Genomic DNA, 135,383 nt, shown 5'->3' with positions numbered 1-135,383 from the left:
TTTCAGGGCTTTCGCAGCGATGTGATATCACCTCTCTACCTTACTTCCTGGACCTGCCTTGCGTGATTGGATTGATCACGTCTTACGTGCATCGGAATGCAAAGCGATTGCTCACCCAAGGTACCTTTACCTTAGGTACGGATGGGAAAGTCGCGGGGTTGACATTCGCTTGGTGGGGCAGATCCAACCCCTCCTGTTCTGTTCAATCTGCCCCTCCAAGCTTGAGAACAACACTGTCATCCCTCAACCTATACTTTGAGTTGTGGAACGCTGAGTTTGTTGACCTTGGGAAAGACAGATGTAGGTGCAAGCTTTCGTAACGTAACACAGTCCCTCAAGATATCTGGTTCGGCTTGGCCTGCACGAGTCGTTCTCAAAGACCCCACCTTTCGATTTCTCAGCATCTGAGAGAAAACTAGACCTCACGTCGCCCGGCCTTCCAATTACTAATATTCGCCGATCCTCCAGATATCCTTTCTGTCAACTTCTAACACGCCAAATTTCACCACCGCGTGAGTCGGAAGTCCAGGATCTTTCCCATAGCCGGATCTCCAGTCGTCAATCGCAGAGATGGCCACTCCTGCGCTCACCAAGGAGCAGTACCCGCCCCGGTTGTCTCAGTCGGAACAGGATGCTCTCGTGCAGACAATCAAGGATTGGGCCATTGGCAATGGTCTATCTGTTCGGCCACCTCCCGCTGTGGTGTCGGCGGAGACGGACCCTAAAGGCATCTTGGCAGTCAATGTGCCTGTAACCCTCTTTCCTAGCCCGTTCCCCAAACAATGCTTCGCTCAGGCGAGGGCGGTCCAAAAGACTTACAACGAGCTGTATGCGGCCATCAGCAGGGATGAACAATTCCTGAGCGAAATGGTTGATGAGTAAGTTGACCTTACGGCTTGCGCTTGGACTGTCGCCGTAGCTCGAGCCTATGGCTTACCGGCTCAGACATATGGGCGCGGGTAGAAATCGTGGCTGATTTGATACAGGGTGAAGGGCGGTGATGACTTCATTGGCAAGTTGTGGGACACTCATTTGCGGGTGAAGAAGGAGGGCTATACCCAAGTATGCCATTCGGCTTTTTCGTCGGAGCTGTGCTGATGAGTTCCCAGGACCTATCCCTCGGGTTGTTTAGATCAGATTACCTTGTGCACCAAGATACCTCGGCTGGGGAGCCTAAGCGTCAGGTAAAACAAGTCGAATTCAACACCATAGCCGCCTCTTTCGGTGGCCTATCTTCCCGAACATCGATGCTTCACAAGTAAGCATGGCACCCTCTCCCAGGGCTTTCTTGTTACTGACTGCGGTAGATTCCTCTCCGTGTCGGAGTATCCTCTTTTGAACAGTCCAATCGAGGCTGGCTCTCTTGATCAGCCTGAGAACCAGAGCGTCCAAGGCCTTGCAGGTGGCATTCGTGCTGCTTTTGATTCGTACGGGCCCTCCGAGCTTGGTCACAAGAAGTGTGTCATCTTCGTCGTCCAAGGTGGCGAGCGCAACATCTTCGACCAACGTCACCTCGAGTACGCACTTGCCAGCTCTCCTGATGCGGTTCAGGTGTTCCGCATCCCTTTCTCTGAGCTCCTTCAGCACACAGAGATCGCCAACACACCCAAGCGTCAGCTTCTCTATAGGGTGCCCAGGGATCCCTCCAAGGTTTTTGAGGTCGCTGTCGCGTATCTGAGATGCTGGTACGATCCGTCTGACTACCCAGACCAAAGCGCATGGGAAGCTCGCTATCATCTCGAGAGATCTTCGGCCATCAAGTGCCCTACTGTTCTGACCCAGCTGGCGGGCAGCAAGAAAATCCAGCAAGTCTTGGCAACGCCCCAGTCCGGGTCCTCGCCCTCGATTCTGGGTCGCTTCATTCCCGACAATTCCCCTCAGACGGCGGAGGTCTGGTCAACATTTACCAACATCTTCCCGATGGATGACTCCAGAGCCGGTCTCGATGCGCGCAAGATTGCGCAGGATCCGGAACTGTGCAAGAATTACGTTTTGAAGCCACAGCGAGAAGGTGGCGGTAACAACCATTACCGGGAGGATATCCCAAAGTTTCTCAAGCAAACCCCGGAATCACACTGGGGCTCGTACATTCTGATGGAGTTGATCACTCCTCCCAAGCAAAACAACATCATCCTGCGAAACGGGGACCTAGAAGAAGGAGGTGTGATTTGCGAGCTTGGTATCTACGGGACGGCTGTTTGGAATCAGGGCACTGGGGAGGTGGTGCATAACAAGGAAGCTGGGTACCTGCTTCGCACCAAGGGCGATACGAGCAACGAAGGCGGAGTAGCTGCCGGCTTTGGGTGCATGGACAGCTGTACGCTTGTCTGAGTTGCAGCCTTGATCACGAAGCAAATCAAATAGACCATAGACTGCTCCGAAACCTTCCTCTCGCCCTGACTAGCCTCGCAGTTTTCGATGACACTTGACGAATTTCACACTAACAAGTAGCATTAGAGAGCCGCAACTCGTGGTATCAATTGCCGTCCTGCTTTTTGTACAATACGCCTCTGAGAGGCCCGTTATGTCAATCGTCTCACACAAAGAAAATACCCATACAGAGCGGAGAATTGTCATTCAAAATATCATCTTCTCAAAGGGAACTCGTCGTCATGGTTCAACATGACATGAACTTGATCCGTGTTGGGAGAAACTTATTCATTCGCTCTGCTGGGCGCCGCGCTTGAGGACCTCAATGTTGCCTGGGGAAGACGTCAGGATGGCGAATGCGCGCGGATCGGTGAGTGGGAAAACCTACGCTGAACAACGTTGAGCGAGCTACGAGTCTTGCCCTCGGAGTCCTGGTAGGTGCTCATGGAGGCATCGCCCTCGACATAGACGAGAGTTCTACAATGGCCCGTATGTTAGCGAGCCATGCTTGACAGCAAACGCGAGGAAATCAGTCATACCCCTTGGGCAAGCTCTGGAGGAAGTCACGGCTGGGACCCTCGGGGGCAAAGCTGGTGACGCGGAACCAGCTGGTGTGGCGGTTGTCTCGGGGGCCGCTGTTGCTGGCGACGGCGTATTTGATAATCTCACGGCCGGTGCTAGTGGCCTGGAGCTCGGGAGTGTCGGCGAGGTTGCCGATGATGTTGATGCGGGCGAGGTTGTGGGCGGGGGAGGTGCTGAAGGCACGGGCGATGCGCGGGGCAGCGGTGGCGCGGCGGAAGAGGGCGGCAGACATTATGGCGGTCGGAGTCGGCTTGCAAAAACTGCTTGGTTTGAAAGAATCCCGGTGGACGGATGCGGACAAAGGGCAGAGAGTGGTTTGTCGTTTGTTGGGAGAACGTCGGTAGCAATCGTTTGAGGGCAGCTGTCAAATTGTTCGCGCCGCGCGACGCGATCCGGAGTCGGTACTAATTACACACAGTAAATGACACAGTGCGTGGCTTGTGCTTATGCACTTAAGCGGACTACGTGTTTGCAAGACTAATAATTACTAGACCAAGATTCAACAACAGCAACCACAAGCTCGCAAGATCACAAGTTCAACCAGCATCGTCCTTTACTGAATCGCATTTACTGCCACGAGTGTCGCAGAAGCGTCGCTCATATCTTCTAATGTCTTCTGATATGAACCTGCACTCCAGGATGTGAAGCCAATTGAGAAGCGCAGTCCTCAGGTGGTTAGGACAGCGCATACCTATTCTTCCACAGCACGGCGCAGAGCTAGCCTGAGATTTCTGACATCAAGTCGGAATTCGTGGGTATCGGTCATCTGTATTTTGTCGCCACAATGTCGCTCGTATTCATTGTCGGCGCATGCTGGTCATATCCGATCAGCGACATGTCAACTTCTTGGACTGCAAGCAGACCTTGCGGAAGGAAGAGGCCCAAGTCCACAACGCAGGTCACCGGTGACGGTCGCGCCGCCTGTGACAGCCATGTATCAAGTCTTAGAAGTTGATGTGACGAAATTCGTAAGGAGAAGTGCTCGGTGTGTTTACCTAGGGTCCTTGATTTAGTATACCTTCCTCGGACGACAGCACCCAACATCGAGTTTCCAAGTTGCGTTCAAGGCGGCGGGACTGCTCCTACTTCTTCCAGGGTTACATAGGCGGTTCACCTATCTTAAGGCAGGTGTTCTCTTCGTGAACTATTCCCTTCCAGCCTTAAGTGGGAAGGTCATCGATTTCTTTTCGTTGGCAGCACTTGCCTCGCCTACCTCCTTTGCCTTCCTTATCAGTTCTTCGTGGCTGCCCCTTCTGTCAGGTATCTCCCTACCTTCCTTCGATACCAATGCTCTATACTGATCTCTTGTATTCGTCAACCGAGTTTTGCCTTGCTTGAGGGTAGAATCAGGTTCTATCGCAAGTCAAGCCGATGCCCGGTGTCTTGCCGGTTTCTCTAATGCCCTGGATTCTCGTTTCCCTCTTCGGACTCCTTCTCGTCGTTACGGAAATTTACGTCCTAGACGTTCTACCACCCATCGCACACTCGCCAAATCTTGGCCACATCAGATGGCCATCTGAGGGGAACATTGTGCGCCGGTCGCACCACCTCGAAAATCAATAAAGTCAGCCATAAATCCTCATACTTCGACGGCCGAATTCGACCAATCTTTATCAACATGTCTCCCATTTCGCATACACTGGTGGCGCGCACGATTGAAATCATCCCTCGCCCTGCAACAACACCTTTTACAACACCTCTCTTGACCACAAACCTCGTCTGCCGGGTAGTCCTTGCTTTTCTCGCCAATGTGGTTTGCTTGGTTCCTCTCAAGAATCTCTGCCGCAATGGCGAGTTCGCAGCCGTCGTCTTCATCACCACCGTCATATTTCTCAACACAGATACCATCATCAACTCCCTCATCTGGCGCGACGACGATATCGAGAAATGGTGGAGGGGCTGGGTCTGGTGCGATGTACACCCCTACATCTACCAGCCGGCGTTGACAATATACGCAACATCGGTGGTTGCCATCATGCGGAATCTCTCCGAGCAAGTGAACTTGTTACGAGTCGGGCCTCTGACTGTCATCGAGAAACGCAAAAGGACATGGTTGCAAGCCTTGATCATTTTTCCACTTCCCATCATTCAACTGGGCTGGGTGTATCCTCTCTCTGGACAGAGATACACAGTCGGCACACTCAAGGGTTGTCTATGGAGCACCACACCAAACTGGGTGTGCATTGTATTCTTCCTTCTTCCGATTCCAATCGTCGCCTTGGTGGGAGGCTTTTACTCAAGTAAGCTGCCGCTGTCTGTTTTCCAACTTGCACTTGTTGCTGAAACTGACAATATCCTGCAGGTCTGACGTGGAGGCGATACTCGCAAATCAAACAAAGTACTCGCTCTGCGATTATGTCAAACACTTCGGCGGAGGCAAGATCCAATCGAACAAGACGACGTCTTTTCTTCATGACAGCCTGTATCCTGATTCCTTACATCCCGGTCACTTGCGTTCACGCAATCTTACAGATGAAGGCTTATTACCCCTGGCAAGGTTTCGACTTTGGGGAAATTCACTACGGAAACAATCCGTTTTCGTGGGATTCGATAATACTCTACTCGCATGACCAACTCACATTTTTCGAACTGAATTCTAATTACCTCCCGATACTCACGGCTGTGGCTATCTTCCTCTTCTTTGGCCTGACACAAGACGCCAAGGATACATATCGCCATTGTTTCCTAGCGTTGCGTCTGGACAAGATGTTTCCAAGACTACGAGACGAAAACGAATCTAGAGGCAATCTGAGGCCAATGGGTTCTTATGGTTCACAGTCGGTGTAAGTGTTGCATCCGCCACGAATAAACATTTGCTAACAAGGAAGCAGAGCGACACCGGCGAAACTGGACGAGGAAGCTCTTGGGCGAGCCGTCCATACTGGTCAGCCTCCAAGAACACCTGGTTCACTTTCTTCACCACCCCCTCCCTATTCTAGAGGCACCAGTACAACCACACACGGGGTGTATTTGTGTCCTGCCAACGATGACTTGGCGATCACAGTCACAGCACCCAAGCATTGCGTCCCCTGTTGCTGCGAAAACCCCGTCACCGCCAAGATCCGTGGCCATGGTTCGTCTAACATCTGTAAGCGATGCCTCCGCCACCAACAGTCTGCCCCTGGAGCACCACCTTGCTCATCGCGAACTCGATTTGGAATACACGGGTTTTCAGGTAAACAACCCATGGTCATCCCGATGGCTAGATCCCGCCGCGCGGAAATCCAGGCTGGGTCGGACATGGACCACGAACAAGCCAAAAATGAAGCGCATGACTCCTGGCTGCCCCGATTGTCCCCTCAGCCGGAACTTATCGAGATGATTCGGACGCAAATTGCGCACTCTTGTGACTACAACCGTGAGTCAACTGGCTAATCTGAAGTGTTCGGAAGGAACCTGTGCGGTATACCTCAGAGTACGCAATCAGAGCTTCCTTTTGACTGTCAAGGCGTTGGGAGGTTTTTCAGACCATCTGGTGGAAGACCATGAACTCGGGCTGCATCCCCGTGAGTTGCAACTTCCTCTAGCTCATCGTGTAGGTATTTCATTTGTAGCACGAAACACATCTGTCACACTGTCACGCAGAACGATTGAGGTTGACTCTTGAGGTTACAAGCCTTATTTATTATCCGCTTGAAACAGTGACAGTCACACGGAAACAGCACATAGACGCGGGTGAACGATAATCGGGCCGGGCTGGGGAATGCGCATCTAAGGGCAACAGAAGACCAATCAGCATTGTTTTGGGTGATTGGGAGACATGAAGGCCGCCTGTGACAACGTTACTGCTGGTAGTTGTCCCAGAGTTTCGAAGCATACGCATATCCACTTGAAATGATATTCTCACAGATAGACGACCGTGTTCACCGCGTGTGTGTTGACCGCGTGTGAGCTCAAGATAGGACTCAAACGAGATAAATATCCAAAGAAGGCAAAGGATTTGCTAGGTATCTACGTAAAATTACAGGCAGCCCGAGGGCTTACTCTGGCTCTGTTTCGGGCGAGCAACCACTCAACGAGTTCGCTCATTCCCTTCCATCGTCAGGCCCATTCATAATAGGGTTCTCCGTCATCGTCTCCTCCAATCTCGTGCTTCGAATCCTCCAGTTGCCAGCCGAATCAATAAAAGCGAATAAGGTAAAAGAAAAAAAAAAGACTTGGAAGAAGCCGAGAAACCAAAATAAAATTGAATAAACGTCGTCGAATCACATTCGTAACCGTTCCCAGCCAAGGGACCCTGAACTCCGCGCCATGCCTTTGGTATAAGGTAGAAGAAGTGTGGTAGGTGGGGTAGCAAAAGAGTATTCCCCGTGAATAAAGGATATCGAGAGCCCGCGAGAGCGAGACTGTGGTCGTATAAACTCATTTCGGCGGCGCTCACAATAGAGGTCGTAGCCGGTCCGATATTAGAAAGAGCGTACGGTAAAATAGCGGATTCGAAAAGAAGAGCGCAAAAACAAGCGAAGCGAAGCGAAGCCAAACGCCAAGATCAGGCTATGCCGTGACGGCGGCCGGAGGCTCCATGGGCATCTGACCTGACCCTGCCGGGGTGCTGGGCGCCGGGGCAATCTCTGGATCAGGGATTTGAATGTCCAGCTGAGCTTCTGATTAGCATGTGAAAGTTCAAACAGGATGAAGGATGAACTTACGGTCATGTAGCCCGTCCGCCTCAGTGATATTATGTGCGGTGCCATCGATGTGTCGTCGTTGCCAATCGTCTTCTCCATCTCCTTGTTCCACTGGTCAACCCAGCGTTCCAGGCGCTTCAGCCGAGCCTTGACGCCAGTGAAGCCCAGATCGTCCCACAACCACCCTGTCACCAGTCCCAAAACGCCGTCCACCACGTTCCTCCAGTTGTACGGGCTAAAGATGGGCACGAGCTCACCGTTAAGCTTGTCGATAATCCTGCGGAATTCTTGCTCCGACAAACCAGCTGGATCCAGAATTTCAGGGTACAGGTTGGAGAACGTCGGCGCGAGGTCTCCTTCCAACAACCAATCTCGACGTATGCGAATGATGCGAGTGTTTTGGAACTCGGGGGAGTCGACAGGGACGTGCGGGTTCAAGTGAGGAAAGCATGGATGCTGAGGACCCCATTCCTCGCCAAGATCTGGTGGTAATTCCTCTCCCATTATGGACGAATTTGACGACGAAATAGCCGAACCGATGCCATCGCCGGCTGACACGTTGGAGAGGCGTGGAAGCACATCAGGCCCCCGCTCCAAGTCCTTGGACGCGTCTCGCGCATGGGCATCGACACTTGACTCCATGACCGCTTTTCCTTTCCCTTTGTCGTCGATATATGCGAAGTCTCGAACGAGAGGGTTTGAAACGCTTTGGCCTCGCTTTCGTAGCCCAGTGACTCGGATTTCGACCGGTGGTTCGGGTGTGTCTGGCCGAATGTCGGCCGGGCCTTGGTCGGTGTCCACAGGGAACGTGGGTGAAGGGTCAGCGGATCTCCGTCCGTCGTAAGAATGGCGAAGCGATCTCGGGAGACTGATGCGATGCTCGGCGTTTCGGTCGACTTGCAGGCTTGTGCGATTAGAGGCGGAATGTCTGGTCTGACGTTGTTCGGGAAGGGTCAAGAGCGGGTAGTCGCCGGCGCCGATGCCTAAGGGGTCAGACGGGTCGACGGAGTATGGATCGATTGTCGGATGGGATAGAGGAACGGTGGGAGGAGGCGGTGTCGATGGACGTCGTTTACGGATAGTCTTGTCGGGGAGCCTTGGGGTGGAGTTCGTGGGGTTCCAGAGACGAGCAGCTGATAGATGCGGTAGTCGGCGGGCGGCGGACGAGGCTGCACGATTCCGAAAGGGAGACTGGGTGAAATAATCCTTGGGATCGTAATTGCGAAGGAAGGAGGGACTGCGGCCCTGAGACAGGCCGGCAGCGGCTACTGGACGTTCAAGGTCGGGCGAAGCGCCGGGGTATGAAGGTTGCTGCGATAGCGTAGCAAGGCGAGGATTCGCGAATGCATCTAAGGTGGCCGGGTCGGGGTACGGAGAGGTGTTTCTCGCGTGGGAAGCCGTGGGAAAGATGGTTCGAGGAAGGCCGCCGAGGAGTCGACGGCCTTACGGGGCACGGTGGAGTGCGGGTCAGGTCGTGGAAGATGAGTTTGCAACGACGCCTGGGCCAGGCGCGTGGAGATGGAGATGGCGGGATCCTCTTTGAGCGGTAGCAACAGCGACAGCGACAGCGACGACAACGGCAGTGACGGCGAAAGATGGGATCGAAACGGCGGCCAAGATGGAGGGGAGGACGGAGAGATGTGACTGGAGGTGAGAATGCGGCGTAGGCGTATCCGTAGATTCGAGTGGTGAAGGTGCTGCAGCAGCAAGACGATTAGGTTTGCAGCTAGGCGAGTGGAGCCTTGGACAAAGAAATGCAGAGCGCTGGAGACGACTTGATTGGTAGCAGCGACTGCAGCGACGATGATGGCAACCGCAGTGGCTCGGATAGCAAGTTTAGCTTTCGCTGAGCAGGTGGTTGTGGTGGTTGTGGTGGTGCTGGTGCTGGTGTTCTCAATGCAATGGTGAGTTATGCGGCCAATGAAGGCTCGTGCCGGCAAAGCAGGGCGAAAAATGCTGCTATCGCTGCTGTTGCTGCTGCTGCTGCTGCTGATCTTCTCGGACGACCCTGGACGGATAGCGACGACTCCAACGGGCAAATGCGAATTGGGGTTCGCGTTGGTGATTGACGGCCAATTATTGGTAAAAAATGGTGCCTCGACAGGCCCGGGGTGAATTGTGCAAGTCTGCAGCTGACTGGCCGAGGACTGACCTGAAATGGATCGTGCGTTCAGGGGGTAAAGGGGAGCGGCCGAGATTGGTATAGCGTGTGAGTGAGCCCTGAGTCTCGTTCCCGGCATTTTGGGAAAGCTCAGCAGGTCCTGGAGCCTCCCGTTCTGGAGCTTTCGGAGCCTCTGGAGCCTCAAGAGGCCGATAAGCTGGGGATGCCTTCCCAAGTTCCCCGACGCAAAACAGGCTCCCGCCTTACTGGTCGTTTGTGGGGTGGAAGGAGGGGGGGCTTGCTTCGAGACCGCCTCGGGCTGCCGTTGATGCAGGAACCTACCTTCAATCGCAAAGTGTGGTGGTGTGTGTGTCTGCGCGCTTGTCTTGTCGTTGCTTGAATCCTGCACGACGGGCGGACAAGATGAGATGCTCCTGCCTAGGTACACCACACCCGGTTGCTGCTTGGTGTGTCCTTCACTGCTTGCTGGCTTCCAGGTCGAGTAAGGTATTTCCAGTGGTGGCTGCTGCTGTCCTCGTGCGAGAAGCCAACGTCCAGATGACGGAAGCTTGTTCTTTTTGTTTTTCTTCCTCGTCTTTGCCCTCCTAATTTGTCGTCGATACAGGTTCGTGGTCGACTAGCGTCTGTATCCGTATCCGACTGTACCAGCTGCTCTCCAAGAAACGATGAGTCGCAAGATACCGCAGAGCACAGTTGTCGATTTCGGAGCGCCGCCGTCGGGGTTGTCGGCCACAAAAACAACAAGAAAAAAAAAGCCGATTGCAAAAGAATCGAGGATGCAAAAAAGAGACAGCCAACGGGTTAAAAACCAGAGGCCCCGCCGCCGAGGAGACGACAGATTTCGACAGTCGGACGTTCCTTCAGGCACTTTTTGTCACAGATACAGAGTCGAAGCTTCCACTCACGCGTCGCTCGGTGGAGGCGGGAGGGTTCACAGTAAAAAGAAAAGGAAAGGAAAGGAAAATCGAGACACGATACCGGAATCCTTCCTCGCCAATGAGCCGTCCCAACAATATGTGACGACGGCCGACCCAAACCAACCTCAAAGCCTGCAGCCATCCCAGAAGTTCCTCAGCCTGGCAGCTCCCTGTCTTGCCGACTCACCAGACATGGTGCTTTAAATTGACTATTTTGGATTTTGCAGAGATTTTCACCCAGCCTGCCGCTCGCCCTCAATCATTGCGGCTGGGCAACCTTTCCTGCTTGGCTTCAGGTGACGCGCTACGCCGTCCGGGACCCATTGAATCATCCTGGCTCCCCTTGTTCCCCGGAGCCTAGGAGGCCAGGATTCGACGGGGTTGTCCGGGTCGGCAGGCACCTTTTCACGCGTTGACAACTCGCTCGTCGACACCTTGCGGCGCAAGTCGCGAGAGATACGGCTCTGCTTTCCGGCCCGTTGGGATAAGAGAAAAGATGAGGGACGTTCCTTCGGGATGAGGGCGACGACGCAATACGATCCGAGCACACTATCCAACGCAGGTCTTGAAAAGTCCTCCCTTTTGTGGGATGGGTCGCTCAAACGGCAAATCGAAGCGCTGCTTCGTCAGAGGCTCTCTCGAAATTCTCCAAGAGGTACAACGGCTGAGCTGCGCCAACAAACAAACCCCACGCCGCGCGCCCTTTCTCGTGTTCCGATTCCCGTCATCTTTCCTCTGCGCGGTGATCAAGCAAACGCCGTCGCAGCCAACCCGTCTGTGCGTCTCATCTCACACACAATGGGATGCTGCCATGTGCGATACTTCGACAACCCGAAAAGCTGACAAACTGGTCAATTCGATACGGTCTCTCTGTGCTCTCCTTTGCGCACACGTTATACCCGTACCGAGCTTTCCAACCGGCCCAAGGAGAGATCAATAAGACGAGAAACAAGCACCAGAAGGGGACGCTGATCTACCAGGTTCCCCAACACAGCTGCCCTAAGATCCGACCGATCTCTCGTTCGAACCGCAAATTCGTGTTCCAATTCTAGCAACTACTGCACCACAGATACGGCTAGTGGGGCGGTGATTCCCGCCATGCAATCTGCAACCCCTGGTCATGCATAACTTCGGCCGAGGCGCGGTACGCGTTGAGGATACCAGACAATGAATGACCCTAGTCTAGTAGGCAGCGCGCGGACGAAGTTCGATTATCATTATGCAGCATGCCGGCTTCATGTTCACCAACTTCGTCGCCACTCTAGATTCCACAGTCCGACCACTTATGCATCTGACTTACTCCGACTGGGAACACGGAGTTCTGGAAGACTGACAGAGCGAATATCTTACCAGAAACCTCTTACCTTGGCTGAAGTTGCTGTCTCGTTGCGTTGGCTTCCCGCTGCAGATTGAGTCTTGAGTCTGATTTCTGGACAAAAAGGGAAGACGGCACTGGTGGGAAAATGGTACTTATCCCTTACAAGCGGAATGATGGTATTGCTGGGTGTCTCGGGTTTCTATTGTTCATGTCCTTGAGACACGAAGGAGGGTAGGACATTCCGTCGATCGTGCTGTTGACTGAGACAGGCGGCTGCACGCAGTTGTTCACTGACCAGGACTTAGGCTGTCGCTTTCTACGATCATGACTGGAAGACGATGCGGTCGTGGTTGATAGCAAACAATTCGGTTTTCCGCACCTCCGCCAAGTCACGCCCCATACTCAACCACGGATTTTAGTTGCTTCGATGTGTGATCAACAACTGGAAAATATGTCAGCGAGACACGGCCATAGCTCATGGAGGAATTGCGGGGAGACGTATAACACCCGACTCTCAGACATGTTACAGCTAGCCTCGTCATCCCAGGAGAGTAACACGATGACAGATGTAAGTCTTGACGTCTTGATTTCCTACGCACACGCACCCGAAAAGAGCCCAAGCAAGGCGGTAAAACGTGGCTCGCAACAGGGAAAAGCGATTCTGCTTTGGCCTGCCTAGATTGGCAAGTAATCAACGACGACGATCGTCGTCCGATTACACTTTGCGCCGTGGTTGTTAGGTGCAATCGAGGAAAGCATGTTCCTGGCGCAGCGAGGAGCATTGGAACCTCGCAAACTGCGCATTTACTTGTCGGGTGGGGCCAGGAAAATTGAACATTCTCATCCCAATATGATCAAAAGTGATAACACAGAACTGGAACGGACAGGGCTGGGAGAAATAGTTGGACAAGGCCTCGGTCACCTTGATAGAACACATGCTCATCCGAAGTGGCCAGCGGTGTTGTACGCAGCTCTGGAGCCTGCCCTCTTCCGGCTCTTGTATCCAGTTGAGACTATGACACGGATTCTTTCGATCGATTCCACGGCAATTTCTGATTGTCTCGTGACACTTGGGCGGCAACACGGTTCGCATCTGATGAGTGTCAGGGCCGTTCTATATGGCAAAGGCCTCGGAAAGCACAAATCCCACCGGCAGACCTTCCCTCGCTCGTCCCGGACTGGATTCGGATGGGATATAGAATATGAGGGGGGCGGGGGTTAGCTAGTGATGGCAGGATGCGCGAAGCAACTGTCCATGTTTTGTTGGGGCGGATGTCTACGGAAACCAAGCATGCAGCGAAAGGCTACAGGAAGCCAAATGCTGCTACCCGTCAATCAAGGACGATTACCTAGCATAAGGCACCAACGTATGAACTGCAGTGCCGAGCACAAGTGGCTGGCCTGGCCTGCTTCCGATGCTACTCGACATATTCGCCGTGGGCGTTCCTCGAAGCAGCTCTTGGGCGACAGTTCCTGTACGAGAAGGTCGGAGCCGCGAGCCGCGACGGGTGATGGACAAGGTTATTGGGGAGATGTCATGTGCAGGCCGCAAACTTGGACGTCCTATCTCCAACCCGAGTGTCGTGCAGGCGGGTTTGGTTCTAGATGACGGCCGAGAAGGCAAATAGAGGGATGAGATGGCTGTTTCAAGTGCCGCTACTTCGTGTATGGCGCGAGGACCGAGGCACGGCACGATGGCAGTACCTAGTAGACGTAGACGCAACGAAGACGATTGCAACGTGAGCATGCCGTGGCTACGTACACTAGGACGAGAGAGGTGGAGATTGTATAATATCCAATGCATGATGCTCACGGCTGCGGTTGTGGTTTGTTCCAGGTTCGATGCCGAGTTGATTGTGGTTGATGACGGGAGGCGCTGGGCGAGGTTGCAGCGGACGGGAGACACTGAGGTGGACTGGACGTGGACGCTCCAGGTCCCTTCACCCCCGGCAGACGGCGTGGGTAGTGGATCCGTACAGGGGTAAAAGGTGGACAGGGCGGCGGGAGCAGCCTGCCGAGAATCTGGAGAAAGCAGCCCGGGCAGCTGGGCTTGCAGCCAGTGGTTTGGTGGGGGTGACGTTGGAGGTGCATCACACTCATTACCATCCCTGCAGTAAGCGGCATCCTACCTAACGCTTACCATGCACGGCACGCAGGAAGAAAGTGGCCGGATGGATGGAGGAAATAGTAGGTACCAAGGGGGAGGGAGACACAGGAGTTCGGCCAGCTGAGCCAGCCGCGAGTCTAAATATCTACCTACCTGCCTTGAGGTAGGTAGGCATGTCAAGTAAGGTACTTCTGTGTGAGTAAACCATAGAGATCAATTACCTTACCTTGCTTTCAACTCTTCTTCCTTCCACCTCTTCCTCCAATCCCCCATCCTCCGCCCAGTTCTTTCTTCAACTTCACATCCATCCCAACCGTCGAGCACCTCCTACGTAGTAGCTGTCATTCCATGCTTGGGATCAGGAACTGTACGGATACCTCGCCACTTGTACTCGGCGCCTCGATCTGGAACACACCGACTCAAGCAGCTTCCGGCTCGACGTCTTGTCCAATCACGGAGCGGTACCTTGCCTTACTTCCAAGCTGGCCAGGGTACCTTCAGCAGCTTAACACCTGTGTCTAGCTCAGGTAGGGAAGGCAGGGACGATCCAAGTCGCCACCAGTCCAAACTAAAACCACGTCCATTCCCGCCGCGACAAACCACTCCTCAGCTCGTGGCGCTTCACTCACCCTTGAACGACAGAGCCGGTTCGGTCGCACGTACACACACACGACAAGTGGCACGCCGCCGTCGCCGCCGCTTCCCCCTCTTCCTCCTTTTCCTCTCTCTTTCTCTCCATCCCTTTCCTTTTCTCCCCCCTTCTCTAGTCTTGAACGACATTGTTCCCGCCCGCCTACTAATCTCCAACTTTCTGGCGCGTATACTGTGTCGGATGAGGAATCCTCAAAACCCCTCGACTGCCTGTCCCTAGCCCGGACTCGCACGTCTCCGACTCGAACCAGACCAAGTCCCCAAATCAAAGGAAACCCACGCAATCGCAACACTCACGAAATAATAACGAAGACACGACGCAGACACAGCGGAAGCCGCGGCCATAGAAAGCAAGCAAAGCCCGTTTTGGACATTCACATTCCCTTGGCCATGTCCGACGAGAACGGCCCCCGAACACCGATGTCGCCGGTAACGGCCACGAGCAACATCAGTAGGAAGCAGACCGTGTCCTCGCCGGGCGCGACACCATCACCAGCCCCCTCGGGTCACTCGATCAAGCGTTCCGTGACGGTCGATGAAGCCTCGCAAATGCGGCGTAGGATGCCTTTCGGCCAGTTTCCGACGGAGAACTCATTTGTCGAAAGAGCAGGTCTCCATAGAAGGAGGAGCTCGACTTTGTCGGATTACAGCTTCGGGGAGGCTAGAGATTTGCTGAACCCCAGGCCTACTGGCGTATCGTCGACAGCGGACGACATGTCAAACTGGGCTTCGGTGCCTCTGGCATTCGCCCTTCTCCCGGCAGTCGGCGGTCTCTTGTTTAAGAACGGGAGTGCCGTAGTGACGGACGTGATGCTTCTAGGCTTGTCAGCAGTGTTTCTGCACTGGTCTGTGACGCATCCTTGGTAAGTCCTGGTGTCGTTGCTGTTGCTCGCTGCGGGGGACAAGACCATCCGAGCACTGACAATCTTGCCCAGGAATTGGTACCACTCGGCACAGGCCGTACGCGTCCGGGCAGAAGCCAACACGAGCGCCGTTATTGACGACGACAGCGAAAATGAGCAAGCAGTGGGAAGTCCTTCGTCAACGGCCTCCACCCTCAACGGCCACGCGGCCAACGGCGGCATGGATGACACCTCCGAAATCCCTACCACTCCCACGTCTTCGGTGCATGAACAGCCACCGAAGGCCGTACACGCTGGGAAGAAAGATGACGCTATGGCCGAGCTCTGGGTGCATGAGATACTGGCTCTGGTGTCATGCTTCATGTTCCCCATGCTAGGCGCATACTTGCTGCATGCAATCCGCGCGCAGCTGAGCCGCCCTTCCGAGGGTTTGGTATCCAACTACAATCTTACAATTTTCCTACTGGCAGCAGAGCTTCGTCCGCTCTCCCACCTGATGAAGCTGGTTCAGTGTCGGACGCTCCAGCTTCAGCGCGATGTTCACGTGAACCCTTTCAAAGAAGAGACCGTTACACCCGATCAGGTGAGAGTGTTGATGGCCAGGTTGGAGTTGCTGGAGTCACGACCTGAACCAATGCCAATCAAACACAACGGCAATTCGGACAACTCGAAAATAAAGCAAGAGGCTGCGATAGCCCGCGATGTTCGCAACGCCATCCAGCCCGATCTGGATGCCCTGAACCGAGCCGTGCGACGGTACGAGAAGAAAGCTACGGTGCTTGCGTTCCAGACCGAGTCTCGGTTTGCGGCCGTTGACACCCGCCTGAACGACGCCATTGCTCTGGCTGCGGCGGCGGCGAAAAACAGTGCCGCCCGCCCAGGGTTTCTACAGTGGCTGGTAGAGTCTGTGTGGGCAATCATCACCATGCCTTTCTATGCTGTGGTTGCGTTGCTCGTGCTGCCATTCAAGACGGTCCGCGGGCTCCTGAAGCGTAAGAAGAAGCAGTTGCCGGAACGAAGCTCGAGATCGAGCCGCAACGGCAAGGCCATGGGCCACGGCAGAGTAGCGGCGGACCGGCCACCGAGTCGCGTCTCGAAAAGATGATGCGGAAGGCGGCGAGTGGTCTGAGTGAGAGCTCATCAGATATATGTGCTTTCGTGGAGTCAAAACGGTCAACAAGGGCGACCACGGTCAGGGGATTCAAAAAGGGTGGTTCAAGGGGATGACGGGCGGCATACGGTGAATCGGAATACTGGCGTTAGAACGGATTCTCGGCGCATGGCTTGCGCTGGATTGATGAGCATGACTTATCTTCTATTAGTGTCGAATCATAGTCTCGACGATACATGGCACGACCGCGCTTCGACGTGACATTGCCACGATAATCTCACCTTGGTGAAATCACCTCCGTCCTGGAACTGTTATCCGTACTTTCACCCGTGAACTCGGCAGAACGAGATCGACTTCGTCGCTGTGACAACTTGCCTTCGAAACATGGATGGTCTGTGATCGCGAGGTTCGATCCATGCCACCGTAACAAGTCTGGTGGGTTTTGAAACTTGATATATCGACCTGTTGGACGTAGAGTAGACACGAAGACGGTCGAACATCAGTGCTGCCACGTGCCGCTCGCTTTGCTATTCACAACAGAACCTCCGCGACTCGACTAGAACCAGCAGCCTGGGCCCCCTTTAAGGTTGCGAGAACACGTTTTTCGAGTGCAAAGCCCAGGGGAAAGAAAATAAAAGTCAGAGCAGAGGCAAGTCAAAGCGGTGTGCGCGCACACACAATGGTATTGTGCGCGCCAGGCCAGCCGCAGGGCATCTCAGCGCCATTGTGAAGATGCCCCGCGGCCTCGGCAAGATAGGTGGTCTCTCCATTATATGATGGTGACAAGGGGTTTCCGCGGGAAACGGGTGTGCTAAACGGCGATCAGAAAGCGCCAGCTAGGCGAGGCCCGTTCGTACGCACAACCCCCGAGGGTTGGACGGGCCCGCCGTTTTGGATCCGGCTTGCTCAAGGGCAACTCGCGATCCTGGCGAAGATCCTTCATTGGGGGGGAGGAGGGTTGGTGGCACCGACCCGCGGTTGCCCAGCGCGGGTTGGCCGGGGCTGGGGCTGGGTTCGCGATGTCGTGGTGACGACGAACCACGGCGCGGGAATCTCGGCAGACATGGGATGAAAACTCGGTTGGTCGAAGAATATGCCGTAGACTTGGATGAGTCGGATGTCTTATTCCGTGGCTGTGAATGCTTGTCCAGGATTGGCATTGAGCTGGAAAGTATCGTCGCAGGGGAAGCCCATCATGACCATGCCCAGTCTCCGCAACGTCGGACGAACCGTTCAGGAAGAATGGTTCAGTCAGTCAGTCAGTCAGTCAGTCAGTCTCGTCGGAACATTTTGGGAGCGGCATGATTCGAAGCATGCCCCCACACGATCTTCCAACGAATTGAGAGACGGCTGAAAGACCAGCCACTGGTTCACGGGAGTCCGCAGACACGGCGCTCGGCAGGCAGCAGGACGAACTAGTCAGTCGTTTGCGTCGGACAACAGCGGTGGAAAGGTCCGGTGTTGCGGCGCCGAAATTAGGTTGTTTCTTTTCTTGGTATGCCTCCCGGCTGGATTTAGTCAGCTTATTCGATTTTGGAGCTGAGTGGCGGTGATTCCGTTCATGATTGAGGCGGGAAAAAAAGATTTTCGAATAATATTCCTCAGGATCACCAGAATGGGGGAGGCTCATGCATTGAGGCTTTGCTCGTATCAAAGCGGGCAAGGATGCAGAAACCCCTTTATGCGATGAGGCGCAGAGCGGGTGGATCGAGTTCAACGTCGGCCGTTGAAGATGACCATTCCGACGCAACGACCATGTGTCGATCGGAATCCTCTCAGGGTTCTACTCTGTTGGTTGTCGACAAGGCGGCGACAGGCAGAAACCAGACGAGGTGGAAGAAGGCGAGAACAAGATGAACGGCATTCCTTTCTTGCGAGACGAGAGCGTGCGCCGAGGAATGGGTGGACCTTCCATCTCGCAGGCGTCCTCGGTCAGACGCCTCCTGGGGGGGAAATAGCCGCTTGAACGATGTTTCAAGCCAAGTAGCCATTTGACCGACAGAATACAGCCGCCGATGAGATCTGGGCAAGATTGTTCTGTATCATCCCATGTACCCTAAAAGCCATTGTTTGCCAATGCACGCCTCCGAAACAAAGCGTTAGAACAAGATGCCGTTGAAAAGGAAGCTATTGAATAAACTGGGCAAGAAGGAAAGAGTCGGAATCGGGTGAGCCCAATGTGCTTATGACTACATGGTCGTGCCAATGGCCCGGAGCTGATCAGACAATCTGGGACAAACTGTCTCTGGCCGGGGGGTAAGGCTGTCTTGTCTCTCAGCCGTCAAAAGCTCTCGTGACGTAGGTAGGGATATCGCTATCGCCGGGCCTCGTCCACTGCCGCGAAGTGTCATTTGCTTACAGCGAGGGAAAGTTTGGGGCAAAAGCCCAGGTGGCGCTTGTTTCGAGAGGTTGGCATGATGGAGAGTTCCAAGATGCGTCTGCGGGGTCGGTGTTGATTGGTGATCAGACTTTGCGTTGACTTCTTAGGCCAGATTGGCAGAGTTCTGGAATTTCCCGAGAGCGAGACGGGGTAGGATTAAATGATTGGATCGTGTAGAATTGCGATGGGCCGTGGTGAGACTTGTTACCGTAAGGACTTTTGAGTGGAATCTCGAAATCTTCCAGGTTGATCGAGCCAACGGAGACGTTGACACAACGGCCTCGTCCTGGTCTGTCACGATGATGTGGTTCTGACGGAGACGGGATAGTGATACCTTGGCAGCTTGTCGGGATTCTGGATATGTGGTGGATAGCAACGTGGTATCGACGAGATGAAGGCTGTCAGAAACTTCACAAGGTCCCATCGCGTCGACCGGCTTTGGCCATTGAAGTCGTGCTCGGCCTTGGAAACGTGGTGTTCGTTTGTTGTACCTGAAGTGCTGAGGTCGAAATGGATGGATGGATGATGGATCTTTTCTTTTCTTTTCTTTCCTGGTTCCTGGCTAAAAAGCCCTTTAGTCCTAAAGAGGATTAGATCAGTCGGGAACGGTAACTGGGGTTTGGACTGCCTTCCTGGGTTGCCCTGGCCTGGCCCTTGCGTTTGCTCGCTAACGACGGCGCCAGTGAAGCAGACGGGATGAGGTGGTCTTGGTCCCGGCGCGCTGGTGCGACTTTTCATTTTAACGCATCGCGACTTTGGAGCAAACCGCGCCCCCTTGAGTACCTCTATTTTTCTCACCACATCAAGCTGATATTTACAGGTCAGGATGGGTGGCTGCAGCCTGCAGGCGGCTCGAACTGGTCATGTCCTTCGCCAGGAATTCATAGATTCCTTGCGGGCGCCACCGATCCCGCGGAGGGCCTGATTTACTTCGCAATATTCGGTCGCGTCCATCGCCATCAGCACTGCAGTAAAAGTGAGACAAGCAGCGAGAGACGTCGGCCGAATTACCTTGGCTTATGGATGCGGACTGAAGATGCAGTCGGCGCCGCTAGGAAAAAGGAAGCTCGCAAAATGCATTCACCAGTCACCGCGCACATAAGGTACCCCGGTGGCCCAACGCGTCCGCATCGGGATACGAGGCCATGCCTGATATTGGACATTGGAGGTTTCCCTCTGCCATTTACGGTAACCAAGACGGTGTGGCGGTGGCAGTCTCAAGAATCAGGGCGAAATATTATGCAGCCCAGTAGGAGTATGGCCAAAGTGATTTCCACATCACCACGATGTGGCCCACGCCGTTACCATTGACAGTGGAGTGCTGTTGCCATTGATGCGAGAATGCACGCTCGTCACTGCGCTGCTCTGCTCTGCAGCTGCACCAGAGCGTTGTCGGGGCATTTCTTACGGCAACCTAGAAGGTTACCTACCTACCTACCTACCTTTAGGTAAGCTAAGGTGAGGTATCCGGGAATATCTGAGAACGGACTGCGGCGAGGGGTCACCTGCCTTGCTTTTACTTTTTACCTGGACATCGCAGAGACTAAGTGGTGCAAGAAAAGACCTTGAGAGACGTCATTCGCGATGGAAAGAGTCTTCTTACGGGTGGTGTTGGTCTTGTTCACCAAGCTGGGCTATCCTCACCTCACCTCTGATCCCGCGAGCACGCCCCTCCTCAATGACCATCTCATCTCATCCCATCTTCCATCTCAATTTCTCTCTCATCCCAAGCCTTCCCTTCCATCCACATACTTTGGTGCTTGGGTTGCTCACACCCCACGGACCCCTCTTTCTCTCTTCCCCCCTCCATCATCAGCCTTCCTCTTCTTTTCTTGCCCCTTGTTCCTGATTGTCTTGTGCTACCTTGACTTACGCATACCCATCCGATTCAACGCTAACCGTGGGATATGCCGGGATCGCCCCCTGTCCCTGTAATTTAGGATGGATGCGCCTCAACTTCCGACGTCGAGTTACCGCTGCGCATGAGGTGCCGGCTTGCAGGTTACATCTCTGCCATCCGTATCCGCACCTAACATCATCTTGCTTCCCGTAATCGCGTCGACACCTACCTGCTTCGCGTCCAATATTCAATTGCATTGCAGCTGCATGCCTGCCTGCTCTCCGTTTGTACAAGTCAGTGCCGTCCTCGGCACGACATGTAAATCCTCAACCAGGATTACCGCCAAGGTACTACTTCTAATGGCCAACACGCCGTGTATCGAATGTCGAATCCAATGCTTGCTTCCCTTCGCCTTTCGTCTGGCCGAGAGCCGCAGGTAACTCGGCTGTATTCTACGCCGCCAAGTAGACTGCTCATCCTTTTGGCTGGCCACCCGCTTTCTTCTTTTCTTAGACCCTCCATGGTCGCGGCTCTCATCTCCTGCACCCGCGTGCCTTTTGCCCTCCTAATCCTGCCCGCCATGGCTCTTCTGCACCCCGGCTAGTTGTCTGCTCGTCGTCAGACGACCGCACCGAGCATGCAACGCAGCCCCGAGCTCTGAGCTCCGTCCGACCTCGCAACTTCTTCTCACCCTGCTGTCCCTTGCACCCCGACGTCCATGGCCGAGGACTAGGACTTCGGATGCTCATGCAATGACTCCGATTATTGCCCCTCCGTTTGCTAGTCCCATGCACTCTCGAGTAATGAATCCAGTTGCCCCGTACACCGTACAGAGTACAAACGCGTTGGAGACCATCGAGGGCCCTCTTTGCCCGCATCTCTCATTACCTACGCATTCGTGATGGACGAAGCACCGCCGTGTGCTCCGCTCCGCTGGTTCCTCGTCCAGTGCTACCTTCGAAATCCACATCCCTCAAACCATGGATCTTCCCCTCCGGCATTAGGCCCTCCTCCATGTCCTATATAGTTTGATCACCTCCGGGTTGATACCCCTCCACACGACAGCTGGGCCCTTCCCTGCCCTTGTCTCTGCCTTCTTTTCTTCTCCTCCCCCTCTCCTATTGCCAGCCTCAGCTCTTGGAGAGCTGGATTGTCTCATAACCCCACTGGTCTCTGGGGTTAGAATAGCACCTCACCTTCACCTGCCTCGACGTCCTTCACTCGACTAATAACTCCCCTCCCCGGCCTTCTCTTCCGCTCGCGCTTAGTGTCCCGCTGTTTCCTCTTTGCCGGCATCCCTCCTTCCGTCGACCTTGATCATGCTCGAGACGCCCTTCATTGTCAATCACTAATTACATTCTCCCGCGAGGCGCCACCGGGGCGAGAACGTCGGAAACATCTAATTCCCCTCGACAACATACGGCCGGGCAGGTACAAGATCATCATGGCGAGATTCAACCGTTTCTTCGCTTGCGCTCTTCTCTTCCTTTGCCTCCAGCTCGCTGCTGGCCACATCGTTCCAGTATTAAAAAGGCAAGAGAGCTCTGCGGCGGCCGTTACCTCTGCTACACGAACAGCAACTCGAGATGGGGGGCCAACTTCTTCGTTGATCCTCTCGGCCAGCTCAACCGCAGTCTCCGTCCCGGGATCGATCTCTGTTTCTCACACTCCTTCGAGCACGTCGGCATCGCCAACCGCTACTGATGGGATCACTTTCGACAACTCGACCCTCTTCAACAGTATGTACACACAAACACAGCACCGCTGCATTCTCTCATGGCCAAAATATTTAACATCTCCCTAGCCACGATCCCAGAAGGCCAGCTGCCTCTCGAACCGAAGATCACCCCAGGATGGGCTGTCGCTGGTGTCATTCTCTTGTGTGTCGGTATCGTTTACACGCTCATCGGCATTAGACACCCGGTCATGCACAACACCCTTTCTGTTGCCTTTGCAGCAGGCTTGGGCATCACAGTGCTGATTGTGTATCTCGTTCCTTTGCCTGTCAGCAACGGCAGTCAGGGAGGATTCGTAGTCGCCGCGATACTCCCGGGCGTCGTGGTAGGCATTGTCGCCTCCTTGTGGTTCAACGAAATCACCGAGTGCTTTGCATGTGGGCTCGGCGGCTTTTGCTTCAGCATGTGGCTGCTGTGTCTCCACGAAGGTGGACTGCTTTCTGGCGTAGCCAAGGTTGTCTTCATCGTCGTCTTCACGTTGGCGTCCTTTGCCACATACTTTACCCGCTGGACCCGAGACTGGTCATTGATCATCAACATCTCATTCACCGGAGCGACGTCAACCGTCATTGGCATCGACTGTCTGAGCAGAGCCGGATTGAAGGAGTTCTGGGCTTACGTCTGGCACCTCAACGACAACCTCTTCCCGGTGGGTACCACTACGTATCCTCTGACCAAGGGCATCCGAGTTGAGCTTGCCGCCATCATCGTGATATTCTGCGCCGGTATCATTTCCCAGAAGAGGTTATGGTCCGTCATCAAGGATCGGCGCACCAAGAGGCAGGAAGAATTGGCCGAGGAACAACGCGAACGCGACGAGGAAGAAGTCAACATCGGAAAGCAAATCGAAGCCGAGAATGCCCGCGAACGACGAGCTTGGGAGAGAGTTCACGGTGATCAGGACTCCGGCTTCGCCCGCGACAGTGAAAGTGAGAAGGCAGTTCGGTACAGCCAGAGCGCCTCCATCCGCGGATCCGGACCTCGTCTGGTCGCCGAGATGCAGGGCAGTGACGTGCCCCCTCCTGTCCCCCCGAAGACAACGACACAGGTTTTGATGACCTCTGAAAAGGAAAACGACGGCACGGTAACAGTGCGAGTCGCCCCAGACGGAGTTCCCGCAGGTTCTGATGCCGCTCGCGAACTGATTGACGAGAAGCAAGCATTGGTTCACACGACAGAGATCCACGATGAAAACGGTGCTGTTCCCCCGGTCCCGGAAGTGGTTCCGCTGCCGTTCAAGTTCCCGGTTTTCGACGATAGCAGACCTAGGACCAGAGCTTCCACAGTCGCGACAATTGCCGACGACGATGAGGACCAGGCTGACGCTGTCAGCAAGCGAAGCTCCTTCGCTAAGCGTGTGTCTCAGGGATCAGCCACCCTCATGCGAAGAGTATCTCAGCGTACTTCGGTATCACGCCACGGAAACATTCCCAACGAAGATGAGGTGGCTGTCCTCCAGCACCAGCACCTGCGGAAGCCGACTGACGACTCCATTGCTGCGACAATCGATTCCGAGAATGACAGTGGCACGAGCACCCGCCCAGACGCCCGTCTCCAAAGCGTCGCGGTCATCACCCAGTCTCAAGACGAACAGCCAGACAAGAGAGTCGCTGCCGCTGAGGCAGGATCTTCTCCCGAGGAAGCCATGGACTCGGAAGATGTGAAGCCTCCTGCACCTTCACCCGATAGCAATGCGGCGCAACCTGCGACAGAAGTTTTGGATGCCGCAAAGACTACAGCGGAACCTGGTGAGGAAGCAACCACGGAGGACCACGAGGCCAAGGACGCAGCCCAGTCCGCAACGCATTCACAGAAGGCGAAATCGACTGCCTCAAACCACTCGACACCCGTGAGCTTGACGAGAGAACACCTGCCATCTGCCCTTTCGAACATTGCGCTGCACTACAGGACGAATGAGTGGGCGAAGCATCTAAGCCACGCCGAAGCACCAGTACCGGAGACGCTGCCAATAGTTGAGCAACCGGTAGACAAGCCGCAGCGCACGGAAATCCCAGTGCCTGTGATGGTGGAAGAACTGAAGCAGACAGCTTTGACTGCAACTCCTGCCCCGGTCCCAACACCTTCGCCAGGCCCAATGCCTGGTGCAGGACCTGCCAGGGCAATGTCAACTTTTGTTCCACCTGCGCGAACTCACTCAAGAAACAACTCTTGGGGCTCGGGCATTGAGAGTGCCACCTCGCCGCCTCCAATGATGCGCCAGCAACCCAAACCCAACATGCACCACCGGAGGAAGTCGAGCAAGAACCAGATTCCAACCGTCCAGACCATCGCAGAAGAAGGCATCCAAATGCCATCCAGGTCTCCCAGTGTCGCGGGCGCTTCCGAGTACATGCCCTACGCCGCTTCTCCCGTCACACCTGGAGGCTTCGTGCCTCCTCCCCCTCCGCCGGGCATTGTGCCTTTCAGTAGTCCACAGAGCCTGCTCGCCCAGAGAAGCGTAACCCTACGCAACAAGACGTACGGCATTCTGACCGGAGCCAGCTCGACGCCTGATCTCGCCGCTGCCGCCCAACGCCCACCCAGCGAAGTGGGCTCTGTGCACAGTTACTCCGCGTACCAGCCGCAGATGCCAGCAGCTTCTCTCGACGATCTTCCTCTCAGCCAACGCAAGGAAATCATCCGTCGCCAAAGCAGCATGGGCACCATCAGAAGCTCCATGTCGGAGAAGAGGTCGTCAAGCAACCCTTATCTGCCGATCACGTCCGCCGAGAAACTCCAATTCGACTCTCACCAGCCAGTGCGGTTCTCAAACGCACCATCGCAGGAAGCTCGTGACGCGAGGTTAGCCAGCTTCCGCGATTCGGTCCAAAGGGATCTGCGAGCGGGAATGGCAGCCTCGCCAGCAGGTGCCAACGGACGTGACATGACCATGATGTTCCGTGCCGCAAGCTCCTCCAACCTGGCCGCGGCTCAAGCTGCCTCTCGGGAAGCTGACATGCAGAGGAACATCGACCTGCAGCGCAGCTTCTTGATGAGCCAGAAGGACGCAGAGGCCAAGCGACGGGAGAAGGAGAGGATCGAGAAGGAGCGGGCAAACCAGGCTTTCACTAGTCGTATGCAGACGGGTGAGATGTTTGACTTGCATCGCGAAGCCATGAGGAGGATGCAGCAAGGTGCGCGTGACTCTTGAGCGTCAAGTTTGTTCACATATGATACCTAAGAGGTGTTCTTATTTTCCTTTTTGTTCTTTTCTTACTATCTTTTGAATTCTTAGTATTGGTAGATACCCCGGGTCGCAGATACAACTGGGTTGCGTGGGAAACAGGACGTCGGGACTTGGATACCATGACGGATTATGATGCAGTCGCAGTGGAAAAAGAATCTGGCGGGTGGGAAGGTGGTGGCGTGGGAAGGGGGAGGCACGAATTCACTGAGAGATATTGGATAATGCCCACGCAGAATGGCAGGTCGGGACAAAGTCAGGTCCATGATAAGTCATAAACATAATGATAAATCTAGAAAATAGATGTAGAAGAAGCTTTTTAGAAAATACGAATATCTTAGAACGTTAGACGTCACGCCCCGGCCTTCACTCGCGTCAAGCATGTCAGACTGGGCTCACCACGCTCAGACGTCGTGACCACGACCGCCGTGTTACACGGTGCACAGCTCGCTTTAGAAATAAACCGAAACGAATCAATGGCTTTTCTATCACATCACAAATCTTTCATAGCGAATGCCAATGTTATTATAAACCAAATCAAGGATCTAAGTATAATGTGCGTTGTCGAAATTGTCCGGCCAAGAGTGTGTGTGTGTGTGTGTGTGTGTGGCACATGTCGCGCCGACGACCGCCGGCCCCAAATCTCCTCGGCCAAGCCGGCACGGCACCGATGCGGCGGACCCCGAGGCATGTGGCCTCGACAAACCACGCGGGCTATCAGTCCGTCCCATATCGCTGATGCTCACCGACCAACCACCTACCTGCCTTTCCCCCGCCGCGGGTGTTTGGTAAGATCAGCCGGCCGTCGACCTTTCACACGCATCATTTCGGACGGTCCCGACATCGGGATTCTGGCCGCTGCGGTCGGTAATAACCCGGCTCGCGAGCCCTGGGCGTTGGCGTCATCCATTCCCTACCTTGCGGACGAAGACATGTCCGGGAGGGGGGGGGGGGGGGTTGGATGTTGGTTGTAAAACTCGTCGCGGATGTCTTTTACGTGCCGAATTCAAGAATTTGTCGTGTCGTACTTTTTCCTTCTTCCCCTGATATATCCGGGAATTATTTGGACAAGTTTCCCCCCGTCTGTCAGAGTCCGTCGCCACCACATCTCCATTCGCAGCGGGAGTAAACGGGGCCGTCTCGCATCGGACTCCACTTCGCCGTTTTGTTTTGACAAACCTCCCGGGGCGTATGATGTCTCTCCGGTGCTCATCTCCGGAAAGCAACCATGGGCGGCTCCGCTGAGAACGAGAAGGCTTCTCGGCCTCGGCCGACTGTGGCGCGTATCCGGGCCAAGGCGGTCAAGATCTTCAAGCTCGTGCTGGCGCAGTGGTTGGTGATTGGGTTCGCACTCAGCTGCGTGTTCGCGTACTTCTTTCCGAGTGAGTAGAGGCGGTTGTGTGTTCGACGAGAGAAGCACGTTGGTGTCAGATCACGACTGACCAAAACAGACGTTGCTGCCAGAGGGGGACCGATCAGGTCCGAGTATTCCATCATATACGGCGGCATCGCCATCATCTTCCTCGTCAGCGGTCTGCAGCTCTCGCATACCAAGTTGCGGCAGAACGTCACCAACTGGCGGCTGCACATCATCGTACAGGGCATTAGTTTCATCGTTATACCCGTCATACTCCTAAGTAAGAACCCCAACCCTTCGCCAGACCGTGACCGGACGGACCACTCAGTAAACGTACGGACTGACTGACGGACGCCTCTGCCAAAGTCATAATCCATATCATAATCGCCGCAGGCGGCCTCCGCAATGGTGTCCTCTCAACCCCCATCATAGTAGGCATGGTCGTCGCCTCCTGCCTGCCGACGACCATCGCGTCCAACGTGGTGATGACGCGGGCCTCGGGCGGCGACGACGCGGCGGCCATCATCGAGGTCGTCATCGGCAACGTGCTCGGCTCCTTCATCTCCCCGGGCCTGATCTACGGCTTCATCCCCAAGACGGAGGAGTTCAGGGACTGGCAGCCCGCGAACCCGAGCACCCTCGGCGCCATGTACGGGAACGTGCTGAAGCAGCTCGGGCTGAGCGTCTTGCTGCCCTTGGCCGTCGGGCAGGTCCTGCGGTGGTTCTGGGAAAAGAGGGTCGACTGGGCGCTGAGGACGTTTTATCTCGCAAAGGTCTCGACGTTTTGTCTGATTTTGCTTGTTTGGTGAGTTGAAATGGATCCCATCGCGCCTACGAGGGCGGGCGCATCGGCCAGTCTTTTAGCGTATTAGCTAACGCAGGCCGACAGGACGACTTTCTCTGCTGCCTTTAAGACGGGGGCTCTCTACCAAACACCGCACGCCTCCATCATCTTCAACGTCTTCATGAACGTCGGGCTTTACATGCTCTTCACCCTGATCTGCTTCTACTCGGCCCGTCCGCCAAAACGGCTGTGCGATGCGGTGAACCCCCGCGTGGCCGACTCCGAGTTCATGCGCCGGTCGCCTTCCCTGCTACGACGGATCGTGACGGCGAGGCAGCTGTCCCGGGAACAGACCATTGCGGTGTGTTTCTGTGGCGCGGCGAAGACGACGTCGCTGGGCATCCCGCTGGCGACGGCCATGTGGACGCAGTCTGACGACCTCACGCGCGCTCTGATCCAGATACCGGTGCTGTTGTACACTATAGAGCAGGTTTTCATGGCACAGATCCTGGTGTACGTGTTCAAATGGTATTTGCGGAGGTCGGCCAAGGCAGAAACCTCGGCGACTGAGGACGAAGAAGGGTGTGGTGCCTCAGGAGTTGGAGAAGTGACGGAGCAGAGGGATGAGGAACCCAGCGATGGGAATACATCTTCTGGGACTTCGGTTCAAGCGGCGGAGAAGAAGGTTGGGCCACAGGAAGAGCGCAGTTGTGTTGCGCCTGGTAAGACGATAGCATGAAGGCATCGTGCGAGGACTGTTTGCATCGTCATATCATTGGATATGGAGCAAATGCCGCCACAAGTGGTAGTCACGCGGTCCGATAGAACGCCATTCATTTCGATATTTCAATCCCCGAATTGTGGAGGACATTTGGAAGAGGCAAAATCCATCTCGTTCGTGCTACAATTGTAGGGGGAGATTAATGCAATGTCTATACACAAGAAGAAACCCAACGCATTCCCGAAGCCTTATTCCGCGCGCCTGAAACGATGGACAGTGGATAGTGTACCCATAACCTTTCGACTCTACCAGGAACGCCCATATGCAATGCTAGGTAAACAACGATGCCTCCCAAGTCCTTGATCGAAACCTTTGGACATAGAGCCAAATCAACCCCCCCCGTAAAGAGCTTGGGCCCTGCTCTCCTTCATACCTCATCCTCTTCCGCGTCGGTATTCACGTCTCTCCTTTTCCTTTTCACTCTGAAGAATTCGCCCAGTGTGTCGCTCAAACTTCGTGGCCTGCCAGGCTGGTGCTCTCTGGACGCACCTTCGCCTGCTGTCCGAGTGCGCTCGGGAGGCCCACCGTCATTTCCATTCGATCTGCTCATCAGGTCTTGTCTTTCAAGGTCGCCATTCGTGTCATCGTCATCCTCGGGCATGTAAAGACTGGCTCTTATACTTGAGCGCAACCTTCTCACGGAAGCTCTGCGCAGGAGAGGACTTTCTGCGCTCCTAAGAAGAGTGTCCTTGACCACCGCGCTGACCGTAGATGACAACGGTGATGGAGAAAACAGCGGACCCGGATGGTACTGGTGACTGTGAGGCCGCTGGCCGAGCAACGGCGGACGAGGCGTGACTGGCCTGTCCGTGGGGAAGCTGGGTTGCAACTGCCCGTCGTACATGGGCGTAACTGGCTCTGACGGCGAGAAACCCAAGTGAGGAAAGGTTGATATCGATTCATCCGAAATTGTCCGTGTGCCCGGCGGAGGAAGCACCTCGTCTGCGCTGTTGCTCCATGGGTTGGTCAGGAGGGGCTCGGACTCCGCGCCGACAAGGTTTCCTGCTGACGCGGCGGTTGGGACACGTAGCGAAGGAATTCCCGAATCGCGCTGCATGCTGAACGGCTTTGAGCCATTGTTTGCCGAGTACGCAACGGAAGCCTTCGAGGACCGCCGCGATTTGGGAGACGGGATCGAGGTTGACGCAGGAGGAAGCGGTTGCGTGGTATCCTGCTCGGCGAGGCCAATCGTCTCCTCCACTCCGTCCACATCAGACATCCCATCTTCGATCTCCTCCTCTAGTCGACCACTAGTAATGAGGATGACACCGAAGAAGGTGAATAGACAGCCGCCGATAAACTTGACGGCTTGTTCAGCCGATGTTCTCTCGAAGTCTCGGTACAGGACGGCACTGCCAACAATGACACAGAGGGTGAATAGAACAAATTGTACAGGAATGACCTGGGTGGAGCTGAATCTCTGCAGAGCCTTGTTGACGTATCGCACCTGCATTACTGCAGTGAACAGAAGAGTGAAGAGCAGCGCGTATGTAACGGGGGTCTTGAAGGCTCCCAAGAGGGTCGATGAAAGCATGGAGGATACGCCTTTTGTAGAAAGAGCCGTGTAGCCGCCTGGGAAAGAAGTCAGTCAGTCAGCAGGGCGATGACTACCGCGTATCAACTGGATGACATACCAAATAGACCAACCAGACCAAGATCTATCAAGATGGTTCGGTGGCCGTATCTTGGGCTCGCCCACATCAGGACGATGATGAGTGATATCGTAACTGCCAGGTAGATCTCGAATTCCAAGGTCGTGATGGCACCCCAAACATCGTCGGGATCAAGCTTGGTTTCCTCCTGTTTGGCGCTCAGAACCACAATGACAACGCCAGCAACAGCAATAATGACGCCCCAGAAGTCGCGGTGCCTGAACTTTTCCTTGAACAGCATGGGCGCAATAATGCAGTTGGATATCAGGGCAACGACGCCAAGGGGCGACACAATCGAAGCGGGCGCGAAGCCATAAGCCAAAAAGTTGCCCAGCTCGCCCAAGGTAATCAGGATCTGTCCCATCCACCAGTATGGAGACTTGAGGTACGTGGAGGGGGCCTTCTCGTCGTCGCCGGAATAGTCGGAACCGGTGGACTCTTCGGAGCGGAAGGATCTTGTTAGGGGTTCGGTTTCGCCCGCATCGTGGTGTCCGTGGTCATGGTGTTCTTCGGCTCGATCAGCACTGTCGCGAGCGACAGAGCCATAGGGACCGGTCTGGTTTCCGTTCTGGGCATGTTTGAGGGCCTCTTTCGCTCTCCGTCGGACTCGGACGCGTTCTCGGTGTAATCGAATGTGTGCGTAGCGCTGGACGTTGAGGGCCAGGGCAATGAGGATGTTGCCGACAATGGCTGTGATGATGCCGATCAGCGAAGACCAGTTCTGTAGGTCCTTGTTGTCGTCGCCGTCGCCGTGGCCCGGTCGTGCCGCAGGGTCAGCGGCGATCACCACGGAGGCTATCATGACCGCCGGGTAAGGAGTAGTCGGAAAGAAGATGGGAAAATGGTGACCGCAGGCGGCAGGCGGGATCACAAGCGTATAACGTTTTCTGTTTTCGAACCAAAGATTGGTGCTAGTTAGGCGAGGCTGGCGATGCCTAATGACGACGGCGCTTCAAATCGATTCGCCCGGCATCCAAGCGCGCTGGATGGTATTGGACTCGGACGAATGTCGTATCATCTGGACAGCGACAGAGCACCAGCAACCCGCAACGCGACGGCGACAAAACGCACCGGAGAAGTCGGGAGCGGGAGCGGGAGAGGCAGTCAGAAAGAGTTGGACAGCAGATTGTTGTAGCCAGCCATGGGGATCTGCGGATGAGAAACGGAAATTGGTAGGAAAAAAGGCCGAGTTGAAGATTGGAAGCTTAGCTAGCGCAGCCAAAAAAGATGAGGCGATGTTAACCAAGTTTGAGATGGGCAGAAAATAGCGAGGACCTGACTGACGCTGATGCCGCGTGCTGCTTATCCTCTTGTTTCCTGGTCAAGTTCTTTCTTTCTCTCACACACACGCAAGACAAGACGCATACGCATACGCTACGGATACAGGCAACACTCCTCAATCCCCAAGAACTGGGTCCGACACTCGACGCATCGGTCGGCAAACCAGGACCGACACCTCTGACGCGGGTCTGGGCAGCAGGCACGTCCCCACATTCAATCACAGGCTTACTATAGTAGGTTGCCCGCGAGGTGCCCTGGTCACAGCTGGAGGGTCCACGCCCCCAGTGAAATCCAAATGGAAATGGAAATGGAAATGGAAACGGTCCCTGAACTTGTAAAGTGTGGCTTAGCCCCGGGTGATTGCTTCAATATGCCATCATGTCGGGTTGTGGCGCCCGTCGCTGACTTTGGAGCTGCCCGTAGCTTCTGAAGTGCATTTTATTCGCATCAGTACTGTAGATACTGCTGCTACCTAACTCGTGTCTCATGTGGAATGGCTGCACGTGTGCTGTACCTAGGTACGTACATAGGGAGAACGGTCGGGCGGGCTTCCTTTCTTCTGCCCAGCAGCGGGCCCCACCTCGCCCAGACTTCAATGTCCCGGGCCTTCATTTGTTCACCTGGAAGTGGCAGCCACACCCAGTTTACGCGGAATGCTCGTTAAAGGGCGGGTCTCCCGCTGGTTGTGGCGTCGGAAGCGACCGGGCCAACGGGACCACTGGCATTCGATGTCACCCTGACTTACATAATCAGGCCTGGTCCAATTAGAATGTGGACCTGTCGTCACCACACGTGCCGGGGTTCAGACCACTGGGCTGTGGCTGGACTCGGTCCCGTCATCCCCCGTAGCCATGGAATTCCCTCCCGGGACGGAGAGCCTGTCGAAGAGGGGGGCATTTGACTGGATATTTCCAGGGTATTCTTACTGGGTCGCTGGAATCTCCCGGCAATCGCCCAGTTGGTTCCATTTCCCAAGCCCGTCCAGTCCCGTCTGTTGGGGAATTGTCGGATCTTCAGAGTCTCCGAACTCAACTGCCACCTCATTGGATTCTCACCCTCACCCCGCCGTCGCGGCTTGCCACCAAGTGAGCTGATCTGATCTGATAAAACTCGACTTCGTCATTTTCATGAGACCTATGTTCCAACGACACCTGAACGGTCCCGCTGTCCATGAAGATTTAGGTGCTCTCTCTGCGTCCGGAAGCCTTCCGTGATTGCTCGCACACACACACGTTTACTTCCACTCAAACTCATACTTGCCTTCATCTCCCATCGACTGAGACAATTCGACTGTCCATCTCGAACCTCACCCAAGACATCCGACGAGCCTCATTTACACACATTCACAAATTCGCAATATGCCCGACAACGATCCCTCTGACAACGTCTTCATCCGCTTCAAGCAAAAGGTCGATGGCCACATCGCATCCGCTTTCCAGAGTGTTCTCGGCATACCAACCGTCGTCACTCACAATCTCAAAGGCCACTGGCCCGAGCCTCCCCGATCCCTCGACGATGACCGCAGGACCCCCGAGGATGGCACCGTCCAGCCGCGCACGCCGTCCTCCCAGTTCCCCCAGCCAACCGTCTTTGAACTCTTCTCCGCCATGTCTCCCATGCAGGCTCTCTTCAGGGCCGAAGAGTTCACCGAATCCCTCTACCAGGCTATGTGGATCTCGTTCCTCATAGAGTCTCCTTACTCGCCACTCGCCCTCCGCGACATGCCGCAGCCGACACCACAGGATCTTCCTGCGGATGCTGATTCGTCTCTCTTCGGTTTCGAGGACGCCTTCGAGGACCTTCTCATGGTTAGCAGCGGCCAGGGGTTGCCAGATATTCACGAACGGCACCGCGTGAAGAGGGAATGGAGGGAGCAGTTCCCCAAGGGACTTCCACCTATTCTGTGGCTTCACCAACTCACCCGTCAGGGTCTCTGGGACGGCTGGGCACCCAGGCCAGGCGTGCTCGAAGGAGCCATCAGCGAGAGATGGCAGCGCTGGCTGCAGGAGCAAGACGACCCGTTCCACGAACGAAGGGCTCTGCCCGCCCCAGGACACACCTCTCCAAAGGCACCGGACGCCAGAGAGCCTGACGTAAAGAAGGACGAGGGGGTTACGAGGAACGAACCTCGACAGGCGATGCAAAATCGTCCTGAAGAGGAAAACAGAGAGACGGAGGAAGATTCCTATTTTTCAGTAACGGGCAAAGCCCGCTTCAGCGGTTCGCGACAGACGGACACCGGCAAAACTCATTCTTCCACGAGGGATCTTTCGCCACAAGGCCTCCCCTCGGGCTGGAGAGTAGTAGAAAACGTACAGGAGCGCAACGACGGAAACGGAAACATAAGCGTCACCAAGACAGTGACGACCTTCAACGAAAAGGGGGAGGAGGTTGGCAAACAGACCGAGAGACGATCCGACTACACATGGTCGGCAAGCTTCTCGACTGGCGGCGGCAGCAACAAAAAGGACCAACAACGACAAGAGAATGACACGGACGAAAAGAGCAGCTGGTTCTGGAAATGAAAGCAAGCAATCATCACATCGCATCTCTGTCTTCTGCTTTGGGAAAAGGGGGTTTGGGTACTTTTTCTTCCTCGGGGCCTGTAAGTGACTAGTGTAATTTTGAGCAAAGATTGGGCAAATGAGAATGAAAAGTTGTAACAGGGCATGCAGTTTTCCTCCTTCATTCCCTTTCGGTCCTTCTACCCCAGCTTCCTGTTCTTCCCGGCCCGAACTGAGATCCTGCGAGCGCCTGGTAGATGTGGTTACTCAGGAGTCGAGCTCCGAGGTAATCTGGACATACCGACGAGCATGAGGGCATCAACAACCTCGGCGAGCAAGCCTCTGGGTGTCCGGACATTTGATGACACCATCTTAGATATCATCAAGCCTCGGACGGTTTTCTAAGCTAAGCCAAAGTCGACGCCAAGTGGCACGCCGGATTAGCTGCTTTAGCCTCCTCCTCCCGACGACGGCTTTTGCCACTGCGGGATGAACATGTGGAAGGAAGCCAACACAAGTTCAAACTATGTCAGCTCTGTTAAGCGCCTGATCCGATCTTCTTGAATTTCTCCACTTCCACACCAGTTCGTCGGGCTCAGCTCCGAAACATTGTTTCTCGTAGGTCGACACATCAACCTGAATGACTAGTCGTCACCTGTGAACCAGTTCAACCCCGTAGGAAGCGACGGAGGGAAAGTTTCCCATGTCTGTCGCGCTCCGCCAACCTTAGTCCTCGGCATCATTATTCTTTTCTATTGGGCATGGCACGTTGCTATTCCAGACTTGGCGAATGTCAAGGGCTTGCTGGACCATGGGTGAGTGCTCCTTCAACAAGCAGTTGAGGTCTGGACCAGCTTCTCGACAGACCGTACTGCCGCGTGCGAATTACGTATCAATAGTTGGAAGACGACAGCAGCTGGGAATTCCTTGGACAGACTGATGATTAGCACGCGAGCACATCATCGGTCCGGTTCACTATCTCAACGCGCGGCGCCGGACGAAGTCTCTTCAGAGTTTGTGAGTTTCGCCCTATCAAACTCTGAAAGATACCGCGTCATCAGCGCGACGAAGCAAGAGTATGCGGAGACACGCGACTCCACGACGGGCGCGGCCGACTGGCAGCAGCCCGAGGCGACGGTTCACTTTGACTTCGGGACAGCAGGTCCTTAGCCTTCATGTTGGATCAACGGGCTCACACTAGCAAGCCCTAGGCTTCTGACAGTCCAACAAACTTCCGACTGGGTGTGATGCGACACTATGGGTTGAGCTAACCCCCCTTTCCATCTCAAGAACTTTGAGGGCCAAGACAAAACGGCCTCGAGGCGGAAAGGCTAGAAACGGCGCGACCTGGGCACGTCAAACTTCACGATAAGTCGCGCACTTAGTCACATCCATCGGGGACCAGCCAAGGCGCGTAAGGCGGGAGATGAAGAGCCCTGTCTACGAGAACACACTCGAGTGGACTCAACGCAAGCTGCATCGTGGACACTGGACGCAAACACGAGGTCCATCCAACATCGCCTTCACCTATTGCGGTTGCTACTAGCAGGGCAGCCCGGCTTCGCCCGCATCAAACATCAAATATTCCCGAACGGGGGCGACGATCACCAGCTTTTTGGCCCAACTAGGACGATCTCGACGCAGGGGTGCGTGAAGGCATGACTTCCCACCCGCTTCTGTCTCTCCAATAGTCAGTCTTCACCCCAGTGACTAACGCCGGCAGTTACAGCGAGAAACGTCGACGCCGGCGGCATGCCAGCCTCTAGCTCCCCGGACGATGGCGACGACGCGGTGCCCATCACATACTTTGATGTGTGCCTTTTAACGTCTTTGGCCGTCAAATATCTCTCACGAGACGTATGCCGTTTGCCAAAGCGGGCCGGAAACGCAACGCACGGCCAGAGCTCGGAGCTGTCAGCGAGATGGGTCGGATCTTGTGTGTCTTGATATCCAGTTCAGGCTGGGTCCCGTGGGGATGATATCTCGCGATATCAGATATCAATGAGAAACTGTAAGCCACACCCGCCCATCTCCCGCCGCCCGTAGCGCGAATGGGTTTACGGCCCTGGAGTAGTCCCCGCTGCTGGCGCGTCGTTGGTCGGAGACGCCAACGGAAAGGCGTCGGCGGTGATGGCGGAGCGCCTGGGATTGCCGAGCCACCAAGACGATGTATCATGGAGTATACGACGAGCCTTGTCCGATAACGAAAGGGACGAGGATAGCAGTGACTAGGACGACCAGCGCCTGACTTTCATCTCATGCTATTCCATCCCAGGGGCCCGCTCAGATTGTCGACTGACGCGGTGGTGCCCAAGGTGAAGCGCTACTGCAGAGTAAGGATCGACATTCGAGTCTGAGCGCGGCATAGAAGACTTTTTTTCCCACTTCATCTATTTGTTTGCTGATCACCACCGTCCGAGCGCCGGAGAGCAAAACCTTGACGTGCCAACATGGGGCCACGTTACGCGCCAGTCGAGGACGATTGTCGAGAATTTACAAGTCACGTCTGGGTTGAGCCCAGCTTTGGCGGTGGCCCGGCATCGGTAACGGCCTCTGGCGTTTTGGAATCATGAACCCGCCCCGGACACACGACGGGTGACTGCTGCGAGCATGCCATATCCGGATCGTTTCGAGTGTTTCCGAACCGGAGGAGGAGGACGGCCGCGAGTGAAGTCTTCGCCCGGTGTCGCATCGCTTACACGCCGTGCATGTCTCGTCTGCACCGTCCGGTCTTAACAAGTCGGTATATCTTGAAGCGCCAGAGGAGGCCAATTGTTGTCGGCCTAGGCGATGAAACTCCAACGCGACAGAGCGGCACGCTGAGGCACCATAAAAGGCGCGCTATAATAGAGGAGGATGTTATTACAGATATGTTGTCTCTCAAGAATACGGGCAGAACACCGGATTCAAGCAACGCGGAGTCGCGACAGGGAATGTAAATCGAGCCGCGGCACCACGTCGCTGTTCATCTCTTTCTGGAGAGGGATCGCTTGTCGGTGACGTCTCCCGGTACCCAACTAGGCAAAATAACTGAAACAACGGTCCATTTCTGGAAGCCAATCTAGCTGCCAGGCTGCTTTTCAACGGCAGTTTAAACTGTCTGTAATACTTACACAGCAATGCTATGACCGTCGTCGGAGTAGAGGTAGTTCGGTGATGAGGCACCCGGATTGCAGGCGGAACGTGAGCAGATGTTTGGATGTCGGGATTGTCCTTGTTCGGGACGCCGTCCTACTATTGTCGAAACTCTCGATCGATTTCAGTCAGTACTAGACTGTCGCCAGTCTGTGCTATAGGATGATCTTGGAAATCGACGCTATGGGGGAGAGGGAGGGTTTGTCAGGGTTGTGTAATCCAGATGGACGCCGCTTCGAACGGTTGAGATGCGAGCTGGTGATGGTGGCGTGATGTTGGGGGCCGTAGGTCCTTTGGGGGAATTGAGTGACAGGACGAACAGTCGGGAGTCCAAGCTCTTTGCCAATCTGACAGCTGGGAGGTTTGATCTGAAGCCGTTCTGCTGGCATCACCCTGGATCGCGTCCTCGCAGATGGTGGCCCTTGGCCCACAGGTTGTGGTTTGTGATGGGCACATCCCATGTCCAGACTCCAGTCACCACCAGTCCGGACGGTGTCGAGGGTTTTCATGAGTTCTGGACCGTACGAAGCATGCATCTGCGCCTGCGATCAGCACGAGAACTTGCCTCTTTGCACTTGCATAGAATTGGCCGCCAAAACAGGCCATCTGGCTTCTCTAGGGCTTCCATGTGAGCTTCGCGGGACCTTGCAGGCGCGCAGGGCCGATCAGCGCCATTTCGAGAGACCCAACAGCACGCAGCTAGCAGTTGGACCGTCACACCGACTTACGAATCTGTCGCTCGCCTATGCAAGTCCCACGAGATACTCGACGCCTCTCGGCGACCTGGTGGCAGGGTTGTACATTCGTATCTCGGCGCATCTTCCCTTCGGTCATAGGTTGTTATTCAGCAGAGTCTCGTCTGTGTGCTCAGTGTTGAGACTGACACCACACCATAGACGTTCGATTCCAAAACCCGGAGGGAGCGAGGATTGGATGTGCTGGGATGTGCTTGACTGGCGCCCTCTAGGATCAATCCGCTCATCCAGGCAGAATAGCGACGCCAACTGTTGCTTGAAACCCTGGCTGAATCCAACCAACGCAACGCTGCGCAGACGTTGATCGATGGTGTACTCTGTATTTTCACCGTAGCACTTGATGTTTCGGACCGGGTGAAGAAAAAAAAGTGGTCGTCTCTCTCCAGGTTTGGTTTCCATAACGGGTCGCATTCTGGCAAAAAGATAACTGACATTAGACCCTGGTCAGACTTGGTCTCTGACAGAAAAGTCCTTTGAAGAAAAGTATCCGTAGAAGCTGCGACATGCCTTCCCTTGAAGTTCTCCAGGATTCCCATCCTTCTCCGCATCCAAGGTCAGAATGCATAGCGGCTTACTATCCCAGATTCCGCGCAACTCGCAGCTAGAACGCGAAAGCGGCAGCTGGCGTCTTTCACCCAGTTGATGACTCGCTGGGAGATGCCGAGCTGCCTCGGTCTCGCACAACGGACTTTTCGACGCCGTTGGCCTTCCTGTCTTTTTGAGTTGTACGTGGTCTCTGCCGAATCTCTCTTCACGAGATCCTCCCGCAGTGTTCCATATTTTTCTGTTTCTTTCCGCTGTGGTTCGGTCCGGCCATGCAGTCTGACAGGCCATGCAGTCTGACAGGAGATGTTGATCTTTGTGGAACCCGCATTGGTCGACGACGTTGAATGTGGCACCGAGTGACGACCGACGGCACGCTGACCGGAAGCCGCCTTGTGGAATGACGCCGTCAGCCGGCCGCCGTCAACCGCCACGCGCCAATTAGAGGTAAAGGGACGATACCGGAATGGGCTCTTTGTTCCCAGGGCTGACGTTCTGGAAATGACGGCGTTGCAGTTGCCAGGTGGGATCCCGCAAGTCAGCCTTCTTCCCCGGCCCAGAAGGCACACACGAATGTAGGAGACAGAAGGGGCACGTCAAAGAAAGCCGCTTGAAATATTGGAACTGCGCGCGGCTGGTCTGGCCAGGACGTCCGTAGCCCGTAAGCTGCATTGGGGTCCGCGCCTCATGTACGGTTTGATGAAGAACTGCACCACTTGACTGGCTTGGGAAGCGACCCTCCAACAACATGATCCAATCTCCCGGCCGCATGGCCTTGGCCCTTGGGCTTTGGGAGGGAGCAGGCGGGAGGAAGAGGATTTCCATAGAGGTTATGACGACGTTCAAGCGCGACGATGGAGGGGAACGAATGGACGTTGGGTGACGGGAGGAAAATAGAGTGCTCATGTCGGTTGCAGGCCGCTAGATGACATCTTTCAGGCGAATAGCGAATGGTTTGGAATGCAAGAGGCGGCGGCATCACGGCCAATAGCTAGTTGCGGTAGCAGAATGTTAATGTACGTATTCACAATCCCATCGATGGCATCAAGGAAGGCACTTTTGAGGTAGACACCTGAAGTAGGCCGTTCAGATTAGACTTGGGCGAGTCGTCGGACCTGCTTTCCATGCGTGTGCCACTTGAGCCTTGGTTGATCAGCCTATTCCAACTCGTCGCCGTGAGTGCAACTCGCACTACGAGTCCTCAGTAGCAAATGCGAAGTCGTAACAACCGGAACTTGGGCGTCCCAAAGTCTCTAGTTTAGCCATGTCATAACTGGGCTGTTATTGGCAGCGTATTGCCTAGGGTGATTAAGCTTACCGTGTCTGTAGATTAGAGGTAAAACGGATTTGCCACAAGAAACCAGAAAGCGAAGAAACAATGCAACAGAACAAAAGACAAGACAACTTCTGGGTGGTGAGCTCGGGATAGGTCGAGTTGCGTCGAGGGGTAGCTTGGGCTTGGGGGAGAAGAAGACAAGGTAAGCTGGTGCTGGAGGGGCGGGAAAGGGCGCCGTCTCCTGCAGAACATCCTTGACGGCCAGTGGTTGCAACATTGACAGGGAGCGGTGTCAATGTCCCGTTCCTTGCCCTTGGCCTGGCGGACAGGCTCACAGTGCATTGAATCGCATAGTACCCGCCCACAAGCTCACCGCGAACCATCCAATGGGAGGGTCTTACAGGAGGCGTCAATGGAGGTTTACAGTGGTATCCTGTGAGATGGATGCCATGCTGAGAGGGCAGCCGGTATCTCGCGAGGCCGGGGGAGAGCCGTTCGACAGGCACAGGCGCGCGAACAGAAGCAAGGCAGGCCGGCTCAGGCTTCAGGTCTAGCGGCGTGGACAAGGAAACAGGGAGCTCTGTTGGATCCCAAGACCACGAGAAGAAGCATGCGGTTGCAACTATTCTGGGGTAACGGGGTTGTTTCTCTCTGTTTTGGGATTGCTCTCCCGCGGCGTTTTCTCATTTGTGTGGTTGAGGTGGACAGACTCGGGTCCCTAAAATGGTACGAAGATGGCTTTGTTTCAAGCTCAATCAGGTTCTCTTGTCTGTCTTCAGTCAGTTACGGTACCCTGCCTTACTCGTACGAAGAGCTTCAGAGATGATCAACTCTAGGGGTTTTCTGGTGGTGGTAAATCGTCGTCCTACCTACCTCAAGGTACCGTACCGAACCCCATACCACCTGGGATGGAAGGCCTGAGGTGCCATGACTGAAGATGTCCGTCAGGGGCAACGAATTGTGTGCGCGCGCTGTTTCCGTAAGGCGTAAAGCCGGCAAGCAAGTAACTGTCAGTGTCGAGGCAAGGTATCCGTACCTCCAGCATGTTATTGAAAAGTGTTAGTCGAGGTTTTGCTTTGCCTTGCCTTGCCTATGCAGGAAGTTCCCTGTGGCAGTGGGTGCTGTGGATTGGTTGGACCCTGGACGAACCAAGTGGGTCAGGCCGTGCCGTTTTTGACGCACAGTGGCGCACTGTAACTGGGCCAAACTCGGGGTGCTGCAGATGGAGACGACGCTAGGACGAACTTGGCATTTAAAGTGGACATCTCGAAGGGCCCAGGAGCCAGGAGCAGGAACGGCAGGCACCTCAGCACTGAACTTTACCTTCCATGACTCTTGCCTTTTGAACGGGCAGGAACAAAAGCTACGATCACGATTAGGTAAGGTAAAGTACGGATAGAGGTATTTACTTTAGGTACCTTAGGTACGGAAACGAGACGGAAAGGGCGAGTAAGGCACCTTGAGAACGTGCCTTCTTCAATCGTCATTGTCCGCGATATTCCATCAACCAGGTACGACGGGACCTCAACGGATAGGGAATCTTGACTCTCAATGTCTTGTTCTGGTGTCTGGTCTTACCTAGCTGTCAAAGTCAGAGTCCCCGACAGACTGAGACCAACAATTCCAAGATACTGGACTCCAAGGCACGAGACCGAGAGCAACCCAAGTCAGGAACCATCCTGCCGGTTAATTGACAATTAATTGTTAATTGCGCTTTACCCTAGGTAGGTAGGTACGCTCTTACCTCAACTTCAATGCACGCACCACCACCTCAACCTCGGCCTCGCCCTCACATCCCTTCCAGCAATTTGGAAATGTTCATCTCGTTTCTCCAAAGTCCCCCCCGCCTTATCCGTCTGTCATCGAACTCTGTCTGGCAACCAAATGTAAATCAATGCCTAATCAATATTCACCATCAAATTGACAGAGCACCAACACGACAAAACGTCCTGAACCGGGCTGCGTCCAATTGAGCCGGCTAGATTCTCCCGTCGTTCCCAACGACACGCAATTCCCGGAACCCTGGATTCTTTACCCGCCCGTTCGTCTACGCCCTCGCGGATACTACGTTGTTCTGGCCAGGATCTCGTTCCTCTTTCCTTCGACCCCTTCCTCCCTCCACCGACACGGAGACGGCGCCGTCTTCCTCACCAAAAACCTACTTCACGTACTGCCATCATCCATGACTACGTTCCGTACGGTCACACACTCGCACATTGGCTTCAAGCCTCGTACGGATACCTACCTACCTACCTACCTTACGCAAACGTCGTCGCCTACGTAAGGCCGGGTTTCCAAGGCACGTAAGGCAAAGTGCCTGGCAAACTTTCTTTCTCACCGGCTGGACGGCTCCATCTCGTGTGCAGAAACCACCAACCAGGACTCGCTTCAATGTCTCGCCATGCTCAAGACTCCGTCCACACGCAGGATACAGGGTGGCTACTGCGTACACTGCACTACTGTGTATATCCGTCCAGACTCCAAATCCCCATCTCAACGGGGCCGATGTCATTGCCCCTGCAGAAGGGCTCGCTTGGCGTTGGGCGCTTGCTTTTGCTCTGCCACCGCTGGTCCTGAGTCTCGCCGCACCGCACCGCACCGCACCGCACCGCATCGCGCCTCTCGCTTCCGCCTCGATTTGAGATGGACCAACCGAGGTGGCTGCACTACGAATATTTTACGTCCGTACGGATACGTCTAGGTATCTGCTTTGGCCGACAGCTTCCCTGCTACTGATGCATCGCAATCAGATGCTTCGGATGCGACGCGCCTCCGCCTTACTGCGTGCCTTACGGATTCATGAGTTGCAGGATCAGGGTTCGCCTAAGCCAAAAACACCTTGCCTTACTCGCCTAGTGTGCGAAGATGGGACCCGAGATAGCCAAGTCAAGGTACGCATTGCGCAAAAGAAGTCCATGGCAGCATATGACATCCATACCGGCGAGCAGCAAACCACCGATGAATATCTTCTGGTGCGGTTCACTACTACGCAACATCGTCCTACCGCAAGTGTACGGGTACGGCCGTGGCCACGAATATTCGGTGTCAAGCTCATGTATCGGTACATATCTCACCCGCGGCCCCCGCCTGTCGCAGCTCTGTCCGCCGCCTTGCTTTCTCCAGCAGCGCACCATCTGCAGCGAATAGGCAGGCGTCCCGCCTCTGTGGGACAGGCCGGTGGGAACAGAACAAAACGGCTCCGTCGCCGTCTGTGCGTTGGGGCGATATGCCATGCAGGCACGCAACACTCCTCCGCCGCCGGCACCTCACTTGCGCGCCGTACGCAGTTCCCAAGGAATGCCCAGCTCGAGACTCGAGACCGAGGGCCAAAAAAAGACGCACTTTTCGAATACCTTTTTTTGGTAGCCAATACCAGTCCACCATTCTGACGAGCTTTGGCAGCAACCGATGCCCGCAACCCGCAATGGGAGGGGACACGAGCAAGATGCCAGAAGTGGGCATTTATGGATAGTAAACAGAGGACCCAAAGGACCCCGATGCCCTTGGCTTGGTCCAGGCCAAAGCTCCTTGTACTCGCGACTCAGGCTCTCCTGGGATGCCGAGTGCGGCGTGCGGCATGCCACCCTACCAGCCAGACGGACTACGGACTCCAGTACCAACTTTGCTTCGGGTCACTGGCTCTTTCATCTTTCCGATGCCGAACTGTTCAGCTTGCGCAGATTATTATACGAAGTATCCATGGCAGTCTTGTTCTCCAACATATGAACAGTACGCTCATGGCTCAATTGCGAGAGCGCCCCGGCACGAAGCTCGCCAAGAAAGAACACAGCATAGCCCGACGATAATCAACGCATCAAGCTGCCTTGTTAGTGCTTCTCCGCTCTGCCCTCTGAACATCGTTCTTCTACCCGGGCAGGAGAGTGTCCGCCTCGAGCCAAACCCCCGCTGTCGTCATCCGGCATTGCTCATTCCGATGATATCGATTATCGACAAAAGGACCAAACCACTTCCACCTTACTATCTGGGCTGACGGGTCTTACGCGGAGCACAAAACAGGGCGATAGGGAAATATCTGGATATATCATGTGCTCCGACTGGAGCAGCACTCCGTATCCCCCACGGAGGCTGGAGCAAAAGTGGCTGGTCACTGACAAACCCCAGCTTGGGCCGACCTAGACTGAACTGTGGACTGTTACTGTGAAGAGCCCGGCATCGCCTTGTCTTGTCGGCCCCCTGAGCCCTGAGTGTGATTGTTCCGCCCACTGGCGTTTGGGCTCCCAGCACCGGCAGGGTCTCACGGGGAATTGCAGAAGCGACCGACCGACAAATATCGACAGGGCAGAAGACGGCAGCGGGCTTGTCGGTCGAGTTTGCTCTCCTGCGCCTTGCATTGCCAATCAATCGTGGATCTGGAGCTAGGGTATCGGCCTTCGGGGCACCTACGCGGGACATGGCATGCCCGTTAGCGCCCACCGTCGCCGCCGCCGTCCATGTTACCAACAGCGGCCGTTGTCTCAACCTAGGCCGGATATTTGGGTTGTCTCAGAGCCCCCGTTACCACTGCAGACCTAACGGCGAGGCCACCGCACTTGAGACACTGCGTTGTACGGTATAGACTCTGGCGCCCGGGGGGCTGGCTCCGTCGCAAGCTTGACCGCTTCGCTCTCAGACGCCGCGATATCAGCTGCATGTGCCCGAAAAGCCCAACCGGCTCATCATGAGCTATGATGGGAAATGCCGGATAACGCTGCACAGCAGTGGCAGCGGCAGCTTTCGGCGCCTCGCAACCATGGGCCTGAGACGGCTCCTTTCGCGTGTAAAGAAGCAATACCATACGGCCGGCAACCTGCTGAACCAGCACTTGCGTGGTCCCTGTCTGTCGAGCCCGCGCTAATAGACCTAACCCTGCCCGCCTCCTCACTGCTCCTGGCACTGAGAAAAGCTTTCCAGCGGGGACCACAGCCCTCTCGGAGTCGTCGATCATGATCTGTCATAATCTGGATCTGGCCTTGCTCACTTCTCTTTGGCAATCGTCAAACACATCATAAAGATGAGCCACTGCGAGCCACGAAAATGATGAGAAAGCAGAGGCTGACGAAACGCAAGCGGGACCCTCTCTCTGCGATATGACATCGTGCAGTTACCGTGTTGCATGCGTCTCACATGACCGCTGGTTTTATACGAACTCGGGCTTATGGTAATGACGACGTAGCGTAAAGAAGCGCCCTGTTCTGCAGCATCTCGCTTGGTTGGCTGGGATTCTCGCCAATCTGGCCAGGCTCAACAGTATCACTCACGTTCATCGGCTTCAGCATGCTTGTCGATCATGCGTCTCGCCTGCGCGGTATGGCTTCAGACAAACTTGTGGTGGTCTGGAGATTTCTTATGTTGACACAAAAAACGGTTGGCCATAGCATCCAAGGCCACCCATCCCAGAAGTCAAAGTTCAGACGAATGAATGGGGTTAGGTGTTGGAGATACATTGACAAAGCACTGGCAGAAGTGTCTGAGCCATGACGGGCACCAGGGTTGAAACGGCAAGTCAATTCAGTTGAAGCTCTTGACAGTTCGAAGCGCGACTCAGGAATCTTATTCGACAATGCCAGCGGGTCGATCAGAAAGAAGGTTGGCCAGTGTTCGGACGAGTCACAAAAAATGCTTTCAACATGAGCAGCTCCTGACGAATTGAAGGACCTTTTGTGTTGGTGGCTTGCTACAATCGGAGCATGCATACGTACGTGGCTCATCGAGTTTGCGTCCACGAATACAACGAACAAACATGCATCGAAAAATAATAGCTGAAGGTTGCTGGTCAAAATCGGCGTCAGGCCTCAACATCTCTCTCACCACAAACATGCGAGCGGGCTTGTGCAACGAACACCAGCCGAGAAGAGGTTTGCGGCTTGTCATCGTCCAATCCGGGACCTCCCTGTCTGTCTAACATTTTTCCACCCGGTCATGTCCAGACACACGGACTCGGCATCTCCTTTCCTCACGCACCGCGTGGGAAGTTATTGGTATTACAGCATACGAGAACGGACTTCATGATCCAAATCGTTGAATATTCGTACATTTGTCGCAACCTTGCTTTTGGAGACATACCGCCTCCTTGTATCTGCCACATGGCGACGTCAAGTGTAAGACAATCTGCCATCACCCGCTAGCTTCAGCTTTCAGGGGCCGAGTTTGTTCAAGACTTTGCTGGCCAAAGAATCCGATGGTCCGGCGTTGAATGGAGAAAAAAAGGGGAAAAAATCAGGAAGAAGAAGAAGCGAAGAGCAAATAACGCGTCACATCGAATCTCAGGTCAACAGCAACACGAGGCATCCATCCCTCCCCCCGGAGTGTGGACCGCAACTGTCAAGCAAGCATCGAGGCGGCTGCAATTAGAAACTCTCGTCAATCGTTCGGACTGTCCACTCTTTATCTCCATCATCGATCGCCTCATCAACGCCTTGGATTTCAGGAGGTGACAAAGCGAAAAGACGTTCAACGAGTGTTCTAATCCCGTCAGCTTCGGCGGCTGGGCGCGGCGCACGTTCAGGTCCAGTACTCCGTACGCGCGACATCAGCGGCCAAACGCTGACGGCACGGCATACCAGCGACATCGAATCGACACGAACATCGGGCACAGTGCATGACATTTGGGACATGCCCCGACGCGCTCAAATTTGAAGCCATTTCGCAACACACACTTCGCGTATGCAGATGGTCGAGTGCGTCCAATCTCATTTCCTTTGGTTATTTTGCGTTCCAGCCCTTCTCTGGTCATGTCTTCTATTTTGGAGCAGGCTTCATCCATTTATTCGCCCATAAGGCGTCGCCCGTGTTATTACACTCCACATGCAGTAGAGAGCCAGCCCGCCCCGGGATATTAGCCAACCGTGCTGGCGGAACCTCATCGCCTCTGACATTTCGTTCCAGAGTCATTGCTATGTCTCTGCGAATACCGTATCGATGCCAACAACCCGCTCATCTCGACGGGCTCAGGGTTGCCGAATCAGCACTTGTGTCTGCGCTGTTGGAGCTCTGCAGTCATTACATGCGCACTCGCATTCGTCCATTTATTCCGGACACGCGACAGGGTCAATATCCCAAGAGGATGGATAAACACGTTTATCACAGTGCCATTTTCTCCCCGACCAGCAACCCCTGGCCCTCGATGGTCAGTTCAACAGGTGGTATCGCCGCGTCGTGTATCCCGACGCCGAATTCGCGTAATTGTTGCCGTTGCCGGCGATGCTGCTACCGCAACTACAACTTTGTCCGCTTGCTTCTTGCTTGCTCTACTGCACAATCGATACGGATACCATAAGTACGTGCGTGGGCAAGAGAACGGGAGAGGGAGACGAAGACTCATCCACCCACCCACATCGAACGACAGCCCCCTCAATCCTCACAACAAGGAATCCTGGCCGGCCACACACACCCACCCCCCAGCAACACCTTCGCAGCCAGATCCCTCATTCCCTGTCCACCCTGGTCGAGTATCCTTGAAGAGGGGACGGACGGGGGTGCCTGCTGCGGTGTTGCATTCTGGGACTAGGTTCTGCAAGTACAGGGCAGGGTGGTAACAGGGCGGCGCTGACATGCCTCCCCAGTCAGTACCGTCCAGTGCCTCTCACTCTCTTTTTGCTTGCTCTCACTCAGTCTCGACTCTTCGCTCTGGTGGTTCATCGCCCAAGAAATCACAGGTTGACGGATCCCAATGTTCGGATCCTGACCCCCGGCTCCTACGCATTGAAAACCAGCACCATCTTAAATATATTACCAGTCCCAGGCGCATCCCCCGCAAGCTAGTTGAGTTCCCGTCACCTGTCGCTCCCTCAGGACGAACAAAAAGAAGCCGAACGACTGATGCTGGTTGCTGGTTGTTGTTCTTAATAAACCTTTCTTACCTCTAGCGTGCGAACATTCGCTCACTCCCACGCCCGCCCGCATCCGACTCATACACACACATACACACACACACACACACACCACAACGGCCTCCTCACACGCCCCAGAACCCAACCCGCGAGATCCAGATCCCCTGGCCCATATTTAAAAAAGTAAACACCAGGAGCACCATCAGGGAAAAAGCCTCGACACGTTCGTCCCGTCTACAACACACTGGAGAAGAAGGGGATGCCTTGAGAGGGGGCACGCCTGGCCTGACGTCGCCCTCTGCATTAAGAGAAAAACAAGATGTGGGCTACCGCTCCACTGCCGTATTACTCGGCCTACAAGCCTACCCGGAGGAAGGACAGAGGCAGCGTCAGCAACAAAGATACGACGTTGCCAACCTCTGTCAACGATCAAGTTCCCCTTCCTCTTCTCTCAACTCAGCCCAACCCCAATAACATTCCGTCGGATCTGTTTGAACCTGCTCTTGATGGACCGCCGTCGCCAGAGAGGATCCGTGCCTTGAGCAAGCAGATGAAGAGGGCCTCGGCCTTGGACAAGCACAAGAGCAACGTCACAACGTCCTCAGGCTCGTCGTCCTCGCTGCGCTCAATAACCTCGGAACGTCGTCCGTCGTGGGAACACACCCTGGAAACCATCACTTTGTCTAGGAAGTCTTCTGGCCGGTCAACTTCTAGCAGCATGCCGTCTCGAGAACGCCCCGAGAGCGTCCAGCTCTTCGGCAAGACCATCTTCAACCGAAGAGCCAAGCTGAAGCGGGAAAGCAGCAGCAACTCCTCTGGAAGTTCTCTGTATTCTGGTGAGCTTGTATTGGATGGTCCGCCCTCGGCAAACAAGGATCATCTCATCCCGTCCATCTTCGGTCGTCGACGACAGACTCTAAGACAAGATGAACTTGCAGACGACCCTACCCTCGGCAGGAAACTGCAAATATCGGGCCCGTACAACTTCCAACACGTCACCCACACCAAACGCGACCATCTACCGGACCTTCAAAGAGGTAGCCGCGCTGAACTTGTTTCCGAATTCTCGGCTATCCGCGCTGGCCAACGCCCGACCACCGGCACATTGAAGGGGATCGATGTTGAGGATTTGCACTTCTCTAACTTTTCATCCGAAGCGTTGCATATGTCACGAGAGGATGTTCTATCCAATGAGACCCACCCCGAACTGTTTCTGAACCGTCCGCCGGTCATCACCCACCAGACTGGCCCAACTTCGGCGCCGCGGAGGCTGATCAAGCACACTCGATCCCAGGAACAACTGCGTTCGAGCCCGCCCCGGCCAGCGCCACCGCGGCCTCCTAGGTCACCGATTGACGAGGAGGCAATTCTCTCTGACATCCCAGCCCCTCCTATTCCACCGCCCAGGAAGTCGAGTCGCATCTCGGTCAAACACGACATCCTGAATGCCATGGAGGATGTCGACACCCAGGAACGGCCCAAAACCGGGGACAGTTTTCAGCACCCTGCCCTCCAGGCACCAATTGAGTTCCCGGAGCCCCCAGCAACTGCTCATGGATACTTCCCTTCTGACGTCGCCGGCGCGGAGGCTTACGCGGATCTCCGGTTCTCCCACGCCATCACGACTCCTGACGATGCCGCTTGGCCCCTCACTGCCAGCTCAACCTGTTCATATGACATGGCCCTGCCCGACGTTCCGGAGGAGGAGGAAGCGTATCCCATGGGACGTCGTTCCCGCGCCAGCCTAATCAGCACCAATTCGTCATTGAGGGGCAGCCACTCTGTACCAGTTTTGCGGCAACTGGCGCAAACGCAACAAGATGACTCGCAGAGACCACCAAGTGGCGCGTCAGACACATTGGGCAGTTTCGACATGTTTGGCATCCAGTCTGCGTTAACAGAGGCTTTGGAGGAAGATGAGATGGCAGACATACTACACCGTGCAAGCTGGGAAGACGACATCGATTACTGTTACGAGCATGAAGTTGAGGCTGATTGCGACTATGCCTGGGATCGACCTTCGCTGGAAGTGATCAGGGAAGACGTTGTACAAACTCCTCTCGACACCGAGAACGTGTTCGTGGCGCCGTTGTCAGCTGGTTTGAAGCCAGCACCAACAACTAACTCGGACATCCCGGCCCTCAGTCCTTCAAGCCCGACTTCTACGGCAAATGGGCACGAGGCCATAACCCCCACGATCCCTACGCTGCCGGTGCGATCCAACTTCTCCCACCCCAGGATGGAGACCAACTACCGCGGCCAGTCTCATCTTCACGTCAGAACTGCTTCTCATGCGTCGAGCTTCAAGGAGTCTCACGGCTTTCACCTGTCACCATCCCTTCTCATTCCTGGAGATTTCCGGCAGCAGATGCTCGCCGAGTCGGACGCCGATGAGTATCCTGCAGAAATCCCCAGGCAGCACATTAGGAACTTCTCGTTCGAAACCGAGCCTACCATGTCGATAGAGACTCCCGGGCTGTTTGTTCCAGACCGCGCGAGCACTTCCACGACGGGCAGCAACTCTTCAGGGCAGACAAGCTCGACCGAAGCACGCCACGCTTCCACCAACTCGACCTGGACAGCTCTGACACGATACACCGGAAGCACAACCTTCGAGGGATGGAACCCGAAGGCTGAAGGCATCGATCACTCGCGCTCGATCAGCGTCGACGACTTCCCCGGTCTGGAGTCACCCAAGGGACGGACGTCTATCATGACGCCGCTGCCCGAGTCCGACGAGGTGCTCACGACGTCTCACTCTACTGGGGACATGCGTACAGTCTCCGAGGGCCACAAAGCAAACCTCTCCCGCGAGAACTTCTCGACGAAAGAGCCGATCAAGCAGCATCGGCGCCAACGTGCCCGAACCACGAGCTTGAGCACTCCGCCCCCGCCGGGCCAATATGCGCTTTTCCCGCCGGTCTACTCTGGTAGCCGAATCTAAACACCCCCCACCCACATCAGCGTGTTCAGACACGACACCACACCCGTTTCCTTGACACCTGTTGCCTTACACATCTCTCACATTTCGGCGAAGCGACACGATCCTGGGTCACATTAGGCGGCGCATCACTCACCATTTCTCATTATTTTCACACATCTCGGCGACTTCTCTACCACTGCCGCGAATTCCATAGACTTACTGGCACACATCGGAAGGGGTTGTATTACGGATTCTCATCAATTTCGCATAGACCAGCGCCGATCCATCGAATCAGGACCAAAAGTTACCTGTCGCTGTCAACAATCAGCATCACTCTCGCTCATTTCCTTACCCGTCTTTTCTTGTTTATACTGCCCACGATTGTGGCATTGGCGTGGGGCGCACTTCCTGCGCGCAGGGACAAACATCAGAACCGCAGCTGTTCTTTTGTCCTGGGTTATTATTATTGTTACCACCCGAAACCGCAACACATACCACACACACACACACACACACACACACACACAACCACCACCACCACCACAACAACTGCTATTGTTATTTTGTACCAAAAAGGCGAGTGTCGTGGAGCGGCGACCTCGCCGGACACGACTTGATGGATTACGACATTTGGGCGAAAGAGAAAAAAAAAACTTGTAAAAAGGGAATGCAGCGCCAACAGTGGCGGAGGCGGCGGCGGGTGGATGAGGTTACAGTATCGGCGACGAGCATCTCAGGCAGGGAAGGGAGGTGGGTTCATAGGTGAGACACGTTCACTAGGTATGGAAAAGGCGTGGCACTTTTATCGCGGTTTGGACGCATTTGACGCGCCGAATAATCCAATTCAAGAGACGTTACTGTCCCAAACATTTCCGTATTTTGTTCCAAACATTGGTGACGCTCTTTGATTTGTTTTCTGACATATGATCACTGTTCTCATTCACGCGAAATGTTTGCTTATTAACGGACATATATGGTGTGGCATCACGATCAACATTCGGGGTTGGTTGCATGGTGGAGGGAGGGTCTCATGGCATCACGGGACAATGTTCCCGGCATTATTCGACATGTGCCGGTCATGCCAAGTCTGCAAGACATGATAATGATAACTCAAACATCGTGGAGGTGCTGCTTAGTGCTCCCGAACTACCGCCGCCCAGTGCCGCATCGTCGCGGCAGATGGTTAACCACCCTTCCCTCTTCCCGTCGTCACGCATCTCTCATTCTCGCTCCGTTCATGCCATCCCACACAAGTACATACAATGTATGCATCCCACCCACCCACCATCCAATACCTTACATGGCGCCTTCGTGTCCTCCCTCCATTCCGTTCATCGTAATGCCTCGGCCATTCTTTTGTTTTACCACCACTCCCCTCCATTTCTTCCCAAGGTTTTCTATATCCCCTTCCCACCAAGTGTTATCGACTTTCAACATGAAACATTTCTTTGGGTCGCAATTGTCCCGCGGAGGAAAAGAAAAAAAAGGGAAACACGGAGACAATCGACATGACACCAAAGTGGATTACAGGAACGGGAAAAGGAAAGCGATTGCAAAAGGTGACCAAGCAAAACAGACCGGGGGAAACCCGTGCGGGACCAAGGGGCGGAGAAGAAGAGGAAAACACCCAAAGCCCAACCTCGTCCGCCGACCGAACCGATGTTTGAGACGGGAGAGGGGAGGGGCCATGAAGAATAATAGCACGAGAGGACCGGGCCAATGACCATGGTCCAACGTGCCGTGCGGCGTGCCATCGGACGGTCGGAGAAGCTCCGAGGCTTTCCTCCCCCCGGCACCCTTGCCTCCGAGCTTTTGGGCTCACGCGCGCCACACCACCCTTCTTCTGTAGCTGCAGCAGCAGCAGCAGCAGCAGCATGACGAACACGCCTTCATATCTCAACCAACCAACCAACAACGGACGCATGAGAGAGAGGGTGCTGCGAGAGTGTGTAGAGCGACAGACAAAAAAAAGAAGAAGAGGAAGAAGAAGAATAGGAAGAAGAAGAATAGGAAGAAACTCGGCTTCTCTCACGCGTCCCTCCACGATGACTCGCCTCTGTCGTCCGGAGGTCCCTCGACGTCGAGAAACTCGTCTAGCCGGCCTCCGCCGTTGGCAGCCATCTCCCGCTCCATCATTTCGAGGTTGCGCAACAGATCCCCCCGCTCACGCTGCAGCTCGTCCCGCTCCTGCTCCAGGCTCCTGATGTGCCGGCGCGCCATGTCCAGCACTTCGGCTTTGCTGACCCGCCTCTCCTGATCGGCCGGCTGCGGATCCGATTCGTCGCCTCCACCTCCGCCTCCGCCTCCGCCCCCGCCTCCGGCCCCCTCCGTCCCGGCCGGCCCGCGCACCTGCTCCGGCAGCGCGTTCAAGAGGCCTTCGAACTGCGCGTTGAGTCGGTTGCGGTACTGTTTCTCGACGAGGTTGTGCGAGGCGCGGGTGCGGCGCTCCTCGGCGGTTTCGGCGGGTTTCTGCGATGCGTTCTTGGAGGTGCGCGATGCGCTGCGCAGGCGCGGGGCCGGCGCCGTCGTCTTGCTGCTGGAGCCCGTCGTCGAGGCGGCCGAGACAGACTTCACCGATCGGCCGCTGACGCTGGTGCGACCCGCGGGGCTGGTGGGTTCGTCATCGTCTTCGCCGGCACCGCCGCCCGCGCCCGCGCCCGCGCCGGTGCCGTTGGCCACGGCGCGGCGCTTGCCATTGCGCTGTTGCTGGTGCCTCCGAGGTCTAGGCGACGTGCTGCTGCTTACCCCGGCCTTGCCGCCTCGCTTCCGGTCACGGTTGTCGTTGTCGTTGTCGTCGTCATCTCCGTCGCCGTCGCCGTCGCCCCACGAGCGGTCCTTGACGTCGCTGTCGTCCTCCATACTGCCTTTACTATGTTTCCGGACGTCGTGGTTGAGCTCGGCCGCGGCGATGGCTGCAATGTTCGGGGTCAGAGTGACGGAGCTGCTGTCTTGAAGCGTGGGACGCCATGGCGAGGAATGAAAACCGAAGGCGGTTGTTGGCTGCGAGTGAGCTGTCACGGCTGCTCCAGCTGCTGTGGAAAGTGGCGTGATATTGGCATAGTCTCCGCCAAGGAACGACTGCTCACTCAGCGGTGGTGCAGCAAAGCCAAAGTCGAATACGCCAGTGTTACCATTGCCCAGTCCGCCCACTGCAGAAATCGTGACGGGCGGATTGGCTACGGTGACGGCTGCGGTGACAGCTGCGGTGGAGGAAGAGGAGGAGACGGGCGCAGCGGCGGCTTGCTGATGGTTGTCGCAATATGTCGGGGCTCCATATCCGGGCGGGAACCATGTGGCGGGTGCCTGTAGATGCCCTTGTTGCGCATGGAGCAGAGCGGGCAGACCCTGGTGATCAGCGAACGGCGTTGCAGCTGCAGCGGCAACGAATTGGTCTGGTTGCTGTTGGTGGTGGTGGTGGTGGTGGTGGTGGTTACCCTGGTTCTCGGCAGCCGCAGCTCCAGCCGTCAACTCCAGCTCAGACAAACCCCCCAGACCCAGAGCTGGATGATGGAGCGGCTGTTGAAGGTTGGGAACCTGGACCTGGTGATGATGCTGCTGCTGCTGCTGCTGTTGCACTTGCGCCGTGACTGGTCCAGGCACACCCGCGATGCTTTGAATTGGGTTCACGGTCGCGCGCTTGACTGTTTCGTCCATCAAATTGGGTCGATTGTGGCCTGGACTCGACATGGGCTGATTCCCGAGCCGAGTGGCGTGGTGCGGGCGGTCGCGAACGCGGACGTCGAAGGCCCCTCCGAACATGTTGGGAGAAAAGTGCGGGGACAACGGCGTCGAAGCCATCATCTGCTGATAGAAATATGGTCAGACTTTCTTTGCCCTCTTTTTCTTTTCGTTCTTTCCTTTCCAAAGCAAATCTCTTTCCACACGGTCATTTGCAGGCTTTTCTCGTCTCATGAATGGGTTTTTGATGAAGACATCACCTTGCCATCACCCCATACCGGGGTCGACACAGACGAAAGTTCGGCTTTGGATACGGCGCCGACTCCCGCTCCCTCACATCCAACCATACACTTCGAACGGCCGCCGGAGCTCGTGGTGGTCTTCGATCATGGGTTGACTTGTTGTCGGGACTCCCGTCTATGGGATCTAACCCAGATCGACGTGGGTGCGTAGCATCGTGTCCTCCTCCCGACCGCTTGGTCTGCCGTGTCTCATACCGTACCCTATGCCGCTGTGTGCGTCGGGCCAGAGGCGATGCTGGCAGTATGGCGGCATGTGTGGGATGAGTCGGCCGGTAGATTCGAGACCTGACCAAAAAAAAGGGAGCGAGCCCCTGATAGCCCGGCCCCGTGGGAAGAAAGGATCGGACGAAAAGAGCGATGTGGACCAGGTTGTTTGCTTGACTTACCTCCGGGTCGTCCACGAGATATTCGTAGAAGTGGTCGTTGTCGTTGGGCTCGTTAGCCATCTTGTCGTCGTGTCGGGGATGACGAAGGGGTTCTGATCGGTTGAAGAACCCCCTTTCGATTCCCGTTCTCACGGGGCCTCAGCGTACACGAAAAGCCGTTGGCGATTTATAGAGGGTTTTCTTTCTTTTTCAAAACTTCGCCGTCGTTCCTATCGATCCCGGAGCCGAGGGAGGGCCCTCCGATTCACGAGGACTCAGGAGCCAAGATCGGGCGAGGTTCAGCGAACCCAGCCACGATTGGAAGACTCCGGCCGGACGAGGCGCAAGGCCAGAAGATCCTAGTGGACGCAGGCCGCCGCTAGAAGACACCAGACCAGTGTCTGGGTCAGCAGTGACAGTCCGGAAGAGCCGCCGCGAACGGCGATCCCAGTGGTGGATGGGATGGAACCGAATGGCAGAGGACCGTGGTCGTGGGCAATCGGGAGACGGTCGATGGCACGGGATTCGCCCATACACCGTGGCCGTGGAGTGACTTTGATCTCTCGGCGGGCCACACTCTTTCCCCGGAACTAGGGGTCCTGGGTCTTGCAGAGTCAGCCGACTACGACACCTGCTCAAGTGAACCGATTTCTTCTTCGTGAAGGCGTATCCCAAGATACCTAGACCTCTGCAGAGTGTCGGCGTCGTGCGGCGGCGGGAAGCGAAGGAGGGCCGGCGCCCAAGGACCCAAGGAGGGCCGGCAGTCGGGGGATTCGGGGTGGTCTGCCTTTATGCCAGAGTCACTCCACTCCAGGGCTTGTCGCCAAAATTTTCTTTGCTGCGGCGCAGGGGAGGACGCAAGACACGTTGTGGTGTGGCCTTCCCGTCTGTCTCTTCTGGGTCACCTACCCGTCCGCCGTTGGGGGGTTTCGACTAGTATATAAAATGACCTGTCGTCGATGTCGTCGTCCCTTTTGAGATCTCGATCTACGCCATTCGTCAGTGTCTTCCTCTCCTCTTCTTTGTACGGTAAGCCGGCCATGTCCATGGTTGTGCCTTGCCCGGGGGTGATGAGTATTCCCTCCTCCGCCTCCGCCGTCCTTCATCATCGGGCCACTATTCGTACCGAGCTCATTTCCGTCCCGTCGAGTGGCCAGTCCCTCTTGACCTCTTTGTTACTCTGTACTCTACTCCCCTCTCTCCTCTCCTTGTCTTATCTCATAGTCGGCTGCTCTCTCTCTCTCCCCCCCATTCGACTTACTTGTGGGGGCGAGTCTGGTAACTCGCAGCCTGTCCGTGTTTCTTCCCTGCCTAAACTCTGTCAGCTTTCACATTCATACCATTGTTGACGTTGGCGACTCTCAGAAAAGTTGTTTTGTTTCCCTCAAGGAGGGGTCGACATGGGCTTTATGAGGGTCAGACGCGCGACATAGCCTGGCCATCAGTAGGGCAATTTCATCTCGTGTGGAATTCGCCCTCGGGAAACGCAGCCGCAGACGCAGACCGCTCGAAAGGATCCGCGGTTCCTGGACGAAAACCATGGACATGGGTTACGGAAAGGGCCCCAAGAACGAAGGTGCGGTTACGTGGATTCTCTCGCCCAATCCTGAGCTGGAACACTTGTGCGCGCGCGCGCACCCAGTCTTGCCCGGTTGGAGAAGCAGCCCATATCCACAACGGCCTGCATCATGCAGCTGTTTTCTGTCGTGTCTGCCTTCAATACATCTTGACCGGCCAAAGCCACTCCCTTCACTTCGCCTCTGGTTTCACCACGTCCGGGAGGCTGCCGCTCATCGCCCAAGTCGAGAAGGAGTCTGCTCTCTGTCCTCTCTGACTGGTGGTAATGGCGGTCTTGTCGAGAAAGAACCGGTGTATGTCTGACTCGAGTGGTCCTGAATCTCGGGTGCTCGTATCGGGAGCGCTTAGGTCGACGACACGTGCCAAGGTGAGTGTGAGTGGATTCACGGTAGGCGTCGACGGCCTTCTTCCCACTACCCTCGTCAACTAATCCACAACATGACGCCTTCGTGCGTCTTCGATAGAGCAAGAACCTCAAAGTTGGTTTGGCTCCTCGAGGATATATGACGCTACTGTAGGCGACCCATCGGATTCATGTATAGACCGTCCTTTTCTCGCATCTCACGGATACGGAGGGATGGACGGAGGGGTGTCTGGTGTTGCCGGGATAGGGGCAATCTTGATCTACATGTGTCGGTGAGCATGTAGCCAAGAGTATGATGATCTCGGTTGTAAGGGAAAATAAGCATTTCTCACGTACACCTGACGCCTGCAGCATCATGAGGTAATGTCACTCGAGAGTCGTGTTGGCGTGCTAGGGCTAGTAATACCTAGACGACCACGGCTGTGTCCCTGTTCGAGTGAACCTCGACGTTCTTCTCCAGCGAGCGGGACAAAGGCGTAAAGGGTCTTCAGGGTCTGGCTCGTCAGGGACCTGCCCTACTGCAGCCGGTCGACCGTTGGTCCAGCTGTCGAGCTGACAAGCTTGGCGACGGCTAGGGCCCGGTCTTGAGGTCTACCTTGTCTCCGTTTACGGCGATCTTCTCGGCCAAGTGGCACGACTCCAGCATTCTCTTTCTCTCAGGGGTTCCCTTTATGGCTTGTTGCCCCGTCTCTTAGCTTCGCGGAGCTTCGGCTGTCTCACTTGTCCAGGAGCTGCCATTAGTGGACAGACTCGCTTAGGATATGGCTCGAGATGTTAGAACACGCCCTCATATACGAGGATGGACGATATAAAAAGTGGCTGGATGTGCGCAGTTGCCTGATGCCACTGTTTCGTCTTCCGACTTGAGGCCCAATGACTTCATCTCCGGGTTCTGTTAAAGCATATGGCTTGAAATTAGGCTCCTCCCCTGCTTCCTCTCAAGTCCCCGAAGGTGAAGGCAGAAACGTGCCCTTCTTCTGTCATCATCTAGAAGGAGTAAAGTAGTTCGGAACGGTGGGCCATCTCTCTAAGAAGGGGCTGCCCTTCCTCTGGCCGCTCAGATATTGTCGTACTGCCTCTCTCTCCTTCACTTGTCTCGCATCAGGCAAAGGTCCCGTAGCGAGCCACCTTCAGTGTAGCCGTCTTTACCATACGTTGCTTGGCTGTTGGAGCTTAGCACCTTAGGCTAGGCTGTATCGTATTACTTGTCGTGGTAATGTACCCAGGCTATCCGTCCTTACCCTACCCTAGCACACCTTACGAACAGGGGGCATGTGTTGAAGAGGTGACGGTACCGGATCTTTCGAAACGGGGAAGCAGAAATAAACCGTTTACCGGCAACGTTACTTGAGCCAATAGGGCCCCAATCTCGGCAGATATCAGCCTGGGTCAGTGACCAGTCAGTTTCTTCCGGTTCTTAATCAAGTTTAGCCAATCAAGCGTCTATTCTCATTCTCATTCTCATCTATCCATCTCTTCTTTGTTCTTTCCTCCATCCGACCGAATCTCTCTACCTTTCAAATGCGGACTGCAATGTAAGAAATCAACGGTTACCCACGGGTCGCCAGACCCCTGATTTATTCCTTCCGGCCATGCTTCGCCCATTCCCTCAAGACATTCTTCTTCAGCTTCCCAGTGCTGGTCTTGGGGAGATCTTCCACAACTTCAACTTCGCGTGGCACCATAAACTTGCTGATGTTGCTCTGGTGCTTGGCCCACGAGATGAGGTCTTCCGGCTGTAGGCTCTTGCCTTCCTTGACGGTCACATAAGCCTTCGGACGTTCGCCCCTAGACCTGTCAGCATACCGACCAGGTACTTATAGAAGCGCAAATTGTAAACTTACCAGTGGCTGTCAGGAATAGCCACGACTGCAGCCTCAAGCAGGTCAGGGTGTTGGACGAGCATGCCCTCGAGAGCGACCGAAGAGATGTTCTCGCCCCCTGGAAACAACTTAGTTTGAGTGGTTGACCGGCTCCTGACGTGGAAGTATATTACCTGAGATGATGATGTCTTTGGCTCGGTCCAGAATCTGAGCTGCGCCATCCTGATGCATCACCGCAAGATCTCCTGAGTGAAGAGCTCCTCCCGCGAATAGCTTTCTCGTTGCCTCCGGGTCTTTGTAGTACCCCTTGCAGCAAATGTTGCCGTTGAAGATGATCTCGCCAATTTCCTTCCCATCCTTCGCCACGTCGATGAGAACACCCTCTGGCTGATCTTGTTTGATCACTCGAATCGGGAGACTCGTCACGAAGCCGTGACCCTGGCGGGCCATTTTGGCATACTTCTCGTTGGGAGGAAGGCTATCCCACGACGGCATGTGGTAGCCCTTAGTAATGGGGCCGTAGGTTTCCGTCATTCCATACACATGGACTGGGATAAGGTTGAGATTCGTCTATCGTCATCAGTACTTAGCTTGGTGGGGAAATCCAAAGCGACGAAACACACCATCTGCTCGAATAAGAAGCCGCTTGGTGGGCTTGCGGCGACTGTAACACGGCAAGGCTGAGGCAATACTTCTTTCTCTTTGGCGGAGCATAGAAGGGTATTGACGGTCCTACATGGGTCAGAACGCGAATAAAGTATGCCAGGATATCATGTTGGCAACGAACGGGGCGGCGTTGAAGTGACTTATTCCTTCTTCCTTCAACAGCTTCCAAATGAGGGGATAATCGATTTTCCTCAGCGTGTAGTGCGTTCCCCGGACCATAGTGACAGCCCAGGGAAAGGTCTTCCGGATTTGGTCAGCAAAATCATCCGAGAGATTCTGATGGGCAGCTAGTCACAAACCCAACCACACGCATGGAACAAAGGCAATGTCCACAAGTATTTGCAGCGTCTTCCGTCGGGAGAGTTGAGTCCTGACTCTATCACGTTGCCCAGGGCCGCAAGGTCTGCCTTGAATTAGTGTCCTGCTGCTACATCATGTTAGGAGCGGTGCAGCGGCTCACAGGCTCCTCGATGGGTGTAAACGACTCCCTAGAAGACCAACTCTTGTTAGTGGTGATAATGGTACCTCGCTCTGCAGAGACATAACCCACCTTCGGACGGGAAGTAGTCCCTGATGTAAAGGGGATGGCTAGCATGTCATCGTCATTGGTGCAATGCGATTGAAGGCCATCGAATTTCTTGTTTCCATGACTTTGGTCATACTGGAGACCTTCCAGGATGGCTTCGTCAAAGGGCCCACTCAACTCTCCCTCAACGGCGTCGGTGTCGGTGTCGATGATGAATGGAACGCCTGGGCGCTTCTGCTTGAATTCGTCGAGGAGGTCAACGAACTCTTGGTCGACGATGATTGAGTCGACCTCGGCGAAGTCGAATATGTAAGTAATGTCGTCAGGCTTCAATCTGTAGTTGACGGCGACATTGACTCCTATTTAGTCCAAGTAAGTCATCCATCAGGTAGCACATGAATTCAGAGGTGGACTGACCGCCTGCCAAAGCAATGCCAAAGATGCTTTCGAGGAAAGCTGGGGTGTTTGGCGCCAGGATACCAACTCTCTTGAACCCATGCTTCTTCAGGTAGTATGCGAGGCCGGTTGCTCGCTCGGCAAAGTCACGATAGGTTCGCCGTAGGAGTTTGTTATTTGCGGTGGTGTGGACGATGGCCTCCGCATCTGGCTCAATGGTGGCAGCACGTTCGAGGAAGAAAGTTGGAGAAAGCTGGTGAATGTGGTGAGCTGGTGAGGGCTCTTCTCTCTTCGGAGCTGGTGTTGAGGAAAGGCCTAGGTGGCCGAGGATGTTCTTGAGACGAGATGGCGGGCTGGACATTATGGCGATGACGTCGGTGCGTTTTGCAGCAATGACCTTGGAGAATGACAGATTGTGCGAGATTTGAATTGAATGAGAAGGTTTGTTGATATCTGAGTTAACAGCTCAGGATGAGTTCGCCCGGAAAGCAACGGCTCTGTAAGGTCCTAGCAATGAGGAGAAGGTGGGAAAAATAGAAGTCTAAGGTAAACTGGCTGGTGTTCCAGTTCCTCTTCCCGTTCCCCGAAGACATGGCCCAGCTGGCCTTACATTAGCTTGCCTCTCTTAGGTACCCAATGCTGCTCCTAGCTCCAGCTGTTTGAGACGACAATGACCTCGGGCACTTGAAAGCTCAGAGCCGGTTAGTGCTGTGCCTTACCCCACACTTGGCAACTGCGCGACAGCTTTAGAAGTTGGGGTAATCAAGATGCCGCGCTATTCCCGAAAGATGGTCCCGGTGCTTACTAACAGAAGCTCTTGGCCTGAGTTTGGATTCCACCTCCAGGGTGTGAGTATAACCACGAAGACCCACTCACTTAACAGGTCGCGTCGCCGTGCCACCAGAGAGCCTCGCGCGACAAGGAGAAGACCGCGCGAAGGTCCAATCGCCCGAAATTTTATCACCGACAAGAGAAAACCCCGTATCACTCACCACTCACCACCACCAACCTCCGTCCATTCGACATTTCCCACAGCTCGAGCCGGACGTCGCCCTTTCCCATTCTCGGCTTTGAGCGGTGGTTGCCTTCGTGCGACCGTATTTCGACGATACACAGCGACCTAGCTCAGAGATTTTCCCATCATGGCAGCTATGTGAGTTCCCATCACCAGCTCTTCCCTCCTCATCGCGCCAATTCTGCGGCCACCCGTCTTATCCCAACCGATCGAATCCGTTTGCGAAGGCTTATTTCATAATCCCTCGCCTTTCATCGCGCGCGACTCTTCCACGGTCTCAAGCACCACTTGCTAACAAAATGGCTCCTTCTAGTGAGAGTTTCGACAGCATCTACTTGGACCTCTCCAAGGAGAGTGGCAAGTGCAGATTCGCCGAGAGCGGTCTCGGATGGAAGCCTGCTGGCGGCGGCGACACGTTCACCCTCGACCACAGCACTATCGCCTCGGCGCAATGGAGCAGAGCTTCCAAAGGCTACGAAATCAAGATCCTGAACCGCGACTCACGCATCATTCAGCTGGATGGCTTCCAACAAGAGGTAAATCAAGTCGCGCATTTGGATGGGTCCATGAAGTCGTGCTGAACTCCTACTCTCGCAGGATTATGAACGTTTGGCCAAGATCTTCAAGAACTGGTACAGCACCGTCCTCGAGAACAAGGAACACTCCCTGAGGGGATGGAACTGGGGCAAGGCCGACTTCGGAAAGGCCGAGCTTTCATTCCACGTCCAGAACCGTCCCGCCTTCGAGATCCCCTACTCCGAAATCTCAAATACCAACTTGGCTGGCCGCAATGAAGTCGCCGTCGAGTTCTCCGCGCCCACGGACAAGAACGACACCGGCACCAACGGCGCCCTGGGTGGCGCGCGTGGCAAGGGGAAGAAGGCGGGTGCTGGCAAGGATCAGCTTGTGGAGATGAGATTCTACATTCCCGGGACTGTCAAGAAGGAGGAGGACGCCGGCAGTGATGCTGGCGAGGAAGAGAAGAACGCTGTCACCTTGTTCTACGATACCCTGATGGAGAAGGCTGAGATTGGCGAGACGGCCGGCGATACTATCGCCACCTTCTTGGACATTCTGCACCTTACACCCAGGTACGTCTACATGATTTACATGCTGCAAGACGTCATCGCTGACATGATGTTAAAGAGGACGTTTCGACATCGACATGTACGATGCTTCATTCCGTCTCCGCGGTAAAACCTACGACTACAAGATCCAGTACGACGCCATCAAGAAGTTCATGGTTCTTCCTAAGCCCGACGAGACACATGTGCTCCTGGTTATTGGCCTGGACCCACCTCTCCGTCAGGGCCAGACAAGATACCCCTTCATTGTCATGCAGTTCAAGAAGGACGAGGAGGTTACGATCGACCTGAACCTCACCGAAGAGCAAATTCAGGAGAGATACGGCGACAGGCTACAGCCCCACTACGAGCAGCCCCTTCATCAGGTTATTACCTACATTTTCCGAGGCCTTGCCAACAAGAAGGTCACGACTCCTGCCAAGGACTTCCAGACGTGCGTCACAAACCCCTCATTCTTGACACCAAATAAGCTAACTCCGAAGCAGCCACCGCCAGCAGTTTGGCATCAAGTGCTCGATCAAGGCCAGCGAAGGATTCCTTTACTGCCTGGAAAAGGCCTTCATGTTTGTGCCGAAACCCGCGACATACATTGCGTACGAACAGACGGCATCCATCACCTTCTCTCGTGTCGGCGGAGCGGTTTCTGCACTGTCCACGTTTGATATCACGGTGCAGATGAAGAACGGTGCCGGCTCGTCCCAGTTCAGCAATATTAACCGAGAGGATCTTAAGGGGCTCGAGGAATTTTTCAGACTGAAGGGCCTGCGTGTAAAGAACGAGATCGACGAAGACGCCAAGCTCCTTGCCAACGCTATCCGCGATGCAGCCGCCATGGACGACTCCGAAGACGAGGTGGTTGGTCCCAAGGCGGACCGTGGCTCAGCGGACGAGGACGAAGAGAGCGTCGATGAGGACTTCCGGGCGGAGAGTGAGAGTGACGTTGCCGAGGAATTCGACAGCGAACACGACAGTTCAGGCTCTGGCAGCGCAGAGAGCGATGTCGATGACGACGGTGATGACGACGACGATGAAGACGAAGAGGAAGACAAGCCTCCCAAGAAGAAGAAGAAGACGGGCTAAATCGTCTTCTGTCTGATTCATTGCGTTTTGGAACTTGGGCCAGTCGCTGGGCGTTTTTATCATCTTGGAAGGAAGGGAAGTGTAAAACTACAAATACCTATTTAATGCTGGCCAACTGGCGAACATGGACTCAAATGGGATTAATCCTTGGAAAGAAATCTTTGAGATTCTTCTGTCCAGACAGGGGCTTTACCTGAACTAGCTTGTCTATCGCATTTTTAGTCCTGGTCGTAGACGTGGCTATTCTAGCTAATGTCCTTACCTGAATGAGGTGGGGTGGGTGTTAATGAGTCAACTCACTGGTCTAGGCAGCCACCTGCAAATGCAATCTGCAAAAGCAACAACAACAACCTGGAACCCACAAAACCCGTTCTTAGGCGAAGCCCAACAATGAACGAGACGACGCTCAGACCCGGAACCTCCGCGAGGATGCCCAAGCTGGGCTTTGGCGTGTACCAGCTCAGGGGAGAAGAATGCGCGAGAGCTTGTCTCGCGGCTCTGGAGAGCGGGTATCGACATCTTGACTCAGCGCAATTGTATGGCAACGAGGAGGACGTAGGCAGGGCCCTGCATCAGTATCTGCAGCAAACCAATACCTGTCGCGAAGACATCTTTGTAACGACAAAAATAGGTCGCCACGGCGACTCGGAAGAAGCGACATATCGGAGCGCCCTGCGTAGCGTTAAGCGGATCACTGGCGAAAATGGTTACGTCGACCTCTTTCTCGTACACCGACCCATCGAGAGACGGAGGGAGGTCTGGCTGGCGCTGGAAAGGTTGCTTGCGGAGGGCAGAACGAGGTATATTGGGGTGAGCAACTTCCGGATCGAGCATATCGAGGAGATGAAGGGGTATGCGAGGGTGTGGCCGCCGGCTGTCAACCAGATCGAGGTAAGTCTTCGGCCGTGGCTTGTTGAAAAAGCCCGGGGGTGCTGACGTGTGTAGATTCATCCATGGTGTCAGCAACGAGAACTTGCGACGTACTGCCAGTCCCATGGGATAATTGTGCAGGCGTACAGTCCGTTGGCTAGGGCGAAGAAGATGTCGGATCCGGTGTTGATGCGGGTCGTTCAGAAGGCACGGCGGCGGCTTTTGTCCGGGACGGGGTCCGGGGCCGGGGCCGGGGCCGGGGCCGGGGCCGACGGGATGGAAGCGGGAAAAGATGTAGATACGAAGCCAGAGACGGTGACTCCGGCCCAGGTACTGGTAAGGTGGTCTTTTCAAAAGGGGTTCGTGCCATTACCCAAGAGTAGCGCCCCGGCGAGAATCGTGGAAAACGCCAATGTGTTTGGGTTCAACCTTGATCAAGAGGAGATGGAGCTTCTCGATGGGCTGGACATGGGGGCGAAAGGAGCTCTATTTCCCGCCAACGTTAGCTGATGGGACGGAATTGTATCGCTTGATATGTCTGTAAGCCAGGCAGTTTTTTCATACGGCTTAGGAAGGAAGGTAGGTATCACACATAAAGTTTGTGTCGGCAGCAAGACTTCCATAACAAAAAGCTTCACTTCGCATGACAAACAAACAACTTGTTGGAGCTGGAGCAGTCGGGGCCTGGCAACACTGGACAAAGCATGACGAAAGTGCCCCACACGAAGTCCATGCTCTGCGGGGCTCCAACGCGCTGCGGGCACGCAACGCAGGCCACCTGCCCTGCACTTCCAGCAATCAACGGCGGGAGATCCGCAGCTTCTGGGGGCGCCTGGGAGCCTGTGAGGTGGGACGGAGTGCTTGCCAGGTTCACCTGGAAGCTTCGACCGACTCCGACGTCTCCTGTTCTGCTGAGGTACCTTAGGTACGGAAAGATCAACAAACACACATGTTTAAACCATCGTCCGATAGAAATCTGGCCGATTCCCTGGCCTCGTTGATGTTAAGAAACGCTCAACCTGACGCTACACAGCCTTTTCGAATACTCTATCAAAGATTCGATACCTACCTCCCTTACCTTGAAACCAGGGAATTCGACCGACGGACATGAGCATGGGCAGCTTGCAACGACCCTTGCGCGGCGGGTGTTCGTGTGGTCGCAATACTTGGATCATCGACATCCCTCAACAGACGACCGAAAGAGCCCAGGTTCTCTTCTACACAGACTCAAGACACAGTAAGTCGGTTCGTCTCGTAAATCTCCTTTCGTTTGCTTCTCGAAACGGGTCCCCTTGCATGAGAAGCCCTGTTCATCAGGCGGAAGCTTCCAAGCTAATCATCGGCCCTGAAGGAGTTCCTCTAGCTACCCCGCTGGCTGCTATGATCCGCGTCCCGCTGTCGTGGCATCGCAGCTCAACCCACCCCTTGTTTCCCGACGAGAGATATTCCGCCATCCGCCGCGTATTCGAATCGTCGTCGAGCCACCCTTCGAAGCGATACTTCTGTGGCTTCTGCGGCACGCCGTTGTCGTACTGGACTGAGCTCCCACACACCGAAGCCGACTATATCCATCTTACCTTGGCCAGCTTGTGCGGCCAAGACCTGCGAGATCTAGAGGACCTAGGCCTGATCCCCGAGCAGGAAGAGACGGAACAACAGCCCGCTGTCCCGACAACTGTCACTGTAGTTGGACGGGAAACCCGCGGCGTTCCATGGTTTGACAACATGATCGAGGGCTCCCGTTTGGGCAACCTGCGTCGCAACCAAGTCGTAGACCACAGTAGTAGGGACGGGGGAAACATCAGGGTCGAATGGGAAATTGTGGAATGGACCGACGCCGATGATGGAAACGATCTGGCCTCAGAGACAGAAGATGTAGACATGACGACAGGCAACCTCGGGAACGGGAAGCGCAAGCTAGGAGAACGAGACGATGCAGATGCGGCTGTGGAGGGCATGCAGTGAGCCCATGCCATGTCGTGCATCACGGCGGCAGGGTAGGTGGTAATGGTGCCGGGGTGTTTTGGATTGGGCCGACTCACCTTCGTCCCGAGTTCCATACACCTCGGTGAGAGTTGAGGATGGTAGGTTGAGATGTCGCTCAACTGGGACGGCGTGGGAGAGGAGACGCTTCAGTAATCGACGGGAGATGAGCCAACAACGTGGCGACGAGGAACTCAAAACCATCTGGCAAAGATATTGAGAAGAACAAGGGACAGGAGAGCCAAAACGGACAGGCGGATGTGCGTCGAGTTGGAGTGCTTCGCGAGGGAAGATGTAATGAGCATAGGACAGAATGACAAGGTGTTTCGAAAATCCCGATGATATCCCGCTCTGCAGGGTGCAAGATGACAGGCGTGTACCTGAGTGTAGGGCCGAAGGGTCGTTGGCTCGACAGGACGGACCCGCCAGCCGGCTGAGGCGGGTTGTTCGACCGAAGGATAGGAGTTTTCTGGCGAGGCGATTACGCCTTCGCGACTGGGTACGTAGGATATTGACCATGTGATTCTGGCGAATTCGCGCTTCGTACGAATCGATATTGTCCAAAATTGAAGTTGGTGTTTTGGAGGGGCGGAATTGAAAGGATGAAGCTCAGTCTGAACTAAGTTTTCATGTTGTAGCCCGCGTGGAGAATGATGCAATGAATGCGGGAAAAGACTGTCAACAGAACTGATGCCAGGTGTCCTCGGGACAAGTCGCATCTATATTCTAGGTCCGTTATTGAAGCCCGGGAAGAGGTACGCAGTAGACATGCGCGATCGGTGCGGAGATGATGGGATGAAAGCCGATGTTGGAGAACGGTGTCGAACATTGGACGAGCCGGGGCTGGATGGAAGGGAGGCTCTCCCGCCCGACGTCTGTTGCCCGCTCACCGAAGTTGAGGGAAACGACAGGGGCCAGCTGGCGGGATTCGGCATGCATCTGACGGTGGGTGGTGTTGATGGTTTGATGGTGTGCCCTGGTTACCTGGCCTTTGGTACAGAAGGAAGACGGACCTCGGCAGAATTCCCCGTGACGCTGCTCGTCCCAGGCAAACATAGATATGTATGTATGTAGTGGTTGGACCAGATCTGCCTTCAACCGGGCTTGGACGAGGCAATCAAGAGACAATCAGAGAAGCAAGCGATTGACAAAGAGCTGGCCTGCTGTGCTGTATTGCCTCTTCTCCCGAGGATTTGGCGAACTTCCCGCGCTCGCATGCTGCTGCCGCCCGCGCGTGGTTGCATAGTTCTAGCGTTGGCGCTTGTTCCGGATAGAGAGCGGCATCCAATGAGGCGGCAGACGGGATAATCAGGTGAGGGATCGCAGATTCTTGCGTTTCGGATCGGGTCTTGTCGTTGGGTGAGCGAAAAGACGTGGTTTTGTTTTTCGGCAAGACGGGCCGTCGTGTGGTGTTTTCGCTATGTGTTCCCCGTCAACTAAAGGTACCTTAGGTGGTAATTACCTTGGGGAAAGAAGGAGAAGGGACCCCACGGCGGGGTAATGGGAAACGCCCCTGGCTATCTACCGTAGGCGAAGCTGCATGAGCCTGTGCTGAGGTGGTATGCTGTATCTAGGTACTCTGAACTGCGAGGTAGTAGATAAGTAATTACGAATACCGGACAGCTACCTATCTAAGGCACCTTAAGATAGGTACGCAAGGTAAGTCGAGTTTTTCAAGTATCGTGTCTGGTTTTCATTCAAGTTGGTATGATTGAGACTTATGTACCGAGAAGCAATAGGCTGAAGTTGTTACTCCAAATAAGTAGGTAATTAATTACCTAAGGTACCTTACCTACCTAGGTATCCATGAGCATGTACATAGTAGCAGATGCCCGTATGCCTCGAGACTAACACCACCAGCGCCAATCAATTGTCCACTTGCATTAGCGCTGGAGAATCAGTCTTCACCAAATCTCATCCCACCACATCTTCCTCCGCGCGTTGGGTTGTCCATGTCCAGTCTCAGCTTCTCGGTGTCGACGGTCCGACACGGGAGAATTTCTGGAGCTTCCTGGGTCCCAGATTGACTGCTCTGCTGCAGGTGTTTGTCCCATCTCCTGCCATACTGTAGTCCATACATTCTGATCCTTGTAAGGTACCTCGACATGGCCTTACCTTAATTCTACCAGGTATTCCCTCATCAGACGAATAATGACAACAAGATTGATTCCCTTGCACCGCTCGCCGTCCTTCCATCGTTTTGCTGCGTATAAGTATCGTGTCAACTCCTAGCCCTCTGTCTGCTCGAATTCCCTTCTTACTCTCTCTTCCCTCCTTGTCGCCATCACATCAGAATTGTTTCGACCCCTTCGTCCCTCTTGTTCTACCCACTGCGAGAAAGTGGCCGGTTCTGTCAGGAGGAGACGAATCTCACCTCAAGAAACAGACCTCTCTCAACCGAAACTCGCTCGTCAGTTTGGACCCGATCCATACCGATATCGAGACTTTCAAAACCAACAAGTGCCAGGTCTTTCACATATCTCTCCAACATGTCTTTGCCGAGCGACTTCCTCTGGGGCTTTGCCACCGCTTCGTACGTTTTCCATTTCGCGATCCCCTCCTCTACGCTTGGGAACCATACTTGAGCCCTAGCCCGTACCACCCTGCACTTTTACGCCATCTTCCGTTCGTGGCCCGATTCGGATGACTAGCAAGCATCCTCCCACCACACTTCGCCGCTCTCCCTCCGTCTTACCCGCCTGCGTTACCCCTCCCCCACTCACAATCACCCCCTCTCACCTCCTTGTCGAATGGCATGCTGGACCCCTGCTGACGCTATTGGCCCGCCATCACAGGTACCAGGTTGAGGGCGCCGTCGAGAAGGACGGCCGTGGTCCTTCCATCTGGGATACTTTCTGCAAAATCCCCGGCAAGATTGCCGACGGCAGCTCTGGTGTCACCGCCTGCGACTCCTACAACCGCACCGCCGAGGACATTGCTCTGCTCAAGTCTGTTGGTGCCAACACCTACCGATTCTCCCTTGCTTGGTCCAGAATCATTCCCGTCGGTGGGCGCGGCGACCCGGTCAACCAGGCCGGTATCGACCACTACGTCAAGTTCGTCGACGACCTTCTTGACGCCGGCATCACTCCTTTCATCACCCTCTTCCACTGGGATCTCCCCGATGGACTCGACAAGCGTTATGGCGGCCTTCTGAACAAGGAGGAGTTCCCTCTCGACTTCGAGCACTACGCTCGCGTCATGTTCAAGGCCATTCCCAAGTGCAAGAACTGGATCACTTTCAACGAGCCCTGGTGCTCTTCTATTCTTGGCTACAGCAGCGGCTTCTTCGCCCCTGGTCACACTTCAGACCGCAACAAGTCCCCCGTCGGAGACTCCTCCCGCGAGCCCTGGATCGTCGGCCACAACTGCATCCTCGCCCACGCCCGTGCTGTCAAGGTCTACCGAGAGGAGTTCAAGCCTACTCAGGGCGGTCAGATTGGAATCACCCTCAATGGCGATGCCACCTACCCCTGGGACCCCGAAGACCCGGCCGACGTTGAGGCCTGTGACCGCAAGATCGAGTTCGCCATTTCCTGGTTCGCTGACCCTATTTACTTCGGCAAGTACCCCGACTCTATGCGCAAGCAACTCGGCGACCGCCTCCCCGAGTTCACTCCTGAGGAAGTCGACCTTGTTAAGGGCTCCAATGACTTCTATGGCATGAACCACTACACTGCCAACTACATCAAGCACAAGACCGGCGAGCCTCCCGCCGACGACTTCCTCGGCAACCTCGAGACCCTCTTCGAGTCTAAGAGCGGCGAGAACATTGGCCCTGAGACTCAGTCTTTCTGGCTGCGCCCCAACCCCCAGGGCTTCCGCAACCTCCTAAACTGGCTCTCTAAGCGCTACGGATACCCGCCTATCTACGTTACAGAGAATGGCACATCTCTCAAGGGCGAGAACGACATGCCCCTTGAGCAGATCCTCGAGGATGACTTCCGCGTCAAGTACTTTGATGGCTACGTCAAGGCCATGGCCGACGCTTACGAGAAGGATGGCGTCAACGTCAAGGGTTACATGGCCTGGTCCCTCATGGACAACTTCGAATGGGCTGAGGGCTACGAGACCCGTTTCGGTGTCACATATGTCGACTACGAGAATGACCAGAAGAGATATCCCAAGAAGAGCGCCAAGAGCCTCCAGCCCCTCTTCGAGAGCCTCATCAAGAAGGCCTAAGAGATTTTCAGGCATGCCAGATTTAGTGCAAGGAGAATATTTACATGGGTTGGATTTATTCAGCAACTTTTGGGAAATGTAGAGAGTTCTTATGCTCCTATGATTGATGGGTGAAGACATCTTCTTATGCTCCGCGATGTACGTCTGACTCAGATCACTCGAATAAGACATTGATTTACGAATATGAAGAAGCATCAGTCGCCAGAGCACGCATGGAAACATGATCCAAGGATCGTCTGATTTATTGCCACCTCGGCTACCTAGCGAATGCCGGCTAAATTCCGCGTTCTGTTCTTGATGCTCTCTGGTTACCTTCCGATACACCAAAGTGTTGTGACTCGGTGCATCTTGGCTGAAATGACGCATCATATCTCCTGGCATGTAGTCAAATGTAGACAAATGTTCCCGAGTTGAGTCCCTCGAGAACTGCCGTTCCGTGGGCTGCGTCTTTTTGGGTCGGACGAGCTCCATCGAGACACAGTGGCATCAGTAAACCTCACATATTGTTGCATTCGACAGGTGCGTTACAATGCATTTGAGCCATGGCACGCCACGAGATTACGAGCTGATCGCTTGCGTCAGTCTTGATGTCCCAAGCAAAGATGATGTTGTCCTGATCTATCTCTGGTGTCATGCATTGATTCACTGGGTCTTGGTTGGACAAGTAACTCTCCTATAGTAACGGGGATATTCTTGCTGACTGATGTGATCGTCTGTGTCGTCCACCGTCATTGCTGTCTTCATTATTGTCGTTATGTCTACTATCACGACTTGTAGATCCCAGTGAATTTCAGACATGGATATGGAAGATGAACACATAAAATTTGGAAGCTTTTAAGACGCCTCAACGATGCACGAGAACTATGCTGGAGGATTCCTGTTCAAGACACATTATAATATCACACAACTTTTCCCTTCTCATCCCAGACCATTGGTATCTTCTGCCGAGAGGCGGTCCATACTCCCGCCTAACCCCTTGCCTGAGACTTCTTCTTCCGCATCAGGCGCTTCCTCGCGATCAACATAGGCTTGACATCTTCGCGATCAACGCCGGCGGATTTACCGGCGCCTTCCTCCTTCCCCTCCTTCTTGTCCTCTTTGGGTCCCTTGTTCATGTTGCCCTTCTTTCCCTTTTTGCCCTTCTTCTTCAAGTCGGCCATTTTTGGCAACTCCTGGTCCTTACCATCGGCCTTCTCAGACTTGTCACCCTCCTTGCCATCTTGGCTTTTCTTATTGCGGTCCAGGTTCTTCTCGGCAGCCTTGCGTCTGGCGATGACTGAAGCGTTCTCAATAGCGAACTCGACAATCAGGCGCTGCTTCTTGCCGTGCTCGTTCTTCACTTGGTAGCCGTTGAGAACACGCAAGCCCATGAGGGCCCAACGGTGGGATGAGTACTCGATGAAGCCATACCCACGACTCTTGCCGCCGGCTGCCTCGTTGACCTTGGATCCTTCACGGCTCTCAAACTCGATCTTAGCTTGACGGACAATACCCTTGCGTTTGAGCTTACGCTCGTGCTCGGCGTCCTTCGCCTCCTTTGCACTTCTGACCTTCTCCTCCTTGGACAGGGGCTGGCGCCTGCCCTCCTTAACATCAGTGGCGAACTCCACGCAGGCCTTACGTGCCAGCTCCTTGAGTTCCTTGGAGCCCATGTCGCGGGGGATGTTGCGGACAGCCAAACGGGTAAGACTGATGTGCAACGTAGGGTTGGTCTGAACAAGCTTCTTGCGCTGATTGGCGCTCTGCTCTCTCATCTTGATCTCGGAAGGTGTGAGTTTCTGGTACAAGCTGGTTCGCGTATCGATCTGGCCTTCGTTGAGCAGGAATAGACGACGCTTGTCCTTCTCGCGTCTCTTGGCGCTGCCGTCGGCAGCCAGACGCTCGGCATCGTCCTTGCTGACCGCTTGAGCAACCGACAACAGTCTACTGTCGAGGGTGTATCGACCATCTTGATCGGCCGTCTCATCCTGCAGCACCGAGTGCTTGGTTGGAAGAGCACTGGCTTGTGCGCGCGGCGCGCCCTTGATGCAAGCTTTGGCATCCTCCACATTGACGAAGCAAACAAATCCAGTTCCCGCAGGGCGGTCGGTCGCACGGTCCATGACAACACGAGCATACCTGACAGGGCCGAACTGAACGAAGTGCTGCTTCAGGGTTTCGTCGGTAACGGTAAAGGGGAGGTTCCTGATGAAGATTGTCGATTGATTGTCGGATGATGTCTGCTTCTTGGGAGCGGAGTCTCTCTCTTCTGCGTCCTCTGCGTCGCTGAGATCCTCGTCGTCTTCGGACAAGTCGTCTGCCTCGTCCTCATCCTCGTCTTCGTCCTCGTCCTCGTCCTCGTTCTTGTCTTTCTCGTCGTTGCTGTCCTCTTCATCCTCGAGATTCGCGCCATAGTTTTTAAGGAAGTTTTCCAAATCAACGTCCGCATCGTTGGGGTCTTCCTGGGCCTTGGCATCCTTGGCTGGCTCCTCCTTCTTCGCAATAGTCTCGGCCTTCTTCTTGTTTTTGGGCTTATCTTCCTCCTCGGTGTTTCCTTCTTCCTGGTTCTGCTTCTCCCACTCGGTCTTGTCAACGGCCCAATCAACAGCAATCGGTCTTCCATCGATAACCTTGCCGTTGAGCGACTTCAGAGCAGTTTCGGCATTCTTGCGTCCTCTGAGAGTGACGAAACCAAAGCCCTTAAGCTTGCCCTTGTTCTGGGGAAGGTCGGCATACTTGACCAGTCCATAGGCGCGGAAAAGGGCAGACAACTGGTCAGAGTTCTTGATGGTCCAGGGCAAATTGCGCACAATCAGCTTGGGCGGTTTTCTGGCCTCCTCAAGCGCCTGCGTCCGCTTTTGCTTCTCGTTTGAAGCAGCTGCCCCGACGGCGCTATCCTTCTTGTCACGATGCCTGGCTTCAGCAAGATCGATCCTGATGCGACGGCCCTCCCACAGAATGTTGTTGAGTTTGTTCTTGGCTTCCGTGGCATCGTCGGCGTCCGTTAAGGTGACAAAGCCATAGCCTCGAGAGGTCTTGGTATTCGGGTCGAGGACGACGGTAGCATGCTTGATAGGGAAATGCTCCGAAAAGAAATCGGTGAGTGATTCGCTGGTGGCGTTCGGGGGAAGAGAGCGGACGAAAAGAGAGCGATTAGCCTCGACACGAGCTTTCTTGGGCTTTGGTTCCGACGCAACATCAGCTGCCGCAGCATCGGCTGCAAGGTTTTCTGCGACGGCGGCGGCGACAAGTGCATCGTGCTCGTCTTCCTCGGCGCGAGACCGCTTCAATGGCTTAGTGGAAGACGACATCTTTCCAGTGTACAAGGTCGCCGCGAATAAGTGAAAGAAGATAACGACCACCACAACCAGGAGAAGTAGTTGGTAGCGACGAGAAGCGCACTCCACGAGAGCGAGGACGCCTGAAAATTTACGATAAGCTTTTTTTTCCATCCAAGCTTATCAGCACGTGCGTTCTGACAAGAACATGGCAGCAGGCGGGGGTGGCCCCGCGCTAAACCCCATACGGACGCCGTTGCTATTTACTAATTATGCTACACAAGCCAAAACAAAAAGCACGACGCGCGACTAGGGGTCGCCCACTGTCATTGCCTGCATGTGTTGACAGCCATTTCGCGGACGAGGGGCGGCACACACACACACACACACACACACACACACACCGTCACTCAACAACACATATTTTTTTTCTTCTTCATTAACCTTTGCAGCTATTCTGACTCATGATATTCCCCGACCGCATCTGACAGTTTTCAGCACTTCAAGATGCCAGCGCGAGTCTCTACAAGATCCACGCGGAACTCGGCCGCCGTCTCAAACAAATCATCCGCCGCGACGCTTGGTTCCCGAGCTTCCACAGCGTCGCGCTCCTCTTCGCTTGCGATCGATGTACCGACCGAAAGACCCGATAACGAGCTTCGCGGCAAGGTGTGCGCCGTCTTCCGCGATGCGCAGAAAAACACAGCATCACACCGCAAACTGGTTGTCACCTTGCGCAAGATTCAGGAGGCCTGCGTCTACGAGCCAACCAGCCTGAAGAAGTCGACTTCGAACGATTTTGACGAGGAAGCCTTCAACTCGGAGTTCGTCCGATGCGTTCTCAGGGTTATGCCTATCAAGAAATCGGAAAGCGTTGGAGAGAAGACCATCCGATTCGTCGGGCATTTCTTGCGACATACGAACGACAAAGACAATGAGATTCTCGGCGAGGTCGACGAGGATGCTAGTGTCATGCCCGAGACCCCCAGCACAAGACTCACCAGCTTTCTCATGGAAACCATCTTGCCACTGCTTACGGCAAAGGACAAGTTTGTGAGATACAGATCCACCCAGTTGGTCTCCCACATCATCAACTCTCTCGATGCCATCGACGACGACCTCTTCCAAAAGCTTCGCCACGGCCTTCTTAGGCGGATCCGTGACAAGGAGGCCATGGTTCGCGCCCAGGCTGTACTCGGACTCGGCCGGTTGGCTAACAACCTCGACGCGGCCGCCCACTCCGATGACGACAGCGAGGAGGACGAGGCCACGGGATTGCTTGAAAAGCTGCTGGAGGTTCTCCAGAATGATCCCAGTGCAGATGTGAGAAGGTCGCTTCTGGTCAACCTTCCGATTGCTCCTGCTACCCTCCCCTATCTGCTGGAGCGTGCCAGAGATCAGGATGCTCTGACCCGCAGAGCGGTGTATTCGCGACTGCTGCCCGCTCTTGGTGACTTCCGTCACCTGTCGCTTTCCATGAGAGAGAAGCTTCTCAGATGGGGTCTCCGTGACAGAGATGAAAACGTTCGCAAGTCCGCGGGCAGGCTTTTCCGAGAGCGCTGGATCGAAGACTGTGCCGGCGTTGCGCCCCCCGAAGACGGAGCGCAGCCCGAGCCTTCACCTCCCAACTTCGATGGCCTTCTTGAATTGCTGGAGAGAATCGACGTTGTAAACTCGGGCGTCGAGAACGGTGTTGCTCTGGAGGCGATGAAGGGTTTCTGGGAGGGCAGGCCTGACTACCGGGAGGCCGTTACCTTTGACGACCAGTTCTGGGAAACTCTTTCCGCCGAGTCCGTCTTTATGGCACGCAGCTTCAACGACTTCTGCAGAAATGAAGGCAACGGCAAGTTCGAGTACCTGGTCGAGGAGAAGCTTCCAGAGGTCACTAAGCTTGCATTCTATCTCGAACGATATATTGGAGTGTTGGTGGACGCTATCAAGAAGGCGTCGCAACCAGAGGGCGACGATGACGAGGAGGAAGACACCGTTGAACAAGAGTTCATCGTTGAGCAACTTCTCCACATCGCAATTACCCTCGACTACTCCGACGAAGTTGGTCGACGCAAAATGTTCGCACTGCTTCGTCAGTCCCTCTCCGTGCCTGAGCTCCCGGACGAAGTTACGAAACTCACCGTCAGTGTTCTGAGAGACATCTGCGCCCCTGACAATGCCGGCGAAAAGGAATTTTGCTCGGTAGTTCTGGAGTCTGTTGCCGATGTTCACGACACCATCGTCGACGATCCACCTGATGATAAGACTGAAGACAGTTTTCATTCTGCCAGGTCTGAAGTCAGTGGTGATACCACGCCAACCAGGAGCGGAAGTCGCGACAAGAGTCCTGAGCTTAGCGAAGAGGAGGCTCGAGCAAAGGCTGTCAAGGAGATCATGATCAACATGAAGTGTTTGCACATCGTCCAGTGCATGTTGTCCAACGTCGCCGGCAACTTGCAACAAAACGACCACCTCGTCTCCATGCTGAACAACCTCGTTGTTCCTGCAGTCAGGAGTCACGAGGCTCCCGTTCGTGAGAGAGGCCTCGTGTGCTTAGGTCTCTGCTCCCTGCTCGACAGATCTCTGGCCGAAGAGAATTTGACGCTCTTCATGCACTTTTTCACTAAGGGTCACACTGCGCTCCAGATCACTGCCCTGCAGATTCTCACCGACATTCTCAATGTTCACGGAGCGGAGCTCCTCAGCACAACGCCGACACTGCTGAAGGTGTACATCAAGGCGCTAAAGTCTGGATCAAAGTCACCCGAGGTACAGGCTGCCGCTACTCTGGCCGTGTCAAAGTTGCTGCTTGGACGCGTCGTTACAGACACGGAGGCCGCAGCGGAGATGTTGAAGACCCTCGTCGTCCAGTACTTCGATCCTGCTACTGCTCACAACCAGAGTGTGAGGCAAGCACTGAACTACTTCCTGCCTGTTTTCTGCTACTCTCGGGCAGAGAACCAGGATCTTATGCGCAGTGTTGCTCTTGATGCACTGCATCTTCTCGTGAACGTCCGTGAGAGCTTGGAGGATGATGATGCCGACGTTGACGAGGAGATGGAGAGCCTCACGACGATCGGCGCTTGCCTGGTGGACTGGACAGATCCTCGCAAGTGCTACAACCCAGCCCAAGGTCTTGAATTGGAGAAGAAGACTGTCAATGGCGATATTCACTTGGAGTTCGCTCTGGATATCCTGGACCGTTTGAATGGAAATATGAGCAGTAAGCCGTCCAACAAAGGCTCCTCTCTAGTGGTCTGAAATGCTAACTTGTTTGCAGAGGGAGAAAAGAAGGTTGTGGCGCCACTTCTCGGGAAGCTCTACATTTCCCCTGCCAGCACCGAGGAGAAAATCAGGGAGGTGTACGAAGAGGTTTCCATCGCCGTGGACGACAGGCTCGTTACAGACACAACTGGACGCAATGCCCTCAACAAGATCCACGTCAGCTTGGGCAAGATCGTCGCCAACCTCGGAGAGCAGGAGACCGAGCCCCGGCGTGCCAGCAGGAGTGTGTCCGTTGCGTCGATGGCACCGTCTGCGACATCTGCGGTATCTGCAGCCACTGCGTCGTCCAAAAACGATGACGGCGAGGAGGATAAGACGATCACTATGGATCGGGAACCTACCATCAAAGAAGAGGACGAGGACAGCAATGAGGGCACCGTGATCCAGCGATCAGAAGGAAATTCGCTGGTGAGCGAGCTGTTATCAGACGAGGATGGTGCTTGAGCTGGGGGGAACTTGGTGTAACTTGGCTAATGATACGCTCCTGAGATCCGGGAGGAAAGAGCCTCATGGAATGATTTGTACAAGGATTCATGATCTATATACCAGTAATGATGACCCCACCGCGGATTCGACTACTATTAGGTCTTTCGTTTATGCGGCAACCCGTCCTGATCTTATTGTTTTGTATGACTATGACGACCCCAATTTGTACAGCAAGCCAGCCACCACGATGTTCATGCCCAAGTGCTGTCCGATACTCCACGCCATGCTGTACAGATACTTGGGCGAGAAAACGGTCCATACAAAAAGATGAGTTCTGAGAACCTGGCAAGCAACCATGACCAACAGCATGCTACATGTAGTGAAGAGCGTCAAGTGGCTGATGTGTCTCAAAAACACGTTCCGCCCATCATGGACTTTGCGGTATCTGAGGAGCAATAAGTTCGTGGCGGATGTCCAGTAGATTGGCCCCGCCCAGTTGCTGACGAAGGTGAGGACGCCAACGGCGCCAACGCTGAAGCCGGCCACGCCGTTATAGGCGCTCGAGAGGTCGACGGATGAGATTGCGTTCGTACCGCCGAAGGCAAAGAAGGAGGTATACTGTAGCAAGAGAGATGACGCAGATATGGTGGGGAGGTCGACGTCGAGAGAGGAGAGGAAGAGGAGTTGGAAGTTGAAGAGGAGGAGAAGGGGAATGTTTGTTACGCGGGATTGGGTTGCTGCGAAAAGGGTTATGAGATGATGCAGGAGCTGGGCGGCCTGGGATGCTTCGTTTGGTTTGGCGAGAGCAAGGTATGATGAAAAGCCCGCAAGTACTCCTAGACCAGCGAAGACGATCCTGGCCCTGGCTACCAAGGATATGCCCCGGAACGCAGTGTTGATGACGGCTGACGTGCCAACGACGAGCTCCGGCGAGTCTTCAAGAGTGAAGGCCAACTTGAACGTGTAAGCGGCTAGCACCACCGTGCCAGACAAGACCAAAGATGCTACGAGGGGCAGGCCGCGGAGCCTCCGGGCTATTTGGACAAAAAGGTAGCCGTAGGTCGCGCTCACCAGTGTCCAGAGGAGAGGGGGGTTGGATGCGATAAAAGTCTTGACGATATCTGGCTCGCCGGCATGCTTCTGCCCCGTTTGATTCCACCCCCGAACAAGTCTGGTCGCTATTAGAGCAAACAAAAATAGACCAACTGTTTGCAAATGTGCTCGAGTGCTATTCAAAGTTAGGGCGTTTTTGGCAGAGATGTCGCAGGGCACTCACGTTCGTAGTTTCTTGATAGCAAGTGAGCCAAACCAGGCCGACGTTGACCAGTACCAGAAGTGCTGCTCTTCTTCAACGTAACTGCTGGCAAACATCATGATGCCGTACGCTATTGTAATGATGAGCAAGGGAATGAGGCTTGGCCGCGCGCCAAAGAGTAGTGGACAAGTGACGAGAGCAGTCACGGCTTCGCCGAGGTGCAGTCTTGTCATATCATAATTGCTAGCCATGGTGCTCATGAGATCCTGAGCTCGACTCAACCACTGTGGTTTATTAGTCAAAGCTTATACCGGTGAGAGAGCCTGTGACTGACTTTGGACATGGCCTCGAGCCATGCCTGGTCGATCTCCTCCTTGTCCTCCATGGCTTTGAGTCCGTCATTCACTTTGTGCCATTCACAAGCGAGCTCTTGCGCTTCATCTTGTGGGTTTGCGCAAATTGTTTGCGTGGAGGATGATGCGGTGTCAAATGTGCTCGTGCCGAATGTGGCCGTGACGATTTTCAAGATCTGTCGAGCGTTGCGTACAAGTAGTTGAATTTGATCATTCTCTGTGCAATGTTAGCGCTTGTGGGCGGGAGTATGAGGGTCGCAAGGACAAACTCTTGGACCAGAACGGCAAGAAGTCAGCGATAAAGGCGCCAAGGTTGTTCTGTGGTACTGGGAAGCCTAGTAATGCGCCCAGAGTCGGTGCTAGATCCGACTGCTCAACCTTGGTATGATATAGGAAGTCCTCTTTGTACTCGAGAGGGGATACTTGATATCTCTGCAAGGCCTTGAGCTTTGGTGATATGAAGACTAAGGCGGGTGATGTTTCGCCTGGAGAGGATGCGCCATGATTGCCAGCATCGTTCATGCCGTGGTCTCCGCAAAGCACCATGAGAGTTGAGGACAATTGGTCTCGCGTCTCCATGGCCTGATACACACGCTTGACGATGTCGTCCATCTCATGCTGTTTGGGTACCATATGAGAGCTTTACGAAAGGTTAGCACCAACAGTTTCATTCAAGGCCTCAGTAATTATCTCACCTCCGCGGTCCAGATTTATGACCAATGTGATCCAAGCCGAGGTAATGTAAAATCAGTGTATTCCAGTCATCGTTCTTCAGCTCAGCATCGACATGCCTAGTCACGTTGTTGTCCACTTCCGTGAAGTCCTGGGGATGGTCAGCTTCATGAGTTACGTGGGTTGCTCTGAGAGAGCTCGCCACTCACCGAAACAAAGAAACTTGTCGTGCCGTCGGCGCGGTCGAAAGTCCCCGGAAAGAGCTTCAGCCAAGTGTCATCGCCATACATGACTAATTTGCCCGACTGCTTGGCCTTCATCTGGGCTAACCAGGTGTCCTGAGCGGCAAGAGTGGAGGACGTATCTCCCTCATCGAGATTCAGAATCACGTCCAAGAAGGACGGAATGGAGCCGGTGGTGATAGCCTTGATTCTGGGCATTGTGACAGTTGGTGACCGAGCGTTGGCAGTAAATGGAAGGGCAGCGCCATCGCGGATCAACCTAGTACGTCGTCAGCCAGCAGAGTCCCCGGTGGTATAAGAAGTGCGTACTCTTGAGTGTATGTAAAGCCGGTGCCTTCGGCGTATACAAAGTCACTATCTCAACCGATCAGCCCAGTCCAGCCAAATATGGGATTCAAAGCTAACTCTACCTTCTTAGAGCATCGACAATCATGAAGATTAGTCGATCAAATGGCGCTGCTGGAGGCGGGCCATATTCAAGGTTCTCGTACTCGGCCAGACCTGGAAGGACAGGTTTGTACGGGAAGAAGCCAGTCGCAAAAACAACAATGGCTAAAGGTATCAAGACGTTGGCAAGCGTAAGGTAGATGGCCAGAAAACGCGGGCCATATCGAAAAGACATGGTCAGCGCGCATCCATCAAGGTCGCTGAGAGGATCGATGAGGGAGACTAGGGGTGTCGCCGGGCGGCTCGTTACAATGTCAACGGGCAGAAGGAGGCGATATCATAGCTCGAATAGACGGCGTGTCATTCAACCATGTTGCGCAAAAGAGTGAGAAACGCAAGCCAGTAAAGATGTGAAGGAAGAACGCAGTAAACGATGACAGAAAGCGACAGTCTCTCAAGGTTCTTTGGGGGTCCTTTGGAGGTCCTAAATGGGTAAAGTGACTTGACTGCCTCAAGGTGCGAATTAGGGATCCAGCGGACAGGTTAAGGTAGGTAGGTAAACCTTAGGTAGGTAGCAGCTGTGACTGAATTATTAAGGTATGGGCTGCAGCTGAGGACACTGTGACAGCTCAAGCACAGGGATGAGGCGCCCAGCCGAGAAGGGGAAATTGCACTTCTTGATTGGCTGAAATTGCAGGCCTTGAGTCCGAGGGTCCAAACAACCAGTCCCGGCCGATATGGGGGACCCATCTCCGTTCACTAAAGTCATGGTTATTCATTCATTTCTTTTGTTGAAGGTCAAATGTCTCAGAGAAGAAGCCTCGAGGCAGCAGTTTACATTCCTATTCCTGCGAGTTCGAACCGGTCATGGCGGTTCGATCTATGTTATTGTCGCAGATGCAACACCTCCACTTTCATCCTAGTCTCAAACCAAGAGACAGAGAGAGGACCGTTGAACCGAATCCTCGGACCACGGAAGAGGTAAAAAAAAACCCAAAAACCAAAAAAAAATAAAACAGACCCTGTCCACAAAACTCCCGTAAGAAGAATGCTTGAAGCAGTAGCCTTCAGCATGTCCATAGGCAAGCAAAATGCTTCCGCAGCTGAAATTGCATGGTGGTCTCGAGACGTTCAGGCCTTCTTCTTGGAGCCTCCGCGACGGTCCTTGTACTTGGGGAATACAATCTTGGAAGTTTTCTTCTGCTTCTGGATCCTACCAGACCTGCGACGGGGCTTCGACGAGTCGACCTCCATGCCTTGACTGGTGTCAGTTACACTGTCTGCGAGACGAAAGTGAGTGAGTTGCCAATGCTTACGGGTGTCCTCGGCCTTCTTGATATCCTCATCACCCTCATCCGGGTTGATTTGCGCTAGAGTGTCGTCAGTGTGATGCTGCGCATGAGGGGGGGAAAACATTGTCTTCGCACTCACCATCATCTTGCTCGTCAGCATCCATATTGACATCAGCCTCCTTCTCAGGTTTCGGGGCCTTCGCTAATTCCAAGAGCTTGGCCGAGAGACGTTCGGTTCTCTGAGACTCAACGGGACCAAAGACATTCTTCTTGAGTCTCTGGTTGTTGTTCTTCCTGACGCTGGATCTCGCGCTCTTGGCCATGTCTGCGGTGGGCCCAGCTAAGGGTGATTTGTATCGCTCGAGTTGAGATGAGTTTGAGAAAAATAGCAGCAGGATGAATTACTGATGATTCAGGAACGCGGCTAGTATTATAAAAAAAATTCGAGGCTGAGAGAATGGTGAGAGAGACTCTGTGAAGATGTGCGGTGTTGAGCTCTGTAGGAAAATTTCCACGAACCAGTCCGCCCCGCCTCTCAAAAAGCACACCGGGTCAGCAGCACTCACAATCCCTGGGCACGCGCGGGCCAGACCAACGTCTGCTCCGCCGCTGCCCAGTCGCGGGGCCTGCCGGCTATGATCACCCCCACATTTGGTTCAATTGCATAAGACGAGGGCGTACGGATATATGCATACACGGCTAGTTCTGCCACAGGCGGTGAGGTCAAGACTGGGCGCTCTGGCATGAGGTACCTTCAGACTCGGCTGCTGGAGTAGGCCAGTTTTAGGGGCACGCGTATGGTGAAACAGCGACCGCCGTCCACTGTAGATGCGCCAGCTCCCCGACCGCTCCCCGAAGCCTCGATAATGTTGGACGGGCTATTTAGTCACCTCAGGAGACAGAATTCTAACACCAATACTCCTCGGTTTATTTGATTCTTTTTTCAGCAGTTGGCAAGCAATATCCTACGGTACCTAGAAAGATACCAGTTGCGAATAACTTCAAAGTGCCTAGGTCGTGCTCGTTACAGGCAGCTTACCTGAAGCTAGGTTCCTCTGGTAGCATCCGGGCTATTTCATTATCAATACCCCCCTTTGCGGATTTTCGCACCGCGTCATATGCAACCTTCCATGGTCTGGTAAGGTGCCTTAACCTTCCGTTTCTTCTTGGGTGCCTTCCAGGTTCAGGTCCACCTACCTGGTATCGTACCTACCTTACCTTAAGTACCTAGCTAGGTAGGTAGAAATCGTCGTGGAACGGAGGTGGAGAAAGAGCCGCACTCGAGAGGGAAAGAACCGCCACGGCTCTTAACACGCATTTGGGACCCTGCCCTTGCCTCCACGACCGACTTCCCCACGCACTTTCCTCTGACCCTCTGGCTGTCGGCGCGCACCACGAGCCTTGTCGCTCCTGCTTCGAGTGGTCGGTCGCGCCCGTTCCTTCCACTTGAACCTCAGATACCTCTTCATTTCCATTCTTTGTGCACCTTGCTCGTTTTTCCCTTCTCTTTTTACCTAACTCCACCTCCAAAGAGCGTACGGTTATCGACCCCGAAGTCATTGCTCTTGCCGAGCCCGAAGTCTGTCCGACGTCGCATCCGCAAACCTTCATGAGGCCGTCACCGAGAGAGCCTCCGCGATACTCTTCTCTCGCCCGAGAACCATGACCTCCATCCCGAGGCATGAGCTCCAGGCTCTGGTCAAGCTGGTCAACAGCAACCAGCTGCTTAATCGACAACTTTCGAGCATCTGTCAGCTGAACGGTCTCACTAGCAGCGGGGTTAAGGCGGCGCTGCAGGGTCGCATCGTGAACGGTGAGTTGCGCCTGACATCCCCAACCCGTACTCGATAAGAATCTCGACCGTATCCGTTTTTGCTCGTGCTTTCCAAGCGGGCTTCCAAGAAACTTGGGATTCGTCAGCTCGGCGCGTCGTCCACGTCCCCTGCCATGGCTATAGCTGTCTTGCGCGCCTGAAATTATCACGCTGACTCTTCTGCCCACCAGCTATCCAAGACGCTTTCAATGCTGGCGATGTTACCCGCTTCCAGCAAATCCAACGAAGTATCGAGACCACCCGAACTGGCGGTTCTTCTTCGCCTGCATCCCACAAGACGGCGCGTCCTCCTGCAACCTCACAGCCCGGCGTCATGCGACAAGATTCATATTGGAGCCCACGAAACGGTCGACCTACGGGTCCGAATGGCCATTCGACGGCACACGGTTTTGGGGCCACAATCGGTGCGTTGGCACACGTTGTTTGCGCCTCGGTTACAACGAGCTAAATGTATTCAGGCCCGCGATTCAAGGATACTCCGTTCTACGAGCTGGAGTCCCGGGTTGGTGACGTTCGTGTCTGTGAGAGTGAGTTGTCACCGGCTGCCTCATTATACGTCGACTCCTGCTGACCTCTCCAGCTATGAGCCAACATAGAAACATGGTTTCCATTCCGATCAGACTCAACGACTGCCCGTCGCTCAACAAAGTGGTAGAAAACAAGGATCTGTATCGTGTCATGGTGTTCTGCGCCGAGAACAACAACAACGAGATCCAGAACATCTCTTTTCCACACCAATCGGAGATCAAGATAAATGGCAATGAGGTCAAGGCCAACCTGAGGGGTTTGAAAAATAAGCCAGGGTCGACAAGGCCGGTCGATATCACGAGTTTTCTGCGCCTGAAAAATGACGTCCGAACCCTCGTCGAGTTCACATACGCCTTGACACAAAAGGTTGGTGCAGAAACCATGTCATATGGTGTTTTCTTTGCGGTTGGTGCTGACAGAACACTCCGAACCAGAAATTCTATCTAGTTGTCTACGTCTGCAAGATCACGACAGCCCAGGCGCTAGCTGAAAAAATCAAAACCGGCAGAAAGATACCCAAGCAATCGGTCATCCAGGAGAGTGAGTATTGGAGTTCACTTCTCATGGCTTTGGGGAAAATGTTAACCACGAGGCAGTCAGCAAGAAGGCAGCGGATACGGACATTGTGACGACATCCCAGGTCTTGTCTCTCAAATGCCCACTCTCCTATATGCGGCTTGACGTCCCATGTCGCTCTACTTCCTGCACGCACATTCAGTGTTTTGATGCGACATCATATCTTCAGTTGCAAGAGCAAGGGCCCCAGTGGCTGTGCCCTATCTGTAACAAACCTGCGCCGTTTGATCAGCTTGCGGTTGACGAGTAAGTAAACAAGCCAGAATTATGTCCCCCTGCCCTGGGCACCAACTAACTATGGCTCAAGGTATGTCAAGGAGATCTTGGCAAACACGTCTAAATCACTGGACCAAGTCACCATCGAGCCTGACGGACAGTGGCGAGTGAATTCGTCGCAGGACGACAAGTCGACCAACGGTAGAAACGGAGCGGTTGACGATGATGACGATGACGACGACTTCATCATCCAGGAGGTCAGTGTCGTCCGCAGTCGCAACTTCGAAACACCAAACCGGTCAGTTGCCAGCACGGCAACGCCAACGACAACGGCCATGTCGCGTGAAAGCTCGACGATGCCGCGTGGTCTTGGTTCCACTAGTGGCAAGAGACCGCACAGTGAAAGAGTGACGATAGATCTTACCTTGTCCGACGACGACGACGAACCGATCCAGCCGCCTCCAAAACGGCAGCAGCTGCAACCGCCGTCGGCGACTAATTATGCCAATGGTTATGGCGGTTCACTTTACTGAGGTGTCATCATCACCTCTCCTCTATCCTACATTCTATCTTGGGAAAACCCCGGCGATGTCTTGGGTTGGAGGCTCTAGGGCACGTACATATATACCCAATGGCTCCAGAGGTGTGGAAGTACGTGTGCATCTTACAATTTGGCGTGGGACGGAACGGATGGATAGCTGCACTGGCGTTGGAGGCAAAACATATCCCATCCTTGAGAGTCTACTTTACAAATCATGGAAGAAGGGCATTGATGCTCGGAAGAAAATATTGATACGGGCCTTAGCAAGAGCTTTGACAGGCAAGCGAACGGATCGACGGATCTTGAAGTCCTCGATCTGGCGAATGGCAGTCGATATAGCAAGCAATCAAACACCAAGGGAGAGAGAGAAGGAGAAGAAAAAAGACGATGCAGAAGAAGTTGTATTGTATATGAGTGATTTGAATGCTAGCACGAGCGATGAGTAGCCTTCGTAACGCGTATGGATACAGTAAGTCAGGTAGTGTCGGAGTCAAACTCGGCGGGAGCCCCGCTACGAGCCTCCTCTAAGGTACCTTAGCCTGGCTTGCGATAGTACGTACCTGAACGTTCAGTGGTACCTACGACCTTGTCCAGCGTTCATCCGTTCACCTGTACACATACGGCACTCGACAACGTACCTACACGACACCTACCCTCGCGTTGAGGATCAACGAATTCCGACACAGCTTGGCGTATTCACGTGCTCGATCTAGAGCTGTATAATCCGATCGTTGCAAAATCGCATCGCTATCTGCCTTGCCTTGCATGCACCTACTCTCCATCGCAATCGATCTACGAGACCGAACCGAAGAGCACGACGGAGACGGCAACGCCAGGCTCGAATCCAGATCGCAATCATGTCCTTCGAAAGCGTGATGCCCCCATATAACGCCTCGGACCCGACGGCCTCCTTTCTCAACTCCTCCTGTCTCGACTTCCTCCTCATCGAGCTCGTGCCAATGGCCTTCCGCGTGACGAGGGAGCTCGACATAGTTCCGACGGAGGCATCTGATGCTGCCGGAGATGCGTCGTCGTCAATGAGCCACAGTCAAGCTGCGCCAGGAGCTGGTCTAGCGCCGTCGAGTGCGAGCGGAGCGGTTCAGGCGGGCAGCGCGCGGAAGATGGACGAAGATGAGGAGAGGGATGCTGTCTTTTATCGTCTCGAGACGCTGGGATATAGAGTTGGACAGGGACTTGTGGAGAGGTAATGTGCTCCATATACCGCCTGGTGCAGTATGCCCATCGGGGGCTAACGGGTCGGGGGTTTGAATAGGTTCTCGAGGGATAGGCCGCGGTTCAACGATACGCTCGACGTCATCAAGTTCGTGTGCAAGGACCTGTGGTCGCTGGTGTTCCGGAAACAAGTCGACAACCTCAAGACTAATCATAGGGTGCGTGGCTGCCCGAGATCCTCGGGGTGACGGATGCTCTCGGGAAGAGCAGGGTGAACAAACGCTGACCCGGCACAGGGCGTCTACGTGTTGACAGACAATTCATTCAAGCCGTTCTCGAGAATGAGCACGGAGACGGGGGGTCAGGCTGTGGTTCGGGCACAACCGGTACGTCTGTCCTGTCGTTGTGGGGTTCTACGGGATGGAAGCTGACTTCTCCCGGCAACAGTTTCTCTGGTTTCCTTGCGGAATCGTCCGTGGAGCCCTGGCGGCATTGGGGATCAATGCCACCGTCCAGGCCGAGACGAACGAACTGCCGGCCGCCATCTTCCAGATTAAGACGCTACCTTCGAGCACATAGTACCCATGGGATACACACGCAGCGCGCAATTTTGAAGAGGTAGGCATCAGAAGGACACAAACAGCGCAGTCGTCACAAAGATCCTGTTGGAGGAGAGAGAAAGAAGGAGTACGGTCATTCCGAGTAGATTCCAGAAGGTTTCTATCTCCACATACATACAAGTCTCCATTAAGAGCGGGCGGGAGTTACCACCGGTTGTCATATCCAAATACCCAGACGCCCTCCAAGCCGCGAAATCACACGAGATCAGTTGACGTAGTAAGCCGATCAGCTACAGACACACTCGAGGTCAAACACCACCTCACAGCCTAGGGAAAAGAGAAAACGATCAGCCATTAATTCTCCCTCGCGGTTGTATTTCATCTATCGCCTTTTTGGCTACAATCTGGAAGCAATCATGAGGCTTCTTCGAGCGGGGGAACGGGGCTGTTGCTGCAAATGTACAAAGGGGGGGTAATCACTTTTGAGGGGGGTTGTGGGCAAAGTCGACACCCTTCTGAATGTTGCCCTTCAAGCCCTTAACAGCGGCCTCCAGCAGCGTCTTCTCCTTGTCCGTGATGTTGCCGAGGATGTCGACGGCCTTCTCGGCACCGTTGGGCTACTCAATGTCAGTATCAGCTTGGCGACGAGGGGCGTGTAGCGACTTACGCCGAGCTCGATGGGGACGGAGAAGAAGTCGGTGCCGGTCTTGGCGGCAATCTCCTTGCCGCCGGGGACACCGGGCAGGTAGACATAGCTAGGCTCAACAAGACCCTTCTCGCCCTTGACGGCCTTGAGGACCTTCTCGGCGAATCTGGCGTTGTTAGCACGACCCTTCGCCCCTGTGGCGGTAATGGTCCTTTTCTTACCTGAAACCGGCATAGGCCATGGACAGCGTGGCAGAGCCGGCACCGTCCTTGGCCTTGACGACCTCGTCACCACCGAACTGAACGCGGTTGACAAGAGCATCGTACTTGTCGTCGGGAATGGTGACGGAGGGGGTGACTTGGCTGAAGAGAGGAACAATCGTCTCGCCGGAGTGGCCGCCAATGACGGGGACGGTCAGCTCGTGGGGCTTGGACTTGCCAGCGATCTCGGCGACGAAGGTCTCGGCTCTGACGATGTCGAGGGTGGTGACACCGAAAAGACGCTGGGGGTTGAAGACACCCTTCGCCTTGAGGACCTCTGCGGAGATGGGGACGGTAGAGTTGACAGGGTTAGAAATAACGAGGATGAAAGCCTTGGGGGCGACCTCGGCCGCGATCTCGATCAGGCCCTTGACGATGCCGGCGTTGATGTTGAAGAGGTCATCACGAGTCATGCCGGGCTTGCCTAGAGGGGGCTTGCGTCAGATGGCTGCAGCACACATAAAAATTGCGATGTGTAACTCACGGGGGATACCAGCGGGGATGACGATGATGTCGGCATCCTTGAAGGCGGCCTTTGCGCCGTCGTCCTTGGGCAGATAGCCGGCGATCTTCTGTTTGCGGGGAAGGCTGTTTAGCATGCAAAGACTACGACAGCACGGGTCAATTGGATCTTGTTTTACGTACTGCCTGAGAAGAGATGTGGGAGAGGTCAGCGGCAACACCGGGGGTGTTGACGACATCGTAGAGAGCAAGCTCGTCAACGAGAGGCGAGAGCTTGAGAAGGAGGGACAGAGGCTGTGGTAGAGAGATGGTGAGTCCATGCGCAACTTTGGATTTTGCTCAGAAGGCGGGGTCTTGCGTCACTTTACCTGTCCAATACCGCCAGAGGCGCCAGCAACAACTGGAAGACGGTTAGAAGGAGGCTATCCTGGGCGGCGGCTTTGAGAAAGCGTACCGGCCTTGACCATTTTGGATATTTTGCGGTGATTTCGATTTGAGGTTGTAGGAGGGGAAAGTGATGGTTTCCTGGACGGTTCTGGCGGATTAGCGGGGTGATCTCGTACGGGTAAGGTACGGTAGCTCAGGAGCTTGCTCGGCAAGTCGTCAAGCTCCTTGCGGAGGTACTATGGAGCTCGACTGCAAGCTCACGGGTTTCCGTGATCGGGACTGGGACGTACTTTCAGCGGCGCGCAAGTTGCTTTGGGGGGACGCAAGACACGATGCGCAAGATGGGATCAGAAGTAAAGGGTTTGTTATTTTTTGGAATGAAAGAAGGAGAAAGGAAAGAAGGGGCAACAGAAGGCTAGAAGTAGTAGCAGTCAGAGCCAGCAGATGATACCTAGTCCGGAGGCTTGTCGGCGGGGACGTAGGTTCAACCGCGGGGAGAATTGCGACCATGCTCCCACCTCACCCCCATCCATGGATGAGACCAATCCAGATCATTGGATGGAGGGGTGAAAAGAGGGGCATCTTGGGGGCAGGGTAGGTAGTAGCGCAGCGCCAGCGATGCGCAGAATCATGAATAGCTCAGGAGTCGGATAGGTCCCATAGAGTAGGTAGGTAAGACGAGATGAGATGATGCCTCGAGGGGATAGGTAGGTACATGCGCCGTACTAAAGTTGCAGAGAGCCGCACGCAGCAGAATGCATGCCTTACGCTGCGTGTCTCGGGACATGGGAGATAACAAAGAGCAAGTACAAGTACCCCTCCCCGCCGACCTTGTTTTGTCCAGGTTCGGTTTGCCTATTCTATTCTTTCACTGTCCAGTGTCTTGAAGCGCCCCTCAGTGAGACACTCAGGTTAAGGAGGAATCTTTCCCTGCCACTCCCTCCTCAGAAACAGCTTTCCCATCTTGAGGTAAGGTAGGTAGGTAAAAGGCAAAGGCGTATGTACCTAAGGTAGGCGACCCCGACTGCACCCACCCCCGCCATTCATTCGCCCGCCATTTCCTGCCAACGGTCGGGCTGATGCATGTGAATGACGGAGACAGCCCGCCGTCCCCGTCAACTCCCGGCACGTAGCCAATGCCTTCCGATGTCTTCCTGCTGACGATGGACAGACGGTCTCGGTCTCGACACACGGGAGGAGAGCTGTGACCTATGTATAGCCAAAACTCGGGTGCGGAAGAAACAAGCAGGCCTGTATCCCCTGTCTCCATCGCCGGTTTCAATGAGGTGTTCCCATTTCCCATGCCGAGCAGGACGCTGTGACCCGGGTTGCATCATTCGACGACTATCACAAATATGTTGAGACGATTCCAGCTTGATGCCCTGTCTCTGTGTGTCTGGCTATGGAGCATTTCAACAGAGAATAAGGTAAACCAGACTCACGATTAATATCCGAAGACGTCCTTTCAGGTAATTATTACCTGTCTCGCCGACAGCAGATTTACTACCTGCGGTACGTACTTGTCTGGACCCTGGTAAAAAATACCCCGCCATGTTGCAGAAGACGGGAGCACCTGGAGAGTGTGCAAACAGGTCAAAGTCGGCGAAGACTTACTCCGGGTGAGGAGCTAAACGACCCGCGAGATATCGTCAGTTGGCGCGGGCGACGAAAAGCCGAATGATCCGCCTGGATTCCGGTGTTCGCCCGTTATCCCGAGGTTCAGCGGTAGATCACTGCTTCATGCGGTCGGGCGACGCCGGGTGACGGCCGAGAATCCGGCATCACGAGGATTTAGGAAACTAGCACCTAACTTGATTCCGCATGATGCCCATAGCATAGCCGCGGCCAAGCCATTACCGCTCCGAGCCATGGTCTTCACAAAGACACAGTTGCACACTAACACAGTTGACGGTCTTCACCGTCAAACACATTTCGTTGGAGCAATTGCAACCCAGTCCTGTCATTATTTTTGGCCTTGACTCAAGCTTTTGATTTGTTCGCCTGTGTCCTCAAAGGTATTTCTATTTGCTCGACGTAACGCCCAAACCAAAGCCTTTCCCGTCCGCTAAACATCAAGCAATTTATGCCTCAGTCTTCTCGGCGGCCTTCTTGGCCTTGACGCCACGGGGCTTCTTCTCAGCCTCGGGCTTGACGGGCTTCTGGGCGCGGCGGAGGGCAGAGGCGCGCTGAACAGCGGCCTCACGGAGGTCGGCACGGTAGCCGCCGTTGGCGGACTGGAGAGCGACGGCCTTGTAGGTCCTGGAGGTCGCACACCGTCAGTATCTCCCGTTCACCGGCCGTGTATCCGATGCGGCTCCGGATGGGCTCGCGGGGTAGGGTTCCGAGATGAACTCACTTGCGCGTCGACTTGTTGGGGCCGTAGGTGACCTCGGTGGTGCCCTGAGCGGGCTTGTTGCCGTTCTTCTGGTTCTTGGAGATGACCTTGACACCGCCCTTCTCGGCGGGGACAACACCGATAGCCTATATCGGAGACGTCATGTCAGTCACTGTATGCACTCGATCGGTCGGACAGTCCGTCGCCTTCGCATCGTGGTCGGTGTGGAATGTCGGTGGCTCGTTCAGGGTGGGAGTGTATGTACCTTGTCGTTGACGAAACCAGCGTACTGCACCCATCGTTAGCCAAGATTCCTCTCAATCGCGCCCATCTTCATGGCTTTGCACAATTTCGACATGAACGTACCTTGCGGGAGTGCTTGTTGACCAGGTTAAGGGGGTCGCGGGACAGCTGGAGACCGCCAGCGTCGTTGCGGTTGACCAGGAAGGCGTTCTGGTTGCCTATGATGCCGCGGATATCAGTAAAGGCGTATTTTTTCTGGTGGTCGGGTCGTCTCTTGGCCGGACGGCAGCATGACGGAGTGGCGACTTACGAACGACCTCCCAGATGAGGTCGGCGGAAACGTTGGGCAGAGCGGCGGCCATTTTGACTGATTTCTGAGGATCACGGAATGGTTGATGAATACCTTCTTCTTCGCGCGCGTGTTCGAAAACGGCCGACCTGGAATTGTGCACCTTCTGTGGGTTGTCCGAGTCGCTTAGCTGTGGGTCCACGAGCCACTGCTTATCTTATCGAAGCGGCCGGGCAAAGCCCTGCTCCAGGTCCCCCCCCGGGCCCCGGCCGGCACGGATGTGGCTGGTGATGATGATGGCGGTGCGGCCTAATTCCGGAGCTCGGGCACCTCACCTTTCGACGACTGGACGCGGGGGCGTTGGGTCTCCCGTCATTGACGTCCGGTTCACGCAGCTCGTATTTCCGTCTCACCACTGCCATACGCATCATCGTCCGCATGGTCTCGTCTCGTCGGTCTTTTGTTCAAGAGACAGAGCCATAGCCGCTAGTGTCCTATTTCGGAACCTCCATGATGGGTATTCTAGCCTCCGTGGCATCATCGTGTCACCTATTTCGATTCGGTGAGATATCCTATTCAGTGGTCACAACATGTCGAAAGGATTGGAAGCTTCAAAAGCTTCACGAGTGAGAGTCTGCGACCAAGAACGTATCACCGTCCCGTGTTACGCCACTCGCGCTCGGCGTCTCCTTGTACCCGACTGGCGCTCACTAACTTGGCATCTCTTTGCCGCCTCCAATGCAAGTACTTGGAATCCTTGATGGCCACTTTTCCAGTGGGTTATGGCTACGATGTCAAGTTGTTCATGGCGGGTGCCTTGGACATGGGCACAAACTTCCGAGCACTATAGCCTAAGGGCCCTGGATGAGTCGAAATCCCGCCCCAGCTAAGATTCTATCTTTTCAGGACAGTAGAGATGATACTAGAAAGCGTCTGGTTCAGGGTACATATGCAACCACGTCGAATCAGGAGCTCGAACCCGGGCTGGATCTGCATGCGTGGTGACAGCACCTTGATATCGAAGTAACAAGCATCATAAACACCACTCCTAAATGAATTCTGCGTAGCCTACATCTCCAACACGCCTATACTACAGTGCTGACAAGTGGGCTTAGCTAAAGCTAAGACGGCGAATCGGAAAGGTGGTTATATACAGGGCAATGACACACGGGCAATCGTGATGCAGTCAAAAGCCCATACAGAGCGTCTTGCGGTCGTAAATTGAGTTGTAACGAGTACGTCAAGCTCGAAAAACAGTGGGACTGAAGGCATAACATGAGCGAATCACTAGCCTCTTGTTCAAGGGAAGATTTCCATTTGTTACTTGTTTTCATCCTTCCTTGAATAGTCCAAGCACTCTCGAGTAATACCGGGTGATGAGTGCTCCGACAAAAATCCCAAAATCATAGTCGTTAAATACCTTAGCGATTGCCCGAAAAACGAGCAGAATGACGTTTGCTCGGTATGTCTTGGTCAATTCTGACCGGGCAAATATCGAAGAAAAAAGAAAAGAAGAGGAAGTCTCTGAGGTAGGGATCAGCGCTTTCTGGACAACCCAAACGTGGTGAATCTTGCCTTCATATAGACTCTCATCTCGGGACTTCGACCGAGTCGGTCAATCTGGTCTACCATGAGACGTTCAAATCACTGAATTGGCAAACAATAGTGTACAGGGAGGGCCCGATGGAGTCGCTGTTTGATGCGCGTCCCAGTCGGGGACCAAGACACTGTGTCGATGTGTGCTATACGACGGAAGTTGACAGGAGGATGATCAACTAGCTAGACTGAGTAAAGGAGGATTACATTCGAATTGAGCGTGAAAGACAGGAGTTGATTGTGGTCCAGCGAGCAAGACGCCGAGCATAACCGTTCACTCTACCGCACATAGTGGCTGATACAACGTATCATTTTGGCTGGGAGGATGAGGCCGGGGCCGTCGTTATCGGAGGCTGCCCAGCTCGGGCCGGTCGAAGGTTCAGCAGCGGGCGGGTCCACCCCAGCGAGCTAACGGGAGTTTGCAAGGTTTCCCAGCTCACAGGTCGTAACCAGCATCATGCGAACAATGCTGAACGGGTTTCATGGAGATTGGAACCCGAGTAAGAAGGCAAGTTCATCATGGGAGCATCAAGCTTGATGACAATATTGTCAACTCTCGGAGTATGCGTCGATAGAAACAACGATAGGTAAGTCCGCCATCGGCCGGCGTTCGTCCATCTGCGGAGACCGGGATGCTGGAGATCCATTTGTTGTCCCGTCCGGATCACGGCCGCCGTACAGACGGGAGTGACCCCTGAACGACTCCGAATCTTTCCCTGCTGGGGAAGTTTCCTGTGGTGGGGTGATGGTGCGGCTGACAGTCCCAGCAAGGTACAAACAGCACCGGCAGCTGAGTGTGCTGGGCTGTTTCCGCAGGCCCGCACCATTCCCCGGCCAAGGGAACCCAGGGCCCCGAAGAGAGAAGGGGTCCGGAGTTCACGTGACGTGAAGCTTCTTGGTATTAGCAGCCCCTGCGCCTGCGCCTGCGCTCTTACGTACCACCCTGACCTTCTGGGAGTGGAGTAGAACTGGTGCTTTACTTGGGAGCTATGAGGGAGGCCACTGGCAGGATCGGACGGAATGCACGGGGTGATGACAGCCCCGAGAGCCTGAGAGAGAGCTGGGCGCTGCCCATCATCACACGACGGCCATCCATCCCGTCCCTTCTTCCTTCACTCCCGCGCTTTTAGCCACCTTCAACTTTCAAAAAGCTTCAAACAAACCGTCACAGAATTTATTTGACAGCCCCTCTCCCCGCGCCCTGTACAAGACCCCGACATGACCGTTTGAAAGCAACAGACGGCGGTTCCCCTGACCGTTGCTTTCGACCACCCTCTTTTTATTTCATTTCCTAGACATCTTCCCCCTCGTTCTTTTCGTTCGCCCTCAACAATTTGTAACAAACTACCTTACCGATCGATACCCACCACACAGCGACTCATTTTTGTTGTCGCATTCCCTTCGCAACCGAGAACCCGAACATACCGAAGACTGCAACCCGCGACCTGCACTGTGAGCAGAGCTGAAACCCGTCTGCATCGCATCGCGCCCAAGACCTCTCGCACCCCGACGTCACAATCCTACGATACCCTTCTTCCACAACTACGATATACGACTTGGACACCGACAAAATGTCCTACCTTCTTTACTCCGTCTCCTTCTTCGCCCTCGTCATCGCCACCGCGCTCTACTTCACCCGCACCTACTGGCTGCATCTCCTCCCGAACCTGCCGATCCCCGGCCGCGACTACATCTACTCCCGCCTCCCCTCCACCTTCACCGGCGACATGGAGGCGGGGCTCTCGAGCTCGACCTTTGACCTCAGCGGCAACGTGGAATCCGGCGACAGCCGCGCCGGTCTCGACGATCGGAGCAAGGCCGAGATTCTCAAGATCATGAAGAAGCGCCGCATGAGGTTCGACGACGCACGAAGGGTCTACATGGAGAACCGCTTCAAGGCCAACGGCATCGGCCCCGACGGACGCCCGCTGGATCCCAAGGCCGTCACTTTCAGTTAAAGGGACGAGTCTAGACTTGGACGCTCATGATACGGCACCTTCTATTACACCTGATGATCAGCGCTGCGTTTCGATGAAGACGGCGCGTCGGGACGGTGGAAGGCCCCGGATCGAGGGACGGACCTTTGAAGACCGGGGTCACTCCTACCCTCGTAAAATAACCCACCTACGATACACCATGGCACGCCACCGAGCGACCATAAACTCACCACACGCGTCGACACCGACACCAACTGTTTTCCTTGATCGCTTGCATGTCTTTACTACTATATCCCGCGGGTTTGGAGAGATGAGGAGTTCAAGGCTTTCCACATTTTTATATTCCCCATGTCTTTGGAATTTCTCGAGTGGAACTCGAGAGGCGCGCATGGGCTTCGTTCGTAGCGTCAAACTTGTTAGTCCGTTCATAGCGTCACATGCAAAGCGCGTGTCAATCGCTTTCAATGTCATTTCTGATTTTGTCCTCAACTCTGCCAACAGCACACACCTGCATGATCCACGTGGTGCCTCTCATGACGTTCCCAACATTTCATACTCCCTCACATCAATATTTGATTGGTATCCAAAACCGTCCATGGTAAGATGGGAATCGGACTACGCTACTAGTTATTATACTGAGGACTCGACACGGCGCATTCACTAGATGCCAGGTCATCGTGGGCGTGCTTGCCCGAGCGAGTCCAGTCATTTCATCGTCTTGATCCAACTTTTTCTCAACATCAGAGAGTGCTGATTTCCATATGTACAGTCGAAAGTCTGGCAACGTCCAGGTATTACAAGCGTTTATAATGCAGTCATGGGCAGCCGTTGCCAGCGCCGGAGAGTTTGTGTGAGCGGGGTCCCGCGAGGGGGCTCCTGCTGTCGAGAGCACGTCTGCTCTCAGTTCTTCTTCTTCTGGTCGACGTCCGCTCCGTACTGGCGGTCGTCGTCTCCCTCGACTTGTTTCTGGATCTTCTCCATGTCCTTGATGCCGGCCTTCCAGGTCTCCTGCGACATCTTGGTCTGCTTGTTGAACCAAGCCAGATCAGGCTTGCGATAGCTGCCACCAAGACGGTCCCAGAGCGTGGTGAACTGGCCGTAGTTGTAGCTGCGGACACCGAGTTAGCAATCGCCAAACGTCTTCACGCTCGCGGAGGGTCGGACTCACTTAAAGTACAGGTGGTGAGCAGTGTGGCATGCGGAGCCGTTGATGATCGGGTTGTCGGTAATGTACTCTCCGTCGTGGATGAGAATGGTCCAGAAGTTGATGAACATGAAGAGAGCGACGTAGGCCATCTTGTTCAGGGGGAACAGCATGGGGTAGACGTGGTACGGAATAGACTGGGCGAAACCGTCGAGGGGGTGGAAGGCGTGACTGGCGTAAGGAGAGGGCATGATCCACTTGTGGTGAGGCTTGTGGAGGTGCTTGTAGACGGAGGGCAGGTGCAGCCATCGGTGAATCCAGTAGATGCAAAGGTCGGTGAAGAGGATGAAGAGCGGGAACTGAGCCCAGTCGTACCAGCGGCCAGGGCCCTCCTCGGTGGTGTCGTAGAGCTTGCAGTAGCCGCGAACCTCGGCGACGAAGGTGAGAGCGGTGCACAGGGACATGATGGGCATGGCCTGGTTGGCCTGCTTCATCTCGAGGCGGATCTGGTTCTTGAGGAACTTGGGGTGGTTGAACGTCTTCTTGTCGAAGATGAAGATGTAAGAGAGGGTAGCGAAGACGAAGTAGTTGAGCAGACCGAAGATCCTAGGATGATTGCTGTTAGTGATCGGACGAGACGAGTCAGGAGTGCGCTCCGGACGTACCAGGTGACGAGGAAAAGAGAAGTGAACTGGCGAAAGATGTTGTCTCGAGGCCAGGCGCTCATGTAGGCGGCCTCGGAAGGCTCAAGATAGAGCCAGTGAGTCGCGGGCTTGTACTGCCATGTCGAAAGCGGTTGCGCCGTGGCGTTGGCAGCAGTGTGGGGGAAGTCGTAAGGGGCGGCGCCGGCGGGCAGCAGCGAAGCCCAGAGCTTGTCGCCGACGTAGGTGTCGATCACCTCGAGAACGATATCCATGGTGACGAGACAGTCGGCTTTTGGGTTGGAGGGAGGTTCGAGGTCCGGGTTGGAGATGCGACGAGTTGCCGGTGTTGTGGTGACGGCAGAGAGAGAAAGAGATACAGAGGGACAGAGGGGGGGAGAGAAAGAGGGTAAAAGGAGGATCGAAGGGGAGGCGGAAAGGAGGAGCGCGAAACGAATTTGTAAGTGGTAGGCGAGCAGGACAGGAGAGAAGGTGGCAGCGCAAACAAAAAATCGCGGTACGGAATATTAGGTCGAGACGCAAGACGACGGGAGGTGACCTGAGCCGGGGGGTGGAGGGAGCTCGGGAATATCGTTGGCTCCGAGAGATCTTATCGGACGTTTTTGGTTGAAAAAAAATTCTGGGGCCACAAGAGGGGAGAGCAATTTGCCTCTAAATGGGACTGCCAGGTTCACCGTCGTCGCTGCTGGGCTGCGGCTGCGGCTGCGACTGCGACTGCGAGGTGCCCGGGCAAAACCAACCAGGGGCGGGATCGGCGGTGTCTGGCACCTCTGCACTAAGGTAGAGAGGTAAGGATTGTGCTGTAAGTCGCGGATAAGTCGTGGCAGCAGACGGCGGGGGGCTTTACGACGACCCCGAGGAGGACACTGGACTGGATGGATGGTGGCAGTATCGGTGCGGTAAGGTGGAGGTGGAAAAGGATGGGGCGAAGAGGAAGAAAGGGGTGCCGGTGATGACGATGACGGAGACGGAGACGGGGAGGTCGGCGATTCCTTCGAGAAGTTCGGGGTGACTGGAGTTTGGATAATGAGGGATGGGAATACCTCAGGAAGGGCCAAGGCCAAGCGAGGCGTTCTGCTCTGACTGGACGAAGATTGGAATATGCCAATGTCAATGCCAATGTCAATGGCAGGTCCCTTCGATTCGGTAAAACCAAAAAAAGTATGTTTGGCGTACTGAAGTATGGTAGGTATGGTGTGGTTGTGTCCAGTCCAGTCCTCCGCAAGCGCAAGGCACAGACGGGTACAGGAAAAGATCAGGGTACCTCGGGCTAAGGTTTGAAGATAGCTGGAGGTGAGATGACAATCCCGCCGTACTAGGTAGGTAGGTATGCACGATGGAAAAAAGGAATTGAGATGAGGTGAGGTGAGGTGGTTGCTTAACTCACACGGCCGAACAAGCTTCCAACAGCATGACGACGGACGGGTGGCGGGAGCGGGAGTAGGTCTTCTTTTATTTCCTCCCCCCGAATGACCGTACCTGAGGTGAGGTAGGTAAGGTATCCGTAACCTGCAAACCAATCTGAATCATTTCTCTCAACTTGTTCGAACCTCCAATCCAGGCCCCCGGACTCTCCCGCAACAAACACCACACCGACCATCATCTTCAGCAGCAATCACACGACGCCGCCTGAGGGCAATCTTGTTATGGCACGTTTCCGTTTTGCTCCAGCTGTTACTCGGGTACCGGATGGCATGATGCCAATCATGGAGTTCCGGGGCCGGGAGATGGATCTGGTCCTGGATCCCTTTTTTGGGGGGGAAGAGGTTCAATGTTCAACGTGATGGAGGGACGGCGTAAAGCCATTGGCCCCTTTGATTGGTGCCTTCCCCTGGGAAGACCGCCATCTTTTTTCAATTGTGCTTTGATAGGTTCTGACAAGTAGATTCGCGCCATCGATGTGGATGGGGGACACGTTTGGTTTCGTATTCGGGTTGGAAGGTTTCTCCCATCAGCTCACAAGCAAATCGGCTATGATGGCCTGATACAGAATACCTCGCCTCCTCCACAACCAACTCGTGTGCAGTTCCTTAGCGGCGACCAATACGGATAGCCTGACCATCGGCATCAACCACGCCGGTTGCTGTCACTTGCCTTCCGTTTGGTCCTAGGCTAGGTTGGCCCCAATGGAACACACCGACCCCGAGCATGAGCTTCAAGGTGAGCATCTTATTGCTCGGCCATCCGGAATCAGTGCCGCGCGGCGCGTCGGCCACGGCCACGGCCACCGGCCACTTCGGATACAGCTGGGCTACCAACTACGAAGTGCTGTACCATGTATGGACCATGGAGTGACGTGACTTTTCTGCTTCGGAAGTCGTGGTTACCGGCTGCTAGGTCCACTCGTTCCAGCTAGCTACCTTGCGGATACCGAGGAAGATGGACCGACTTCGGTCGTGATTTGCGGCAGCGCTGACAGACCTGCATCTGCATGATCGATGGCCCGTCCTCCAAATCCCTTAAAAAGTCGGGCATTCCCTCTCGGCGTCTGTAGGGCAGGCACTCTGCAGGTCGGGTCCAGTGGGTTCTCGGTCGGACATGGCGGAGATTTCCCACCCACGCACGGCACGACCATGGAACACGGGACCTACGCGACAACGACAGATCTCACCGTAGAATCAGAAAAGAATGTTTCCTACCAAGGTTACCCTGCATCTCCATGCTGATCTTGGAACCTGCGCCGCCCCCCGACACGCCGGCACGTATGCTACTTCACCACGCAGTACACCCGCAAGCGACATCTAGAACGTTTTCAAAAGACGTTGAAACGAGCCGTGTCTGGCCGCTTGGTTCTTCACAGGCGGGCTTGGTTGGCCTTGGACGTTCCAAGTTTCTCTCAAATCCCTCGAGCCGAATCGTCCCATGTCAAAAACATGCCGACCTCCACAAAGATGGCTTGTCTTCCTTGGAATCGCGATCACCATCTACCCGCTGCACTCGACTCTCGCCAACCCCACGCATTGGAATACGGGCACAAGGTAGGGTGGGAGGGCCGTTGCGAATAAGGTCAACTTTAAGCAAAAAGACGCTGCTCTATCCAAAAGGTCCCAGTGGATGGATTAGGTACCTTGCCTTGAGGTGAGTGTAGAGAGTCTCACCCAGCCGACCCCAATGGGTATCTGCACAGCCCCGGCGTATGACCGGTGTCTGCTCTGACACGTCCAGTTCCATTCCATCAGGAAGCTTCAGTACCTTAGACAGGTACCAAGGTACGGGCCTGATGCAGAGTGCTTATCTTGTGTGTTGATTACCTCAGCAATCACAAAGGGTTTGCGTCGTGGTCCAATTCACCTAACCCACCACCCACACCTCAGTCTTTAACGCTAGGTAGGGCAACCTACTAAGGTAGGTAAGGTAGTTCGAATACGAAGTACCTTACTGTGACCCGAACGCGCCTTATTCCTCCAGTGTCCCTGCTTCGCCGAGCCGTCAGCTGATGGAAGGGACAAGTATGATGACGAAGCCGAGGGCAGTCAGTCCTTTCACCCGCAAAGTCTTCATCCCCATCTTACCTATACTCTGTAGGCTTCCGTCATGATGATCTGCAGGTGGTGCGTCTGAAATAAGCTCCGCGTGGTGAAATGCCAGATCGGAGCGTTGGAACCTTGTACGAATAGACATTGGACGGGGCCACACTCGACCGAAATACTATGTGCCAGTGCCAGTGCCAGTGCCCGACCCGTCTTCGGGTTCTTCCTGACTTTGACACTCAAGATAAAAGTCAAAGTCGCTCCGCATTTGCCGGACCGGACTGTCAAGGTCAAACAAGTTCAGGTGCCGTTGAGAGGGAGAGGGGTTGGTCGCAGCTTCGCTTCACGGGGTGTTTGTTTAGATTCGCACATCGAGGGTGAGATGTGTTGCACTCGGAGCTCGTCTCTGATCCCGTCGATGCCGAAGAGCCGGATTGGGCGTGGGCGCGTATCCCGGAACAACCTGAGCAAGAACACAAGAAAGAAAAGGTGAGGAAAAGAAAGTGTCGTCAAGTGGTGGTGTGGAATATCCATCCGTAGGTATCCGTAGGTCCTCGTCCTCTGTTGCAGCTCCGAATACCCCACGTATCCGCAGTCACCTAAGTCGACGGCAGCTCTGAAGTTTACAGCCAAGTGTGGGTGTTGGTGGGTGGTGCAGACACTGCATGGCATGGCACGGCATGGTGTGCGGCCAATGCATGCAAGAATGTTTTTTCCCCCTCCCCTTCTCCCTTCTGGCGCTGAAATGCGATTGCAGCTGCGTCTATTGTTGGCATCTGTTGTGTTATACAGCTTACCTTACCATCTCTTGATCTTCTGGTTAAGCTACCGTAGTAAGAAGACAAACGAATAGACCTGTGATACATAATGTGTACCTATGTAATAGACTGCCAATACGATCGGGGAAAAGAAATAACGACGACCAATATCTAATAACGTACGTGCTAACTCCCATCGCTTTAGCATCTCCATCTTATCTTATCCCACCTCTTGCTCTCACCGAGCATCGTCTACTCCCTCTAATGTTTACCACGCGCTCATCAGCAACATTTTTGGGTGAAAACCACCTGCAATAATGTAGACGAGGCGAGGCGAGGCTCCTCTGGTTCTCAGACCTCAGACGTCGTCAAAACTCTCCCCCCGTGTTTCCATCTTGGCCGGCGGACACCAGACCAGACGATCCACCACAGACACAGAACTCTCACGGTTCACCCTGACCCTGACCCTGCCATCACATCGCCCCTTACTAGCACATGTACCCTTACCCTTTGACACACACCCCCAATCCGACCTAATCCAACTACGGATAACTCTCCTCTCAGATCTCGACCCGCTCAGCCCTCATCCTCGCCTCAAGCTTACTGTAAGGTAAGGTAAGGTAGTACGGCGTGCTTGCCAGCAGATTGTTCTGTCTGTCTCAACCATCACCCCCAACTCAAAACGTCCACGCCCATGCCCACGCCCACGCCCACGCCTACATAGTACGTCCACATCAATGCCCACTCCTTGCTCCTAACGCATGCTGCAGCCTCATCAGTCTACATAGTACAGTGCCGCAGTAGTGTATCCGTCAGACACCCTCCCTCTCAACGCCCTGTGTGGTTTGTGTCACGGTGCGTGAGTGCGAGGTGTCTGTCGGATGCATCTGCAGGCTGCGCCGCTGCATTTCACGATGATTGCCCATTTGCGCCGTCATCCCGGCAATGCTTGGCCAATAACGTGTTACGGCACGTTGATTCGACTTTCCACTGCGGGCATGACATCCGTTGATGATATTGATGTGCGCAGCTACCGCAAACTCACTACGAACGGCCTTTGGGGGCGACGATAGTAGCTGCAGTAAGATACCTACCTACCTTGGAGTCATGTGCATCTGTTTCCTGTGGGGCTCTCTTGGGCGGGCAGCCAGGAGGAACAAGCATCGGTAACATGTATGCAAGAAAGCGACTTGGGCTTGAATTTGCCAACGACGAAATTGGCAAGTCGGGAGCCTCTTCGTCATCTATCTTAGCATAATGCAATCGGAAGGGAGACAAAGACACGGCGCCACAAAGGCAAAAGGCAGGCCCGGTCAGCCATTGAGACGCCAGTTCTCAGACGTCCATTTCGAGTCTGACAGGCTATTCTTACTCTCAGAGCGCCCGATGTCGCATGCCCGCCTGGTGCTGTTGACAAATGGCTCCCGTCTTGGTTGACGAATCTCTTATGCTGCAGAGTGAGTTACCGAATTGATGGTGTAGATGTTGTGTTGCGAATCGACGGAAGTGGCCGGGAACCCAAGAGATATCAGAACCGCAAACAGCAACTGTGGTTATTAGAACGCGACAAGAAGCCAGGGCAGGACTTTAAAAAGCCGGTGAGGTACATAGTAAGGTAGGTAGCTACAGTAGATAAAAGCTGCCTCAGTAAACAACTATTACTGATGTTGGTATTCGTAAAGTAAGGTATGGTACCTTACCGCGTAAGGTAGGTAGGTAGGTAGGTAGGCAAGGTACGAATACACTCACTTCACGTCCATGTACGGGAGCGATGAACCCCACCTCACTAAGAAAGGCCCACTCCGACGACCGAGTCCCCACATGCACTGTAAGGTACCTTACCCCTGCCCTGGTCCACGTCCTGCCGCAACCCTGAGTCGCCGTCGGCTGCGTGCCTAGGACCCGCTCACTACCCAGATTGAAACTTAGGTTGGGTTCACTCTAGAAGAAATCAAGCGCCACATGGGAATGGACGGTAGAGATCCACATTTTGGAACCACCTCAGCTCAACCCCCCGGTGCCCTCCAAAAAAGAATAGAGCGCACAGACCTGATGCTGGGAGAGTAGCTGTCTCCCGGCAGGTACCTGTATCCGTCAGCTTCCTCACCCCGGTCGGTACCTCGAATGACGCTGACTTTTTCAACCCCCACTGACGCTCATTGCACCCCGAGGAGAGCGTTCGGTCAGTGTCTGCACTTGTACCGAGTGACCCGCTCGTCATGTAGTTTCACTCCGCCGGCTACTTCCAACACTTGGCGTGCGCCTGGTTCCACCTTGGGCGGGCACAGAGCAGTTCCTCCCCAGGGGCCAGGGCAGGCGGCTCCCCGTCTCTACCTAAGGTCCAGTACCTTAGGTGGCTTCCTGCCTCTGCCTGTGCACCTAGCCGGACCGGGAGGCACACCACAGATGCCACCATACCACCTACCTTACACACAGCACACACCACACCCACACCTTTGCTTCTCTCTTTCCAACCGATACTTGGTACGTTGGCCTGGGCTTTCTCCTCTCTTTCCACTCGCCAGCCTCTTCCAGCTCCTGTCTTTCCTTCCTGACCCGAGCTTTTTCTTCTCTTCCTCTTCTTGTTTTTTTTTTGTTCCTCTTTTCCTCCCTCTCCCCATCCGCCGTGACAACCTCGACACGAGCGCGCAGCATCACCATCATCATCGCCATCAATCGAGTTCAACACCACCCCCTTGACGTCCCGTCGACTTCCAACCCCGACGGTAACGGCATCGGCATTGGCATCGGCATCGCGCGCCCACCTGCGTCTCCCTAACTGGAGTCTACCGCCGACGCCAGTCTGGAAAAACCCCAGACCTTGCCCAATCTTAGGTAACCCGCGCCTTTGCTTCTGCACCCGCCGCCGTACAGAAGGGGGCCCATTGCGGCGACGCCCAAATTTTCCGAGCCTCGACCACCACTTCCCATCATCGTCACCAACCTGATCGCGACCGGCCCAGTCTATCGTCGACGCCCGATCCTATCATCACCAACCTGAACGCGGCCGACGGCATCCACCATCTTCACCAACAATGTCCATGTATCCGCATCGCGCCATGGGCGCGGTGCCCCCCAATAACTCGGCCCGCCTCAACGAGCTCCTCGACCAGATCAGGTCTGAATTCGACTCGCAGATGCGCACGACTGAGGGATATGAGCACCAGAGTAAGACACATGCGCTCGACACCCCTCCGCAAACCATTCTAACAGCCTTCTCGTAGTCCAAGCTCAAGTCCAGGAAATGCAGCTTGTCAGAGAAAAGGTTTACGCGATGGAACAGGCGCAGATGAATCTGAAGCAAAAGTACGCGACCGAATGCGAAACCCCTCATCACAAGGCGCGAAATTGCTCACACTTCTGTCTTCCAACAGGTACGAGGAAGAAATTGCCATGCTCCGTCGCCAACTCGAGGGAGCTCGCGGAAACGCGCCCCCCAGCATCGGCGGCCCTCCTCCTCACGCCGGCCCGTCGCAACAGCCCCCCTCCATCGCGCCTGGCAATGGCCTCTTCAACGGCATCATGACCGGCGGCGGCCAGGGCCAGCTGGCCCCTCCCCCCCCTCCTCCGCCCCAGGACCAGCAGATGGGACCGCAGCATCAGATGGCTCAAGGCCCTCCCGGACTGCCCGTCCCGCCTCCCCCTCCTCCTCCGCAATCGCAACAGCCTCCTTTTCAGCAATATCCCCAGGGCCCTGTATCCAACGGCCTCGCATCGCAACCTCCTCAGAGCACCGCGTCGCCTGGCCCCGGTAGACGGGGGATCGGTAGGCCGCCTGCCGCTGTTGGCCCGGCTACTCCCCAGATCAACACCCCGATCCCGTTCCCCGGTGCGACGCAGTCGCCCCAGGTCAGCCACCCGACGCCCGACCACGCGCGCATGGGGGGCCCCCATGCTCCCCCGGTGGGAAACGCTCTTGGAGACCTTGATCCCGATCGCCTACCCCCTCACTCCAAGAAGTCTGGCCACGACTGGTTTGTCATCTTCAACCAGCACGTTCCTCGCATGCTGGACGTCGATCTGGTGCACACTCTTGCTCACGAGAGCGTTGTCTGCTGTGTGCGCTTTAGCCACGACGGCAAATACGTCGCCACCGGATGCAACCGATCCGCCCAAATTTACGACGTCCAGTCTGGCGAGAAGCTCTGCGTCCTCCAGGATGACAGCGTTGACATCACTGGCGACCTCTACATCAGGAGCGTCTGCTTCAGCCCCGATGGCAAGTATCTTGCTACCGGTGCCGAGGACAAGTTGATCAGAGTGAGTTTTGGTACCGCACCCGCTAGCGTCAACGCGCAGGCTAACCGAATTTCCAGGTTTGGGATATTCAGTCCAGGCAGATCCGGAACACCTTCTCCGGTCACGAGCAAGACATTTACTCTCTAGACTTCGCCCGCGACGGTCGCACGATTGCCTCCGGAAGTGGGGACAGAACCGTCCGTCTTTGGGATATCGAGCAGGGCACCAACACCCTCACCCTCACGATCGAGGACGGTGTTACCACTGTCGCCATCTCCCCCGATACCAAGTATGTCGCCGCCGGCTCCTTGGACAAGAGCGTCCGCGTTTGGGACATTCACCAGGGCTATCTGCTGGAGCGTCTCGAGGGCCCCGACGGCCACAAGGACAGTGTTTACAGCGTGGCATTTTCGCCCAATGGCAGGGATCTTGTCAGTGGTAGTCTGGACAAGACCATCAAGATGTGGGAGCTCAGCACGCCTCGAGGCCTGCCGAACCCCGGCCCTAAGGGCGGTCGCTGCGTCAAGACTTTCGAGGGCCACAGGGTGAGTAGCGTGACGTCGATGTTTGGATACTGTGCTGTGTGCTAATCTGCTCTAGGACTTTGTTCTCTCTGTTGCTCTCACTCCTGACGCTGCTTGGGTCATGTCTGGCTCCAAGGACCGCGGTGTGCAATTCTGGGACCCTCGCACCGGAGCTACGCAGCTCATGCTCCAGGGCCACAAGAACTCCGTTATTTCAGTCGCACCGAGTCCGACGGGTGGCTATTTCGCTACCGGCTCCGGAGACATGCGGGCTCGCATCTGGTCATACCGCAGCGTTCAATAGGAAACGGACGGGACTGCAAACGGTGGAGGAGGCCCGTGGGTAAAGACAACACATATACCAGTAAATGGTAAAATGCGAAGGTGATTTGGTAAGCCAAGTGGATGAGGAGGTTATCATTGTCCCCATTCCTGCCTGGGGACCATCGGTCAAACAGACGGACTGGACAGTACGGGCGCATGGGCAGGAATATCTCGGGGTATCGTTGCAAACAGCCGTCGCTAATGAAAGATTTGAAGTTTTGCATAATGAATTTTGCTGATGTTGCAATTCAAGAATTTGAGTCTACATGAGTGAGCTGAACAGGTCTGAAAATTCATCGCCCTTTTTCGACTTTTTCTTGGGCTTCTTTTCTGTCTTTCCGTTGTCTTTGGTGGTCGGCACATCGTCGACGAGAGTAGTCACCTTGCGCTTCTTCGGCTTTTTGGTGTCCTTGGCTTGTGGTTCCGGCCGAGATCCGGCGTTGATAGCCAGACGGAGCTGATCTCGGGGCACGGCCACACCGAGATCCACAGGGCGGGCATCCCTCTTGGTTTCGTTCGCCGACCCAGCCAACGGGACAGACGTTGAAGGCGCGGTTTGGCCAGGCTCATCCTGATGAGCCACCAAGGGGGCGATTGCAGAGTTTATGCTGGCCAGGACGCCTAAGAGAACCAAGCCAAGGGCGGCATGTTGGTTGTCTGCAGTCAATTGTGTGAAGGTTCTGTTCGGTCATGAGCGTGAGCACGGCAGCACTTTGCCATTGTTGTGAGGGTGATCTGAACCCGAGAGTTAGTTCGACTTACAAGAAAGACGACGGAATTGTTGCATCGACGAGGGTTTTCACCCTGACGGCAATGTCCTCATCAAGTGTCTGTCTGGCTTTGGACGGCTTCTGTCTCTGCTTCTTGAAACTCAGGGCCTGGGTGGTGCGGAGGCGGGCAACGAAGGCGTCGTGAAGCCTCGTCACGGCGCGGCGTAGGATGCCGAACTGGGACCACCAGTGAGCGACGCGATGCTGATTTTTGTTGCGGTGATGGAAGCTGTCGAGAATGTGGAATAGGGGGGACAGGGCGCTTGAAATTTGCTCGTCTGGACCGCGGCCGTCGGATGGATCGACCTCTGGGCCGGCTGGCAACATATCGCAACGGACGAACGAGTTGAACTTTGCCTTGCCTTGCTTTGCCTTGGTGCTTGGTGAAATGCCGTTCAAGACAATTGAGTTGAGTGTGGAAAAAGATGGCGGGCATGCGGCGTCCGTGCTAGCAGACAGGCGATGATTGGACAGAAATGGATCTGACGTTACTACCTACGTTCTTGATTTGCTGCAGGTGCCTACGGTGCCAGTCAGGCAAGGTGCGTGCGTAGGTCCTTAAAGGTACCGTGGGAAGAGGATAGGAGTATTTTTTAAGATAGGTATGCGGCAATGATGGGATAGCAACGGTTTTCCCTATTCGCACAGGTGTTTGAGTTTAGATTTGATCCAGTAAAATCTATTCTGGTTAGTCCTGCCTCAAGCGACACAAGACCCCTTCGGCCCTCTCCCATGATCCGTAACCAGTCATGTCTCCCTCCCACTGAGCGATGTATTGCAGATGGAAGCCTTTGGAGGTGACGAACGGCGGTTTAGAAGGCAGATGCCGAGACAAAGAAAGGAGGGAACCGTGCGACGGGCCGTCTGTGGTCGAAATGGATCGTCTTGGACGATCGGACTAGCGTAAGGTAGCGTCACGGGGCTCGATTTGCGACATTTCTGGACCTGATTTACAGCTCGCAGTCTCTTCAGACGGAAGAACTATTGTGTAACTATCCAGACCGCGACCATGTGAGCACGAGGCTCGAGCATTCCCGAGCCAAGAAACAGAGCAAACTTTTGCGAATAGTGAGTTGGTGCGGGATGGTTCGCAGAATGATCCCTCAGTCTCTAGCCAATGATCAAGGGATTCGAGAATTGTCATGCTTTGGACACATATTAGTTCGGGGCATTTCAAGTCGTGATGGCATCACTTACACCGCACAAACAGGTCTCAGCGGCAATGAATGTCGTATTGTGTCACGTGGCAACACAAGAGGGGAAGAAGGCTTTATGCAAGTCGCGGTGGATAGCGGAGTACCGGGAAGAACACCCCTCCCCCGTTTGCTACTACGCAGTCAGTACCTCTGTAGTGAAGTGAGCAATGGCGCAGTGCAAGAAGAAGGACGATATCCATTAGAAACCGTCTTCCGTAAGGTACCTTACGTAACCGATGTGAGGAGATGGAAAGGAAGGCATACCCGTGGACATCCATGGATATCCTCAGGACGGCTTGAAAACCTGGAAGGACGGATGGCTGGGGCAAACGGTGGTGCGGTCGGGTGGCATGCAGTGGAGTGGAGCTGGGGGTGCTGGGGTCAGTGGTTCTGGCCGCTGCAAAGCCTTGCAAGTTGCAGGGCGGACGGCTGGCAATTGTCCAACCACGAGCCAGGACTCGATAAGACAGCCAACTTTTGACGATGCAGACGGCGTCATCAAAACCAAGATGCAGATACTGCACATCCTTACGGACACCAGCTGACTCTTCAAACTCTGTCGTCCGGTCGCTGAGATACGCTTACCTTACCCTACCTACCGACCTTACCCTAGGTAGGTTCTTTGCCGTCGTAGTGTAGTAGATCACAGCCCCTTGTCCCCGTCTTCATCCTTGCTTCGACCATCTTCTGTCTCGGTCGATACCTGAGTTTATCGGTTCTGATTTTGACTTGGGTGTGTTGCCGTATCACTTCCTAGGAATGCTACCTAGCCATGTAGCTCCGATAGATATGGGACTATGAGATCTGCCAATGACTAGAGAACAACAATGACCCGACCTAACCTTTCCAGCGTCCATCACAAGCATACCGTGGGCTTCTTAAAGTCATGACTTCCCACGGAACGGATACTGCGCCCTGCAATCCGATTTCTTTTCCCGTCTCCGCCCTCAGCGTCTTTCCACCCTGCCTCTCACAACTCAAAAACCAGGTCGAGGTCGGCTGTCGGGGGGCGTTTTTCTCCCACCATCGGGATTCCTTGGCTTCCGCCCATGTTCAAGTTTTCTCTCGACATTCTCTCGACTTCTCTGCAACTCTCCGCGACTCTTCTCTCTTCATCACTCGCTCGACGCTTCGAAGAAGGAACTGGTAAAAACCTCTCTTCTCTCTTCTCCTCTCCTCACCACGCGACGTAACCTGAACCCGTTATCTCTGTCGTCCGCCCTCCTATCCACTCGACGTGGAGCGGCCAGTTGGAACATCACCCGTTACCTGCGACAACCTGGCTCCGAACGCCCACTCCGCTAGCACCATCTCAATCTCCCGCGACTCGTCTCCACTTGGACCGCCCAGGGGGGGTAGAGGTCGATTTGCGAGCTATCGATACACGCCTTTGCCTATTGTGTAGGAAGCAAGGCACGGCCAGTCCGTAGCGCCAACTGCTATATACGTCCGAACGCCCGCGCAGACCACAGGAAAAAAAAAGAGAGAGAGAGAGTCGTGGCCGCGCGACGCTCGACTCTATTGTGTGTTCTTCTTGCGCATCTACCGTTTCTGTACTGTTGTCTGGATCAACTGTCTCGAGACCCCAACTTTGCCCACGACGCGTGTTCCAGCGCTTGACGAGTCGTACCCATCCATGGCTTCGAGAAACCCATCGACGTGGGATGAGTACGAACGGGGCGCATCACCCCAACGCTCCGTTAGTATCGACTCCAACGCCGTCGCTGAAGACCAGTCGCTCCTCGGCGACGACGAGGAGGATGGCTATGGTAGCAGTCACCACGGTCTGCGTCGTCGAAGGTGAGTTTGCAAAAAGTTTCTGCGGTTGGCCGTTGCTGCCATCGTTGGTCTCGTGCGACGCCTCGCTAACTCCCCGCGCCCAGGTCCTCAGTAACGCGACACCTCGCTGCTATTACCGATATTGGCGGCGTCAACAGCATCCGCTCCTTCACCCGTAGCTGGGCGCGTGCTGCAGGCTTCGCTGAAGTTATTCCTCAGAGGCCCTCCTTTGTTTTCGCCCCCGACCAGGCCCCGATTGCCTCCTCGTCGGCCGAAGCGCTCGACTACTCCCGTAGCCATGTCGAACCCGAGTCCCACCCCAGAACCTCGTTGCTGAGACAGCACCTGGAGGCGACGCCTGAAAACGGCGCAAGCTCTTCGCAGCAGAATGGTTCTTCTGCCTCTGTTGCGGCGGACAACTCGTCATACACGGACTTCCGCGACAGGGAACGAAAGGCTGTCGACGACGAAATGTCGGGCGCCCTTCGTCGATCTAGCTTCGGCAGCGGCCGCCGGCCGTCACAGTCAATCTTCGCAGTTGCGCCGCACTTGGCTACCCCGCCTCTCTTTGGGAGCTACGGCTCATACCAAACATACGGAACGATATCCGACGTAGACGCGCCGTCCATGGCCCAGGCTGGCGAGCTCTGGCGCCAACAACAGCAAGCAGGTGGGAACGTACCGGACGGAGAGCACCCTCGCATTCTGGTGAAGGAGGTTGAGCAGGACGGCAAGATCGTTCTTACCGTAGAGGGCCAGTCGACTTTGCCACAGACCATCTTCAACTCGATCAAGTACGTATCCGCCTCCTGATCCATCAAGAACAAATCTAACACGCAGCGTAGCGTGCTCATTGGCGTGGGCCTCTTGAGCTTGCCCATGGGCGTCAAGTACGCTGGCTGGATTTGCGGTATGGTCATTTTGGCCGGATCTGCCGCCGTCACTGCCTACACTGCGAAGCTGCTGGCGAAATGCATGGACCTGGACGCCAGCTTGATCACCTTCTCCGATCTGGCGTACATCTCGTATGGTCGCAATGCACGGATTGCCACGAGTATCCTGTTTACCATGGAGTTGTTGGCTGCGTGTGTCGCTTTGATCGTTCTTTTTGCCGATTCCCTGGTTCTACTTTTCCCGGGGTTCCTGAGCGTCAACACGTGGAAGGTCATCTGTTCTTTGGTCATGGTGCCCCTGAACTTCCTTCCTCTCCGACTCCTGAGCTTCACCAGCGTCATTGGCATTCTGTGTTGCATGAGCAGTAAGTCCAACTCACCGTCCCTCTGGCCCGATTCGCCGGCTCACACAGCACAGTCGTCTTGATTTTGGTTGTCGATGGTCTAATCAAGCCAACCACCCCCGGCTCACTCATTCAGCCTGCGACAACCTACCTCTTCCCAGCCAACTGGGGCACCTTGCCGTTGAGCTTTGGTCTACTGATGAGTCCCTGGGGCGGCCATAGCGTTTTCCCCAACGTAAGTCTATGACTCCCCCTATGTCTTTGGTGGCTCTGCTGACGATTCTACTAGATTTACAGGGACATGCGGCATCCGCACAAGTATCCTAGGGCTGTGAAGACGGTGTTTTCGTCGGTGGTAAGCAGCATTCGTGATATCAGCGCTGTTTGTCTAGGACTAACTCGGGATCAGTATCTCCTGGACGCCTTCACCGCTGTCGTAGGCCTCCTCATGTACGGTGACAATGTCATGGATGAGATCACTGCCAACATTCTCCGAACGAGCGGCTACCCTCGTGCCCTCAGCATCCTACTGTGCATCTTCATCGCCATTATTCCCCTGACCAAGATCCCGCTCAACGCCAGACCCATCATTGCCACACTGGAGGTGTTGACCGGCATCCACCAGCAGGCGGTCTCCGACAACCAGGTCATGGTTGGCCGATCCGCGACGTTTCGGGGTGTGATGAAGGTTGCCATCAGAGTAGTCACCATCTTTGTCTTCCTCGTCATCTCCATCGTATTCCCAGCTTTCGACAGCATCATGGCGTTCATGGGTAGCGCCTTGTGCTTCACCATTTGCGTACTGTAAGTCCAAACATCCGTCCCCGACCTCTTCGGACTCCTTTTCTCTGACCAGCTTCAGCTTGCCTCTTGCTTTCTACGTCAAGCTGTTCGACAAGGAAATCACCCCCCGAGAGAGGCTGTTATGCTACGTCCTCATGCTCATCTCGACCGCTTTGTCGGTGGTGGGCACGGTTTGGGCCTTCCTTCCCAAGAGTCTTATCGGCGCGGAGTGATCATCCAGATCGTCTATGGAGTTGGTTTTGCATCTATGGCGTACTCTCTACCCATCGTTTATTGCATGGCGTCGGTTGCATCTGGGCTCGATGCCGGTGTGAAGTGCTTCTTTGCCACGCATGATGCATATAGTTATCGTATTGGTTGGGGGTGTATCTACGTTTTCCGGGTGACATGCGTTGATGCCAGTAATGCCATACATGAGATCTTGCTATGTTCGCAAATGGAAGCCTTACTTGCGTGACTTTGAGTTGGTCGAATTGGTCAAGCTGCGGACGTGTCATGTCATGTCACTACGCGCTCATCCAGGTCGGCTGGGGGAAGACTCTCCGCCATCGTTGCCGACTTCTCGGGGATGGAAACATGGCGAACGCCACGAGTGTATCTATGCTCCGCATCACGTGAGCTGCGGTGGCCGTAGTCATGGTTACTCGTGAGGAATGGTCCGAGGATGATGGCCGCAGCAGGAACACTAGGTCAAGGGCAGCATCGGCAATAGCAGAGATCACAATCAATAGTCGGAATGACAGACTGGCTGACGAAAACATGAGATTGTGCTGCGGGCTTCAGTTGTCGCGTGGTTGGCAACACTTGCCAGGGAACGTGTACAGACAGGTGCGACGATACACAAACCCATGTCACCGTCATTGCTACGGGAGAGGCGCCAGACCGGGCAGGTCGTATTTCACCATTGCTAACTTGCTGCCTAGTCAAAGGGGATATACCCATGCGGATCAAGAATCGCGGGCCACGAAACGTAGTCATACCTCTCACAGAGGAGAAAGGAAGGTTAATCAACAGGGAAGCTAACTCCCTTACGGCACACTTCGCTGTGACCCGAGCAACAGTGTCCAAGGAACACTTCGAGGTACTCACCGACGCCTAGCAGTATCGTTAACCTATAGGTTAGAAGACGTCTTGACTACATGAATCGACGGCGGCGCGTATCTAGCTCTAGCGAGGTGGTATCCACGAAACTGCAGTATGGGCGGTGCTGCAAAACATGATCGCAGAGTCTTGGGAACAATACTTGCTTTGCCTCGGTTTGCAACCCAAGTTAGATGCTGTGACGAACGATATGAATTCGTGCTGCCGTTGCATAGTGTGACTGATGTAGCTGGCTTTCGATATAGCTATCCCACACGTTCGGAAGTGGCAGCTCGCTGGCTTCTACTTTTGCCTCGTCGCTAGGTACGAGCGCGACGTGATTAGTGTCAAGAACAAGGTTTCGAGACGACCTAGAATGCACACGCGTACTCAAGTTTCGCAGCAAGCTCATCACGAAGGTTTGAAGAACATTTGAGTGGGTAACTTCTGGTATTGTTCATTAATCTGGAGATATCTAATACACAGAAAGCGAGTTGAGTTGTATCATCCAACAGGTTCCAAGCGCAACGTCTCTGGCCACCAAGCCGTAGTTTATCACGGCCGAAAAGCCAAAGAGCCTGGCAGTGTCCTGCAAGAGTAAACTCAACCACAAGAGATGGTCCGGCTAGGAATGAGCTTCCTGCCAGCCACCAACCCACTCGACGTCTGCGAGATCAGTGCGCTTCTCCCGGCGCCAGTAATTCCAATCTCTGCCCTTATTCCAGGGGCATTCCCTAACCTTTTCCTTAGGCGATTTGTGATGAATGTTGGTGTTGTTGTGTGCATAGGGATCCCAGACTCCAGCTGCGTATGAATTGTAACCCAGGCCGATTGCGCGTTGTTGTCGGGCAAAGTCGCCCGACTTCTTGGATGGGGATGAGCCTGTGTACGCACGGCGACGTTCCCCAAGCTTACTCCACTTGTCGGCCTCATTACGCTTCGGGGATGACTGACGGAGCGGCAGCATAGGCTTCGACTTTGGGGGGGATGCATCCTGGAAGAAGAATCCATCGACCACCAAGTCACTGTCAATGTCGTTGTGGATCTTGACAGTGTCGTGGTGAGCACGCTGCGGAGTAGTCGCAAGCGGAGTCGCGTCAACCGTCTCGCAGTCGTCCTTGTCATCAGCCTTACTGTCGTGGCTCCAGGTCCTCGAGTTGAGCTGTTGAAGGGACTGCGTCTGCCTGTTGCGTTCAGCCTCCTCCTCTTCCTCATCCTCGTCCCACATGTCGCTCCAGCTCTTGGAAACGTCGTCCTTACGACCGAACACCAAGGACATGGAGGACAGGTTGCCGCGAGGCTTGTTCATATTGATCGGCAGCGAACCGGCCATGGGCGAAACCTTTGGAATCGGTCGAGGAGCCGCCTTCATGGGGCGCCCAATATGAAGAGACTTCATCGAAGCACCAAGACTCGAGTCGAGAATGGACGAGATTGACGGGGTTTGAGCCGTGCTGAACCAATCCAAGGTCCCCCCCGACTTGGAGAATAAATCCTCGGTGTAGCTCTCGTCGTCGGGGATAGCGCTAAGCTGGCGAATCGGCTGGGGCGGACTCGCATGCAGAGCCTTCGCCCAGGGGAAAGCACCTTGATCGACTTGGGGGCTCTGGATGGAGGGAGTGCGCAGAGGCTCGCGGTTCGCGCTAGCCATAACGTGACGCTCAGCAGAGCAAAACTCATCGACATCCTCCTCGGTGGTGGTGAAGCTGACCAGACGTTGAAGAGCGGCGCGAGCGCCGACCAAGGATCGCTTCTTGGGGTCCAAGTTCATGCACTGGACAATGACCTCATAGGTATCCTGCGACATGGACGGGAATACGTCGAAGAGCGACTGCTTGTCGCGCGAGAAGTCCAAAAAGAGCGGATCAGCTTCGGTGGGGGTGGTGAAGGGGTTGCGTGAGAACAGGATGTTGAGGAGGCAAATGCCAATGGCCCAAATGTCGGCTTGGGCGGGGGAGTATCCCTCACCAGCGGAGTCGAACTGCTCGGGAGCCATGTAGCGATCGCTGCCAACGGTTGTCTCAAGCGTCCAGTTCTCAGTAGTCGCTAGTCCGAAGTCTCCCAGCTTCATGGCGCCAGACTGGGTGAGGAAGATGTTCTCCGGCTTGATGTCACGGTGGTAAACACCCTTGGCGTGGATGTAGGCAACCGCGTCGACAAGCTGCAGCATGAACTGTCGAACATGCTCCGTCTCCAGGGGTCCACGACCGTTCCGGATAGCTTCGTACAGGTCACCCTGGGGACAAAACTCGAGGACAATGTAAAGGTGGGCCTCGGTTTCGAAGGAGCGGAGCAGGTTGACAATGTTGGGATGCGCACCGAGTTGGCCGTGGAGAGCGAGCTCCTCGGACTTCTCGTCAATGGCGAAGTCGAGGCCGGCATCATCGGCAGCAGCCTTCTTGGTCAAGCACTTGATGGCAACGGTCTCGTTGGTGTGCATGTCCTTGGCCATGAAGACCATGCCGAAAGAGCCATGGTTGAGGGGAGAGATGGTCTTATACCGACCGTCGAGCAACACGCCATTTTGAAAGTCGTCTCTCAAGCATGCCATGTCGAAACGGGGGAAACGAGTTGTTGGAGCAAGGGTATCCGAACGAAAGAACAACGCGGAGACGAAGAAACGATGATATAGCCGTAAAACAAGATTTTCCCGCTTTTCAGTGATCCTTTGCTGAAGACGAAGGCAGAATCGGATTGTTGTCGGTTGTCGAGGAAGGTGTAGGAGTGTGATGTCGTTGTTGTCGGTGAAGGTGGAGGAAGTGGCGGCGGAGAGGTGTTGCCAAAAGAATATACAGGTTTGAAAAGGCAGTTCTAACAGGAAGCAACGCGGTATCTAACTCCTATTCGTACGTATCAGAGGCTCATTGATGGGTATTTTTTTCTGCTGTTGTCGGACAAATGAAAGCGAAGGTCTGTTGATGATTGTTGGTGGAAGTGGTTGGTCGTAAAGCGATTTGGACGTCGACGAGTCCGGGGAACAAAGATGATTTCGTTATGAGGACATTGAAATAAAGCAAGTATTGCAAGAAAGAGGAGAGAATGATGGCCCGTAGGTCGAAGAAGTGGCTTGCGAGATCGGCACTGGAAGGCTGATTCGCGGTACGAAGCGAAAAGGTCGAGTCCTAGTCAAGAGGAGTCGAGAGAGAGTCGAGTGGGCAGGGCTGATGGCTGAGGATGCGTGTCGGGTTGCTGGCTCTACTGGCACAAAGGCCGAGGTGGATGGTCGGAGGAGGCCGTGGGTAGCTTCGTCGGAATATGAAATTGCAACGGCTTGCAAGCAAGCAGACTACCGGTGTCGGCGACAGGGCTGGCTACAGCAGCATTCGAGCGTTTGGGTAGCGTGTGGGAGAACGGATCGGATGGAGTGATCGTTCGAGGCGAGATGGAAGAAGGTCGGGGGCCTTGATCCTTTTGAATGTGTAGGTAGGTTGGTTGTTGGTTGGAGCACGAGGACTGAGGGCTGAGGAACGGCAAAGACGGTGGGCCGAGTGAGTCAAAGGACACGAGTGTGAGTCGATGTTGATTGACAGCGACGGCTGTGGAGACAATGTCGATTCCAAGTCGAGGTCGAGGTCGAAGTCGAAGTCACAAGGAGCCTCTCTTCTCTTATGTCTTTCTCTCTGTCGATGATTGACGGGGTTGAACGGTGGTCAAGTCTTCGGCGGAGATTGATTGCGTGATAGCTTGCAGATATGACTCGCGGGTGGTGGTTGATTGATAGCGGTGGACGCGAGTGGAATTGGCGGGTGAAGGTTTGATAAGGAGGTCGGAGAGAGGGAGAGGTGAAGATGGGAGGAGGTTGAGACGGATAGAGGAGGACGGTGGCTGAGGTAGCAAGCAAGGAGAGTAAGAGAGGCCGTTGACGACGATGAATGATGGGGGGAAGGGTAGGTAGAGTAGGGGAGTCAAACGAAGGAGAGGCAAAGGTGATGAAGGGGGAGTATTAGAGTAAAGTAGGTAAGTGCAGGAAGAATGATGAGTGTGACTGAGAGGCAGAAGCAGTACGAGCAGGTTGGACGAAGGAAAAAGGGTGGGTAGGCAGTACAGGGAAGACAAGGCGAAGAAGGAGGGTGCGAGAGCGTGAGTGTGAGCGACAGGCAGTGAGAGAAGAAGATGGAGGTGGATGGACGAGGATGGACGAGGATGGATTTGGTAAGAAGAATGAAGGACTGGAAGCAGGCAGAGGGAGGTGAATGAGTGAGAGAGAGAGAGAGAGAGAGAGAGCGAGAGTGAGAGAGTGAGCAGCGTGAGACCGGGGGAGCAAGGCGAGATTGGCAGCGAGTACATGCCTCTCGGTACCTAGTCCAGTGTAAAACCCACCTGAGCTACATGTGTCCGGTTCAGATAGGGAATGAGTGTACCTTTGCGAAAGGCATCTGAACATGCAAAACCGAAGTATCTTAGTTGACAGATGTAATGCAGTAAGTACCCAAGGTACATCACCGAGTGAAAAGACGCTGGAAGACGTGGAAGGGGGACCGGGAGAGGCGGTGGGCGACCCAGCCAGCTGCCAGCGAGTGAAGATAGGCAGTACGTGTCTCGAGGTACCTGGCTATGGATCTCTAATCCGAATGGGGCGGAGTGGCCGCCAGCTGGGAAAGCATGCAGCAGGAACACGGAGCATGGGCTCTCCTTTCCTTTGCAAGCATACGGCACACCACCAATAGTACGTTCGAAGATGGGACGAGGGAGGACGTACGCATACCTACCTACGCTACGCTACCTAAGGTACGAATGGTTGGGCAGGCAGACCAAGACCAGGATGGCAGACGGAGGAATGGCGCTACCACGCAGCGAGTGTGGGACGACGGTATGCACGCTTGGCCAACTTGCAGACACCTTTTTCACTTCCAACTGGCTACAATGCAGACCCCCTAGTCGACCACATCTACTTTGTCGTCGTTTCTTGTCCTCCTCCTGCATGAGATGTGTTGCTGGTTGTCTGGCCGTCTGGGTTTTGCTTTCTGATCTGGGCTGGACCGGGGACGCGATGCTACGCCAGAGCCAGGCCGACAGACCGACAAGTCGACAAACCAGCCATTCGTGTTTGAACAAGACATGAAGTGTATCTGAAGGTGAAGGTGAATGATCCCACGTATGTATGCTGTGTGTGTCAACAAGTTACGGATGGGTACAACGGTCATCAGCCCAGCCCAGCCAGCTCAGCCCGGCCCGGCCCCTCCATCTCCTGTCTCTGAGTGGCCTGTTTTGTTTCTCGCTGCCGCCTCTGTCACTCCGTTTTGTTCCGTTTTGCCCGTTGGACATGGCATGGGAGGTGGAGGGTGTGCACTGTCATCATAATACTGCGTACTGCGACGCCGCACTTCTGGCGGTGACATAACGGAACGGCATATTGGCTGCCGCACTGACGGGGCCAAGGTAGAGCCAAGTTGATAGACCTGACCAGCACTACCTGACGGATAGAGGTAGGGACGCCGTACAGAAGACAGATATGCATCACCAAAGACCAGGTGACCTGGTATAGCACACTGTGGATAAGGCTTCCCTTTCTTGGACATGCCATTGCCGCCAGTCCGTCCGCGCCCCGTCATTATCACAATCTCGGGTCCCGCAACTCAGGTGTCCCCTTGTTGAGCTCCCGCGAAACCTGGGAATGGCCCGCGAGGAAACAGAGTCATCAGCCGGAATGAGGCAACGAGGCAACTCCACGCCGACACAACCAGCATTACGCAGTAAGGTACACCTATCCCACGGTATGTGTGGAGTGGACAGCGGACAGTTTGCCGTACCCGCTTCGGCGATTTGCCAACGGGGTTCTTCACTATTAGAACTTGGTCATTGTCGGGCCCGGCGCGGGTGAGTCGTGGTCGTGACTGAAGACCCCGACCCCGTCCCGTTGGACTGACCTAATGACCAAGTCTTGATTGATCATCCGGTGAGCACGACATCATCTATCATCCGCCCCGTCTCCCTTCTCCTTCCATCGTCTTCGATAGGAATCCGACAATGATGAACACGGGGGGGCGAGGTATAGATTTCGGGAGGGGGCGGCAACTCTGTCAACACAAACAACAACAACAAGAACATCAACAACATTAAGAACCCGCAGAACCTAGCAACAACAAAAACAATGAGTGAAGAACGCAGGAAGCGGATGGGGGAGGGTGTGCAGTCAACTTTAATCGACTTGAACCAATCAGGGCCTTGCCGCACCCTGCGAAGTGGTTATGACGAATGCAGATAGCCAGATACCAACATTTAACGCATTTTGGCGGCGGGCTCTGCAAACCTGATAAGTACCGCATTAACCCAGGAGGACCGAGGGAACAGCGCCAACGGGCTTGGGAAGCGAATGTTTACAGCGTCGGGAACACCCTGTGAGATGCATGAATGAGCGAATGGCTGGCAGCCTCCTCGTCCTGGGGGGACGTTGCTTGCCATTGACGACACTGTTCGTGGACTGGCTACAAGGGACCGTCTGGGGTTGAACAATGAGGGACACCTCTTGCGTCCTCAACTCGATGTTGTTGTCCGTGCCCGTACTGTGTTGGGTGTTGGATGCTGGGTCCTACGTGCCGGGTGTTGTGTCTTGTATATCGCAGCAAGGGCGAGACGGAGACAGATAGATTGCGCCCAAAGTCAAATGCCCGTGGAAGACGTACTACGGTATCCAGATGGCGAGCCTTCAATAAGGGCACTCCGAAGGTCGTCAACCAAGATGTTCCGAGATGCTACTGAGACCACCGGATCACGGTACCATAGTACTGCTGTGAGGAACGGAACGCCCACTTTCCCGTCAACACCAGCATGGTAAGGACGGTGCGGTGCGTGCGTGGGCTGTGAATATCATCGGGAAATAGGTATGGCGCAGCTGTGCTACACTGCCCGCTGCCGGCTACTTTACATGGTAGGTGAGGCACTGGACCTGACAGCCACAGCGCTCGGCCAGCCCAGCCCTTTCTACGTCAATGTAGTACGTTGGCAGATAGCTGTGAGGCAGTCGACATACGGCTGGGTACGTGGTCGCGAGGTACATATCAGCGAGCTGAAGTCGCGATGTCGACATGGTCGCCGCGTACCGCGAATCTAGATCGGTACCTAATCCCTGATCCGCAGAAAGAAACGGCTGCTAATGCTGCTACCCAGCAGTTTCCAGTCGTATGCCAGCCGGCCCTTCACATTACCTACCTACCGCAGTGTACCTTACCATACCTAAGGTATCATTACGGATACACTGAGCCTGATTTGCGTCGCTTCTGCGCTTGGTGCGGCGGGAAGCGTGCAATGAACCAAGAGAGAAGGATCGACAGGCCGAGCCAGCCATGGACCCTGATGGCTCAGCGCCCTCTGCGAAGCTATTCGTTGATGGACACCGCTGCGAGTTCTGAATCTGAGTCGCGCAGCGCCATCGCCGTATCCGTACGTGCCTTTTACCTTTTACCTCTCAGGTCTGTCTGGACCTGAACGACAGCACATGTCGCTGTATTACTGTGTAGATGTTGCGTCCGACGCATCGTGAGGGTCTGGAAAAGGGGTCCTTCTCGGCTCGTTACGTCCTCTGACTCTTTGAATGACTCCACGCGGATACTGGACCCTCATCAACAAGCCAAGTTATCGGATCTCGGCTGCTACATCACCTCACATAAACCGGCCAACTTGGCTGTGTTAGGTAATGGGGCCTTCAGCTCGCCCCTGAAGGTCCCAGATGGTCCCTGAACAGAGGTCCCCTTTCTGGCCGAGCTACCAAAGATAGAGTGGCAACAGACCCAAAAGATCCAGTGTTCTTGAAGCAATTCCTGGATCATGGCTGAAGAACATCGTCATCTGGGTCACTGCCATGCATACCTGAATGGCGTCGCGCTGGCTGTCGTTTGCCTTGCCACATTGCTGTCTCTGTTTCCCCTTGTCTGCTCCGGAGACAAGCTATTCAGACCACGTTCGAGACTCTGAAGCTTGGGGGATGATACGGATACCTTATGGGAGCCTTGCCCGTTGCTTTCTTGTCTGGAATCGCTCACCGTTTTCGTCTCCGTCTCCGTCTCCGTCTCCGTCACCGTCACCGTTTCTTAACGTCTCCGTCCCAGGCGGTCAGTCACCTTACGGTCCTCCCCAGCTCACAGTCCTGTCTTGGAGCACCGCACGGTGGTCGTTGTCCGGTACAGGTAAGGTATCGGTAGAGCTGCATGCTGGAATTGGCAGGCCTTCTGGGCGGCTGGCTGTTAATTTCACACAATCTCTCGACTGGATTCTTCGAGTTTCTGTTTCACTCGCTCACTTGGTCTCTGTCTCATTGGTTGAATGTCACTGCACTCCTTTCCACCTGCAGATGGGCAGAAGTGTGTTCTTGCCCGTCCCGTCGTTGCCAAGTGAGAGTCTCCTCCTCCTGTTGGTCTCCTCCTCCTCCTCCTCCTCCCTCCCTCCATAAGGTGTCGCGTCGTAGTCCCCTTCGCAGTATCCTTACCGTCAATCCTAAGCCGTCTTGGAAGTAGTGTACACGTATTATTCGATCCCGGGAAGTTGGGGCGGGAGGAACTGCAGACGAACAGACCAGCGTCCGCGAATCCCCCAGATTCCAGAGTTCCCGACGCATCCAAGCGCCTTCCCATCCGCGACCCTTTTTTCCAGAACAAGACGAAAGGTGTCGTGGGCCCGTTCCCTGATTCAGTCTTGCCTCTGCAAGCTTGTCCTGTCACCCCTTACCTCAAATCGAACCGTGATAAGATGCCGTGCGTGACCTTGATAAAGATGGAGGATGCAGATTAGTTTTGACTCAGGCAGGACCTGTCTCCGTAGGTATCCGTAACCAAACACACAACACACCTTGCCTTATCTCGCACGCCATCAATCGTAATCTGAGATGACGCTGGTCCATGTCTCCTCCTTGGCCTCACGATCTGCGCTGTATGTATGTACAGAGCCTTTAATTCCAGCGGTTGATGACTGCTCGCCAACAACCATCCCAACCTGCCGTCGTATCGAATCAGCGTTGCACTGGACTTCCTGCCCCTCCCGTCTCTGGCTCTGACCTTGGCTTCAACGTCAAACCTTCGTCCGATGATTGAATGCTGATCTAACCCCTCTACAGCATCCCCATTCGAGCTCTTAGTATATGCTCCAGAAGCTGCTGACTAGCGCCCGTACTATGTACAGCTGGCTTGGCTGCCCATGGTCGTCATTGAGAGTGTTTCAGACATTGCGCTCTTCGTCATCCCCCTCGAACCCAAATGGGCCTGCGGTCGGTACAGGTACAGAGTTGGCAGTCACGTGGTTCATGGCCGTCTGCGGAGTCTCGCAGTCGACTCTGGTTGATTGATCGATCGTAACGATAACGGGCCACGTAGTAACGAGTTGTCAACTTGGCCTCGTCTGCTGTTCCTCCTTTCAATTCAACTCAACAACACAACCATGTTCAGCAACAAGTTAGACAAGGTAGAGAGCTCCGAAGGCGGGGGATGCAAAATGAGCAAAGGCATCCGTCATAACGGGCACGTTCTTGCCTTGCGCGTCGCCGCTCGCCGCCGCTCGTGTCCCCCTCCCACCCCGGGGCTGCCGTCCCCAACGATTTGGTCGTGTGACCGGCAAAGGCGGGCGGGAAGTAAATTCCTGGCTGGAAGGCGACCGGGCCCCCGGGAGAGTGTGTAATGTATGCGCTAACTCGCATCTAGACAGACCTCACGGTGCTTAGCTCGCACCGCAGTAGCTAAGGTAAGGTAGTTGCGCAGCTCGAGCTCACACGTTATCTTGACTAAGAAACAAACAACTAATAGGTACGGATAGCAGCTGATGCCACGCCGATATTCTGGTTCCATCGTGTCTCATCTTGCAACCCTCTATTTGCAACCCGCCTGCAATTGGATCGATTCACGCCTAACCTCATGAGTGTCTCCTTACAGGCTGAGGCGTTTTGCAGGCGTTTTGCTTTTCCAGGAAGAATGAAAAATGACTGTTCGTTCCTCGGCTAGAACTTGACTGCGTCTCCCCAAAGTAAACAAACTAATCTATCCGAAGTTGTGCGTCGCTGCAAGAGGGATGGATAGGTGGAAGCGTCTGTTTGCCGCTACCCACGCGACGAGCTTCGCGGCAATGGCGCCGCACCGCGGGGGCGTGGAGAGCAGCGGTTGACGGTGGGCATCGTCCATGGTGCAGCCCCAGCTTGCGGTGGCTTGCCGCCAGTCATACCACTCATGCTGAGAGAGCTCCCTTGTCTCGAGTTCGTCTCTAGCTTCAGTTCTCCAGTTCTCCGATCAATTCCACGGGGATGCAGCGATAGCTACCCACTCCCCAGGCATGTCCATATCTGCAGCTGCATGCTCCGAACAACTCCCGTTCCGAAGCTTTATCGGGAGTGGTGGCGGTTCGAGGACCATGTGGACAGCGAAGCCCCTTTCCCTCTTCATTGGGGCAGGTCCGCAATGCTGCATGTACTTTAACGTCCAGTGTTACCGCCACCGCGTACGGATACAACTACAACTGGCTGCGCGTCGCGGTCTGGTGGACGATGGACGGGGCTGTCTCTGTCTGGGCCGTGCGCCGTCCTCCGTGAAGCTTCGGGGGCCGTGTGCAAGTGACTGACTCACCACGGGCCTTTTATCAAGTAGGTACCTAGGATAGGTTTTGGATGAGGAACGGTATCTGATGGTATTCGCAAGGTCCCGTCCAAGATTCAGAGATGCCATCGTCAGTAGCACGTCGGTAGAACTGCCGTCTCCCATACCCATCCTCATAGGCGTCTGCCATGGCACAAGGCATCTGCAAGGCGTTCCAGTTCCTATCGTATCGCCCATCACCTACCGCATCTCGGCGAGACACGTTGTTGACCAAGTGGAGTCTTTACTCTGCGATCGAGACAAGACAAAACGGATGACAGACTTGGCGTGGTGGGTGTACCTAGCAGTATCTCGAGTCTGATTAGCTGGTCGTGGGTATGATGGCGCTTGAAGGACAGATACGAGGAACAAAGGGGCTCAATACCTCGTGGCCACCACTCCAACGCCAGCGCGTGAACCCTATCCCGATTCCGGCGCATTCATATCATGAGATAGTAAACGTGGATGGGATGATATGGCAGATTCTTTGCTGCCGTCTGTAGGCCGCAATGCAATGCGTGCCTGTCGTCCCAGGTCCGGGAGAAATGCGGGGAGACTACTCTGTACCTAGGTAGAAGGCATCCGTACGGTAAGGTAAGGTGAGGTGAGGTGGCACGGCAGGCAGTATTCGTAGCTGTGCACTAGGTCGGTCGGTAGGTAGGTAGGTAGGTAGGTAGGTAGGTATCGAGACGTGAAGGCGGCAGGCGTGCGCAATCCGGACAAAGTGGCTCCGCCTCCGTCCTCTCAGGTGCCGTGGGCCGTGGCACGTACCTTGATCCGTGCCTTGAGATAATACCGTTCGAAAACACCACACGGCGGACTATTGGCCGATGCTCTCCACTTACGGCACCTACTTCAGGTCACAGCGCTCAGTCCTACGATGGCCTCATTTTCATGGGGTTTTACGCCTTAACCGAGTCACCCTCGTCCGTCGTCCGTCGTCCGTCGTCCGTCGTCCGTCGCCCCTCTGTTCTCGGGGCTGACGGACACTAGGCTAAGTAGGTCACGACAGCTGCCACCGGCTGCGCCTGTCCGGCTGCCTGTCCGGCTCCCGTGCCGAGTCCGTCCGGGTCTCCAGGCCATCCCCCTGCCGCCTTCGATGTTGTCCGTACGGAGTACTGCCATCGGCTGTTCCATCGTCACAATCAAAACATGCAGTGAATTCCTTATCCTCCTCTTCAGGTTGTTATCACATATCGTTGCCGGCTCACCGCTGCTTGTCATGAACGCCAACATGTCTTAACATGTATTGTTATTGGGCCTCCCTCAGCACCTTCGGAAGGTTTCGCGGAGCACTATGCGGCATTGAGGTACTGTAGTAGGCACACACTTTGAATAGGGTGCCATCCCCACACACACACTTCGCGTCACTAGACACACCCAACTGCACAGCCTTTTCCTGTTCCGGGCCATCTTGAATTCCGGTTTGGCTTGACCGCCTTCTCGCAATTTCCCACCGTCCAACCTCATGCATGAACCACTGCCAGTTTGATCGAATCAGCTGCAGGCCGACCAGCTCACAAACGACGAAAGCACGCTGAAGGATTTTTATCTTTATTTTCTTTCTCTATTCTTCAAGCCGTCTGTCGGACTTTCTCTCCTTGGGCCCAGACGTTTCGCCCGTCGCGTCCCAGGTCTCACCGTCTCACCGTCTCACCGTCTCACCTTTGATTCCTCCCGTCACCGCCCTTGCCGACATCTCAGAGAGCACATTACCCATCTGACGTTCCACCATGGCATTGAATCTCGGCAAGATCAAGGTCGTATTGCTTGACATTGGTGAGCCTGAACCTCACCGCATCCACACCACAAGCTGATTCGAACCGACCGTTACTGCAGAAGGCACCGTCTGCCCCATCTCCTTTGTCAAAGATGTCTTGGTACGCCTATTCCCCCCGCCCTTCCCGGTCCTGTCGGGTGCCGGGTCCTACCCCGATGGTGCCGATCCTGTACCCCCGACGTGGCTTGACCATTCCGGCCGGGTCACCGTGTGCATTTTCCCGCCGCGGCACAGTCCGCTGCCTCCCGTACTGACACTTCATCCTCTCTCCAGTTCCCTCACGCCGTCAATGCCTTGCCGGCGACCCTAGACAACCAGTGGGACAGCCCGGATTTCTCTTCCTACCGGAATGCTTTCCCGGAAGATTGCGTGTCAGACCGATCTGCATTCGAGGCTCACTTTCGCGACCTCGTGAACCGCGATGTCAAAGTCTCGTACCTCAAGGCTCTCCAGGGCTATCTCTGGAATGAGGGCTACGAGTCTGGCGACATCAAGGCTCCCCTCTTTCCGGATGTTGCTGAGCGTCTTCTGACATGGAAAAACGCCGGCTTGCGCCTCGTCGTCTACTCTTCTGGCTCCGTCCCGGCGCAGAAACTCTTCTTCGCCCATACGGACGCTCAGCCGTCGGACTTGACCCACCTCATCTCTGGCTGGTTCGATACGGTCAACGCCGGCCTGAAGACAGAGCCAAGCAGCTATACCAACATCTTGTCCAACTTCCAGGACGCCAAGGCTTGTGAGTGGCTCTTCCTCAGCGATAACCCCCTCGAGGTCTCAGCCGCCATCGCCGCCGGAATGCAGAGCATACCCGTTGTCCGCCCAGGCAACGCACCTCTCCCGATTGGTATGAGCCCTCGGCCGATCAGTGACTTCAAAGAACTGGAGGGTCTTGGGTCGAAACAATCATAAGTGACTGATGATTGCGGGGTATTCGACAAACGTTCCTGCTAGAAACTATAGTTCTATCGGGAGGCCCGGCATGAAATGCCTCGAATACACTCTGCATCCGGCGAATATCACATTCAGCTTTCCCGTCTCCGTCAGAGTCCGTCCGTGGTCCCTTCCGTACCCGCGTCCAACCCACGCGAAGACCGTTCTAGACAGCCCTTCCAACTTTCTTCGGCACCAGTACCGTGGAATTTGTCGTTGTTTGTACCACGCCACTCAAGACCCGGCTGAGACATGTCGATCGGTTTTGAACTCTGAAGCAGGCCAGGGCGCGAGCGAAACCCAGAATCAGACGATAGTTTTCTTGTCAGTCTGCTCGAGAGAGAAGGCGAAACTCTCGTAGCTGTTGATCGTACGACCGCACCTGTTGCAGTGGTCCAGCGTGTGCGAGAATATCTAGGGCAGTGAAGAAGCTGCCCATCTGTAGCTCACCACCCGCCAGGCACCGGACTTATTAATCTGCACTTGGACTTTCAGCCACATTGCCGCGGCAGTTTAATCCACTGATGGAAGCGTACGAGGCGCAACTTGCAGTGGAGGATCTAAGCAGCATGAGGCACACAGTACGGCTTATCTTATGAGCGACGGCACGAATCGAGGAGGACTGGCCAACATGAAGGGTCGGAAACGTGACACCTTCAAGGCCTCCCCTCATGGAAGATAACGCGAGCGATCGTCTGTCGATCTATGCGAGGTCACCGCTGGGCCCTTCCAACACATCAGATGCTAGGGTTTGATCGCCGAGTCCCGCCCCAAAAAGGCAGCCGGAATCGAAAATGGAGCTCCGCCCCGTCTCGGGTGTGAGCTACGTACGAGATCGGTACACGGAATCCGGCATCTCCTATCCAGTCTGACAGCGTATGGCGGCCGCGGGAGCCAGATTAAGGTGCTCATGAATGAGCGCAGCCAGTGATCTCATGATACTTTCAGAGTGATGGTGAAGTTGTTCCGATTCGGTCCAGGGTTGATCTCCTTCTTCACAAACGGTGGCAGAGGCTGACGAGGTGAGTCTTCCCTCTTCCAGAAGGAGTAGACCAGCTTGTTCGTGACTTTGTCCTTAAGTTGAATGTACCCCAAGAGTGTCATTAACTCAACCAATCGTTCCTGGGAGAAGTATCGCGAATTGGCAACGCAGCTCCTTGGTAGGACGACGAATAACGAAGGGAAGAATTCGCGGGCGTTGTCTGGAAGATCACCATGGGGCTGGCGCAGAAATGACAGTGTGCGGAGAAGCATCTGCCCACGCAGGGAGTGATCGGGAACGTAGTTCAGCACCAGACTGAGAGAGATGATGTCGAATCGTTCCGTGTCGTCCTTGGGGAGGGGTCGATCCATGAAGTCCTGCTGCACGATGCCCGGCCGTTGGCTGTTCAGGTCGATGAGTTCCATGTCGAAGAGGCCGCTCTTGGAACAGGCGTTGTCGGTGCTGAGCGCGCCCACCTCAAGCATGCGCAATCGGCGATGCTCGATGCCCTCGCCGTTGCGCTTTGTTGCTACGTTCTTGGCCTTGACCGGTTGAAGCTCTGCTGGTCGCAGCCAGTCCAGGAGGACCTTGGAGCTGTCCCCGCCGCGATCTATCCTTTGACCCTGAAGGCTGGCCCGTTGGTATTCCTCCAATCCGCCGAGAGCAGATATTTCTGCGGTTATAGCTGCTGCTTCTTTTTTATCGTTTCTGGCCAGAGCCTGTTGGCGTTTCTTCTGCAGGGTGTGGTGAGTATTGATGAGCGTCCTGGTTTCCTTCCGCGATATTGACTTTGCTTTCTTCAGCGTGGGAGGCCGGCCGCTGGCCAGCAACTTTGGTGTTTGCTTGTTCCGGGCCATGATGGCGAGCTCTAGTCAGGCGGGGAGAGAGAAAGGCAGATGGCGCGCAGAGTTATCTCGTAAGACACAGAAGACCGCAGGAGGTTACCACGCAGCGATTAAGCAAATCGAGGGATCGCGAGCAAATTAATTATGATACGGACGGCTGTGAATGCCTGAGAATAATTGGCCGTCTGACTGCGTTATGTAAGCTAAGTGCCAGAATGCGCCACCCGGGGTGGATTGCGCTTAACGGTGAATCTATTTTCCTTACCCGATTTCCCCTCTGGACAGGGCAGCTGATTGGTCGAAGGGAGGGGTCCGCCAAACGGAAAAAATAGGTGCCCTAACACAACCCACGACGAAACCCAGGAACCAAAAAAAAAAAGACGTAGATTGACTTGTTTTCGATCTCGACAACCACGACATCCAGCCCGCTAACCGACCAGCCAGCCAACGTCCCAGCATTCGCAATGGCCCCTAACACGAAGAAAGGTACTTGAGAACTCCAGCGACACTCTTTTGCGCGCGGGCGCATAAGAGCCGAAAACACCAAATGTTTCCCCCAACTCGATAAATCTTCTGCCGTCGACGGCAACGGGGCCAACACTCCCGAGCATCATGCTGCAGCAGATTTTGCGAGTTCTTTGATCTTAAAGAGCGATTGCTGATGCGACATTTTCCACAGGCGGTGCCTCCAAGGCTCCCAAGGGCTCCAAGCAGGCCAACGCTGCTGCCAAGGCTGCCCTGAAGGGTGTAAGTACAGACTCAGGTCTCAGTCGAAAGGACGAGAGGACGAGAAGAATTTTTGCTACTCTGGCTGTCCCTCCGGAGGCAATACTGGGCCCGTCAGAGGCCGCGATGTTCAGACGCGACGGATGCTAATACGTTTTACAGACCAGCTCCCACAAGAAGACCAAGGTCCGCTACACGACCTCCTTCCACCGCCCCAAGACCCTCGTTGTCTCTCGCGCTCCCAAGTACCCTCGCAAGTCGATCCCCCACGAGCCCCGCCTTGATGAGCACAAGGTCATCGTTCACCCTCTCAACACTGAGAGCGCCATGAAGAAGATCGAGGAGAACAACACCCTCGTCTTCATCGTCGACGTCAAGTCCAACAAGGCCCAGATCAAGCAGGCCCTCAAGAAGCTCTACGATATCGACACCATCAAGATCAACACCCTGATCCGGTAAGCCGACCCATTTTACGGGCACGTTCGAAAGACCAGAAATGCTGACACAGTCAATCTAGCCCTGATGGCTCCAAGAAGGCCTACGCCCGCCTCACCCCCGACGTCGATGCTCTTGACATCGCCGCCACCAAGTTGGCTCTCGTTTAAGCGTTGGAACGACGGGAATGGGAATGAAATAAAAAGCAATTCGGGTTCATTGACTGCAAAGGCATTGGCATGGGCGTCTTTAGGTTGTTGATTAGGATCCCTTGCGTGGCTTCCCCAAGGGCATAAATCGAATCCCCCGGTCCTCAAATTGGGGTACAATGACCTTGCCCAGTCTTAAACAACGCAAATGAATGCGGTAGATGCTGCTTAATTGAACTAGTCGTCGTCCACGTGTAGCCCAGTCCAATGTTCTTCAAGCTGGGTGCGAAATGCGACGGTACTGGTTTTGTTGTCACTCTATTCGTGATATGTCGTGGTTCTACAATGCTTGTACAATGGAGTCGCGCCAGATTAGACGTCCTTCGTCCTGACTCCCGCAGCGCGGTCCTTTATCCCTTCTTTGAATGCCCAGAAATCTTCTATCCTGAGCGCATCTGGTTGAGGTGCTTCATGGTCAAGAAGTTGACGTCGAGGAAGCGGTCCACGCAGTTGGCCAGGCACGACTCCTCGCCCTTATCCAGTTTCGAGTTCTTGATTGAGCCGCTGACGCACTTCTTCCAGCAAATCTCCGTGAGGGCGTGGGTTTCTGTCATGATCCAGGATTAGCTGTCTGTTTCAAACCATCAAGCTATCGTCTCCGTCCGTGGCAGCTTGTTCCTCTTGCGATCTCTGAGTGGGTGTACTAACGTGTCTGAATCTGGGATCTCTGCTGCTCGTTGGCAAGGAATTGGCGGAGCTCGGCCTTGTCCTTGTCGTTGAGCTGGTCAAGGTCGGAGTTCTGGAGGGCTTGCTTGGAGGCGTCCATTTCTTCCGCAGTTGGGTGTCTCGACGGGTATCTTTGAAGTGAGATCCTGGTGTGTTTGGTTGATTACGAGTGTCTCAAGTGGTATCTACCTTATGTGACGTTTGCAGGAGGTTTCAGAGTTGTTCACGGCAAATTTGTTCGCCAAAGTTGAAGGCGATGAACGGCCGCCTGCACTGGTGCCAGCCCACACTCAGTACAGCTTTTTTCCACGTCCCCACTTCCTTCAATGGGCACACACCGGCATTGGCTGCACCCGTCCCTCCGCGAAGCTCCATGAGCCTCGCACTCTGCCTCGGTGCAAGAACTCTGCATATCATAAAACTTCTGTCATGTCACCCGGCCAAGTCTCGTGAAGCGTGCACACATTCAAAGTATCAGGCAACTACGTTTTTCATGTCAACCTAACGAATGGCGCTAGGCAACTTTTATTTCAAAACTCGATACCAATGAAAGAACAATTCATATTATTACTAACTAATCCGATTGTCGTTAAACTTCATCGAGCTCCATGCAAACAGTCCTGAAAAGCGTATAAGCGCGCCATTTGCGACTTATTCTTTCTTGGTTTTCAGATGTACTTGTACTTGCGAGCCAAAGTCAAGCTCACGATACAGAAGAAGATCAAGCTTCCCAAAATGGTGAAGAATGGAATGAGATTCTCGCCTCCCCCAAAAGGAACCTTCACGTTCATGCCAAACAAACCACTGACGAGATTCAGCGGGACGAGGATTGATGCCAAGAACGTGATCTTGCTCAGAACCAAGTTCGTGTGGGTGCCCTGAGAAATGCTGTTGATGGAAAGCTGGGCGAGATAATTGCTGTGAGAGCGGGACAAAATCTTCTCGAAATGGCCAAGGTTCGTAACCATAGTGACAACGTGGTCCTGAATGTCACCAAGATAGAGGCCAATGTCCATACGGGGAGTGACCTTATAGTTCTCGTTGCAACGCTTGGTGAAGCCTCGAAGCACATCGGCCTTGCCTCCAAGGAGGCGCATCAGAGCCATGGTATTCTTGCGGACGCGACCGATTGAGCGGAGGAAGGCGTTAGAGTCGTCCTCACGGGCGACGAAAACACCATCCTCGATGGCGTCTGCCTCCAACTCAATCTCGCGGATAACCGGAGCAAAGCAGTCCACAATGTCGTCACTGAGTCACCAATGTCAGTCCAATAGAGCCCTTGCGCAGTCGAAAAATAACTTACATGAGAGCATAGCAAATCCAGTCGCTGCTGAGGGCAACGTAGTCCTTGAGCAACGCAATGCGCTTCCGAACATGAGACGCGTGAGCATTGGGCTCAAAGCTGAAGCTAAGGGTGCCCTCGCGAAAGACGACCACATAGATGTTGAACGGCTCGTACTCTATGCCGTCATCTTCATCGACCGCGTGGAAAGATCGGAAGCTCGCAAAGTAGTACGAGGGAAAAAGCTCAATCTTTTCGCGGGCCTCCTGAGTCGTGATGTCCTCGATGGTGAGCGGGTGAACACCGAACGCCTTGCAGATGGCCACGACCTCCTCCTTGGTGGGGTTATTGACGTTCAGCCACCAAACACCATCCGATTCATCGGCGGGCAGGGCGAAGAGACCACGAAGGTCTTCGCCAGGAAGAACAAGGTCCCCAAGCTCTGCCGCGTGGATCGTCGATTCCCACGCCGAAGAAAAGAAGCTGAAGCGGTTGGGATCCACCGGTTGTTGGAGACGCTCAGGTTTCGCCTGGGGCTCTTCATCGACGGCAGGCTCTTTCTCGGCATCCTGGCCCGTTGAGGAGTCCGATGGCATATCGAGAATATCCCCATCCACAGTGTGGAGCTGCAGCTGAGGCTGAGCAGGCTCAGTTGCTTGCTGCCTGAGATCCGGGAAAGCACGTAGAGAGTCTTGACGGCTTTCAACCCGCGAGGCCCGGTCCGATTGCACGAAGTTTTCAAGATAGTCAAAGTCGATGTACAACTGGTCCTTGCGCCGACCATCCGGGACCGGAAAGCAGACGTCGTCTTCAGCAGACTTGTTGGTAGCGAGACTAGCACCGTCGTCGACCGTGTGAGGTCTACTGCGGTGGCTTCGACGGCTACTGATAGAGACGGCCCGGTGGAGCTCGTTGTCGTCGCCGTTCCTCTCGGGCTTGGACTCGGAGACGGACAAGCCTCGCTCCCGTCGACGTGCCTCCGCGAAGGCCTTGACGGAGTTTGGTGGTGACAACGATCGCTGATCGGTCATTGTCTCAACGGTCGGTCGGCGCACACGACGCGCGGTTGGCGACACGTCTGCGCCTTCGTCGTCAACGACTGCCTCCTCGAAATCCCGAACCCGAATGCTCGCTGACGGATCTCCCATGGCTGATTCGGGTCCTAGCAGACGAGCTCCGTAGAGCGTGTCGAAAGTGCCTCGGCGAGGACGGTCCAGATGAGGGGTATATGTCATTTGGTGACGATGGTCGTCGAGTTCGGGGATGGGTGTCTTGAACCCGTGCTCCGACACAGTCTCCTCGTGGTCAGACATACTGGAAAATGTGGGTGTTATGCTTGTGATGCTGTTGATGTGTCGATCAAGACGGGCAAAATGCTCAAAAGTTCGTCAAGGTCGTGAGAGAACGGCGAGATCCAAGACCCAGGCTCGTTCTCTTGGAATGCCTCCGCAACACTAGGCTCAGATGGCGATACCCATAACTGATACGTTCAACAACGTACGACGCCGACCGGAGTCGATTGCACCCTGCGCGACCGCGGCGCGCTGTCCGCTAAATGGAGCAGCTAACTTCCAAGGCAGACAGTTTGTGTGCCGTTCCCCGAAAGCCGTGAGAATGCGCTGGGGAAACCAGCTACAAGGCGCTGCGACAATGCCGGGTTTGAGAGGTTCCAAAATAGTCGGGTTGACGTAGAACAAGCCAATTATGGAGGCTTCTTGTTCACTCCACTGTAGACCCAGAAGCCAGGACCTTGGAGTGAACGGGAGGGGGAGGTAACGTCAGCGGCGAGTGAAGCCAACTTGGTGGTGTTGAGGTTGAATGGATAAATAAGCTGGGTCTTGCGACCTTGGGCAGTCGAGCGTTCAGACGCGAAAGTATTGGGCAGTCGGATCGAAGCCAGAGTGAAAGCGGTTTATTCGGCAACGAACGAGACTGTATGTCGACTGGCGCAAGAATCTGGCGAGGTATGAGGAGTTCCTTTCTGGTGATGGTGATGATGGTGGTCGTTTGGGATGGCAACCCTAGATGGGGGACCTTCTATTGCCCGGAAACAGGATATGGGCTGTTTTCTGGGAAATCGAACGAACACAAATTTGATATCAGATCGATCCGATGGAGGACTCGCTCGTCTGTGCAGACAAAGAGCAGTAAATGGCCGTGTGAGCAGAACTTGGGTGCTTGGGACGATTTGAAGGTGTCCTGCAGTGGTGTGTCGAAGTTTTGTTTTGTGATAAAGTGGGAAAGAGGGAAGAGGCGATTAAAGGGAGGAGAGGATTTCCCGGTTGTCAAAAAAATTCCGAGCCAGGGAGACGCCCGGCAGGGGCGAGCCGAGAGCAACTTTTTCTTTCCTTTTTTTCCCCCCAGCTTACAGCGCGGTCTAGGTCCCAAGTGGTCTGTCACGGGATACGTACTAGTATGGGTCCAGGCGAAAGCACACTCACCGTTCAACCTAGAGGTGGGGTGGCTCCTATAAAAAAGCCTAGGGTAGCTCCTATAAAAAAGCATCTACTTATATATTAATTAAGCTAAAACTCTACTTTATTTATTATTTACTCTATTACTATTACTATATAGCTATATTTACCTCTATATTTTAACTCTTATTTCCCCCCTTTTCTATTAATCTTTCTTTAAAGTATTAATAGCTAATAAGATATTAAAGATAGTATTTCTATATATAGTATAGCTTAATATATTAAAATAGCTAGCTAAATAGTATTTACTTTAATAAATATTATTATATATATAGTAATATATATTTAATAGAGTTTTATAACTTAATTAAATAGTAGTTTAAATAATAATAATAATATTATTATTTTAAAGCTATATATTACAAAAGAGAAGCTAAATTAAATTACCCTTAAAATAATAAGGCCTTTAGAGTATAATATCTTTATTACTAAAGAAGACTTTAAAGTAATATTTATTTTATTTAGCTATAGCTTTAAAGTTATAGCTATTTTAAAAGTTTTTATAAAAAGCTTAAACTATTATTACTATAGAGGTAATAAATACTATTTTAAAAGAGGTAATAAATAAAAAAGCTTAAAGAAGAGGAATAAAAGAGGAAAAATTTAATTAGGCTTTATTATTTTATAACTCTATTAAATAGAGTATAAAAACCTAAATAAATAAAGCTATTTATAATTACTTTTTAAGTAAACTATATACTTAAAGTTTAAATTTTAATAATTTACTTTTAAGTTAAATTAAAAGGAAACCTATTTATATATAGTATTAGGAATAATACTAATTTTATTACTATATTAGGTTAAAATACTAGTTATATAGTATATAAATATACTTTACTTATATACTTTAGTTTAACTTAGAGGCCTATAGTTTAGTAGGCTTATATAAATAGTTTACTTTAAAGTAGCTAGAAGCTAGCTTTATATAGTAAAAGGTATATAAGTAGCTAGAAGGGCTTAAAAACGCCTATAAAGAGTAATATAATAGGTTTATATATATTATAATAGAATTTAATAAACTTATAGATAAATATATAATAATTTTAATAATATAATCTATAAAAACTAACTTAAAGTAATATTAAAGTATTAATATTTTCTATATAGTATATATTTATATTAAGAAGAAGAAAAAAGATATATATTTTATAATATATAATTTTATATATAATAGTATTAAACTTAAACTAATATATAGTTTTCTATATAATTATTATTTTTAAATCTCTTTTTAT

At 54.4% G+C, this 135,383-nt stretch overlaps 34 protein-coding genes across 34 annotated transcripts; 18 read left to right on the top strand and 16 right to left on the bottom strand.

Annotated features, from left to right (window-relative positions):
• Positions 1-570: 570 nt before the first annotated feature.
• Positions 571-2,331, top strand: CkaCkLH20_10834 (glutathione synthetase; the record flags this gene model as incomplete). The annotated part of the gene is made up of 4 exons (XM_038893548.1): positions 571-878; positions 987-1,062; positions 1,110-1,258; positions 1,308-2,331. The coding sequence occupies 4 exons, from the start codon at positions 571-573 to the stop codon at positions 2,329-2,331; spliced, it is 1,557 nt and encodes a 518-aa protein (XP_038741097.1).
• Positions 2,332-2,658: 327 nt separating this feature from the next.
• CkaCkLH20_10833 (ssDNA binding protein) lies at positions 2,659-3,184 on the bottom strand (the record flags this gene model as incomplete). Its single annotated transcript, XM_038893547.1, has 3 exons — positions 2,659-2,702; positions 2,759-2,847; positions 2,910-3,184. The coding sequence occupies 3 exons, from the start codon at positions 3,182-3,184 to the stop codon at positions 2,659-2,661; spliced, it is 408 nt and encodes a 135-aa protein (XP_038741096.1).
• Positions 3,185-4,570: 1,386 nt separating this feature from the next.
• Positions 4,571-5,891, top strand: CkaCkLH20_10832 (pheromone receptor 1; the record flags this gene model as incomplete). The annotated part of the gene is made up of 4 exons (XM_038893546.1): positions 4,571-5,192; positions 5,255-5,290; positions 5,731-5,735; positions 5,784-5,891. 4 exons carry the CDS (start codon positions 4,571-4,573, stop codon positions 5,889-5,891), a joined length of 771 nt encoding a protein of 256 aa, XP_038741095.1.
• Positions 5,892-7,446: 1,555 nt separating this feature from the next.
• On the bottom strand, positions 7,447-9,163 carry CkaCkLH20_10831 (uncharacterized protein; the record flags this gene model as incomplete). The annotated part of the gene is made up of 3 exons (XM_038893545.1): positions 7,447-7,548; positions 7,602-8,929; positions 9,028-9,163. 3 exons carry the CDS (start codon positions 9,161-9,163, stop codon positions 7,447-7,449), a joined length of 1,566 nt encoding a protein of 521 aa, XP_038741094.1.
• A 5,922-nt stretch (positions 9,164-15,085) lies between these two features.
• Positions 15,086-16,663, top strand: CkaCkLH20_10830 (uncharacterized protein; the record flags this gene model as incomplete). The annotated part of the gene is made up of 2 exons (XM_038893544.1): positions 15,086-15,558; positions 15,631-16,663. 2 exons carry the CDS (start codon positions 15,086-15,088, stop codon positions 16,661-16,663), a joined length of 1,506 nt encoding a protein of 501 aa, XP_038741093.1.
• A 5,929-nt stretch (positions 16,664-22,592) lies between these two features.
• On the top strand, positions 22,593-25,776 carry CkaCkLH20_10829 (uncharacterized protein; the record flags this gene model as incomplete). Its single annotated transcript, XM_038893543.1, has 2 exons — positions 22,593-22,632; positions 22,694-25,776. 2 exons carry the CDS (start codon positions 22,593-22,595, stop codon positions 25,774-25,776), a joined length of 3,123 nt encoding a protein of 1,040 aa, XP_038741092.1.
• Positions 25,777-27,037: 1,261 nt separating this feature from the next.
• Positions 27,038-28,689, top strand: CkaCkLH20_10828 (uncharacterized protein; the record flags this gene model as incomplete). The annotated part of the gene is made up of 4 exons (XM_038893542.1): positions 27,038-27,191; positions 27,261-27,446; positions 27,533-27,971; positions 28,056-28,689. 4 exons carry the CDS (start codon positions 27,038-27,040, stop codon positions 28,687-28,689), a joined length of 1,413 nt encoding a protein of 470 aa, XP_038741091.1.
• Positions 28,690-29,098: 409 nt separating this feature from the next.
• CkaCkLH20_10827 (duf803 domain membrane protein) lies at positions 29,099-31,185 on the bottom strand (the record flags this gene model as incomplete). The annotated part of the gene is made up of 2 exons (XM_038893541.1): positions 29,099-30,303; positions 30,366-31,185. The coding sequence occupies 2 exons, from the start codon at positions 31,183-31,185 to the stop codon at positions 29,099-29,101; spliced, it is 2,025 nt and encodes a 674-aa protein (XP_038741090.1).
• A 1,837-nt stretch (positions 31,186-33,022) lies between these two features.
• CkaCkLH20_10826 (uncharacterized protein) lies at positions 33,023-34,189 on the top strand (the record flags this gene model as incomplete). Its single annotated transcript, XM_038893540.1, has 1 exon — positions 33,023-34,189. One exon carries the CDS (start codon positions 33,023-33,025, stop codon positions 34,187-34,189), a length of 1,167 nt encoding a protein of 388 aa, XP_038741089.1.
• Positions 34,190-48,025: 13,836 nt separating this feature from the next.
• CkaCkLH20_10825 (uncharacterized protein) lies at positions 48,026-50,650 on the top strand (the record flags this gene model as incomplete). The annotated part of the gene is made up of 1 exon (XM_038893539.1): positions 48,026-50,650. One exon carries the CDS (start codon positions 48,026-48,028, stop codon positions 50,648-50,650), a length of 2,625 nt encoding a protein of 874 aa, XP_038741088.1.
• A 2,007-nt stretch (positions 50,651-52,657) lies between these two features.
• CkaCkLH20_10824 (uncharacterized protein) lies at positions 52,658-55,055 on the bottom strand (the record flags this gene model as incomplete). The annotated part of the gene is made up of 2 exons (XM_038893538.1): positions 52,658-54,433; positions 54,996-55,055. The coding sequence occupies 2 exons, from the start codon at positions 55,053-55,055 to the stop codon at positions 52,658-52,660; spliced, it is 1,836 nt and encodes a 611-aa protein (XP_038741087.1).
• Positions 55,056-58,493: 3,438 nt separating this feature from the next.
• On the bottom strand, positions 58,494-60,688 carry CkaCkLH20_10823 (amp-binding domain-containing protein; the record flags this gene model as incomplete). Its single annotated transcript, XM_038893537.1, has 9 exons — positions 58,494-58,704; positions 58,761-58,857; positions 58,913-59,309; positions 59,363-59,471; positions 59,527-59,645; positions 59,705-59,808; positions 59,866-59,893; positions 59,956-60,290; positions 60,349-60,688. The coding sequence occupies 9 exons, from the start codon at positions 60,686-60,688 to the stop codon at positions 58,494-58,496; spliced, it is 1,740 nt and encodes a 579-aa protein (XP_038741086.1).
• Positions 60,689-61,641: 953 nt separating this feature from the next.
• Positions 61,642-63,507, top strand: CkaCkLH20_10822 (uncharacterized protein; the record flags this gene model as incomplete). The annotated part of the gene is made up of 4 exons (XM_038893536.1): positions 61,642-61,878; positions 61,940-62,433; positions 62,489-62,860; positions 62,913-63,507. The coding sequence occupies 4 exons, from the start codon at positions 61,642-61,644 to the stop codon at positions 63,505-63,507; spliced, it is 1,698 nt and encodes a 565-aa protein (XP_038741085.1).
• A 390-nt stretch (positions 63,508-63,897) lies between these two features.
• Positions 63,898-66,342, top strand: CkaCkLH20_10821 (uncharacterized protein; the record flags this gene model as incomplete). Its single annotated transcript, XM_038893535.1, has 3 exons — positions 63,898-64,398; positions 65,569-65,614; positions 65,729-66,342. 3 exons carry the CDS (start codon positions 63,898-63,900, stop codon positions 66,340-66,342), a joined length of 1,161 nt encoding a protein of 386 aa, XP_038741084.1.
• Positions 66,343-68,849: 2,507 nt separating this feature from the next.
• On the top strand, positions 68,850-70,542 carry CkaCkLH20_10820 (uncharacterized protein; the record flags this gene model as incomplete). Its single annotated transcript, XM_038893534.1, has 2 exons — positions 68,850-68,893; positions 69,156-70,542. 2 exons carry the CDS (start codon positions 68,850-68,852, stop codon positions 70,540-70,542), a joined length of 1,431 nt encoding a protein of 476 aa, XP_038741083.1.
• A 968-nt stretch (positions 70,543-71,510) lies between these two features.
• On the bottom strand, positions 71,511-73,832 carry CkaCkLH20_10819 (RNA recognition domain-containing protein; the record flags this gene model as incomplete). Its single annotated transcript, XM_038893533.1, has 1 exon — positions 71,511-73,832. One exon carries the CDS (start codon positions 73,830-73,832, stop codon positions 71,511-71,513), a length of 2,322 nt encoding a protein of 773 aa, XP_038741082.1.
• Positions 73,833-74,306: 474 nt separating this feature from the next.
• Positions 74,307-77,519, top strand: CkaCkLH20_10818 (uncharacterized protein; the record flags this gene model as incomplete). The annotated part of the gene is made up of 2 exons (XM_038893532.1): positions 74,307-77,013; positions 77,071-77,519. The coding sequence occupies 2 exons, from the start codon at positions 74,307-74,309 to the stop codon at positions 77,517-77,519; spliced, it is 3,156 nt and encodes a 1,051-aa protein (XP_038741081.1).
• Positions 77,520-77,708: 189 nt separating this feature from the next.
• On the bottom strand, positions 77,709-80,735 carry CkaCkLH20_10817 (gpi ethanolamine phosphate transferase 2; the record flags this gene model as incomplete). Its single annotated transcript, XM_038893531.1, has 8 exons — positions 77,709-78,729; positions 78,778-79,040; positions 79,091-79,326; positions 79,379-79,749; positions 79,805-79,932; positions 79,991-80,282; positions 80,333-80,377; positions 80,434-80,735. 8 exons carry the CDS (start codon positions 80,733-80,735, stop codon positions 77,709-77,711), a joined length of 2,658 nt encoding a protein of 885 aa, XP_038741080.1.
• Positions 80,736-81,541: 806 nt separating this feature from the next.
• CkaCkLH20_10816 (uncharacterized protein) lies at positions 81,542-82,025 on the bottom strand (the record flags this gene model as incomplete). Its single annotated transcript, XM_038893530.1, has 3 exons — positions 81,542-81,666; positions 81,727-81,780; positions 81,842-82,025. The coding sequence occupies 3 exons, from the start codon at positions 82,023-82,025 to the stop codon at positions 81,542-81,544; spliced, it is 363 nt and encodes a 120-aa protein (XP_038741079.1).
• Positions 82,026-83,364: 1,339 nt separating this feature from the next.
• On the top strand, positions 83,365-85,389 carry CkaCkLH20_10815 (MIZ/SP-RING zinc finger; the record flags this gene model as incomplete). Its single annotated transcript, XM_038893529.1, has 8 exons — positions 83,365-83,515; positions 83,707-83,940; positions 83,995-84,063; positions 84,117-84,430; positions 84,484-84,604; positions 84,661-84,746; positions 84,810-84,886; positions 84,948-85,389. The coding sequence occupies 8 exons, from the start codon at positions 83,365-83,367 to the stop codon at positions 85,387-85,389; spliced, it is 1,494 nt and encodes a 497-aa protein (XP_038741078.1).
• Positions 85,390-86,254: 865 nt separating this feature from the next.
• Positions 86,255-87,149, top strand: CkaCkLH20_10814 (transporter particle component; the record flags this gene model as incomplete). The annotated part of the gene is made up of 4 exons (XM_038893528.1): positions 86,255-86,601; positions 86,671-86,788; positions 86,867-86,956; positions 87,018-87,149. 4 exons carry the CDS (start codon positions 86,255-86,257, stop codon positions 87,147-87,149), a joined length of 687 nt encoding a protein of 228 aa, XP_038741077.1.
• Positions 87,150-87,606: 457 nt separating this feature from the next.
• Positions 87,607-89,211, bottom strand: CkaCkLH20_10813 (malate dehydrogenase; the record flags this gene model as incomplete). Its single annotated transcript, XM_038893527.1, has 8 exons — positions 87,607-87,747; positions 87,798-87,942; positions 87,998-88,460; positions 88,521-88,608; positions 88,682-88,792; positions 88,867-88,898; positions 88,953-89,121; positions 89,176-89,211. The coding sequence occupies 8 exons, from the start codon at positions 89,209-89,211 to the stop codon at positions 87,607-87,609; spliced, it is 1,185 nt and encodes a 394-aa protein (XP_038741076.1).
• A 1,755-nt stretch (positions 89,212-90,966) lies between these two features.
• Positions 90,967-91,825, bottom strand: CkaCkLH20_10812 (uncharacterized protein; the record flags this gene model as incomplete). The annotated part of the gene is made up of 5 exons (XM_038893526.1): positions 90,967-91,144; positions 91,242-91,366; positions 91,486-91,509; positions 91,587-91,681; positions 91,774-91,825. The coding sequence occupies 5 exons, from the start codon at positions 91,823-91,825 to the stop codon at positions 90,967-90,969; spliced, it is 474 nt and encodes a 157-aa protein (XP_038741075.1).
• A 3,094-nt stretch (positions 91,826-94,919) lies between these two features.
• Positions 94,920-95,306, top strand: CkaCkLH20_10811 (protein precursor; the record flags this gene model as incomplete). Its single annotated transcript, XM_038893525.1, has 1 exon — positions 94,920-95,306. One exon carries the CDS (start codon positions 94,920-94,922, stop codon positions 95,304-95,306), a length of 387 nt encoding a protein of 128 aa, XP_038741074.1.
• Positions 95,307-96,185: 879 nt separating this feature from the next.
• CkaCkLH20_10810 (c-5 sterol desaturase) lies at positions 96,186-97,345 on the bottom strand (the record flags this gene model as incomplete). The annotated part of the gene is made up of 3 exons (XM_038893524.1): positions 96,186-96,393; positions 96,454-97,035; positions 97,095-97,345. 3 exons carry the CDS (start codon positions 97,343-97,345, stop codon positions 96,186-96,188), a joined length of 1,041 nt encoding a protein of 346 aa, XP_038741073.1.
• Positions 97,346-104,354: 7,009 nt separating this feature from the next.
• On the top strand, positions 104,355-106,386 carry CkaCkLH20_10809 (uncharacterized protein; the record flags this gene model as incomplete). Its single annotated transcript, XM_038893523.1, has 5 exons — positions 104,355-104,487; positions 104,544-104,625; positions 104,694-105,579; positions 105,636-106,103; positions 106,159-106,386. The coding sequence occupies 5 exons, from the start codon at positions 104,355-104,357 to the stop codon at positions 106,384-106,386; spliced, it is 1,797 nt and encodes a 598-aa protein (XP_038741072.1).
• A 282-nt stretch (positions 106,387-106,668) lies between these two features.
• On the bottom strand, positions 106,669-107,575 carry CkaCkLH20_10808 (uncharacterized protein; the record flags this gene model as incomplete). The annotated part of the gene is made up of 2 exons (XM_038893522.1): positions 106,669-107,086; positions 107,169-107,575. The coding sequence occupies 2 exons, from the start codon at positions 107,573-107,575 to the stop codon at positions 106,669-106,671; spliced, it is 825 nt and encodes a 274-aa protein (XP_038741071.1).
• A 2,433-nt stretch (positions 107,576-110,008) lies between these two features.
• Positions 110,009-112,404, top strand: CkaCkLH20_10807 (transmembrane amino acid transporter; the record flags this gene model as incomplete). The annotated part of the gene is made up of 7 exons (XM_038893521.1): positions 110,009-110,172; positions 110,256-110,945; positions 110,997-111,409; positions 111,463-111,623; positions 111,678-111,743; positions 111,798-112,192; positions 112,251-112,404. The coding sequence occupies 7 exons, from the start codon at positions 110,009-110,011 to the stop codon at positions 112,402-112,404; spliced, it is 2,043 nt and encodes a 680-aa protein (XP_038741070.1).
• Positions 112,405-113,897: 1,493 nt separating this feature from the next.
• Positions 113,898-115,823, bottom strand: CkaCkLH20_10806 (serine threonine protein; the record flags this gene model as incomplete). The annotated part of the gene is made up of 1 exon (XM_038893520.1): positions 113,898-115,823. One exon carries the CDS (start codon positions 115,821-115,823, stop codon positions 113,898-113,900), a length of 1,926 nt encoding a protein of 641 aa, XP_038741069.1.
• A 9,729-nt stretch (positions 115,824-125,552) lies between these two features.
• CkaCkLH20_10805 (2, 3-diketo-5-methylthio-1-phosphopentane phosphatase) lies at positions 125,553-126,508 on the top strand (the record flags this gene model as incomplete). The annotated part of the gene is made up of 3 exons (XM_038893519.1): positions 125,553-125,598; positions 125,659-125,807; positions 125,873-126,508. 3 exons carry the CDS (start codon positions 125,553-125,555, stop codon positions 126,506-126,508), a joined length of 831 nt encoding a protein of 276 aa, XP_038741068.1.
• A 954-nt stretch (positions 126,509-127,462) lies between these two features.
• Positions 127,463-128,368, bottom strand: CkaCkLH20_10804 (nucleolus protein; the record flags this gene model as incomplete). Its single annotated transcript, XM_038893518.1, has 1 exon — positions 127,463-128,368. One exon carries the CDS (start codon positions 128,366-128,368, stop codon positions 127,463-127,465), a length of 906 nt encoding a protein of 301 aa, XP_038741067.1.
• A 380-nt stretch (positions 128,369-128,748) lies between these two features.
• CkaCkLH20_10803 (60s ribosomal protein l25) lies at positions 128,749-129,687 on the top strand (the record flags this gene model as incomplete). Its single annotated transcript, XM_038893517.1, has 4 exons — positions 128,749-128,842; positions 129,036-129,103; positions 129,245-129,537; positions 129,600-129,687. 4 exons carry the CDS (start codon positions 128,749-128,751, stop codon positions 129,685-129,687), a joined length of 543 nt encoding a protein of 180 aa, XP_038741066.1.
• A 419-nt stretch (positions 129,688-130,106) lies between these two features.
• On the bottom strand, positions 130,107-130,492 carry CkaCkLH20_10802 (Tim10/DDP family zinc finger; the record flags this gene model as incomplete). The annotated part of the gene is made up of 2 exons (XM_038893516.1): positions 130,107-130,273; positions 130,375-130,492. 2 exons carry the CDS (start codon positions 130,490-130,492, stop codon positions 130,107-130,109), a joined length of 285 nt encoding a protein of 94 aa, XP_038741065.1.
• Positions 130,493-131,060: 568 nt separating this feature from the next.
• CkaCkLH20_10801 (CorA-like Mg2+ transporter) lies at positions 131,061-132,987 on the bottom strand (the record flags this gene model as incomplete). Its single annotated transcript, XM_038893515.1, has 2 exons — positions 131,061-131,640; positions 131,696-132,987. 2 exons carry the CDS (start codon positions 132,985-132,987, stop codon positions 131,061-131,063), a joined length of 1,872 nt encoding a protein of 623 aa, XP_038741064.1.
• Between the last annotated feature and the right edge of the window lie 2,396 nt (positions 132,988-135,383).

This window comes from Colletotrichum karsti (assembly GCF_011947395.1).
Source record: "Colletotrichum karsti strain CkLH20 chromosome Unknown Scaffold43, whole genome shotgun sequence".
NCBI classification, from domain to species: domain Eukaryota; kingdom Fungi; phylum Ascomycota; class Sordariomycetes; order Glomerellales; family Glomerellaceae; genus Colletotrichum; species Colletotrichum karsti.
Note: the sequence above shows the minus strand (reverse complement) of the source record. Positions and strands in the feature narration are given on the sequence as shown.